The 136,617-nt window shown below is 46.2% G+C and overlaps 1 protein-coding gene across 3 annotated transcripts; it reads left to right on the top strand.

The window, feature by feature from the left end:
- The first annotated feature begins 31,830 nt into the window (after window positions 1–31,830).
- SPTLC1 (serine palmitoyltransferase long chain base subunit 1) lies at window positions 31,831–121,408 on the top strand. 3 transcript variants are annotated; one of them, XM_081103216.1, is made up of 16 exons: window positions 31,831–31,913; window positions 37,347–37,454; window positions 39,960–40,054; window positions 49,166–49,259; window positions 51,392–51,464; window positions 69,178–69,310; window positions 87,068–87,197; window positions 92,707–92,796; window positions 102,407–102,514; window positions 103,006–103,101; window positions 103,361–103,457; window positions 105,620–105,674; window positions 114,483–114,524; window positions 116,200–116,317; window positions 118,753–118,826; window positions 120,137–121,408. In XM_081103216.1, the coding sequence occupies exons 1-16, from the start codon at window positions 31,857–31,859 to the stop codon at window positions 120,228–120,230; spliced, it is 1,464 nt and encodes a 487-aa protein (XP_080959342.1). In that variant the 5' UTR covers window positions 31,831–31,856; the 3' UTR covers window positions 120,231–121,408. The 3 variants fall into 3 exon arrangements, with proteins under 3 accessions (XP_080959342.1, XP_080959343.1, XP_080959344.1); XM_081103217.1 differs by lacking the exon at window positions 114,483–114,524; XM_081103218.1 differs by lacking the exons at window positions 87,068–87,197; window positions 92,707–92,796; window positions 102,407–102,514; ... (5 more) ...; window positions 118,753–118,826; window positions 120,137–121,408 and adding an exon at window positions 69,559–70,383 and having other exon boundaries at window positions 31,842–31,913.
- Window positions 121,409–136,617: the final 15,209 nt, after the last annotated feature.

Below are 136,617 nucleotides of genomic sequence, written 5' to 3' on the forward strand. Positions count from 1 at the left end.
AGAGACAGAGGAAGCATCAGAAACAGACGCAGATATAGTGGGAATTTTGGAATTATCCAATTGGGGAATTTTTTTTTTTACCATTTTTTGAATTTACTTATTTATTTATTCTGAGGGTGGCACATTAGGCTTTTAATTATTAATCACATCCTTCTTCATCTAGCTGTGGTTTCTTTTTGAAATTTTTTTTATTGATTAAGTTATTACATATGTGTCCTTATCCCCACATTACCCCCCATGCCCCCACTCATGCCCTCACCCCCCTGGTGTCTGTGTCCATTGGTTAGGCCTATATGCTTGCATATAAGTCCTTTGGTTGATCTCTCCCCCTTACCCCCACCCTACCCTACCTTCCATCTGAGGTTTGATAATTGGGAAATTTAAAAGAACTGTGATTAATATGCTAGGAGATTTAATAGAAAAAGTAGACAATGATAGATTGGCATTTTAAGCAGAGAGATGGAAATTCTAAGAATAAAAAGAAATGCCAGAGTTCAAAAACATCTATAATAATAAAAGCATAATATGCAAATTGACTGAACAGCTGAACAGCAGAACAACTGTCTGGATTACCGTCTGGACGACCTTCCAGATGACCATGCTATGACACGCACTGGCGCCAGGCCAGCCAAGGTGGGTACAATGCGATTGGTCATGGGGCCCCCACCATTGCCCCATGATTGCCCCACAGAGGGAGGCCCAGGTCACCCTCTGCAGGATGATCGATGGGGGGAGGCTCCATGATTGATCGCCCCAAAGAGGGAGGCCCAGGTCACCCTCTGCACAGCGATCGCTTGTGGAGCCCTGGCCAGGTGGGCGGGGCCTCCCAGCAGGCGGCCACAGAGGGAGGCCCAGGCCACCTGGCTGGCGGCACTGCGGCGGGTGGGTGGGAACTCCCTCTGTGTGGTGATTGATCTGGGGCCCTGTGATCGATTGCCCCACAAAGGGAGGCCCAGGCCAACCAAGTGATTGCACCGCATGCCTGTCAGCTACAGAGGGAGGTGACCAGTGGTGGGGGAAGGAGAGCAGAGCTGCACAGATGGCAAGCAGTGGCAGCGGTGCGGGCAGGGCCAGCTGCCAGAAGGCAGCCAGGGGAAGAAAAGCCCTGATAGGCCCTGATCGCTGGCCAGGCCTAGGGACCCTACTCAAGGGGTCCTGGATTGTGAGAGGGCGCAGGCCAGGCTGAGGGACACCCCCCTGCCCCCACCCCCACCCCCACCCCGCATGAATTTTGTGCACCAGGCCTCTAGTCTAACATAAATGAAGAATGCCTTTGATTGACTCAGTAGTACTGGACATGGCTCAGGAAAGAATCTCTGAGCTTGAGTCTGTCTCAATAGAAACTTCCAAAACTGAAAAGCAAAGAGAAAAGAAGACAAAAAATAATAGAAAAGACTATTCACAAGCTACAGAAGGTGTCCCACACGTGCAATGGGACTGCCAGGAGGAGAAGAAGGACAGGAAGGAACAGAAGCCATGACTGAAATTTCCCCCAAATTACTGTCAGCCACCAAACCACAGGCGCAGAAATTCAGAGGATACCAAGCAGTATAAATGTCCAAAATAAATTATACTTAGGCAAATCATACCCAAACTTCAGAAAATCAGATAAACACCTTCCCTACAGAGGAACAAAGCGTTACATTCGACTTCTCAAAAACCCTGCAAGCAAGAAGATGGTGGAGGGCAATACAGGGTGGGGCAAAAGTACGTTTACAGTTGTGAGTGCACGGAACAGTTGATTCTTGTATTATTGTGTGTTATTATTGCATTATATTCCCGATGAACAGCTGTAAACGTACTTGTGCCCCACCCTGTATTTAGAGTATTAATTAAAAACCACCAACCTAGAATTCGTACCCTAAAAATTACCATTCAAAAGTGTAGGAGAAATAAACAAAAATTGAGGAAATGTGTTGCAAATAGACCTGCCTTGCAGGAAGTGTTAAAGAAATTCTTCAGGAAAAGAAAACTGATATAGGCCAGAAACTTGGATCTACATAAAAAAAGAATAACCCTAGCCGATATGGCTCAGTGGGTAGAGTGTTGGCCTGTGGACTGAAAGGTCCTGGGCTCGATTTAGGTCAAGGGAGCCCACCTTAGTCCCAGGCTCCATCCAGCCCGTGCGGGAGGCAACCAATTGATGTGTCTCTCTCACATCTATGTTTTTCTCTCTCTGTCTCTCCCCTAGCCTTCCATTCTCTCTAAAAATCAATGGGAAAATATCCTTGGGTGAGGATTAACAAAACATAAAAAGAAAGAAAGGAAGAGCATCAGAGAATGAATAATTTGGAGGTAAAATACAATCTACTGATATCCCATTCCATGCAGTTGAAAATCCATGTATAAGTCTTGACTCCTCAGAGACTTACGTTGTCTCTCTGTATCTGCAGGGGATTGGTCCCAAGAACCTCCCCACAGATACGAAATCCGAGAATGCTCCGAGTCCCCTACATAAAATGGCATAAATCAAAGCATACAGTCAGCACTCCACATCTATGGATCCCAAATGCGATAAAAAAGAGTACAGGTATTGATTTTTTTAATCCATGTATACATGGACCCGTGAAGTTCAAGCCCATGTTGTTCAAGGGTCAACTGTAGTTTTTATCCTATTTTTTGTTTTACTGGGGCGACATTGGTTAATAACATCATATGGGTTTCTGTCTATAATTTTATACTGCATCATCTGTATACTGCATTTTTTATTTGTATTAATCTAACAGATAAGTCTGTTAATAATAATAATAGCAACAATGTATCTGATTATGGATGCTTATGTATGGGTATATATTAAAGATACTCTTACTATAAAATCCCAGAATGAAGCTTTTTTTCTTTTTACTCAGATGAATTGAAAATATATGACCCCCCCAAAATCTGCACAAGGATGTTTGTAGAAGCTTTATTCATAATTGCCAAAACTTGGAAGCAACTAAGTAGGTAAATGGATTAATAAATTGCAGACAATGCAATATTATTTAGTGCTAAAAAGAAATGAACTTTCAAGCCACGAAAAGACATGGAGGAAACCTAATGCGCATTACTAAGCGAAAGCAGCCAGTCTGAAAAGGCTGCGTACTGTGTAATTCCAGTCCTACGGCATTCTGAAAAGGATAAAATTATGGAAACAGCTAAAGGCCAGTGGTTGCCAAGGGGAAGAAATGAACAGGCGGACACAGGGTTTAGGGCTGAGCGCCTACGCCGTGTTCCTACCGTGTGGAAACAGGCCATCACACCGCTGTCCAAACCCACAGGGGGGCCAACGCCACGCGTGGACCTTCTGTAAACCATGGGCTCTGGGTGATGATGATGTGTCAGTGTGGATTCGTCGGTGGTGACAAGCATTCCACTCTGGGGGGCTGGTGGTGGTGGGGGGGCGGGTGGCTGTGCCTATATGAGGGCAGGGGTACATGGGAAATCGCTGTACTTTCTGCTTAATTTTTCTGTGAACCTAAGACTGCCCCAAAAATGACTTACTATTTTTTACAACCCACAAATAACAGAGCCACGGGTAACATTGTTCTGCGATTATTTTTAAGGTTGATTACATTGCTGGTTTTCCTTATAGTGTTTCAGGTTAGTAAATTCCTAACCGCCTGCTCATTCCTTCTGGGATGCTGAAAGGTTTTACAACTCCTATGTCAACAACACTGGTTTGGATGGGAAAACTTTTTACTCTCCTGGACACGCAGCTCCCGGTTTAAATCCACAGGAACACAAACGGAACAGTTAAGATGCGTGGCCTTGTAAACGTCTTAAACGTGCAAACCTGCCATTGAGCAATCCAGCTCCCGGGCACTGAGCAAAGGAGGTCAGGAGGCTGCCTAACTCGTCCTGCTCCCAGTGGGTCCTGAATGGTTGCCTCCAGAAACCCTGCACTTAATTCTAATCAAGTGACTCAAGGAAACACAGGACACTCCTGCTGTCCTTGGCTCCGTCACCGTTTCCCACTCCCAGACACGCTCTGCTCTCAGCACCGGCGCTGCAGCGCACCTGCACACTCGCCTGTCTGGAATGCAGAAGGAGGGGCTGTTCCTTTCCTCCAGTCTGTGATGTAAAAATAAAATTAACTCTGTTTGAGAGTTTGGGGTTAAGACATGATAGACTTTCACGTTAAAAATCTGATTGAATCCAACTCACTTTGGGTGAAGGAAGGTCTTTGGGGCTCCGCCTGGGAGGGGCTGGGCCTGCGTTTTTAGGGCACTTTGTCCAAGATAGAGACCAAGCCAGCTTCCCGAATCAGGTAAATGTCAGCTGGGAGGGGGACCGATAGGGGCCCCAAGGGATGTAAAGGCCCCTGAGGCCTCCCTGGCCCTGAGCGGTTCCACACCTGAGCACCTACCCGTTGGACCGACATGCTGGGTCATGCTGAGCAACAGCTCTGCCCGTTTCACACGCGGCGGTCTCACCGAGTCTCCCAGGCCGTCTCAGCTCCTTTCAGCCCATCCTCAGGCTCATCCAGGGGACAAGCGACTGTGGCAGCCACAGAGTGGGTGAGGGGCAGGGAATCGTGGTGAACCCCCTGATGTGCAGATCAGGAGGGGACAAAGGTCAAGAGAGGTGGAGTGACTCACCTGAGAGCACTGAGCAAAAGGGCAACACGCACCGAAGGTGGCCAGTCACCAGGGGTCCCACTTACTCCCTGGGCCAAAGCGAACTGGCCCAGCATCGGCTCCTTCCTCGAACTCTTCACCCTTGGCCCGGGAGGAAGAAGGGAGACAAAACTGTAAGCATGTCCTGAGTCCTGCATTATGCCCTGGCCACGTTCCTGTTCAAGGCGCATGCAAATGCCGTCTTCATTCTAGATGCCACAGCGGAAGCCACTGGCAGGCACGCCTGGTCCCAGCTCAGCTGGTCACTCCCTGAGCTGGCTCTGGACAAACCCTCCAAAATTTGGCACAGGCTCCCTGCACATTATCCCCACCGAAACTGGGACTTTTCTAATGACCACTTGCAGTAATCGCTCCACTACTGTGCTAGGCGCTTCATGGTTATTAAACCATTTTATCTTCGTGATAACCCAGAGCACATCACCACTCCCGTGTTACTGGGAGCAGTGCATTAATTAATAATACATTAATCTTATGTCACAGTAGATTAATAGCACATTAATTTCTTCCAGTCTGTGACATAAAAATCAGAGAGAACCAAAAAAGCAGAGGGATTTTTAAAAATATCCTGAAAACCTCAAAACTAGGCCTGGAGGCCAGACCCATCCAACAGGGCTTGACTCAGAGGCTGTGGCCTTCTGTCCCCACTCCGGCTCCCAGATGAGGCCCGCACAGCCCTCCTGGGAGAGTTCAGCTTCAGCTTTCCGGATCCTTCCGTGCTCATGCCACACCTGGAGTCCACGCAAGATCCAGAGCCTCCGGTCCTGGAGTGTCTAACAGGTAAGACTGACTTGCCTACTTTGTTTCAGGACTTTCATCCAATGAGGAAATGGAAAGGAGAAAGAAGGAGGAGGAAGGGGAGGGAGCGGGGAGGGGAGAGGACCTGCTGGAGCACATGCTCCCCGTACAGGGAGGCATTCCAGCCCTGCACAGTGGTGTGTCATCCACCCACGCGAGTGCGTGCTTATGTGCAGGGTGTGTGCACATACACTCGGAGAGGTAATGTCTATGTGTCCTCAGTACAGGAACCGGAAAGGCTCTGTGTGAGTGACTATGAGTATTTCAAAGCTGAAATGCTAAAGGCATTTGGAAGCAGCTTTCTGAATAACAAATGCAAGTCACCCATCTCAGCCAGCGGGCAGGAGGCAGGCGTGGGCATCCATGACCCCCTGGCAGGGTCTGAGTAGCTCTGGCCTCTCGTCTTCCTGTCACCAGGGAAGGTCACTGACTGTGCGGGTGGACAGTACCCCCCCCCCCCCGTCCCTGTCTCTGTGCCTTTGCCCAAGCCCTGCTCATCACCTCTCGTTCCTCCGCCACCTCCTTACATGGTCCTGTTTAAGTCTTCTGATCCCAGAAGGTTTTCCCAACCCAAACAAGCTCACAGTGTTAATCTTCTTGTCTGAAACCCTCCGTGGCCTGGAGGCATTCCCTCCCGGGACTGCAAGGCAGTTATGAGAAGTTAGGAGATGAACGACACAAGAGCTCCCAACAGTAAGTCTAAAACATGACAAGTCCGTGCTCCAAAAGGAAGCCATTGTGACTGACCTGAAAGTAACATAGAACAGGAAGAACACGAAAAATGTTAGCTTTTGTAGAAACTTTTCATTTTAAAAAATCAGGATGTTTTTCAGACATAATAACAGTAAAGGTCTATGAATGTTGACTGTGCCAGGCCTGCTTCGGAACAGGAGTACATACCCTCTCCCCCGGGGGGTGACTTCTACCGTGGACCCTGCTTGACAGGTGAGGAAGATGAGGCTCACGAGTTTTAGACGTTGCCCAGGGTCACACAGCTGCGGGCAGGGGTGGGGGGGGGGGTCACCCACCTCCTCGCCTCTCGGCACCCCTCCTATCCTCGCAGGGCCAGGGCTCCCTGCAGAAGGCCCTCCGGAGCCCTGCACCTGGGCTTGTGAGCAAAATACTTCACTTTCCAGAACAGCGCGCTCAGCTCCTCTGGCACTTCTGGTCGCATTGGCCCGGACCTAAACCTGTGCGACACAGTGACTGCAGGCTGGAGGGATGAGTACGTTTTATTATTATTTTTAATTGCTTATTTGGAGTATCCTGAACTGAAACTTAAAAATGTGCGTCTGCGGATGGACACAGACAGCAGCGTGGTGAAGGCCTGGGGGGGGGGGGGGGCAGGTGGAGGGGGTCAGTGGGGAAACAGGGGGGACGTCTGTGTTACTTTCAACAATAAAGATAAATTCTTAAAGTTTTTGTATTGAATATCGATTAGAAACTTGTAAATACAGCGATGAAAGTATAGACACAGCTTCTCCTTTCGCCTGTGGAGAAGGCAGACATGACTCCCCTCAGGCTTCATCCCCCAACCAGCGGGGCGGGAGGAGGAGCCCCAGCGGCGGTGCTGGAGCGGAGGCCGGAAGCGCTGACACTGGGTGAAGCGCAGACACTGGGGGCTGCATGCCAGGCACAGGCACCAAGGCGCTGGCAGCGCCAAGGGACCGGAAAGGCTGGCACGTCCAGGTCCGCTCCCTCCTTCCTGGAAACCGAACCCCATTTTATTGGAGCCGTGGCCAGAGACCCCTCGGCCTCAGTGAGGGCAGGCCCAGCCTCCCCCCCCCCGGAGAGGCCCTAATGGGCGGGCTAATTCTCCCGCCCCTCGGGACGGGTGGGCGCCAGGAGAGAGGTTCTCCCGCCCTCACCCAGCGCGCCCGGGCCCAGTGGGGTCTGGAAGCTCACACCCCACACAAAGCCCGCGAGGCCTGCGGCGGGAGCAGGAGGGCGGGGCGGGGCATTGTCTCGGGTGTAGTGTAGGCTCACTACCGGCCTTGAGGTCATCGCTGTCCAGATTCCTCTTACTGGCAGCCAAACGCAGCCCAAACCGCACTCTGTGCAGAGGCGTCTGCTCCGCCATCCAATGCTCTGGTGCCCTCAGACCTCAGCAGGTGCGCTGTGCACAGCTGGGCAGCTCGCACTTGGGGGCGCACAGACGTGCTCATAGGGGAGCTAGGCTGCCTGACCCCAGTGGCTGGTGCTGGCTGCTGGCTGGGAGCTCAGCGGGGGCTGCCAACCACTGTGCCTGCACATGGGGCCTCTTCGTGTGGCTTTAGTGTCTCACTGTATTGTGGCGCCCTCGAGGGAATATTCAAAAAAAGGGAAGGGAAGGGAAGGGAAGGATAGGGAAGAGGAGGGAAGGATAGGGGAGGGGAGGGGAGGGGAGGGGAAGGGAGGGGAGGGGAAGGGAGGGTGGGGTGTCCCTGGAGGCTTGGTCAAGTTCCCATGGCCTGCCTTTAGAAGTCACAGGGCCTCACGGGTCAGAAGCAAACAGCCAGTCTAGGTTCTGGGGGAAGCGCGGTGCGCTCCAGTGAGAGGGCCATGGAGGGCGGGCAAAATGGGAGGCCAGCCATGCGCTCCGGGGCTGTGGTTGACTCCCGGGGCCATTGTCCCTGGCTGTGCGGCAGCCAACCACCCCTTCTCTCCTGTACAGTGAAGGGCTGCGAGAGGGCAGGGCCGAGCCATTTGGGCTCAGGAGCCTGGAGCAGAGCTCTGAGGGTTCTGGGAAAGTCGGTTCCTTGCTCTTAAGGCAAAAACCTCAAGAAACCAATCTCTCTCCTGGCCTAGGCATGAACATGGAACCGTGCAAAACTGCTTCCCAGCGGCTGCCGTCTTAGGTCTCGGGGAGCACTGGTGTTGAGCTATCCTTAGAAGGACGTTCACACTGGGGAGTGGAGCGGAGATCCCCGAGGAAACGTCTTCCACAGCTTTGTGGAACCACAGGACGAGCTGTCCAGGGGTGACGCGAACCTCACCGTTTACGTCCTTCAGGAATGACTTGCACGATGAGTGTCGCCGTGTGTTGTGCACGGCTCCAGGCACACCTAACATTAGGGTGGGGGTGCGGGAAGACACGGACTGGGAATGGGCAAGGGGACCTTGGGCAAAAGGGGAAGTAAATGGGTGGGTGAATAAGTGACTACAAACTCAGTTCTCTGAGTAACTCAACTTTCAATCCCTATGGTAAGAATAATCATAATAATTAATCGAGAGTCTTAAGAAACATTATCTAAGGAAGAGTTGCCGAAATGGGTTCCAGGGTGTGCTACATATAAAACCACTGTTGGATATGTTTGTGGAGTTACGGGAGAATTAAGGATTTTCAGAGTTAATTTTATTATGTCAACAAATATACTAGATCCAAACAGAAATCTTTCCACATCCCACTGTTTAGTACACATAAATCATTAACAACAGTAACTGGCACATAATGCTAACCATGTTAGGGGACATGTTACTAAGGACAATGAAAGATATAATTTTGGTTTAATTTTTATTTTTCTCCAAGGCGTATGTATTACAGGTTAAGAATTCAAACAAAAGCACAGGTTTATAAGAAAAAACATTAGTCGTGGCCCACTCTTTATTCTATTTGTGTTTTCATCTCACTAGTGTTCACTAACAACTTACTAGAGTAGATAAAGATTTGGGCGACTTAAATTATCCCTCACACATTTCACCAACTCCCATCTTCTCAATATAGTTTTAATCCACTTTTTGGTTTAAGTTCATTCAGGGTGTTTTCATTTTTAGGTGATTTTAAGCCAAACGTTGATTCCTCTGTAACTTTCCCTCCTGAGTTTAATCTGCTTTGTGTAGGACCCCTAGGTCCATTCCTTCTACCCTCCACCCCTTCATCCAAGGCCTGGTCCCTTCAGGCCTGTCATAGCTGTCATCCTCGGACCCTGTCCCTCCTTTTTGTGTGAGGTGTCTCACGGCATCTTCTTTCTTGTTTTGCTGACTTGTTTGGGAACAGTTTATCTCCCAGGAGTTTCTTGAGAACGGATATCATGATAGACGAGTGTTCAAGCACATGTGTGTTAGCCATCAGTGCTAGTCACCAAATATTTCTGGCTCTGTTTTCCAGGCCTGGGTAAGATCACACCTCCTGACCACACGCATGGAAGTGGCATGTCACCATCATGCCAGAGCATGTCACTGCCAATACGCATGTGGCACTAACGCTGTAGGTGGCTGTTATGTTGGCCTGAGTTATGAGAAGGGGAGACAGGTTGCAGAATCTCCCAAATTTACAAAGTGGTGAGCAAGAAATAGACTTTTGTTGTTATGAAGCACAAAAATTTAGGGGATGGCTGTTGCTGCAGCATCACCTAACCTATCCTCACTGATATACACTGTTTGTCTTCATTCTACTTTTATTATTGATTAGACTCCTTTGTTGGAAATCATCTCCTTTGGGAGCTTGAATGCATTGTTCTGGCTTCCAATAGTGCCAATGAGAAGTCTGAGGCGTCCTTACACCTGGTCCCTCCGTATGCTGTCTGTCCTCATTTTCCTTTTACTTTATAACTAGGGGTGGGACTTCCTATAATCACTGCATGGACACCACGCGAGTCCTGAATCTGGAAACTCGTGTCCTGGGAATTTTCTCACATTACTAGAGGCCCAGTGCACGAATTCGTACATGGGTGTGGTCCTGAGAGAGTTGGGGGGGGGGGGGGATGTGATCAGCCCTCCAGGTGGGCAGTGGGACACCTTGCTGGCCCAGGATTCAGATCTATTCCGCTCTCATTCGAGTCAGTTGTCAGGAGCCACCTGGCGGCCACTTTTATATTATTTCTTCCATACGGAACGTCTAGGGAGGGGAAGCGGCCTGGTGCCTGAGGCTGACTTCCAGGAGTCTGGTGGTGCTGTAGGGATCTTGCCAGTGGCACTGGTCCGCCGGTGCCTGGCCCGTTCTCTGGAGATTGGACCTGCAGGACTACTCAGGGAGCGAGTGGCTGCTGCCAGGCTGATGGGCCGCCAGGACTGGCCGGTCAGCTGAGTGGCGCTCCTGCTGTGGGAATGCACTGACCACCAGGGGGCAGCTCCTGTATTGAGTGTCTGTCCCCTGGTGGTCAGTGCATGTCATAGTGACCAATCGTTCTTGGTTGTTCTGGTCATTCCGGTCATTCTGGTTATTCGGTTGTTCGGCCGCTTAGGCTTTTATATCTATAGATGTCTTAGGTCACTTTCTCCCACTTTTTCCTATGTGCTCTCTTTCTGAAACTTAAGTATTTGACTCTTGTAATTCCTAAACTGATTCTCTTATCTCTGTACCTTTGTCCCTATTTTATATCTCTTTGATTTTTTGTTCCACTTTCTGAGAGATCCCTTTATGACAATATCTCTTCAAAGAGGCCTTCACTGGGTATTCTCTGTAATTCTTTATCTCTAAATGCACTTTCATTTTCTTCATAGGATTTCATGACATTAAACCACATGTTTAGATATCTGCATGGTTACTTCCCTCATTTATAGGGTTGAATAACAGACTAATCATGATTAAAAAGTGAATTATTGAGCATTTGTATATCTGCAGTCCCTAAGAAAGGGCTCAATAAACATAAGTTGATGGATAAATGAATGAATGAAATGAATTCCACATCTAGAATTCTCAATAATTACCATTCTGTTAGGTTTAATGTAAGGTTTAATCTGAGATGTGAGATTTAATCTGACCAAAGCCAATAAATTGACCAAGACAAGCAGGGTAAGAGCGAAATGTCGTGTTTATTGGAAGCTCTCGGGTGAGGTCCCACGGTCTGGAGGTGCAGGCCAGGGGAGTCACCCCCGCCTGTGCCTGGCAGAGATCTTTTATGCTGCTGTTGGACCAATCAGGTTTATCTGAGGCAGCTTGTGGCGGGTGATTGATGAGCAGGAAGTTGGTGCAGCTGCACCCTGGCCATCTTGAGAAGTCTCCTGTGGTTATTTATTGGCCATCAGCACAACAGGATGCTCTGGTGGGTCCCAGGATGGCAGCTATTGTCCAGCAGGATGTGGCTCGGCAGTTCTGGGTTGTTTTGTCCAACTCAGCTGGTGGGATCAGGAAAGACCCTATTTTCCCAGCCCCAGACCTTACACATTCCTACCAGCCTCGTCCTCTTCCATACCTCAGGCGATCTCCTCGGGCGTGTTTAAACACACACCTCCTTTCTGAATACAACTGCCCCACTATCATTTTGGTTTGCATTTTCCTAATGACCTATGATATTGAGCAACTTTTCATGTGCTTGTTGGCCATTTGTATATTTTCTTTGCATAAATGTCTATTTAAATTATTTGCTCCATTTTAATTGTATTATTTCTGTTGTTATTGTGTTGTATCTGTTTTGAACTTAGAACATGTGTAGTTATAGAACTTTCTTCAGTTTTGGGTTGTTTTTATTTTTTAAGTTGGGGACAGTAGTGGGTGGCCCCACAGGGTGCCAATTCCCTGGAATGTCCTGGTGGCATATGGACAAGTGCCAGGTGTTCCCAGAAAAGCCTGTGCCTTAGCCCTGTGTCACGAAGGAAGATGCTCCTGAGGCACACCACCTAAAGGTCCACCCTGCACCATGTGTACCCCCTTTCCCCTCTTCACTTTTTCTCTACACTCATCACCCTCTGAGGTGACACTGAGAGACTGGGTGCTGGCGATGGGTGAAGTTTGCTGCATCTAGAAGGCTGCACTGAGATGCCGAGTACTGTTGAATGAACAGGCGTGGAGCTGAGGGGAAGGACCAGGGCTGATGATGTCCAATGAGGACTCACCTCACTAACTCTGGATGAGAGGCTTCCTTATAGACCCTGGGACACTGGAGGTGGAACAAGTCTGTAGAAAGATAAGGTGCCTCAGGGGGGGTCCATGACTCAGAAAAGAAATACATTTTGAGAACAGACAAGGACAGGACATGCTTTGATTTGGTGGCTGGGCGGGACCCTGACCTCCTCCTGGAGTTTGCCTCAGGAACGCTGACCAGTCTCCGGTCCCAGGAACGGGCTGAGCTGTGTGTGACATCATAGATTAGCCACCTTGTTATTGGACTTGAGCTCTGAGCTGTGTGTGACATCATAGGTTAGCCACCTTGTTATTGGACTTGAGCTCCTGAAGGCTGGACTGCAGACCCTCCCCTCCCCTTTCCCTGTTACACTTGCTGCTCACAGCTGCACGTAGCTGTCTTCTCCCTCGTGTACATATAACCAGCCAACTGGCGAGGGGGTCAGAGCAGAATTTCCAGGGTGACAGACTGCTCTACCCACACTGCCGGCAGTATTGGAATAAACGCTCATATACGATTCAACCCTGTCTCTGCCTAATTTGACAGGTGGCCTCGGACCCATTGTTTCAAACTCACTGTGAGATGCCATTTTACACCCACATAGAATACTTATAGCCAAAAAGAGAGATGGCAACAAATGTTGGTGAGGATGTGGAGAAATTGGAACCAACATACATTGCTTGTAGGAATGTAAGATGATGCTGCAGCTTTGGAACATAGTTTGGCAGTTCCTCAAAATACTAAGCATAGAGTTAACCTCATGACTCAGCACTTGCACTCCTAGGTAGGTGCCCAAGGGGAAATAAAACAGATGTCCACACAAAACCCAGCACACAAAGTTCATTAGGGCATTATTCATTATGCTTAAAGGGTGGAAATAACTCAGCTGTCTCCATAAGCCTCACCTATCACTGCCTCTGGAAGATGGCTAGGAAAATCAACTATTTAGCTCTCCTACCTTTATAGTAGAGGAAGGCAGAAGGAATGGTGGTTGAATATGTGTCTGGTGAGCCAAATGAATTGCCACATTCACCAAGAACAAAATACAATGCTACAGTGTATTTATTTATTTATTTATTTATTTTCCCACTGAGTTTTAGAAAGAGTGGAAGGGAGGGGAGAGACAGAGAGAGAAACAGGATGTGAGAGAGACACAGCAACAGGCTGCCTCCTGCACATGCCCCGACCGGTGCAGGGATCGAGCCTGCAACCAAGGTACATACCCTTGACTGGAATTGAATCCTGGACACTTCGGTCCATGGGCTGATGCTCCAACCACTGAGAAACTGGCCAGGGCAAAGCTACAGCGTATTTAAACAATATGGGATAGTATCAAGAATATACAAAGAGCTCTCAAAACTAAACAGTAAATAACAAGCAATCCAATTAATAAAGGAGCAAATGACATGAATAGACATTTCACCAAAGGCGATAGATAGACCTTTGCCGTCTTTATTAGGTAATTCAAGTCAAAACCATGACGCACACAGGCCGCATGAACAGTAAGGGACTGTGACAGCACCGGGGACGAGGGGAACCGGACCGTCCGGTGTTGCCTGTGAGGGTGCGGAATGGTCACAGCCGCTACGGAACATAGTTTGGCAGTTTCTTGTAAAACTAAACATAAAATTACCATATGACCCACAATTGCACTCCGAGGAATGTAGCCCAGAGATAGGAAAGGTGATATTCACACCAGAAACTACACAAATGTTCGTAGCTGCTTTATTCCCAATAGCCTCAAACTGGAAATCAGTCAAGTGCCCTGCCACATGGGAGTGGTCTAGCAAGCTGCCGCACATCCACAGCATGAAATACAACTCGGGAATGAAAGTAACTACCGGTACCTGCCACCTCCGGCTCACTGGGAAAATATGCTAAATTAATTTTATTTGTCTGTTTCTTTTACCTCATATCTCCTCTCCTCAGGAAACAGCACTGTTGAGTGTCTATTACGTTTTACGGAGAACATCAGTCTTAGGTCACAGTGTTGAGAGCTCCTGGCTTTGGTCCCATAGCTCTCTGACATGACCTGTGAATTATGCGGAATTTAAAAAGCCAATGCCTAACGGGTCCCCTATTGTCTGATTTCATTTGTATAACATTCTGAATATGCAAAGCTATAGAAATGGGGATTAGTGGGCACCAGGGGCTGGGGACTGAGGTGAAGAAGGGAAGTGGGTGTGGCTACAAAAGGCTCATGAGGGCTCTTGGTGGGAAGGACACAGTTCTGGGTCTTGGCGGTGTCAGTGTCAGTTTCCTGGCTGTAATATTGTACTACAGTTTTGCCAGATGTTATCATTGGGGGAAAGTGGGCAAAGGGCATATGCGGTATCTCTGTATTATTTCGTACAAGTCCACATGAATTTACATAGATCTCAAAATAAGCAATTTAATGTTTAAAAGCCATATTGTATTTTAATAGGCACAAACAAACAGATGAACGAAATCCAATATAGACTCCAGATATAAACTCTACTGGGTTTAGTTCCCAGAAGCAAACCATGAGATAAGAATTTGTGTGAAAAAAATACAACTAAAAGATGGAACGGACATCATCCAGAACCACAGGAAGGCTGGCTGAGTGGAAGTTCTACAACCAGGAGGAAAGAGAAAAGCATACCGAGACTCAGAGGAGGCGCAGTGCTGAAGTAAAATACTAAGGTGCGAAGTGCATGCGGAGTGGGCTGGCGGCTGAGGGCGTGGTTGTTGTTTTCAATCGGGAGGGAGTCTCAGGCTCGGAGCTCCAGTTCAGGCGAGTCTCTAGGGACCCAGACTCATACAGGAGAAGCGGGACTGTCTGGCATCGCTCAGAACCCTAGGGCAGCTTTCTCTCCGTGGGGCTTGCAGCGATTACTGGGACACTGAGAAGCAGAGCCTCTGAGGGCAAGAGCGAGAGCGGCCATAATTGCTAACCCTGCCCTGTTGATCCCGTGGGACCCGCCCCACCCAAGCCCTGCAGGGAGACTTTTGCTGGATAGCCTCAGGCAAAGGCTAGATTAGCACCTCCCTAGAGATCCAGGAGCCAGGAAACCCAGAGGTCAAAGTGGGACCATCCAGTTTGCAGCTCTGTGGAACCATGAAAGACACACTCAGGGGACAGACTCAGTGAGCACCAAAGCCCCATCGAAGCAAGTCTAGCCCCAGAGGGGTGTCTCCAGCACAGAAGTTCTCCCACTGCAGACACAGCTGATTCTCAAAGCCAGTTGGCCTGGAGGTCAATTCCTCACAGTGTTAACTACAACAATCAAGGCTTAATTATAACAAGACTGTGCACAAAGCCCACAAGGGGGTGCACCAAGAGTGTCTACCTCAGGTAATTGGGACACTTAGCACAGAAAGGCACTCTATCGACACAGGGAAGCAGAAAAAATGCCGAGACAAAGAAACAGGACACAAACTACAGAATTGGAGGAAAGCAAACTGCTGGATATAGAGTTCAAAACCACACTTTTAAGGTCTTTAAAGAACTGTCTAGAAGCCGCCGATAAATTTAATAAAGCCCTCGAAAAGACTGGTGAGACCGCTGATAAATGTAGTGAGATCCGGTGATTACATATTCACGACTAACTAGCCTAAGGGATAGGATTTATTGACAAAGACTCAAGTCAATGCATTGAAACTTATTCTCTCTTATCCCTTCAGCATATTTCTCTCTTATTAGGAGCTAAAACGAAAGTTCTCAAAAGAACAGCATCATTGCAGTATCTTTTAATCAGACGACTTTGGAAATCTATTCAAGACCATGAGAACTAGCCTCAAGTGGATCTTCCAATTTGTAAACTCAGCAATCAAACCCAGCTTGCCTTTCTGAGCCTCTGGATTACAGTCAGTAGTAAATACTGTCAACTTTTACTATTGGCTACTATTTTGCCTGAAAATCTTTCTGGTATGAAACGAGTGGGGACATCTATGTGTGGATATGGTTTCAGAGGTATGAATTTTCTCTCCAATGAGATTACAAGCTTTCTCTAGTTTTTGCAACACTGAGCTTGACATTCACAGAAGGAAAGAACAAAAAGCTCTGTTCTCTACTCTTAATTTGAACCAGACACAGCTCACTTCAAAACTGCATGCTGAGGAAGGGAAGATGGCGGCGATATAGGCAGACGCATCCCAGGTCCTGTCCTGGAGCAAATGGAGTGAGCAGCTGAAACTAATAGCATCCACCCCGAATTGGCGAAATTGCTCAGCTGGTGAGACGGTTTGCAGCCGGGAAGAGCAGAACTCCCCTGGAAAGTTTGCATTAATCTCCAGGGAGCTGTTGCTGGAATCTGTTGGGATTAATGGCTGTTCTATAGGAGTATTCTCCTCATATTAAAAGTCTCTTTCCCTCTTCAACTTCATTCTCTCTTTTCACTCTTTTTATTTCTTTTTTCTCTTTCTTTTTTTTTCTTTTCTTTTCTTTTCTCGCTTTTATTTTCCTCCCTCCTTTTTCCCAATTACATTTTTGTACTCCTTTTTTTGGTCCCTACTTTTCTTTTCTTTTTTCTCTTTTATCTTTTTCCCTTCCTTCCTCCTTATCCCCTAATTCTTTTAATTCGGGTGGTCACCTTTATTTGGGGTTATTAATATCGTGAATATATTTGTGTATACTGCCTGGTATGTGGTGCCTTGTTGTGTTGTATTTTGTGCCTTTAAATCAACGCAGCAGATCGAAGCTACAGCAACCTCCAGAGCACCACACCCTCTGCTGAGGAACAGCAGCTGTACGTGAAACCTCGCCCCACCAGCCAGAAGAGCCACCTCAGCTGTGAACAGCACCCACCAGAGGAGCTGCTGCCAACTGAAGAGCAGCTGCTACCGCAACCGCCCGAAGAGCAACCACAGACCAAGGAGTCACTGCCACCAAGGGAGCAACCACTGAACGACTCAATGTCTAGATATGTCAGTGAGATTAAACATGGGTAGACAAAGAAACCCCCAAAGGAAAGAGAAGGAGGACTCTCCAGAAAAGCAGCTAAGTAATACAGAGGCATGCAACATGACAGAAAAAGAATTCAGAATAAGGGTCCTAGAGTGCATAAACCGGATGGAAGAAAAAATCGACAACCTCTGCAAGAAGCAAGAAGAAACAGATGAAAAAAATCGATAACATATGGAGGAAGCTAGAAGAAACAGATGAAAAAATCAACAACTTAAGTAAGACCCAAGAAGAAATGAAGAGTGATATAGCTGCAATGAAAAACTCCATTGAAAGTATCAACAGTAGACTAGGAGAAGCGGAGGACCGAATTAGTGAATTAGAAGACAAGGAAGCAAAACACACCCAAAATGTACTGCAATTGGAGAAAAAAATTAAAAGACAGGAGGAGAGCCTAAGTGAGCTTTGGGACAACATGAAACGGAACAACATACGAATAATAGGGGTACCAGAACAACAGAAGGATGAACAAGGATTAGAAAACCTATTAGAAGAAATAATATCAGAAAACTTCCCTGAGGTGGGGAAGAAAAAAGTCACACAAGCCCAGAGAGTCCCAAACAAGGTGAACCCGAAAAGACCCACACCAAGACACATCATAATTACCATGGCAAATGTTCAGGACAAAGAGAGAATCTTACAGGCTGCAAGAGAAAGACGGAAAGTTACATACAAGGGATCTCCCATTAGATTGTCAAATGATTTCTCAACAGAAACACATCAGGCCAGAAAAGAATGGACAGAAATTTACAAAGTGATGCAAAGCAAAGGACTGAATCCAAGAATACTCTATCCAGCAAGGCTATCATTCAAACTTGAAGGGGAAATAAGAAGCTTCACAGACAAAAAAAGGCTAAGGGAGTTTATCACCACCAAGCCAGCAATGCAAGGAATGCTAAAGGGACTGGTATAAAAATATTAAAAAGCTCAGAAAGAAAACAGCTACACACAAAAAAAGAAATGGCTACAAACAAGTACCTTTCAATAATAACTTTAAACGTAAACGGACTAAATGCTCCAAACAAAAGACATCGAGTGGCTGAATGGATAAAAAAACATGACCCATACATCTGCTGTCTACAAGAAACCCACCTCATTAGAAGGGACTCACACAGACTGAAAGTGAAAGGATGGAAAAATATCTTTCAGGCAAATGGAAAGGAAAAGAAAGCTGGGGTAGCAATACTTATATCGGACAAAATAGACCTCAAAGTGAAGGCCATAACAAGAGATAAGGAAGGCCACTTCATAATACTAAAGGGATCAATTCAACAAGAAGATATAACCCTGGTAAACATATATGCACCCAATGCAGGAGCACCCAAATTCATAAAAAAAACTCCTGGAAGATATCAAAGGAGAGATCAACAACAATACAATCATAGTAGGGGACTTTAATACACCACTGACAGCACTGGATAAGTCCGCTAGACAAACAATCACCAAAGATACAGCAATCCTAAATGACTCACTAGATCAGATGGACTTAATAGACATCTTCAGAACACTTCACCCCAGTGCCACGGAATATACATTCTACTCAAGTGCTCATGACACATATTCAAAAATAGACCATATATTGGGTCACAAGCAAAGTATCCCCAAATTCAAGAAGATTGAAATCATAAAAAGCGTCTTCGCAGACCACGATGGCATAATATTAGAAATAAACTACAATAAAAACAACCCAAAATACTCAAACACCTGGAAGCTGAATAGCATGCTATTAAATATTGATTGGGTTACCAATGAAATCAAAGAAGAAATTCAAAACATCCTGGAAACTAATGACAATGAAAACACAACAATCCAAAACCTATGGGACACAATGAAAGCAGTCCTGAGAGGGAAGTTTATAGCTCTACAGGCCTATCTCAAAAAAACAAGAAAAAATGGTAGTAAATCATCTAACTCTACAACTCAAAGAATTAGAAAGAGAGCAACAAGAAAAGCCCAGAGTGAGCAGAAGGAAGGAGATAATAAAGATTAGAGCAGAAATAAATGACATAGAGACCAAAAAAACAATACAGAAAATCAATGAAACCAAGAGCTGGTTCTTTGAAAGGATAAACAAGATTGACAAACCTCTAGCCAGACTCACCAAGAAGCAAAGAGAGAGGACCCAAATAAACAAAATCAGAAATGATAGAGGCGAAATAACAACAGTCCCCACAGAAATACAAATGATTGTTAAAAAATACTATGGACAGCTCTACTCCAACAAACTAGACAACCTGGAGGAAATGGACAAGTTCCTAGAAAAATACAACATTCCAACACTCAATCAGGAAGAATCTAAAAATCTCAACAGGCCAATAACTATGGAAGGCAGCTATGCTCACCACTATACCACCAACGCAAGGCCAATAACTATGGAAGAAATTGAAGCAGTCATCAAAAAGCTTCCATCAAACAAAAGCCCAGGACCAGACGGCTTCACAGGGGAGTTTTACCAAACATTCAAGGAAGAACTAAAACCTATCCTCCTCAGACTACTACAAAAAATTCAAGAGGAAGGAACACTTCCAAGCTCATTCTATGAAGCCAGTATCACCCTAATACCAAAACCAGGTAAAGACAACACAATGAAAGAGAATTACAGGCCAATATCCCTCATGAACATAGATGCCAAAATCCTCAACAAAATCTTAGCAAATCGGATCCAGCAGTACATCAGAAAGATCATATACCATGACCAAGTAGGATTTATCCCAGGGATGCAAGGATGGTACAATATCTGCAAATCAATAAACGTGATACATCACATAAACAAATTGAATGAAAAAAAACACATGGTCATATCAATTGATGCAGAAAAAGCATTTGACAAAATTCAACATCCATTTTTGATAAAAACTCTCAGCAAGGTGGGAGTAGAAGGATCATACCTCAACATAATAAAAGCCATATATGACAGGCCCACAGCCAACATCATACTCAATGGACAAAAACTAACACCATTTCCCCTAAGAACAGGAACAAGACAGGGATGCCCCCTCTCACCACTCCTGTTCAACATAGTACTGGAAGTGTTAGCCATTGCAATTAGGCAAGAAGAAGAAATAAAAGGCATCCAAATTGGAAAAGAGGAAGTAAAACTGTCCTTATTTGCAGACGACATGATATTATACATACAAAACCCTAGAGACTCCATCAAAAAGCTACTAGACTTAATACATGAATTTGGCAATGTAGCAGGATACAAAATTAACCCCAAGAAATCTGAGGCATTTCTATACACCAATAGTGAACTTTCAGAAAGAGAGATTATAAAAACAATCCCGTTTACCATCGCACCAAAAAAATTAAGCTACCTAGGAATAAACTTAACTAAAGAGGTAAAAGACCTCTACTCAGAAAACTACAGGACGTTGAAAAAAGATATAGAGGAAGACATAAACAGATGGAAGAACATACCGTGTTCATGGATTGGTAGAATCAACATCATTAAAATGTCCATACTACCCAAAGCAATCTATAAATTCAACGCACTTCCCATTAAAATACCAACGGCATACTTCAGAGATCTAGAACGAACTCTCCAAAAATTCATCTGGAATAAAAAAAGACCCCGAATAGCTGCAGCAATCCTGAAAAAGAACAAAGTAGGTGGGATCTCAATACCAGATATCAAGTTGTATTACAAAGCCACTGTTCTCAAAACTGCCTGGTACTGGCACAAGAATAGGCATATAGATCAATGGAATAGAATAGAGAGCCCAGAAATCGGCCCGAACCAATATGCTCAATTAATATTTGACAAAGGAGGCAAGAACATACAATGGAGCCAAGATAGTCTCTTCAATAAATGGTGTTGGGAAAATTGGACAGATATATGAAAGAATGTGAAACTCGACCACCAACTTACACCATACACAAAAATAAACTCAAAATGGATAAAGGACTTAAATGTATGACAGGAAACCATAAAAATTCTAGAAGAATCAATCCAAAGGCAACAAAATCTCAGACATATGCCGAAGCAATTTCTTCACTGATACAGCTCCTAGGGCACTTGAAACTAAAGAGAAAATGAACAAATGGGACTACATCAAAATAAAAAGCTTCTGCACAGCAAAAGAAACCATCAACAAAACAACGAGAAAACCCACTGTGTGGGAAAACATATTTGCCAATGTCATATCTGATAAGGGCCTAATATCCAAAATCTATAGGGAACTCATACAACTTAACAAAAGGAAGATAAACAATCCAATCAAAAAATGGGCAAAGGACCTAAATAGACACCTTTCAAAAGAGGACATTCAGAAAGCCAAGAGACATATGAAAACATGCTCAAAGTCACTAATCATCCGAGAGATGCAAATCAAAACAACAATGAGGTACCATTTCACACCTGTCAGACTGGCTATCATCAACAAATCAACAAACGACAAGTGCTGGAGAGGATGTGGAGAAAAAGGAACACTTGTGCACTGCTGGTGGGAATGCAGACTGGTGCAGCCACTATGGAAGACAGTATGGAGTTTCCTTAAAAAACTGAAAATGGAACTCCCATTTGACCCTGTGATCCCACTTCTAGGAATATATCCCAAGAAACCAGAAACACCAATCAGAAAGGATATATGCACCCCTATGTTCATAGCAGCACAATTCACCATAGCTAAGATCTGGAAACAGCCTAAGTGCCCATCAGTAGATGAATGGATTAGAAAACTGTGGTACATCTACACGATGGAATACTATGCTGCTCTAAAAAGGAAGGAACTCTTACCATTTGCAACGTCATGGATGGAGCTGGAGAGCATTATGCTAAGTGAAATAAGCCAGTCAATGAAGGAAAAATACCACATGATCTCACTCATTCATGGATAATAGAGACCATTATAAACTTTTGAACAATAATAGATACAGAGGCAGAGCTGCCTCAAACAGATTGTCAAACTGCAGCGGGAAGGCCGGGGAGGGTTGGGTGGCAGGAGGTAGGGGGGTAAGAGATCAACTAAAGGACTTGTATGCATGCATATAAGCATAACCAATGGACATAAGACACTGGGGGATAGGGGAGGCTGGGGGACTGTCTAGGGCGGGGGGATAAAATGGACACATATGTAATACCCTTTGTAATACTTTAAGCAATAAAAAAAAAAAAAAAAAACTGAAAATGGAACTCCCATTTGACCCTGTGATCCCACTTCTAGGAATATATCCCAAGAAACCAGAAACACCAATCAGAAAGGATATATGCACCCCTATGTTCATAGCAGCACAATTCACCATAGCTAAGATCTGGAAACAGCCTAAGTGCCCATCAGTAGATGAATGGATTAGAAAACTGTGGTACATCTACACGATGGAATACTATGCTGCTCTAAAAAGGAAGGAACTCTTACCGTTTGCAACGTCATGGATGGAGCTGGAGAGCATTATGCTAAGTGAAATAAGCCAGTCAATGAAGGAAAAATACCACATGATCTCACTCATTCATGGATAATAGAGACCATTATAAACTTTTGAACAATAATAGATACAGAGGCAGAGCTGCCTCAAACAGATTGTCAAACTGCAGCAGGAAGGCCGGGGAGGGTTGGGTGGCAGGAGGTATGGGGGTAAGAGATCAACTAAAAGGACTTGAATGCATGCATATAAGCATAACCAATGGACATAAGACACTGGGGGATAGGGGAGGCTGGGGGACTGTCTAGGGCAGGGGGATAAAATGGACACATATGTAATACCCTTTGTAATACTTTAAGCAATAAAAAAAAAATGTAGTGAGATCCTCAAGAAATCTAATGAGACCATCGATGTTGTGATAAAGGACCAACTAGAAATTAAGCATACACTGACTGAAATAAAGAATATTATACAGACTCCCAACAGCAGACCAGAGGATGGCAAGAATCAAGTCAAAGATTTGAAATACAAAGAAGCAAAAAACACCCAACCAGAAAAGCAAAATGAAAAAAGAATCCAAAAATACGAAGATAGTGTAAGGAGCCTCTGGGACTGCTTCAAGTGTACCAACATCCGAATTATAGGGGTGCCAGAAGATGAGAGAGAACAAGATATTGAAAACCTATTTGAAGAAATAATGACAGAAAACTTCCCCTACTTGGTGAAAGAAATAGACTTACAAGTCCAGGAAGCGCAGAGAACCCCAAACAAAAGGAATCCAAAGAGGACCACACCAAGACACATCATCATTAAAATGCCAAGAGCAAAAGACAAAGAGAGAATCCTAAAAGCAGCAAGAGAAAGAAAATCAGTTACCTACAAGGGAGTACCCATACAACTGTCAGCTGATTTCTCATCAGAAACTTTGCAGGCCAGAAGGGAGTGGCAAGAAATATTCATATGATGAGTACCAAACACCTACAACCAAGACTACTTTATCCAGCAAAGCTATCATTCAGAAGTGAAGGCCCGATAAAGAGCTTCACAGATAAGGAAAAGCTAAAGGAGTTCATCACCACCAAACCAGGATTATATGAAATGCTGAAAGGTATCCTTTAAGAAGAGGAAGAAGAAGAAAAAGGTAAAGATACAAATTATGAACAACAAATAAACATCTATCAACAAGTGAATCTAAAAATCAAGGGAATAAATAATTTGATGAACAGTATGAACTGGTGATTGTAATTGAATCAGGGACATAGAAAGGGAATGGACTGACTATTCTTGGGGGGCGGTGGGTGAAGGAGTGTGGGGTGAGGGAAGAGATTGGACAATAATCGTGCACCTATGGATGAGGACAGTGGGTGGGGAGTGAGGGCGGAGGGTGGGGTGGGAACTGGGTGGAGGGGAGTTATGGTGGGAAAAAAGAGTAACTAATGTAATAATCTGAACAATAAAGATTTAATTTAAAAAAAAGAAAAGAAAGAATTTGTGTGAAATGGTTTATTAAAGCATTCTCGGGAAAAACTGGAGGGAGAGTAGGGTGGTGGGATCAGGAAGGGAAGGAGGCTGCAGTGGGTTGAATAGTGGCCCCTAAAAAGACATCTCCACGTCCTGACTCTCAGAACCCATGAGTGTGACCTTATTTGCAAAAGGGTCATAAACAGATGTAGTTAAGGATCCCAAAATGAAGTTATCCTGGATAATCCAGATGTGCCCTAAAGCCAATGACAAGTTTCCTTCTAGGAAACCAAGAGGAGAGACACATAGAGAAAGAGGAGAAAGCCATGTAAGACTGAGGTAGAAATGAGAGGATTGTCGCCACAAGCAAAGGAATGTCTGGAGCCACCAAAACCCGGAAGGAGCGAGGAAAGAGCCTCCCCTAGAGCCCTCGGGAGGAGCGCGCCCATTCGGACACCTTGATTTTACGTCTGGCCTCCAGAACTGTAAGAGAACAAGCTTCTCTTGTTCCAAGCTACTGAGTTGGGGTCATTTGTTACAGAAGCCCTAGAAAATTAATACAGATTTTGGTACTGGAAAGTGGAGTGCTGCTACAACTAAAACTGTGGATGTGGCTTTGGAATTAGGTAATGGGAGAGGCAGGAAGAACTTTGAGGTGCATGAGAGAAAAGCCTAGCCTTCCTCAAAGAGACTATTAATGGAAATAAGGACTTTAGAGGCAATTCTTGCTGAGAAGGAGCATGGTAGAGAAAGTTTCTGTTATCTCAGAAAATGCATCTCTCATCACGAATAGAATGTTAGTAAGTATGGATGTTCAAAGCGTTCCTTCTGAGGGCTCAGGAGACAATGAGCAGCATGTTGTTGGAAATTGCAGGAAAGGCAGTCCTTGTGAATATGGTGGCAAAGAACTTGGCTGAATTGTGTCCTATGTTTATATGGAAAACAGAACTTGCAAGTGATGAACTAAGATAACTAGCTGAGGAAGTTTCTAAGTAAAATGATAAATTGTGTAGACTATTATCCTATATAATAAAAGCCTAATATGCAAATTGTCCCCTCTGGTGGTCTTTTGATCTGGAGTTCGACCACTTGCTATGAGCGCACTGACCACCAGGGGGGCGCGGAACATGGCAGGTATCAGTGGCACGACCTCTTGTGGGCTACCTGAGGGCGGCAGTGATGGGGATGGAGGTTGGGTGAGAATGCGGGGTGTCTGCCTAGCTCGCTCTCACTCTCCCTGCTACCCTCCCCTGGGATGCCAGGGCTTGCACACAGGGGAAGCCCCCATACTCAGGTGCTGGGCACCCGACACCCACATGGCCTCTTCCAGGTGAGCTGGGCTGCAGCCTCTGGGACCACAAGGGCCAGTCGGGCTTCCCATGGCTTCGCACAGAAGCCAGTCTGCAAGGTTGGCCAGGAGAAAAACGCGCTGCCCACCCAGCTTCTGTGCCGCACCACTGGCCGGCCCAGAGGCCTACACTGCGCCCTGGCCCGCAGCATCTGGCCGCGCTCACCACATCTCCATGTGCGGACTCAGGTTCTGTGACTCAGGCAGAGAGGGGTGCGCGGGGCCTACTGGAGATCGAGCCTGCAATGCTGGCATGTGCCCTTGACTGGAATCAAACCCAGACCCTTCAGTCCACAGGCTGACACTCTATCCACTGAGCCAAACCAGCGAGGGCAAAGCAGATTTTTTTTTTAAAAGCCTAAATGATCAATTGCTATTCTTATTGTGTTCATGCAAATGATCAGGCCAAATTGAAACTAGACTTAATACAGTAGATAAATTGGTCTTAATTTGGCTCCTTAATAAAAATGAGGGTGATTTAGGGGGAAAATTGTGTTTCAGTAGACTATAACACACAGTGTGAATATTATATTCAAAGCTTTAATTTTTTCACCTATGAATTGAATTAGATCCTGAATTTATCTCTAGCTTTTACCCCAATAATACTAAAATTTATAGCACAGTTTGTTTCCATAAGGTTACAAGCCCTACTCACACTCAGGGAGTACCACCTCTAGATACCTCCTTCCATGTCCAGGCATCATCGTCCCTCTGACAGAGAGCAAGGATCTCTTGGCTCTGAAAGAAAACTTCGTCCCTCCTCAGCATGAAGCAGCTATGGAAGTGACCCTATGCTCCTTTTCTCTAAAAGAATTCAATGCCAAGATCCTGGCGGGGAGCAGGGGGAGTAGGCAGTTAGACAGATATGAGCAGAGCAAGGACGATGGGCCATCTGGAGGAGAAATGAACGGGACCCTGAAACGTGCTTCTCAGCACTCCCACTGTTCTGAAGCTGGCGGGGTGAAGCCCTGGCTCCATCTCACCAGAGTGCAGAGGGCCCCAGAGGGGAAGAACGGGTGACTGAACCCAAGGAGCACCTCAAGGTCGTCTTTTGAAGGCAGCATTCACTATCCGCAGGCGCTTGACCACTGTTGATCTGGCTGAAGAACTAATTCCATCCAAAGAAATCAAAATATTTAGGTGTGTTTACCAAAATTGTTCTTAATATCTCTGACTTTTACCTTTCAAGAGGAGCTTACGTAGAACAGACCTTTAGATCTTGCCTAGTAGAAGTGGGGACACCCATTCATAATATATAGAATTATACTCATTCTGTTCAATTTGGGAGGTAAGTCATTTTGGTTAGGGTTAGGTTTAGGACTAGTGCTAGCGTTAGAGTTTGGTTTAGGGTTGGGTTAGGTTTAGGGTTAGAGCTGGGGTTAGAATTAGGGTTAGGGCTAGGGTTAGCCTCTGGATCTTTGGCTGCACATTGGAGTCACTTGAGAGTTGGAGTCAGGGTTAGGGTTAGGATTAGGGTTAGTGTTAGTGTTAGGGACAGGGTTAGGGTTAGAGTTAGGGGTAAGATTAGGGCTAGGGTTTGGTTTAGGGCTAGGGTTAGTGTAAGGTTTAGGGCTAGGGTTATGTAGCAGGTTAGGGGTAAATTAGGGCTAGGGTTAGGTTTAGGGTCAGGGTTACATTTCAGTTAGGGCTAAGGTTAGGCTTAGGATTGCTGTTCTAGTTAGGCCTAGAGCTACGGTTAGGGTTAGGTTTAGGGCTACATTAGGGTTAGGGCCAAGGTTACAGTTAGGTTAGGGTTCAGATTAGGGCTAGGGCTATGGTTAGGGTTAGGGTTATGGTTATGGTTAGGGCTAGGTTTAGGGCTAGAGCTATTATTAGGGGTAGGGGTAGGGTTAGGGTTAGGGTTAGGGCTAGGGCTAGGGTTAGGGTTAGGTTTCAGGTTTGGGTTAGGATTAGCGTTAGAGTTGGGGTTATGGTTAGGGTAAGTGTTATGGTTAGGGCTAAGGTTAGGTTTAGTTTTACTGCTAGGGTTATGGTTAGGATTAGGTCCAGGGTTATGGTTATGGTTATGGTTATGGCTATGGTTATGATTAGAACTATGGCTAGGGTTAGGGTTAAGGTTAGTGTTAGGTTTTAGGTTAGTGTGAGTGTTATGATGATGTCTAGGGTTTGGGTTATGATAGGGTTAGGGTCAGTGTTAAGATTAGGGCTAGGGCTAGTTTTAGAATTAGGTTTAGGGTTAGGGCTAGGATTAGGGTTAGGTTTCAGGGCTTTTGGTTTAGGTTTAGTGCTGGGGTTACGTTAGGTTTAGGGCTAGAGCTAAAACTAGGGTTAGTGTTAGGATTAGGGTTAGGGCTAGTTTTAAGGGTAGGCCTTGCCCTAGGGTTAAGGTTAGGGATAAGGATAGGGTTAGTGTTATAGTTAGGACTAGGGGTAGGGTTAGGGTTAGTTTTAGGGCTAGGTTTAGGGTTAGGGCTAGTGTTAGGGTTAGTGTTATAGTTAGGGATAGGACTAGGGTTAAGGTTAGAGTTAGTTTTAGGGGTAGGGTTATGGTTAGGTTAGTTTTAGGGCTAACAGTTAGGCTAGGACAGTGATGGTGAACCTATGACACGCGTGTCAGAGGTGACACGCAAACTCATTTTTTTGGTTGATTTTTCTTTGTTAAATGGCATTTAAATATATAAAATAAATATCAAAAATATAAATCTTTGTTTTACTATGGTTTCAAATATCAAAAAATTTCTATATGTGACATGGCACCAGCATTGTTAGGGTTTTTCAAAATGCTGACATGCCGAGCTCAAAAGGTTCGCCATCACTGGGCTAGGATAAGGTTAGGTTTAGGGCTAGGGTTAGTGTAAGGTTTTTGGCTAGAGTTTGGGTTTAGGTTAGGTTAAGATTAGGTTTTATGGCTATGGTTAGGGTTAAGGTTAGAGCCAGGTTAGGGTTAGATTTAGGGTTAAGACAAGGGCTAGTCCTAGGATTAGGGTTAGGTTTAGGGCTAAGGCTACAATTAGGATTAGTGTTAATATTAGGGCTAGGGATAGGATTAGGATTAAAATTAAGGTTAGGGTTTAGGTTAGGCCTAGGACTAGGGCTAGGGTTAGGGTTCGGGTTAGCATCTGGGTCCTTGGATGCACATTGGAATTGGTAGGATTAGTGTTAGGTGTTACAGTTGGATTAGGTTTAGGGTTACAGCTGGGCTTAAAGTTATGGTTAGTGTTATGTTTAGGGTTAGGGTTAGGTATAGGGTTAATATTAGTGCTAGGGCTATTGTTATGGTTATGGTTAGGGCTAGGACTAAGGTTAGGATGAGGGTTAGAGCTAGGGCTAGAGCACGTATTAATGATAGGGTTAGGGTTAGGGTTAGCATCTGGGTCCTTGTGCACATTGGAATCACCTGGAGAGTTGGGATTCAGGTAGGGTTTGGGTTAGTGCTTGGGCTAGGATTAGGTTTAGGGTTAGGTTAGTGTTAGAGTTTGGGCTAGGGCTAGGGTTAAGATTAGCATTTAGGGTTGCATTAGGATTAGGGTTAGGTTTAGATAAAGGTTAATGTTAGGGCTAGAGCTAGGGTTAGAGTTAGGTTTTAGAGTTGGGGTTAGGGTTAGCACTAGGGTTAGTGTTAGGGTTAAGATCAGGGCTATGGCTAGTGTTTGGTTTAGTGCTAGGGCTAAGGCTAGGACTAGGGGTAGGGGTAGCATTAGGGTTAGGGGTAGAGCTAGATCTAGAGTTGGGGTTAGGGTTGGGGTTTTGTTACGTTTAGGGTTAAGTTTAGGGTCAGGGGTAGGGTTGGTGTTTTGGTGGGGGCTAGGGTTAGGGCTAGGGCTAGGATTAGGGTTAGGGTTAGGGTTAGAATTAGGGCTAGGGATAGGGCTTGTGTTGGGGTTAGGGCTAAGGCTAGGGCTATGGTTAGTGTTAGGGTTAGAATTAGGGCTAAGGATAGGTCTTGTGTTGGGGTTAGGGCTAAGGCTAGGGCAGGGTTAGTGTTATGGTTAGGGTTAGGGTCAGCTCCTGGTTCCTTGTCTGCACATTGGAATCTCCTGGAGGGTTAATGTTAGGGTTAGGGCTAGAGATAGGACTAGGTTTAGGGCTAGGGCTAAGGCTAGGGCTAGGTATAGGGTTAGGGTTAGGGCTACTAGTTTTAGAGTTAGGGTTAGATTTACGATTAGGTCTAGGGCTAGAGTTAGCTTTATAGTTAGGGTTAGGTTTAGGGCTAAAACTAGTGTTAGGGTTAGGGTTAGTGTGAACATTAAGACAAGGCTAGGGTTCGGATTAGGATTAGTGTTAGTGTTAGGGTTAGGAACAGGTCTAGGGCTAGAGTTAGGTTTAGGATTATTGTATGTGTCCTTCAATGCACAGTGGTATCACCTGGTGAGTTAGGGTAAGGGGTAGAATTATAGCTAGGGCAAGAATTAGAATCTGGGTCCTTGGATATACACTGGAATCACCTGGTGAGTTCAAGTTAGGGTTAGGTTTAGGGCTAGGGCTAGGGCTAGGATAGGGTTAGGTTTAGATAAGGGTTAGTGTTAGGGCTAGGCTAGGTTAGAGTTAGGTTTTAGGGTTGGGTTAGGTTTAGAGTTAGAGCTAGGGTTAATGTTAGGGTTAAGATTAGGGCTATGGCTAGTGTTTGGTTTAGTGATATGGCTAGGGTTAGAGCTAGGTCTAGGGCCAGGGTTAGGGTTAGGGTTTTGCTATGTTTAGGGTTAAGTTTAGTATCAGGTTTAGGATTAAGGTTAGTGTTTTGGTGAGGGCCAGGGCTAGGGTTAGGGTTAGGGTTAGGGTTAGAACTAGGGCTAGGGATCAGGCTTGTGTTGGGGTTAGGCTAAGACTAGGGCAAGGGATAGTGTTAGGGTCAGTGTCTGGCTCCTTGTCTGCACATTGGAATCTCCTGGTGAGTTAAGGTTAGGGTTAGGGATAGGATTAGGTTTAGGGTTAGGTTAGTGTCAGAGTTAGGGCAAGGTTTTAGGGTTGGGTTAAGTTTAGGGTTTGGGTTGGCGTGAGGCCTAGTGTTAGGGTTAGGGTTAGTGTTACAGTTAAGACTAGCCCTAGGGTTAGGGCTAGGGTTATGATTAGGGCTACAGCTAGGGTTAAGGTTAGGTTTAGGGTTAGGGTTAGGGTTTGGGCTAGGGCTAGGGTTAGGGTTAACCCTAACCCTATTAGGGATAGGGCTAACATTAGGTTTAGGGTTATTGTTATTGTTAGGGCTAGGGCTAGGGCTAGGGCTATGGCTAGGGCTAGGGTTAGGCCAGTGATGGCGAACCTATGACACGCGTTGTCAGAGGTGACACGCAAACTCATTTTTTTGGTTGATTTTTCTGTTAAATGGCATTTAAATATATAAAATAAATATCAAAAATATAAGTCCTTGTTTTACTATGGTTGCAAATATCAAAAAATTTCTATATGTGACACGGCACCAGAGTTAAGTTAGGGTTTTTCAAAATGCTGACACGCCGAGCTCAAAAGGTTCGCCATCACTGGGTTAGGTTATTTTAACATTAGGATTAGGGTTAGGGCTAGGGCTAGATGAGGGCGAGGTAGAGGATGAGGGCAAGAGTGGGGGTGAGGATTATTGTGTACAAAAGAAAAGTGTTGTAATCTAAACCTGACATCTTTGGAGGGGAGAGAGGGCATGTCAGGCCTTAGGAACATGGTGACAGAAAGTAACCGCACGTGGTCAGCTTTCATCTTTCTTGATAACGACCGCTTTTTAGCTTAAGTGAGTCCTGTCTATTATCTCTTTTCTAGAATAACAAATCTTGGAAATGCCGGTAACTTTCTCTTCCAGACCCTGGCAGGCACGATCCTCACTCAGCACAAGGGCAGGAGAGCTCAGTTGCCTTGGGCCGCACAGCACCTCTCTGTGTTGTTGACGCCGTGGTCCCGCCTGCACCTGCCCAGGTGAGAGCACGTCTCCGTCTCACTGTGACCGTCAGCCTGGAGAGGGCCACCGCCAGGGATGTCACCTAACCTTTCCCAATCTCCTTTGATGCCAGTTTATAAAAGGAGCCGCAAAACTGCCTGTCTCTGGAACATTTTCTCAATCCGGGAGGCTGTTCCGGGCATGTCTTCAAAATTTTGGCTCAAATAAACTCTGATAAAATTTTCCGTATGTTGGACTTTCCTTGGTCGTACACTGAGGACACCGGAAGGTCCCACCCCTCCTTCTATGCAACACTGCGAAGCCCCTGTCCACGCGCGGCACCCGCCCGTGCCGGGGAAGAGCAGCTATTTTCATTCACATTTCTGTATTTTGAATGACAATGCATTCTGGGACGACTTCCGTGATTTAAGAGTCAAGATCCTGGTTTTCAGTCACATTAACACTCCCAGCGCTCCAGCGCCCGCGAGGGCGAGGGCGCGGGCGCGTGCGGAGCCTCCGCCGGAGGGCCCAGCGCGGCGGGGCGCTGGCGGCGCCTAGGAACCGGTCCCAGAGCCCCTCCCCGCCCCGCTCCCCCGCGCCGGGCCGCGCCCAGGCCCATCCTCCCGCGGTCCCGGCCGCCCAGTGCGCAAGCGCGACGGGGCGGTGCCCAGCCTCGGCCGCCCCGCCCCCAGACGCCGACGTCACTGGTCGGCGCCGCGCAGTTTGACGTCCCTGAGGCCCGCCTTCCGGAAGGAATCCCGAGCGGCTGACTATGGCGACCGCCGCGGAGCAGTGGGTCCTGGTGGAGATGGTCCAGGCGCTCTACGAGGTGAGCGCGGCTGCCCGAGCGCCCGCGACACCCGCCCCGGGGAAGGGGCGACGCGTGCGGGCTGGTGGTCCGAGGCCACGCGGGACTGCCTCCGCCTCGCCGGACCGCGGCGATCCGGCTGGAAGGGCTCGTAGGCGCGCACGGTCCAGCGGCGGAGAGGGGCGAGGGGCCGCCGGCGCGGGACGTGGGCCTAGGTTTGCGCTCCGGGAGCGGAGCCCGCGCGGTCCTGGCGGGGCGGGGCCGGAAGGCGTGGGAGGGCCGGGGAGAGGTGGTCCTCGAGGCCTAGTTGATCCCAGGAGCCCAGGAGCGGAAGGCACAGGCTGGGAGGCCCTGGGAAGTCAGGTCTTGGGGACTGTGGAGCAGGAAAAGGGGGAGGCTTGTGGTAAGCTGAAGTTTGTTTTTATCGGGGCGTGAGGTTAGAAAAGCGGAATGATTTAGGATTTAGGAATATGAGATGCACGTAAGTTTGTCATTCTTCTGTGTATGTCTCATTTTCTCTCGTAAATAAACAAGGCTAGCCATCATCATCATCATATATAATAAAAGAGAAACATGCAAATTAACCGTCCCTCCCCTATGCTCACCAGCCAGTCAGCGTGAGTATGCAAATTAACCTGACAAAGATGGTGGTTAATTTGCATACACAGGTGTCAAGCGCCCCAGGAGGCAATGGAGGCTGCGGCTCCTTGGACCATCACCGGCCGGGGAGGCGAGGCCGCCTGCGCCTAGCCACTCCCGGGACCTTGCCGGGGGAGAGCAGAGTGGAAGAGTGGGCGGAGAGCGGGAGGTTTGGAGGACTTGGCAGAGTAGGAGGCCACTCGTCGCAGAGCGACAGAGAGGGCGGCTTGGAGGGAGTGGCTCCCTCTGTCACCCCAGCTTCCTCATCACAGCTGTGGAAACTGACAGCAGGGAGGAGGAAGTCCCACCACCCCAGAATCAGCCAGAATCAGCCATAGGTCAGACAGCTCTCAGCGGCCTGACAGCTAGGACTCTCATTCACCTGTGTCTCAGACCGTGACAGTAGAGAGGTGGGACTATGTCTAAAGAACAACTGTTGATACAACGTAGCTCTGCAGCCGAAAGATGCTAGTGTTATCCACAGAAAATGTCTGCAGAGCAGCATGCATCTGATCTTGAAAGAAGGCGGCGCCTGCGACAGAATGTATCTGAACAGCTACTGGAAAAATGTCACTCTGATGCTGTAAAACATCGGCGTCATCAACAGAAAATGTATAAAGACCAACGTGCCTTTGAAGTTGAAAGAAGGCAGTGGCAGCGACAGAATATGTCTAGAGAACAGTCATTAACAAGTACTACCAATACTGGTAGGAACTGCCTTCTCAGCAAAAATGGAGTACATGAGGATGCAGTTCTCGAACGTAGTTGTGGTGGAATGACTGTTCAATGTGAATTTTGCCTATCACTAGATTTCTCTGATGAAAAACCATCCGATGGGAAATTTACTCAGTGTTGTAACAAAGGGAAAGTCTGTCCAAATGACAGACATTTTCCAGATTACCCGGCATATTTAAAAAGATTAATGACAAACGAAGATTCTGACAGTAAAAATTTCACGGAAAATATTCATTCCATAAATAATTCTTTTGCTTTTGCTTCTATGGGTGCAAATATTGCATCGCCATCAGGATATGGGCCATACTGCTTTAGAATACACGGACAAGTTTATCACTGCACTGGAACTTTACATCCTTTGGATGGTGTTTCTCAGAAGTTTGCTCAACTCTATATTTTGGATACAGCTGAAGCTACAAGTAAAAGATTAGCAATGTCAGAAAACCAGGGCTGCTCAGAAAGATTCATGATCAACATCAACAACCTCATGCATGAAATAAATGAATTAACAAAATTGTACAAGATGCTACATGAGGTAGAAAAGGAAGCTCAATCTGAAGCAGCAGCAGAAGGTATTGCTCCCACAGAAGTAACAATGGCAATTAAATATGATCGTAACAGTGACCCAGGTAGATATAATTCTCCCATGTAACCGAGGTTGCTATCATATTCAGAAACGAAGATGGAGAACCTCCTTTTGAAAGGGACTTGCTCATTCATTGTAAACCAGATCCCAATAATCCAAATGCCACTAAAATGAAACAAATCAATATCCTGTTTCCTACATTAGATGCAATGACATATCTTATTCTTTTTCCACATGGTGAAAAAGGCTGGGGAACAGATATTGCATTAAAACTCAGAGACAACAGTGTAATCGGCAATAATACTAGACAAAATGTAAGGACACGAGTCACACAAATGTAGTAGCATGGATTTCATCTCTCTGTGCAGGACATGTTCAATCCTATTTTAAATGCAGGAAAATTAACTCAACAGTTTATCGTGGATTCATATTAAAAAATGGAGACCAATCAGATAAATTTCATTAAAGCAAACCAACCTAAGTTGAGAGTTGAAAAATACAGTGGTTTGATGGATTATCTCAACTATAGATCTGAAAATGACAATGTGCTGATTTGTAAAATGATAATACTTCCATCTTTTTTTTTTTTTTAATATATTTTATTGGTTTTTTTACAGAGGGGAAGGGAAAGGGATAGAGAGTCAGAAACATCGATGAGAGAGAAACGTCGATCAGCTGCCTCCTGCACACCTGGGGATGTGCCTGCAACCAAGGTACATGCCCTTGACCAGAATCCAACCTGGGACCCTTCAGTCCATAGGCCGACGCTCTATCCACTGAGCCAAACCGGTTAGGGCCTTCCATCATCTTTTGAGGGTAGTCCCAGAACTATGCAGCAGTGATATCAGGATGCTATGGCAATTGTAACGAAGTATGGCAAGCCCGATTTATTCATAACCATGACATGCAACCCCAAGTGGGCAGATATTGCACACAATTTACAACACTGGCAAAAAGTTGAAAACAGACCTGACTTGGTAGCTAGAGTTTTTAATATTAAGCCGAATGCTCTTTTAAGTGATATCTGTAAATTCCATTTATTTGGCAAAGTAATAGCTAAAATTCATATCATTGAATTTCAGAAACGCAGACTGCCTCACGCTCACATATTATTGATATTAGATAGCGAGTCCAAATTACATTCCTCTAATTAATTCCCTTTCAATGTGCACGAATTTTGTGCACCATACCACTAGTTTCAAATATGTTAGATAACATGAAATCCAAATGTCAGTCTTAGAGAACTGACATGTATTTAACCGAGCTTCACGCAGTGTCCAGTAGGAACTCTGTTTCTAACCATACATGGCCATTAGACACTTGAACTGTGTCTAGTGCGACTGAGGAACTAGATTCAAGTTAATTTAGATGTGTAATTAAATAATTACCTGGTGACTTAGTGCCATGGTATTGGACAGCGCAGGTCAAGACGCTGGATGAGCTTAGATTTGTTTACAGTGGATCTCAGTTTTCTTTTGACATTACTGCTTAGTGCAGCCGGGGACAAACTACGGCCCGCGGGCCGGATCCGGCCCGTTTGAAATGAATAAAACTAAAAAAAAAAGGACCGTACCCTTTTATGTAATGATGTTTCCTTTGAATTTATATTAGTTCACACAAACACTCCATCCATGCTTTTGTTCCGGCCCTCCGGTCCAGTTTAAGAACCCATTGTGGCCCTCGAGTCAAAACGTTTGCCCACCCCTGGCTTAGTGGCATGGCTGATGATGGCATCGACCACTGCAAGACTTACCAGGACTTGATGAAAAACAGTTGACAGAGCAGATGTGGCATAATGGACGTCCAACATTAATTATAGTAAAATAAGAGCTACTAAAATTTAATGTTTATTTTTGTATAAATGAATATTTTGTTTTTTATTTTTGCTCTCTTCTTGAAAATTGCATAACTGAGCAAGAGTGACACTTGGGAGAAGTCTCCCTGGATGTAACATTTCCAGGAAAGGAAGCTGCACTTGTGAATTTTATTAATCCATTAGACAGTTAGTGTCTCAGTTTTTCTGAGTGTTCTTTCTTTGTGGAGTGGGATGTTTAGTGATGTGGGCAGATGTTTGCCTACTAGAATCCAATTATTCAAGAAACCAAACGGATATTTAGAGTCCTTATTCTTTTTTTCTTTTTTTAATATATTTTATTGATTTTTCACAGAGAGGAAGGGAGAGGGATAGAGAGCTAGAAACATCGATGAGAGAGAAACATCGACCAGCTGCCTCCTGCACACTCACCACTGGGGATGTGCCCGCAACCAGGGTACATGCCCTTGACCAGAATCGAACTTGGGACCCTTCAGTCCGCAGGCCGACGCTCTGTCCACTGAGCCAAACCGGTCAGGGCTAGAGTCTTTATTCTTAAGAGAATTATATTCAAGGGGGATTAGCATATTTTTAAAAATCATCTTAAAGAGAGATTTCTGTTCTTGCTCCCGATTTCTGTGTGCTTGGTATGTAGAATTTGAGGAGTCTTGTGTAGTGCACCCAAAAAAGAAGTAACAGTGTGTGTATGTGTACCGAAATCTGTAATTTGATGAAAGTTATTTGTACATTGACCTGAAAATTTACAAACAAATTTTTCAGTAGTTTTCCGATCTCCACATACTGGATTTTTTTAAACTGTGATGATTCATCATCACTTCTTTCTAATGTTTGAAAATAATTTGTGTTTACATTTCTAAATACCTCTTTTAAATTTTCCAATGACAAACTATGGGAGTAGAGCACCCTGTAACTGGCTGGGCTTTAGTTGATACGTGAACTCTTCCACGTGCACTTTGTGTGTCTAGTTGGACAGCAATTAGAAGTCACCTTGAGCTTTATCCTGAAAGAAGGCTAACATGGATAATTGAGCTTTATCCTGAAAGAAGGCTAACATGGATAATTTCATTAAGATATCTTTATGCCTGTTCATATGGGAAACACTACATATTTTGGGGGAACTACAATAGAAAAAAGACCTGCTATCCCTTCAAGCATTTATAAAGTCTTTTTTTCTCTACCATGTTAGAAGAAAGAATTTAAAGGGGTTATCAAAAGAATACAAAAAAATGTAGTAAGATATGCAGAACTGTGGAAACTGATTTCCAAATAATTTTGTTACCTCACACGTGGTAGAAGGAGTTAAAGAAGGCTTGTGAAGCTGTGATATGTTTGTTACAGTCATTTCCCAGGTAAAAATTTAAATTACCTCTAGGATCTCATAATTGATGTTGTTTGACATGTTGGGATTCTGTGTCAGATTTATTTTAAAGAGTTCTTTTTCTAACAATATTTTAATGCTACAATACCAGAGATTTTTAATGTGTAGAGGAAATTGCCTATTAGAAATGGGAAAAGCAACGAGTAGAAGTGAAAGGAGCTTTTAAAGTAAATTTTAAAAAGTAACAGGTTAAAGGTCATAGGAGGCAGTATTTGTCGGTGCATTAAATTCTATATGCACGTTTTACTATTCATTTCACTTCTGTTTTTTATTCACTCTTAGGCTCCTGCTTACCATCTTATTTTAGAAGGAATTCTAATCCTCTGGATAATCAGACTTCTTTTCTCAAAAACTTACAAATTACAAGAACGATCTGATCTTACAGTCAAGGTAAGAAATTAAATCTCTATTTTATTATCTGGTGTATGATGATAGTTGCTACATCTTTCCTGAAGGATCTGTGGTAAAATATTTTCTGTACTGATAGAAAATCAAGGGGAATGCAATACGGGACAGGCAATCTATGGGAAAGCCAAGTACCTGCCCAGAGGAGTAGCATGTTACAGACTTCTTTACTTTACAAGGGACAAGCAGCAGTCTTACGAGTAGATGATGAAAGGGAAGCACGGGGAGCTACTCGATTTTGCCATTTCCAAATGCAGTTACATGAGTTGTCGGGAAGGGCCCACTTTCTGAAGCCTGTGAAGATTTCCCTGTGGTCTTCATAAAGAAAGCTGAGTTGGAAAGAATCCTCTCTCCCCACTCTCCACCTCCCCACCCCAAATCGAATTTTGATGTGTTCTGTATGGTAAGGGACCCAAGCCAGGTGAACCTTAGAAAGAAGAAGTGCCTAGACTAGAGGAACTAGGGCGCTGCCCACTGCAGTCTATTGGTATGAGGGACAGGGTAGGAGCACTCAGTGACTGCCTCAGTGCTTGGGAGGCAGGGATTGTGAGATGTTTTCCCGCAAAAGTCTCTGAAAGTTTGGTTCACAGGAAGCATTGAGTGCAGCGCAAAGCTGGAGCACTGGGCCTTTCTCTACTTCCTGGAGCCTCCCAGGAGGAAATGCAGTGGCGTGGAATTGCCACATCGATGTGCAGTTGCTGCCCTGGTTTTCCTGACCAGCTGCTGCTGTCCTGATCATTCATACTAAACTGTCCCCTAGGGAACATGCAGCATATGTTTTTAGGGCAGAACGTCTGGCAGCCTGGGTAAAGCAGAATCAAAAGATCTCATTGCGTGATTGTCACCCTTAATATGCATATTTGAACCTCTATTTGGAGGAATACCCTACACGTGACCACAGATCTCTCCCTTTCCCCCGCCCCTTTTAATGAATACTTTGTGGGATTATCATGCCACAGAACAAACACTTTTTCTGTAGCATTGCAGTAAGACTGGGCCTTGCGGGCCAGAAGTCCTTTCCATGCTTTTCCCTTTGGTATTTAGGAACTTCTTGTGGATGATTAAGTGGCCATGAAACAGATTTCTAGCCCAACTTTTTAAAGGGTTTGATTAATCCAAATATTCTTAGTTTTAGTTTAGACATATCAATCCACACATATATACTTTTTTTAAAAAAAGAGCCATAGGTAAACATCTATAATAACAACAGTGTAATATGCTAATTAGACCAGATGTCCTTCCGGGGTCGAGGGAAGCCCAGGCCCAGAGTGCCAGAGGGAAGCCTGTGCTGGCAGCCGGGGGAAGGAAGGCCTACTCTTTCACGAATTTCGTGCATCGGGCCTCTAGTAGTTTTAGAAAAATCCTCTGAAAGCAGACTTAGCTAGAACAAAATTTAGTAATCACTGACATCTAACCCTCCCAGCAGTGGGAGGAAGAAACCGAGTGCTGTGAATGAGAAGTGTCCTTCTCAGTTGGATAGACCTACAGAGGCTCTGAATGGCAGGGCATCGTGTGTGGGTCCTTACATCTCTGCACGCTAGCGAGGGGACAGTGTGCGAGGCATGTACACGGCTGCTGTTCTCCTCCATGAGGTCATTGGCAGAAACAGATGAGACATTTATTGGTTGATTTATTCAGCCAGTATTTTTGAGCACCTGAAAATCAGGTGTATGGATATGCTTTTGGTCTTGCTCTGGAGTTGCCAAATAGGAGAAAAATGCACAGACGCGTTTATTGGAAGTCTGAGACTAGAACTATTGGGAGAGGGTCTATTTGTGAGGCAAGAATTGCTGTGGCCACCATGTTAATTTAGGGGCCTCATCTCATCCTGTACATCCAGACACATTTTCAAAATTACCTTTTTTCCTGATTCAAAAAAAGATAACACAAAATTATCAAAATACTTATAATGCATAAAGTAACAGCTACAAGGAATAAAGTAGCTTTTTATGAGAAATTCCAAACAAAATCCCATTACAATAATTGTAACAGAGTTTTTACCTGTGTTTTAGCTCTGCCTGAATCCCTGCAGATGGCTTGTAGGAACAGTGCTTGGTGATCTGGTTGATCCCTTCCCATGATGGTCACCTCCATCAGCACTTCTGGTGTGGCTTTCTGTCTTGTCTTGGGATAGAGGCTGAGCTGACCTAGCAGAAATCATGCTTCTCACCTTTGTATTGTATACTTTCTTTTTGTTTCACAATCAGTATAAGTTGTACTTTGCACGATGAAAAATTCTGACTATAGAAGTAAAGTTTTCTTAAATTTTCCAGTCACCTACAAAACTACATGGAAAAAAAGTATTTTGCCTATGATGTGAGGAGGTTAAGTGCCCAAAACTCAAAAATGATTCTATTTCATTTCTACAACTAGACCTCTGGTTCCAGCAGTGTGTTCATTATGACGGTTCCATTACAACAAACAGTGATACTGCTGGAGTCACTGTCTGGTAACTAGCATTGTGATGTCTTAACACCTTTTCTCTTGTAGGAAAAAGAAGAATTGATTGAAGAGTGGCAACCAGAACCTCTTGTTCCTCCTATCTCAAAAGACCATCCTGCTCTCAACTACAACATTGTTTCAGGGTAAATCACTTTGCTACTGTTTCCTGTGGGTAAGCTCAGCAAAGTATACAGTAGTTTAATGCTATTCCTTTTTTACCTGAAATAAAACATTTAGGCCCTAACCGGTTTGGCTCAGTGGATAGAGCGTTGGCCTGCGGACTGAAAGGTCCCAGGTTTGATTCTGGTCAAGGGCATGTACCTTGGTTGCGGGCACATCCCCAGTAGGAGGTGTGCAGGAGGCAGCTGATCGATATTTCTCTCTCATCGATGTTTTTGACTATCCCTCTCCCTTCCTCTCTGTAAAAAAAAAATCAATAAAATATGTTTTTTAAAAAACATTTAGGAATGAGTGCTAATCAGAAACTACCTGCTTTAGTTCCCAACATAAAACTTTCTTTTAGGAATGGTATGGTCATTTTTTGTAGTCTCCAATTTGGGCATTACAGTTTGTCCCTTTTTCTAAAAAAATTTTTATTTTCAAAGTAATACACGCACATGATAATATGTCAAATGGTCAGACACACTTAAAATGAAAAGCAACACTCCTTCCCACCTGGTTTCTGATTTTACGTCTGTTGTCGGTTTCCTTCATAATAAGCTGTTAACAGTTTGCTGACACTACTACTTGATTAACGGTGGAAAACACCTATGGACTCGCAATATGAATTATGAAACTTCAGCTCACTTATCCTACCTCTCCTTGCTTTCAGTGTCTGATCTGTTTTTATTATTAGTTTTTCTGTTGGGTATCTTTGCTTTTTGTATGTGCTTTTAAGTATTTTAAAAATACAGACACATATGTATTAATCATCCAGAATTAACAGGCATTTTGCTATCTTTACTTGAAATCTATTTTCTTTTTTAAATATATTTTATTGATTTTTTACAGAGAGGAAGGGAGAGAGATAGAGAGTTAGAAACATCGATGGGAGAGAAACATCAATCAGCTGCCTCCTGCACATCTCCCACTGGGGATGTGCCCGCAACCCAGGTACATGCCCTTGACCGGAATCGAACCTGGGACCTTTCAGTCCGCAGGCCGACGCTCCATCCACTGAGCCAAACCGGCCTCAGCACTTGAAATCTATTTTTAAAAAGAAAGAAACCATTACAAATATAGCTAAAGAAACTCCCATATATCACTTACTCTTGCCTCCCACACAATATCACCACTATCTTGAAGTTGGTGGATATTTTACTCTTTTACATTAGAATGATTGTTTTATGTGTTTTTATTGCACATTTAGGCACTTTCTCAATGTCTAGTGGTCCTTAGCATCTTTTTATCTTCAATATGCAGAATGTTTCATTATAATTAATAGCATAATATAAATAGCCTGCAAAAACCATGCACAAAAAAACATTTTGTTATTGATAAGTTTAGAGTTTTCAACTTATGCAGTTCCTCTTTATATTCAATACTGAGTTGACACAAAAGTAAGTGAATTTACTTAATTTGGATCATTTTTTAAAATTTAAATAACAGCCTTATTGCAATATCCATATACCATTAAATTCACCCTTTTAAGGTACACCATTAAATGGGTTTTAGTATATTCACAGAGTTGTGCAACTATTGCCGCCATCCAATTTCAGAATTTTCATCACCCCAGAAAGAAATTCCACACCCAATAGCGTTTATTCCCCATTCCCTCTCTCCTCCTCAGCCCCTGGCAACGACTGATTCACTTTCTCTATGGATTTGCCTATTCTGGGCATTTCACATAAAAGGAGCCATTCAGTATGTGGCCTTTGTATCTGCCTTCTTTCCTGGAGCCTAATATTTTCAAGGCTTAAGCATGTTGTAGTGTATGCCAGTGTTTGATTCATTTTATGGATAAAGAACACCCCACTCTGGATAGATCACATGGTGTTTACACATTCTTCAGTTGATGGACATTTGGGTTGTTTCCACTTGGGAGTACATGAAAAAAGAAAATACATATAAATATGTATGTATATGTTCAAATACTTGTGAACACATTTTTGTGCAGACATGTTTTCATTTGTCTTGGGTATATACCTAAGAGTGGACTTGTTAATCATATAGCAACTCATTTTGAGAAACCACCAAACTGTTTTCCAAACTGGCTGAATCATGTACATCCCACCAGTAGTATATGAGAACTCCACTTTCTCCACATCCTAGCCAACCCTTATTTTCTGTCTTTTTTAATTATAGCCTTCCTAGTAGGTGGGAAGTAGTATACCAAATAACTAATGTTACTGAGTGTCTTTTCATGTGGTTATTGGCCATTTTCATATATCTTCTTTGGAGAATAGTCTACTCAGTTATTTATCTTTTATCATTGAGTTGTAAGAGTTCTTTATATATTTTGGATAGTAGGCCCTTATCAGATATATGATTTGTAAATATTTTCTCCCATTCTCTAGGTTTTTGTATCTTTTCTAGTGTATTTTGAAGCACAAATGTTTTTAATTTTTTAAGATATATTTTTATTGATTTCAGAGAGGAAGGGAGAGGGAGAGGGAGAGCGAGAGAGAAACATCAGTGCTAAAAGAGAATCACTGATTGGCTGCCTCCTGCTTGCCTCCTACTGGGAATCAAACCCCTAACCCTAACCCAGGTATGTGCCCTGACCAGGAATCAAACCATGACCTCCTGATTCATAGGTCGATGCTCAACCACTGGGCCTCACCGGCCTGACAAATGTTTTTTATTTTAATGAAGTCCAATTTATCTCTTTTTACTCTTGCTGCTTGTGCTTTTGTGTTATATCAAAAAAATCTTTGCCTAGTCCAACATTATGAAGATTTACTCCTTTGCGTTTCCTAAGAGTTTATAGTTTTTGCACTTAAATTAGGTCAGTGATTTATTTTGAGTTAATTTTTATAATGCTGTGAGGTAGGGATTCATCTCCATTCTTTTACATGTGTATACCCAGTTATCCCAGCACCATTTGTTGAAAAGACTATTCAGACTTTCCCTACTGAATTGTCTTGGCACTCTGATGAAAATCTATTTTTAAGACTGAGACACTGAAATGCTAATTCGAAGCCCTGTGTCAGTGGGCTGGGCTTCCTGACTGATAGTGGGCATCAATTTAGGATAATCAGACAAGGACCTGCCCATTTATTTGAGGGAATCCCAGATTCAGTATTTTCTGCTTTTCATGTCTTAACTTTGAATTTCACTGCAGAGGAGTACTCCTGTGTGTTGGGATGGGAGTGGGGCGGTCTTAGGGGGTGCCCTTAATAAGCCTGACTTCCAGCCCTCTGGGAGCTGATTTGGAGGACGGAGGAGGACTCAGTGTCCCATTTTTATTATGGTAAATTTATACTGATTTCTGTTTTCAGAGTGGCACTGTCCCCTCACTAGTCCTTAGGAATTTTAGTTTATATTCAGCATTTCCATAGTAAATTTCCCGCCTTCCTGCAGGGCCGGAAAGGGACCTAAGGAAATGACTCCTTATCATGGGTTCCAGGCTGGGCTCCTGAGTCCCCCGCCTGTTCCCCTCTCCCAGGGACCGCTGCCCCCAGCCGGGGAGCATTTTCATGTCTGCTGCAGGCTTTTCCCTGCCAGTGCACTCATGCTCAGCTTTCGCACCCTCAGCTTTCTTTCTGGTCTCTGTTTTACCAAATACAACTTACCCACCTGCTCTCTAGTTTCCCACATTTTGTTCCTGTCATCGCCTATGCCTGCTCTTGGTAAGGTCAAATATTTTAGACTTTTGTAGGCATTTTTGTGAGCGGATAGGTTTTTCTATTAGGAAGTAATTGTTATGTTCCTAGGATAAACCCTATTTAAGGATGACTGTGGTTTTTGTAAACTACAGGATTTGTTTTGCTAATATTTGGGATTTTTCACGTCTATGTTGACAAATGAGTTTAGTTTCTTCTTTTCCCTTACTGTGCTGGTCCAGTTTTGATATCAAAGATATATTAGTCTGACCATTTCCCTAGCAACAATATGTGTTTCATATGGTGTTCTGTTGAGCACAGATTTTTAATCATGATTTCATTGTCTTCAATGAGTTTGTAAAGCTATTCAGGTTTCCTTCTTAAGTTTTTCTTACCATCATTTAGTCATTGTCCATTTCTTGTGTTTTCAAATGTTTTGGCATGAGTAGTTTTAGGTTTCTTCTGGGCATATATATAAAAAATGTATTCATAACACTTTATTATACATACACTAGAGGCCCAGTGCTGACATCCATGCACTGGGCAGGGGGGTTCCCTCAGCCCAGCCTGTGCCCTCTTGCAGTCCAGGACGCCTTGGGGGATGTCCACCTGCTGGCAGTTGGACATCCCCCAAGGGATCTTTAGCACTGCTGCGGAGGTGGGAGAGGCTCCCGCCACTGCCGCTGCACTGGCCAGCCCTGAGCTTGGCTTCTGGCTGAGTGGCACTCCCCCTGTTGGAGCACACTGATTACCAGGGGGCAGCTTCTATGTTGAGTGTCTGCCCCCTGGTGGTCAGTGCGCATCATAGCGACTGGTCGTTCCACTGTTTGATCGATTTGCATATTAAGGTTTTATTATGTAGGATAGGGAATGACACATCTGTGGGGCTCATGTCTCCACTGCGAGCATCATTGTGTCTCCTTCCTCACTCATTCTCCAGAGGTTTACTTCTGGTTTGTTTTCTCCGTGGCACGCCTTTTGTGGAGACATAGGGGTGACCCCTTGGCTCAGCTCCACTCTTGTCAGCACCCACCTGAGGCAGTGCTCTTGTTTGCTTCGTTCTCAATGTCCTTTGTCCCTGGTGTCTGCCTCCACTCTCCTCTTCACTAAGACACCCACTGTAATACTTTATCATGCTTTCTAGCAGCATTTTGTGTGTGACACATTTCTATGTTATTAAAATGATACATTTTATATTTATGTTGTTGGTTTAAAACATATTCTTAATGTTTTATGAATGTATGTTTTTAATTTTGTGTTCTAGACTATTCTGATGTTCTGTTTTTTGTTAATCCTCACCCAAGGATATTTTTCCACTGACTTTTAGAGAGAGTGGAAGGGAGGGGGAGAGGTAGAGAGAAACATCGATGTGAGAGAGACACATCGATTGGTTGCCTTGTGCACGCACCCCGACTAGGGCCGGGAAACCTGCAACTAAGGTACATGCCCTTGACTAGAATCAAACCCGGGACCCTTCAGTCTGGGGCTGATGCTCTATCCACTGAGCCAAACTGGCTAGAGCTGTAGTCTGACTTTTTGCAAGATTTCTGCTCAACATTTATTTTTTTCAACAAATACCTACTATGTTTAGGGAATGTGCTCAGCACATTGGTTTATAGAGCAATAAATCAAAATCTTAGTTTTCTTGGGACAGACAGACCGGCAATGAAATAAATACAGCGTTTGCTGGCATTGAGTGGTCTGAGGAAATAGGAAGCAAGGCATACAGAGGTGGGTGCCGGGTCCTTCTTGTCATTTCCTCTGACTGCTGCATCTTCTGTTGTGTATGGTAACTGAGTTCTAAATACCATCTTGGGGAGAAAGATGCATAGAAAACCCTGTGTTAATGTCCCTTTGCAAACCTGTTTGATCCCTCCATCATGACCTGCCCATGGACGCTCCCCTGCGTTAGTCTATGGGGCTTCAGTTTCCTCACAGCCTTGGTTGGTTGCATTAGTTTATTTTGCATTTCTCTGATTATTTGAGCCTTTGAGTATTTACCAGCTGCTGGGTTTTGCCTTTTATGAATGCCTCCTGATATCTTTTTACATCTTTCTGCTGATCTCTAGTGTGTCCTTTGATTAATAGAGCCATGTGGATTCTAATCCTTAGTCAGTTGGTTTTTTTTTTTTAATATGTTTTTATTGTTGAGAGAGAGAAACATCACCGATCGGCTGCCTCCTGCATACCCTCCACTGGGATGGAACCCACAACCCAGGCGTGTATCCTCACCGGGAATTGAACTGGTGACCTCTTGGTTCATGGGTTGACGCTCAATCACTGAGCCACACCAACCAGGCTTTGGTCAGTGTTTGATGTGGTACTTTATTACACTGATTCTAAAATGCACCTTTTTTTTCCCCTTCTATTTTAAGATCTCTGAATTGGGGGTGAATCATACAGCTGCTGCAAGTCTTTGTCAGCCAAGGGGCCTGGGGCGGGGGGCTGTCACTGCTTGTGTACCAGTGAACTAGGTCATGACTGTGTTTACTGCCAGCACTTCAGTTGAGTTATGGGCAGCGCTGGTAAGTAAATCAGCTGATGGCAGGAGAAAGGGCCAAACCACTCCAAGTAGGCTAACAGAGGCTACTGCAACTAAGGTTTGAGTGTCCCTTTGTCAGATTCTGCTGCCTTTGGGTAATAACAGCTTACTTTCTAGAAACATGGTTCAATTGGCAAATGATGAAACTAGGAGTTTAGTTCATAGGAAAGTTCCAGCATTAAAACGTAGAGAATGAGTGACACCAACTTGTCAGATGGTAGGAGAGCACCTGCGAAGCCACTGCCTGGGTATTCGGTGGCAGACAGCAGAATAGTGTGAATGGCCACAGTGTCCGTGGCTTAGCAGAGGAGAGCAGACAGTCGGAACTTGGGCAAAGAGGTTAGGAATGTCCTGACCAATTGAATTGCTAGTATTTTCCTTTTCAGAAGTTCAGAAGAGTGTAACCAAAGTCTGTGTCTAAGAGTACCCAACAGATCTTTTCATTAAATATAGTCTAAAAAAATTCTAGATGACAAGGAAACATCCTGACCTTCTAATCAGCAGTGTTTTCTTCTGTAGTGGCCGATAAAATACAGTTGATGCCCTCTTAGATTCAGTGAAATACAATCAATCTCTTTATTATACACCTGTTAACTTCATCTTTGGTGTTAATTTTGACTTGATCAGTTTTGTTCATTTCAGCTTCATGGTTTGCATATTTTGAGACTTGCTTCAGAGATCATTTCCTACTCCAAGGTCACAAAAACATTCTTCTACGTTTTCTTTCATTATCTTTTCCAAAATACCTTTTTGGTTTGTGACATGTCTGGAATTCACCTTTGTACATGATTATACAACTTTATTTTTTCCCCATAGAGAAATATCTGTGTGTAACTAAGTCATTTGTGGGGCAAATGCTATCGTTTGCCAGGTACTCATGTATACACAGCTCTCTTGAGTTCCAGATTCACTCACTGGTCTAGTTGTCTATTCTCACCAGCGCCAAACCTGATGTTGCTGGAGTCTGTAATGGTTGTTTTTCTCGGGTAGAGCACCCTTCTCCGTTTCCAAGTTCACTAAGCCACCTATGAACCTTCATTCATCCAGGTGACCTAACAGTGAGGCTGGGGTTTTTGGTTGGGAAGGTTTTATTTTCTTTCCTCCCATTCTCTGAGGCCTTGACTGTGGAGCTGTCTTTCTGGATTGATTTTACTGACTTCTGCGAGGCGACCCTGCAGGGTCTTGCTCTCCAGGATTCCTGTGTCAGGTCCCTGCATGGGGCACAGGTGTGAGCCTCCTGGTGCTCACTGGAAGCTGTTTTCCTGCCTTGTCCCAGGTGCTGGACGAAAACCGGTCCCCACATCCTGTGTCGTGCTTCAGCTGGCCTGTGCTCAGCGGCTTTGGGTGTGCTCGTTCTTGATAGTTTGGTTTCTCCGTGTCACGGTTTTTGTGGAATGGCCTTGACTTTCACAGCAGCAACTATTACTGCAGGCTTGTCTATATAGGTGTTTTGTTTTCTCATCTTTTTGTGAGTGCCAAAACCTCCACACCAGGGAGGACTGGGGAAACTTTAAGAAGCCCTGAGAAGGATCAAACTAAATAACATGATGGATTCACAGTCCCAGTGGGTGAAAAGAGAAGAAACCTTGAAGCCATAGGGAAGAAGGAAGGTAATATTTAGAGAACACCTCTGTGGACCAGGCACTTTTGTAATGACAGTTATCTTGAGAAAAAGGTCCTCTCCCCATTTTACAGATGAAGAAACTGAGGCTTACAAGCCCAGGTAATCTCCAAAAGTTTCTGAAGCCATCAGTAGCCACAGGGCAAACGACTGTAAATTTTTATCTGCTTTTGTGAATTTACTTGAAGTTGTCTTTCATTTCCTCCCTGGTTTCCCAGCATCTTTGTTATCTTTCTCATAGAAAACTAGTTCTGTTGATACATACCAATGAGAGCAGTGTCTCGGTCTTTTCTGGCCGTAGTGCATTTTCTAGAGCAACCCAGCATGTAGACCAGTGCAGATGTGTAACTGAAACAAGTTTCAGGCACAGTCACTTCCCTTGCTGCGACAGTCCCACTCCATTCTATTCTATGGTTTCCTTTAGTTAAAATAGGTTGATTGTGACTGACTCAATTTGGTCCTACAACCAGTTAATTGCTTGTGACCTGTAGCTTGGCCCTGTGTTTCTGAAGCATGGCCTACAGCTAATGTTTGTCAGCAAAGGACTTGTCCTGTCCCAGCCACACTTAGATGCATACTCCTGTGGAGCTGGCCACTCTGTTTTTAATACAGTGGTCGCCAACCTTTTGGGCCTCATGGACCACCGGTTGGTGACCGCTGCTTTTATACACACACACACACACACACACACACACACATACACACACATCCCAGCTGGTGTGGCTCAATGGTTGAGTCTGAGGTACTTTATTTAGCTATTTTTTATTTATTTTTTAATCCTCACCTGAGGATATTTTTTCCATTGATTTTGAAAGAGAGTGGAAGGGAGGGAGGAGGTGAGAAGAGAGAGAGAGAGAGAGAAATAGTGTTGTGAAAGAGATACATCCATTGGTTGCCTCCCACACGCACCTCTACTGGCGCTGGGGAACCTGCAACCAAGGTACATTCCCTTGACTGGAATTGAACCCTTGACCCTTCGGTCCATAGGCCGACGCTCTAACCACTGAGCAACCGGCCAGGGCTAGCTATTCTTTCTTAAATGAATTGTAAAATCAAAACAAAGATTTGCCATCTGTCCATTTTAAAATTCTAGCTTCTTAACTGAAGTGTACAGGGTAGCCTATTAAGAATTACTGCCCAAGTATCTGATTTTAATATACCATTGTCTAATTTTACTTTTTAAAAATAAACAGTACAAGAGCTGGAAGACCGGTGCACAAGTAGTGTAGAGTAACAACACTGTGTCCTGTCTGCTGCCAGGGTAGTGTGGGAGCATGTGTGCTGTAATGTGTTGGCTGAGTAAACCATTCTCATCTCTCTTTCCCAGCCCTCCAAGCCATAGCATCGTGGTGAATGGAAAAGAATGTATAAACTTTGCCTCCTTTAATTTTCTTGGATTGTTGGATAACCCTAGAGTCAAGGTAAGTAGTACCCATGCTGAAGTGAAAAGATAGCATGACTGACTTAAGAAACTGGACATAAAATCAAAGATCAATGCAGAGCATCAGAAAGGGCTCTCTAAGTGTCTGCCATCTCTCTTTTCTGGAAGAGCTGTGACCTGGATTTCCAGAGAGGGAGGCAGGAGTGTCTGTTGTGGCTTAGTGTTGTCCGAGCCAGACCTGGTGATGGTTGGAGATGTGTTTAGAAAATTGTTCCAGTTCCTGTTGGGATTGTCGGCCAGTAAATATTTTTGAGCCCAGACTTATGTCCACACATGCCAAAAAGTATAAACGCATCAAATTAACCGGGATTTGATATTTGAGTTAATAGAACATGTCTGTTTTAAGTTATATCCTTAAATCTTTTTTAAAAAATATATTTTTACTAGTGGCCTGGTGCACGAAATTCATGCAGGGGGCATGGGGTGTTCCTCAGCCCGGCCTGCACCCTCTCTAGTCTGGGACCCCTTGAAGGATGTCCTGCGGGTTTACAGGGATTGGGCCTAAACCGGCAGTCGGACATCCCTCTCGCAATCTGGGACTGCTGGCTCCTAACTGCTCACCAGCCTGCCTGCCTGTCTGATTGACCCTAACCACTCTGCCTGCCGGCCTCCTCACCCCCAACTGCCCCCCGCCGCCGGCCTGCTTGCCCCCAAATGCCACCCCCCGCCAGCCTGATCACCCCCAACTACCCCCTCCCCCCCGCTGACCTGCTTGCCCCCACCTTCCCACCCCACTGGCCTGCTCACTCCAAACTGCCTCCCCCCCAGCCTGCTCACTCCAAACTGCCTCCCCCCCGCTGTCCTGATCACCTGCAACTGAACCCCACTGATGGCCTGCTTGCCCCCAACTGGCCCCCATGCTGGTCTGCTTACCCCTAATGGCCCCGCCCCCCACCAGCCTGATCACCCACAACTGCCCTCCCCTCTTGGCCTCTAACTGCCTCTACCTCGGCCCCGCCACCATGGCTTTGTCCAGAAGAATGTCCGGAAGGTCTCCTGGAAGGTCTCCCAGTCTAATTAGCATATTACCCTTCTATTAGTATAGATAGAGGCTTGGTGCACGGATGGGGGCCGGCTGGTTTGCCTTGAAGGGTGTCCCGGATCAGGGTGGGGATTCCCCTGGGGCGTGGGGAGGCCTGGGCGAGGGGCCTGTGGTGGTTTGTAGGCCAGCCACGCCCCCATGGGATGAGGGTCCCTGCTGGGGGAGCGTGGTCAGCCTGGGTGAGGGGCTGAGGGCTGTTTTCAAGCTGGCCACACCCCCTTCAGGGTGGGGGTCCCCGCTGGGGTGACTGGCCAGCCTGGGTGAGGGGCTGATGGCTGTTTGCAGGCTGGCCAAGCCCCCCAGTGGGGACCCTCACCCCATGAGGGTGTGGCCAGCCTGGGTGAAGGGCTGAGGGCTGTTTTCAGGCTGGCCATACCCCCTTCAGGGTGGCCACAGCCCCTGGCAACCCAGGCTCCCAGATCCTCCTTGAGCGGAGACCACAGTGGCTGGAAGCAGGTACCTGGGATTTATTAATCTTCTATAATTGAAACTTTGTAGCCTTGAGCGGAGCCCATAGCCAGCCAGGGCAGTGGGGAAGCTTGGCTTCCTTCATCGCCAGGGGCAACCCAAGCCTCCTGTTTGCTCCAGCTCCGTGGCCACTGCCATCTTGGTTTGGTTTATTTGCATACTCCTGATTGGCTGGTGGGCATGGCTTTAGGTGTAGCAGAGGTATGGTCAATTTGCATGTTTCTCTTTTATTAGATAAGATTGATTTCTGAGAGAGAGAGAGAGAGAGAGAGAGAGAGAGAGAGAGAGAGAGAGAAACATCCATGATGAAAGAGAATCATTGATCAGCTGCCTCCTGCACACCCCTACTGGGTTCGAGCCTGCAACCTAGCATGTGCCCTTGACTGGAATCGAACCCGGGACCCTTCAGTCCGTCGGCTGATGCTCTGTCCACTGAGCCAAACCAGCTATGGCTATCCTTAAATCTTTATGTCTGCTTTTCTTTGTATCCTATTGTTAGGATGTCATAGTTTAAGAAAGGAAGGAAAAGGGGGAGGAAGGGAGGAGTTATTGGTTAAAGACTAGGAAATGCCAGTTTTGAACTGTTTCTTTCCTCCCACAAGGCAGCAGCTTTGGCATCTCTAAAGAAGTATGGTGTGGGGACTTGCGGACCTAGAGGATTTTATGGCACATTTGGTATGTTTCAATATTTTTCAGACTACTCTTTGGTGGAATAAGGTACCATTTTATTTCAGAACTCCTTGGAAAAGGCATCTTTAGTTAATTGTGGTGTTAAGCCGGTGCGTGCTATTTCTTACCTTATTTTCTAGAACATTGTTGTTTGGAACCATTGGTTAGAGTTGAATGTCACTTGTGGAGAAGAGCCAGAGTTACCTTAGGTGTGCAGTTCTTAGGTCAAAGCCTGAGCTGCTGTTTCATGTGCCCCCCCCCCCATCCCCCCCAAGGCAGCGGTGTTAGGAAACAGTTCATTTCTGTGGTGCATGGCAATTGTAAGAGGAAGGGTCCTGTGTGGGTGGCTCTGCTCTTCATAAATGTGCAGGAATCGGCATCTTTCCTGTCTCTGCTCCAGTGTGGAGGGCACCATCCTTGTCTGCATGGCTGCAGCCAGGTGGCAAGTATAGGGAGCAGGAGTGCAGGGCAGCAATACACTTTTAGGCAGGCAAGTCACCCTGCACATCACTCTGCCACATTGCATTGGTGAGACCATAACCCGGGTCATGCCTTCCTGCAAAGGGGGCCGGGAGATAAGCTCTACCTGGAGAACCACCATGTGCCGGGGAGAAAGGCAAGAGCAGATTGTGAGGCAATAGGCTGTGTAGCTCTTTCTGGAATAAAGATGAAGGATCATTGATTTCCCTGTGTATGGGTGACCCTGGGACAGGCTAAGTAAATGTTAGGATGAGTATGTGATTTCAAACACTATGAACTTCCCTAACAGATTTCTTAAAGACACCCTGGCATTTTCAGGTTGTGTTTATTACATGTATATTGTTCTTCTGAAAGCTTTGAAAATGCTAAATAATTGTTCAAATGAGTATATTCCTGGAAATAACATTCTGGCTTACAAAATGTCAGAGTGTGGTGAAAATAAAGCCAGGGAAGGCTCCTCCATCTTCTGTCCTCATTTCCATTTCTGTGTGTGTGTGTGTGTTTCTTTAACAGTTATGATATTTTTATTTAAGAGAGCACTTTTCTTTATTCCTTAGCAAGTTTAGCAGTTAAATTATTTATATTGGAAACAGGTGACAGGAGTTAATGTCCAAGAATCCTACAGCTGGAAAGGTTTTAAAAGTCATATACTCCAGGATTCTAACTATTCATAAGACAAATAGAAATCCCAGAGAGGTTAAGTGACTTCCTCACAGTCACACAGGTCATTAACTTCTGCCCTAAAACTGGAAACCAAGTATGCTGACTCCTAGTCTTTTTCCCCCCTCATTTAATAATTCTTTTCTTAAATAATTTTTTTAATTATTGACATAGAGTTAGTTATATTAGTTTCAGGTGTACAACATAGATTTGTATAACTTAAAGTGACCACCCCCATAAGTTTAGTACTTATCTGACTCCATGTATATCTTCTATATATACAATAGGCCAGTGACGGCGAACCTACGACATGCGTGTCAGAGGTGACACGCGAACTCATTTTTTTTGGTTGATTTTTCTTTGTTAAATGGCATTTAAATATATAAAATAAATATCAAAAATATAAGTCTTTGTTTTACTATGGTTGCAAATATCAAAAAATTTCTATATGTGACACAGCACCAGAGTTAAGTTAGGGTTTTTCAAAATACTGACACGCCGAGCTCGAAGGGTTCGCCATCACTGTAATAGGCTAATATGCCATCTGCCGGTCGCTATGACATACACTGATTGCCAGGGGGCAGACACTCAATGTAGGAGCTGCCGAAAGGTGCTCGGGCATTTACAAAGAAATGGCACTGCGGACCTGGACCCCACAAAACAATACTTGGCTTACCCCAACTGGGACACAGGCCCCGCCACCAACCTGGAGCGACAGCCCACTAAATCGCAGCTGATGCTGCCGAGACCCCATGGTGCAAAATGCGGCCCACAGCCCAGTCCAGCTCGGAAACGGTGGCTGTGGGTGCCGGGTAATGATGTCATATAGCAATGGCCGGCTTCCTCTCCCCAGCAACAGGCCATCTGTATATATAAAAGGCTAATATGCTTAGTGTCCATCCAACTGGTAGCTATGATGTGCACTGACCACCAGGGGACAGACGCTCAATGCAAGAGCTGCTGAGCTGCAGTGACTTGGCAGCGGCACTTCTCAGGTTATGCACCCCGAAACCAGAGAGGAGGGAGCCCGATTCCTTGTGGGGCCACGCGATTCCACCTTTGGCCGTGGATTATGTTGTTGCTGGGGCACTGTCTGCTCTGAATCTGGTTTACTGCACACTTGCTTTTGTGTTTCACACACTGTACAACAGCAACTTTGCAGAGTGCCCCCTCTCACTCCGGGACCCCTCGGGGGATGTCGGAGAGCGGGTTTTGGCCTGATCCCCGCAGGCCAGGCTGAGGGACCCCACCTGCCGGAGGGACCCTGCTCACTCCACAGATGCCCTTCAAGCCATGGCGCCACCCCAGGTGTGGCCGGCTGGGGGTTACCACAGGACGTTGGCTCCAGGGCGTGTCCAGTCCACTTGCCCAGTCCTGCTCTGCCGACCACCTTCTAATTTATTTTCAATGTGCACGAATCCGTGCACTGGGGCACTTTTTTAGTATGATATTATGACTATATTCCTTATGCTATATTTTATATCCTATTGACTAATTTTATAACTGCCAATTTGTACTTCTTAATCCTTTCACCATTTTTACCCATCTCCTCAACCCCCCTGCCTTCTGGCAAGCGTCAGTTTATTCTCTGTATCTATGAGTTTGTTTCTGTTTTGTTTGCTCTTTTATTTTGAAAACTAGAGGCCCACTGCATGAATTAGTGCATGGGTGGGGTCCATTGGCCTGGCCAGCGATTGGTGCTGATTGGGGCCATCTTGCCCAGTCCCGATTGGGGTTGATCAGGGCCAGCTGGCTGAAGGGAGGGACCACAAGAGGTTGGCCAGCCACAGGAGGTTGGCTGTGGGAGTGCACTGACCACCAGGTGGCAGCTCCTGCATTGAGCATCTTCCACCTGGTGGTCAGTGTGCATCATAGTGACCGGCCATTTGGTCGACCAGTTTGAACGGTTGCTTAGGCTTTTATATATATACTAGAGGCCGGGTGCACAAATATTTGTGCACTCGGGGGTGTCCCTCAGCCCAGCCTGTGCCCTCTCACAGTCTGGGACCCCTTGGAGGATGTCCACATGCTGGCTTAGGCTTGCTCCCTGGGGGGATTGGGCCCAAGCTTGCAGTCAGACATCCCTCTGGCATCCTGGCAGTCCTCAGGGGATGTCCATTTGCCAGCGGGGAGCAGACCTAAGCTGCAGTTGGACATCCTTAGTGCTGCTGAGGAGGTGGGAGAGACTCCCGCCACCACCGCTGTACTGGCAGCCATCAGCCTGGCTTGTGGCTGAGCAGAGCGCCCCCTGTGGGAGCGCACTGACCACCAGGGGACAGCTCCTGCATTGAGCATCTGCCCCCTGGTGGTCAGTGTGTGTCATAATGACCCGTCATTCCCAGTTGTTCTGCTGTTAGGGTCAATTTGCATATTATCCTTTTATTATATAGGATCGAGGCCTGGTGCATGGGTGGGGGTCGACTGGTTTTCCCTGAAGGGTGTCCCGGATCAGGGTGGGGGCCCCGCTTGGGTGCCTGGCCAGCCTGGGTGAAGGGCTGATGGGTGTTTGCAGGCTGGTCACACCCCCTTCAGGGTGGGGGTCCTTACTGGGGTGCCTGGCCAGCCTGGGTGTGGGGCTGGTGGCTGTTTCCAGGCTGGCCACACCCCCTTTCGGTTGCGGGGTCCCCACTGGGAGCTGGAGCTCAGAGCTGGCCGCGGCAGGCGGGAAGCTTGGCTTCCTCCATCACTGGGCAACCAAGCCTTCTGCTCGCTCCAGCTCCGTGGCTGCCAGCCGCCATCTTGGTTGTGTTAATTTGCATATAGTCGCTCTGATTGGCTGGCGAGTGTAGCTTAAGGCATAGCGAAGGTACAGTCAATTTACATTTTTGTCTTTTATTAGTGTAGATACACACACTAGCGGCCTGGTGCACGACATTCGTGCACTGGGGAGGAGGGGGGTCCCCTCAGCTCGGCCTGTGCCCTCTGACAGTCTGGGACCTCTCAGGGGATGTCTGCCTGCCGGCTTAGGGGAGCAGGCCTAAGCCGGCAGGCAGACATCCCCCAAGGGTTCCATAGCGCTGCCTCAGAGGCAGGAGAGGCTCCCGCCACTGCTGCTCCGTTCGCCAGCCATGAGCCTGGCTTCTGGCTGAGCGGCGCTTCCCCTGTGGGAGTGCACTGACCACCAAGGGGCAGCTCCTGCATTGAGCGTCTGCCCCCTGGTGGTCATTGCACATCATAGCAACCAGCCCACCTCCCCCGCTCCCCGTCCCCTCTGCTGCAAGCCCCCACCCACCCGAGCCTGCTGTGCATGCAGCCTGCTGAACGGTTGTTAAATGACAGCATCCCGGACAATTTGCATATTCCTCTATTGTTAGTATAGATACTAGAGACTCAATGCATAAAATTTGTGGAAGAGTAGGCCTTCGCAGCTGCGGATGCCTTGATTCCTTCCTCGCAGCTGTGGTGGCTGCAGCCTGGGCTTCGTCCCGGAAGGACATCCAGAAGGGTGTCTGGTCTAATTAGCATATTACACTTTTATTATTTTAGACTAGAGGCCCAGTGCATGAAATTCATGCATGGGGAGGTGTGCCCCTCAGCCCGGCCTGTGCCCTCTCGCAATCTGGGACCCCGCAGGTAGGGTCCCTAGGCCTGGCCGGCGATCAGAGCCTATTGGGGCTTTCCTTTTCCTGCTGCTGCCACTGGTTGCCATCTGTGCAGCGCTGCCCTCCCCTCCACCACCACTGGTCACCTCCTTCTGCGGGTGACAGGCATGGGGTGCGATCGCTTGGCTGGCCTGGGCCTCCCTCTGCGGGCCTATCGATCGCAGAGCCCCCGCATCGATTGCCCCACAGAGGGTTCCTCGGCCTCCCTCTGCAGGGTGATCATGGGGCGATGGCTGGGCCCCCCGACCAATCGCATCACACCCACATTGGCTGGCCTGGCTCCAGTGTGTGTCCTGGTGTGGTTGTCCGGAAGGTCATCTGGACGGTCCTTCTGCTGTTCAGTTGTTTGGTTGGTTTGCATGTTATGCTTTTATCATTATAGATATACTAGAAGCCTGTTGCACGAAGTTTTGCACAATAGGCCTTCCTTCCCCTGGCTGCTGGCACCGGTTTTTCTCCGGCATCCAGGACCCAGGCCTTTGTCCGGCCGCAGCAAGGCTGGGCCGCAGCTGAGAAGCCAAGCCTCTTCAGTATTCAGTCTTCACTCTGGCCAGAGCCTTCAGTCTTCACTCCACGCCTGCGTATGCAAACTAACCACCATCTTTGTTGGGTTAATTTGCGTGGTCGTTCTGATTGGCTGGTGGGCATAGCGGATTGACACCAATTTGCACGTTTCTCTTTTATTAGTGTAGACTAGAGGCCCGGTGCACAAAAATTTGTGCACTCGGCAGTGGGGGGGGGGGGGGCCTCAGCCCGGCCTGTGCCCTCTCACAGTCTGGGACCCCTTGGAGGATGTCCACATGCTGGCTTATGCCCACTCCCCGGGGGGATCGGGCCTAAGCTGGCAGTCAGACAGCCTTCGGAAGATGTCCACTTGCCAGCTGGAGCAGGCCTAAGCTGCAGTCAGACATCCTTAGCGCTGTTGAGATGGGAGAGGCTCCCGCAATAACCGCTATGCTGGCAGCCATCAGCCTGGCTTGTGGCTGAGCAGAGTTCCCCCTGTGGGATTGCACTGACCACCAGGGGGCAGTCTATCCCTTGGTGGTCAGTGTGTGTCATAGTGACCAGTCATTCCCAGTTGTTCTGCTGTTAGGGTCAATTTGCATATTTCCCTTTTATTATATATAGTATCAAGACCTGGTGCACAGGTGGGGGCCGGCTGGTTTGCCGTGAAGGGTGTCCCGGATCAGGATGGGGGTCCCACTGGGGTGCCTGGCCAGCCTGGGTGAGTGGCTGATCACTGTTTGCAGGCTGGCCAAGCCCCGCAGCAGGGACCCTCACCCAATGGGGGTGTGGCCTGCCTGGGTGAGGGGCTGAGGGCTGTTTTCAGGCTGTCCACAGCCGCGTGCTGGAAGCAGGTATCTGGGATTTATTTATCTTCTATAATTGAAACTTTGTAGCTTTGGGTGGAGCTCAGGGCATGCAGGGCAGGCAGGAAGCTTGGCTTCCTCCATTGCCGGGGCCAACCCAAGCCGCCTCCTCACTCCAGCTCCGTGGCCGCCACCATCTTAGTTGGGTTAATTTGCATATTTGCTCCTGATTGGCTGGTGGGTGTGGCTTGTGAGCGTGGCTTGTGGGTGTAGCGGAGGTATGGTTAACTTGCATGTTTCTCTTTTATTAGATTAGATATTGATAGATTTCATGTATAAATGAAATTATATGGTATTTGCCTTTCTCTGCCTGACTTATTTCACTTAGCATAATATTTCTAAGTCTATCCATGTTGTTGCAAATGGCAAGATTCACACGTGACATCTTCTTTAGCCATTTTTTTTATTCTTGTTAATCTTCCATATGTTGTCTTGGTTTTCTAGCCATTTGATTATTGATGAACACTTAGGGTTTTTTTGTGTGTCTTGGCTATCTAGATGTATAAAAGCCTAAGCAACTGTTTGTCCATTTGACCGGTAGCTATTACGTGCACTGACCACCAGGGGGAAGACGCTCAATGCACAGACCTGGGAACATGGAACAGACTGATGAATCTCAGAAGGAAGGGGGGAGGGTGGGAAGAGACTGACCAAAGATCTTACATGCATACTAGAGGCCCAGTGCATGAATTCATGTACCAGTGGGATCCCTCAGCCTGGCCTTGCAGGGATCTGGCTGAAACCGCAGTCCGACATTCCCTGAGGTGTCCTGGATTGTGAGAGGGCGCAGGCCAGGCCAAGGGACCCCCACCGGTGCACAACTCTTTGCACTGGGACTGTAGTTGTAAATAATACTGCAGTAAACATAGGGATGCATATGTCTTTTTTAATTAGTGTTTTGGGCTTCTTTGAATAAATTCCTCAGAAGAGGAATTGCTGAGTTCTTCTCTGACTCTTGTTGTAGCCTTGGTTTTAAAGTCTATTTCATGTGATATAAATATTGATATTCCAGCTTTTCTTTCACATTTCCATTTGCATGAAATATCTTTTTTCATCCCTTTACATTCAATCTGTATGTCTCTTTCAATCTGAAGTGGGTCTGTTATAGACAGCATTTGTAAGGATCTTATTCCTTTATCCATTCAGCCACCTTACTAGTATGTCTTTAGATATAGCTATAGATATAAATACACAACACACACACACACACACACATATATATTTCAGAGAGGATGGGAGAGGGAGAGATGGAAACATCAGTGATGTGAGAATTATTGATTGGCTGCTTCCTTCACATCCCCTACTGGGGATTGAGCCCGCAATCCCTGCATGTGCCCTTGACCGGAATTGAACCCAGGACTCTTCAGTTTGCAGGCCAATGCTCTATCCACTGAGCCAAACCAGCTGGGGCACACCTTGTCTTTTAATTGGAGCATTTAATTCATTTACATTTCAAGTAATTATTGATGGGTATGAGGTTATTGCCATTTTATTTTGTATCTTTGTTTTCATCTCCTCTTTCTCCTCCTCCTCCTCCTCATCCTCCTCATCCTTGTCTCTTTAACATTTCATATAATACTGGTTTGTGGTGATGAATTCCTTTAGCTTTTTGTTGTTGTCTCTTTATCAGACCTTCAGTTCTAAATGATAGCCTTGCTGGGTAAAGAAAATTTAGTTGTAGGTCCTTGCTTTTCATCACTGTGAATACTTTCTGCCAGCCCTTCTGGCCTGCAAAGTTTCTGTTGAGAAATCAGCTGACAGTCTTACGGGATCTTCCTTTGTAGGTAACTAGCTGCTTTTCTCTTGATACTTTTAAGATTCTCTCTTTGGCATTGTAATTATGATATGTCTTAGTGTGGGCCTCTCTTGGTTCATCTTGTTTGGAACTCTGTACTTACTGGATTTGTATGTCTCTTTCCTTCAACAGTTTAGGGAAGTTTTCCATCATTATTTCCTCAAATTGGTTTTTTTTTTTTTTAAATATATTTTCTTGATTTTTTACAGAGAGGAAGGGAGAGAGATAGAGAGTTAGAAACATCGATGAGAGAGAAACATCGATCAGCTGCCTCCTGCACATCCCCCGCTGGAGATATGCCCGCAACCCAGGTACATGCCCTTGACCGGAATCGAACCTGGGACCTTTCAGTCCGGCCGACGCTCTATCCACTGAGCCAAACCGGTTTCGGCTCAAATTGGTTTTTAATCTCTTATTGTTTCTTCTTTTGGCACCCCTGTAAGGTGAATGTTGGTACCCTTGATGTTGTCCCAGAGGGCCCTTAAACTGTTTTTTCCTTTTTTTAAAATTCCTTTTTCTTTTTGCTATTCTGATTGGGTATTTTTATGTATGCTTCCTTATATTCCAAATCACTGATTCAATCCTCTGTTTTATCTAATCTACTGTTGACATTCTCCAATGTAGTCTTCATTTCTGACTGGTTCTTTATGTTTTCTATCCCCATTTTTGTAGTTCCAATCTTTTTGTTAAAGTTCTCACTGAAATCATTGAGCATCTTTATAACCAGTGTTTTGAACTCTGTATCTGATAGATTGTCTCCATTTTGTTTAGTTCTGGAATTTTATTTTGTTCTTTCATTGGGGCATGTTTCTTCTCAGTTTGGCTGCCTCCCTGTTTGTGTCTACATCTCCTGGTTTTGGTAGTGGTCTTATGTAGTAGGTGTCCTATGGGGCCTGGTGGTTCCACCTTCCTGGTAACCTGCCGGGGCTGACCAGCAGACCCTCTGCGAGGGATGAATAATTACCCTAACACACGTTTCAGTGAAAGAGGGGCTAAGGCACTACTCGGCTATCGCCGCCAAGGAGCCCCGTTCGCCTGCCTCCTGTGTCCTAACAGCTTGAACTAAAATTAACCTCTAGTTACAATCAGCAGGGTAGGTATCCTTGAGAAAGTATATGCTTCTACAAGGTCGTGCCTTTAAAGACTAAACAGAGATTCTAGCAAAACACCCCGGGGATCGAACTTGTTTGGAAAAGTCAAGGTAGGGGCTGTCCTCTCAGAGGCCCCTGATCTTTCAGAGAATCCTCCTCACAGACCTTCCAACCAAGTCCCATGCTTCCCCACAGCAACCTGAGCTGGGTGCTCCAGGACTGTCCCCTGTGTGGGTGTGGGTGCCTCCTGTTGTAGCTGAGCCTTGATTGCTGTTGGCACATCAGTTGGAGGGATAGGCCCTCAGGCCGGTTGGCTGTGACTACACTGGAGGACTTGTGCAGGAGCTGACCCTGTGCAGCAGGATTCGCGTTAGTGGGGCTCTAGTGCCTGCCAAGTCCATCCTTTTAGGCTCTCGTTTGTAGAGGTGGTTGGGTGGTGCTTTGGTGTGGTCTGTAGCTGGCCACCAGGTGTGTTGGTTCTGGAGCCTCTTGGGAGGCACTCTGGTGCAGGCCAAGGTCAGCCACTGCCTCTGCCTTCTCCAGGGCCACATGATAGGAGCTACAGAGTGATCTACAGATGGTTGCCACTTGTGCTGGGCTTGGAGGCACCTGGAATTGATGAAGCTTCAAAATGAGGCTGGCTGCAGCTAGTGCCAGACTTAGGGCTGCTTAGGAAGAGGTATGGTCATGCCGAGGCCAGATGCTGCTTGTTTGGTTTGTGAACCTTTGAGAGATGTTGTGAAAGTCCACAGCATGAGCCAAGACTGGCTGTTTGTATGGAAAAGCTGCTAGAAGTGGCTTCGGTGGACAGCAAATTTGATGGGGCAGGAAAATAGGCAATTACAGTTCGCCAGGTTGATGGAGACTCAGATAAGGGGTCCGCCTGCTAGTCAGGGGGTGGGGGGTGGGAGGGGTGGGGGGGACTCAACAAAGGACCAGTGGACTCTGCCAACACTTGTGTTTGAAGAAAGCAAACCACCATGGTGCTTTTTGAGCTGCAGCTCAGAGTGAGTGTCGAAGTCCATGGTGGGCTCTTCATGAGGGGTGGCTGGGATTCAGCATCCCTGCGTCTCAGTCACAGCCTTTGCTGGTTTTCACAGCCACAAGTGATGGGGACTTCTCTTACTGGCACTGGAAGCCTGGGCTAGGTAGCCTGGTGTGGGTCTGGGACCCCTCACTCTTCAGGGGAACCTCCATAGCGTAGATATCACTTCCCATTTTTAATCTCCACACGTGGGTATGAGACCAGCCCCTTCTGCATTAAGGCCCTCCTACCCGCCTTACCGTAGCTTCTCTGTACATCCTTAGTTATAGGTTCTGTTCAGCTTGTCTTCAGGAGGTTCTCAGTGAGGATTGTTCTGCAGTGGAGTGGTAATTTTGATGTGGTCGTGGGAGGAGGTTTACCTTCTCTGCCATCTTGACCATTGCTAACTCCCGGTCTTAATGGCAGGATCAACGGCTTAAATGGGCTCCGAGCAGTCTCTCTCTTTGCTCTAACCTACTGCAAACGTGCGTTGTTTGCTTGGTTCTGATTCATTGGGAATGATTTCCTTGATTGACTATTGAAACACAAGGAAAGGCATTTTTATGGGGTTGTTAGTTGTAATCTGATTAATAAGGCTTTCTTTCTGTGACCTGCCTACTGAGGTAAAGAAGTTGCTTTCCTAAAAGCCTCTCTTTCTCTAGAATTCTATTTGCATGAGTGGCTTGACCCCTGTTGTGAGTTCATCTGAGATGACAGATAAGATATTTATTGCTAAATCAAGTCATGAAAAACAAATGTTTCAAAACTTCAAGACCAGTTTTCCCAAAGCTGTGGAAATATATTGTTAGACTAGCCCAGTCATCTTGCCATTTGGCTCACCTGAAATTTACTGTGCATAACAGGATGCTGTGTGCTTCCAAGCATGGGACTTTATTGGGGTTTTAGAGGAATGGTTTTTTAATTTTCTTGTTTGAATAATTCAGACCAGGATATAAACTTCAATAAGTTTCTAGAGATAGAAAAGGCTTCCCTTTCCCACTGCCATCCCACCACTAAAAAGACAACTACTATCAAGAGTTTGTCAGTTCTTCCATATGTAAACCACTGCCGTACATATATATTTTCCCCCGTTTTTACAAACATGGAGGTATGCTACACATGACCTTTACCTTGCAGTTGGAGTGACTGTTTTAAGTTGGATTTGACTTTTCAGGTGTCTGAATGTGCCACCAGAAGCAGTATAATGAGCACATTGTTGTATATAAGCTCCTCTGTAAATGGCTGTTGGTCACGGAGTCATCTTTTCCTAATTGTAGTTGAAGCCTCAAACAGACGGTGTCATCTAGCAAAGGTTGAAGTTAATTTGCAGTGTTTTTGTGACAAGGCACTAAAGCTGTAGCTTGGAGTCGTGTGTAATGGTTTTCGAGTACCTTGTCCTTCCGATAAACTTCTTGTTCCTTAACAGCTGCCCATGTGGACTTGTCACCCTTTTCCTTTCTTTAGATGCCTATTGTCTATATTTTTCCCTTTTTGGTTCTCTAACAGGATAGTTTCTATGCTTTGCCTATTCTGGACGTGATCACTTAAATTATTGCAGTTATATTAAATGCCTTGAAATTTCGGTGTTAGGTAAGATCAGAGAAGCTACTTGAGGTCAGTAAGGCTAAATTTTAAACTTCTCAAATACCCTGTATAATGAACTTATCCTAAATATTTAGGATATTGTATATTCACTCTTGGCACTGAATGCTAATACAAACTTGGTGACCTTTCCTCTTCTTTGTAGTTGCGTGTGTATTTGTGAGGCTGAGGGTCTCTTTCTCTGGATCCCCAAAAGGTTTTGTCTTTTTTTTTTTTCTCTTCCTGAAAGTCTCAAATTCAGGCATCTGTTTTCAAAGATGAAAATACTCCCTCTTTTTGTCAACTTTTCAGATACTAAATGTAAATCACTTGTAAAAGTACATTTCCTTATTAAAACATTCTCTCTTTTTATTTCACAGTAACATATTAGATATTAGGTGATCAATACCGCAAAAGAAAAACCAAACAACAGCTGAGTCAGGATTCATCTAGTTCCTTAGGCTAAGTGTTCTCCTGTGTCCTAAGGCCTGGCAGGTAGAACTAGTCAGATTCTTAGGATAGTCTCGTAAGGACTGTGTGGTGAGTTTGCCACCATCTCATTGTATTGTTTTGTGTATTGTAGAACTGAGCAAGTGATTTTATCAGATTGTGGAGCCTTCTCTCCCCCCCTCCCTTTTTAAAAAATATATCTTGATTGATTTCAGAGAGGAAGGGAGAGGGAGAGAGAGATAGAAACATCAATGATGAGAGAGAATCATTGATTGGCTGCCTCCTGCACGTCCCCATTGGGGATCAAGCCCACAACCCAGGCATGTGCCCTTGACCGGAATCAAACCTTGGACCCTTCAGTCCGCAGGCTGACGTTCTATCCACTGAGCCAAACCAGCCAGGCCCTTTCCTTCTAAGGCCAATGGAGTCCCAGGGCACTTTGATAGTTTCTCTTGTTGAGAACTTTGTTTATTTTGATTAGAATACATACATATCTCATTTACCTGTGGTTTATTGCTGGTGCCCAGGATCTGCTTTGCATATATAATGCCTACTTGGCTCTTTGGTCTTAACACGTTAAGTGCCCAGTCAGTCACTGATGACTGACACTATACTTTCTGTCCGGAAGACAAAACAGGCTGGGCGCTTACCGTGTTAAACTAGATAAAAAGGCAGTTAGTGGCAGGGTTCCATGGTGAGAGAGAGTGGCATTTAACTGTGTTCTAAAGCCCACAGTAAACAATTGCTCATTTGTTTATTTTTAAATGTATGTTCTTTCTTTGTTTTATAGCAGTCAGCCGAACTATGACTGCATGTTTTAGTAGGAAGAGCATTGGGTCATGGAATTCCTAGGTCAGCCACTTCTTCCCCCGTCATGGGAGAGTACTTTCAGAGTGTAGGAGCGAACAGTCCTTGTTTGCATCACTCAGAACATTTTGGTAAGAATCCCATAAGATTCTGTGAAAACATTTTGAGAAACATTCAGCACCATATTTATGTTCCAATGAGTGCATAAGTGATGTTATTTTTACTTTTAAGAAAAACTGTCCAAATCTCAAGGTATTTTAAAAAACCAACAGTGTGGAAAGCAAGCATATGGAGGCCTGAAGAGAAAACATGGTTGGTTGTTTTTTAAACTGTTCTAATGTTGATATTTGCTCTTACCAGATTAAGAGGAGATATTACATAAATGGAAAACTGAACAAGTGACTTTAATATAAGATAGTCCTTAACTACCTGGGATTTGGATAAATTAATTAGAAGACAGTGTAACTGTTTTTACCTTTTAAAAGAAAACCATTTTTAAATTCTAAAAATACTTGTTTAATTGAACAAACACGGCCCACTTACTGTCTCTTCCATGCCAGGCTTTGTTCTGAGTTTTATAAGCATGAACTCCAGAGGTTCTCAGAACCATCTTTTGAGGCAAGTACAACCGTTACCCATTTGACAGAAGAAGGACCTGAGAGGCACAGAGCAGGTTCATGCTTGTCAGGGTCCACACCTGGTGATGAGGGAGCCCAGAGCTGCCCCCCGCCCCCCATGATTGCCACAGCCAGGCCCCGTGCCGCCTCTGCCTCCCGGCACTTCCTTTCTGCCAAGGGCAGCCGGTGCTGGGAGAGACAGGCTTTCTGGCCGCCTCCTCTGTTGCCTCTTACCTACGGTGTCAGTTCCTGGTAGTGAATCAGAGAATGTAGTGCTTGCACTCCATGCACACATGTGGCCCCAGTTGGTGAAGTGGATCACAGACACAGCAGACAGACATCAAAGTTGGAGAACAGGCCCTGACAGTTTTCCTGTTGGCTGCCGCCCCACCCCAAGAGTTCCGTCATTGTGCAAAGTAACTATCATACATCAGGAGAAATTATGTAGCTTATTCATATTTACCTGTGACAGAACTGGCTTCGCAGAGCTGACATCACTGTCTTTAGATAGGAGAGGACAGGCCGGTCTTTTTTAAACTTTTAGGCCAGGGTAAGAACCAGTAACATTGATTTATTGGATAGAGATTCTCCTTACACTTGATGGCAAGGACATAAAAACGATTATGAATATATATAATAATGAGAGTATTCTTGGCATACAATTTTCAGCAACTAGGTAGAAACTCTGAAACAAAGCCAAGTCTGCTTTACTGTCTCATTGCTAACCAGGGAAACGAGTTCTTTAGAGCTAAGTCTGTCGTGTGACTTAAAGTCACTTTTGTAGATAGCAAGAAGTACCTAGCATCCACAGCGTGTTTTTTCTTTATGAAATAGAGATTGAGTGAAAGCAATGCAATGTAGCTTGGTTGTCTACCTGCTAGCTAAATTGTGAAGATTTGGGGTAGCTAGTCCAGTTTAGGGGCAGCACTGTAATTTGAAGGAGGCCTTCCCCAGGGGACCTGCCTTCATGCCCGATGGGAGGTGAGAAGTGGCAGGTGGTGGGAGCCTGCCTGTAGGGAGGCACCCAGAGAGCACTGCGGAGGAGGACAAGGGAGACACGCCCGAGCTCGGCTGTGTGGGGTCACTGGTTCTCTAGTGCTTTGCTGCTTCCTTGTTCTTGCCAGATTTTTCCTGAGTCCTTCTGTGGGCACCATCTGTCATAGAAGGGCGAGCAGCCAGGCGCTGGGTCAGATCCTCATGCTTGGTCGTGGTGATAGTGCAGGTCTGATGCTTGAAGAGCCAAGTACCCCTTTGGTACCATTTTGATCAGATGGGATACAGTCTTCTTTGTTACTGTAAAAATCCCAGATGTGTTTAATGTTGATATAATGAAAGCGTCAGTTCTATAAGATGATGATAACCAATTAGTAATGAAAATCAAATGGTTTTATGTGTGTGTTTTTCTATAATAGACTATGGTAGTATACATATCTTAACTGATAAATGGGAAGAACCTCCTTAATTTTTTATCATTACTTGATTGGAATAAGATGATGATTCCTAGTAGTGAATCAGAGAATGTAGCTTTATAACATCCTATAAGAACCCTATAAGTAAAGAGAGCTTCAGTTTCTGGATATTGCTTCTGAATTTTCTAATTCCTTGCTATATCTCTCTTGCCATCCAATCAGGGTTTAGTTTAGACCAGCCGTGGGCAAACTACAGCCCGCGGGCCGGATCCGGCCCATTTGAAATGAATAAAACTAAAAAAAAAAAAAAAAGACTGTACCCTTTTATGTAATGATGCTTACTTTGAATTTATATTAGTTCACACAAACACTCCATCCATGCTTTTGTTCGGCCCTCCGCTCCAGTTTAAGAACCCATTGTGGCCCTCGAGTCAAAAAGTTTGCCCGCCCCTGGTTTAGACCATCTGTGTCTTCCTGGTTTGCACCTGCCTTTGGTTCACTGTTGAGTGTTCCCTTTTCAGTCAGAAATTGCTCTGGGTGTGTTGTGGTTCTGAGTGTGGAAGGGGCCCAGGTGTTTCAGACCTGTCGGTTGAAGGCATAGGTTAACCTTGTACCTGTGCCCGGCCTGGAGTTCTCCAGTGACAGCTGCTGGGTGACCCTCTGAGCTGTGGCAGAAACCCAGTCCAGTGCCTATCAGAGTATCTGTCCTTATGTGATATTCACTAAATGTTTGATTAATGAATTAATTGAGAAGATTGTTGGATCTCCCTCATCTGACTACTTTTTTTTTAATCCTCACCCCAAGATATTTTTCCATTGATTTCTAGAGAGAGGGGGAGGGAGAGAGGAGAAAGACAGAGACAGAGAGACATCGATTGGTTGTCTCCTGTACGTGCCCCTACCGGGGCTGGGGAACTTGCAGCCAAGGTACATGGCCTTGACAGGATCCTTTGGTGCACAGGCCGGCACTCTAACCACTGAACAAACTGGCCAGGGCCTGACTGCTTTTTAAATGTAGTCTTTTGTGAAGTTACAACTTTTATCATTCTTAATTTTGCCTTCAACTAGTTAGATTGCTCCACAATAGATTAGCTCGCCTCATAAGTCAGAGAATGGGTTCGCAGATTTTGCACTTAGTCAAATATTAGAGGCCCATTGCGTGAAATTTGTGCAAGGGGCTCGGCCCCGCCACCCCGGCAGCTGCCGGCCTCTGCCTCCGCCTTTGCCCACTGCTGCAGCTGCCCCGGCCCTCGCAGCCCCGGCTTCTTCCGGCAGGTTGTCCAGTCTAATTAGCATATTATGCTTTTATTATTATAGATTCTAAGAAAGTTGTTTCTTATTTCCTGTGGCTGAACTGACCTTCCTCACTTGTCCCTCCTGGAGGGTGTGAGAACCTGGCCCTTGACGGTTCACCATGTCGCTTACAGTGGGAATATAGTACACTCACAGTCCAGCTTTGTACCCAGCTGGTTACATCATCTCTTCTGTATATCTCAGTTCTTCAGGTCTTGTCCCTCTTCCCCTTCTCACCAAGAAGGCCCCTGAGGGGCGGGGGCATACCTGTCCCTCAGGAGTGAGGAGCTACACTTCGCCCTGGTCTCTCAGGGAGGTGCCAGTGCCCCCTGGAGGAAGGCTGATGCTGAGGATGGTGGGGTTCGCCAGTCTCCTGGAGTGATGCTCCCTCCGACAGGGCCTCCGATCTGGGCCCGAGTGCTGTGTCAGCCCATCAGCCCCCTGCACCGTTCCTCTCTGGGGAACATCGGGGTCCCCTGCTGCTGCCTAGACTTCCAAGTTCCCTCGGTCTGAAAGCCTGCCTTCCCCACCTCTGACCGCCCTCCTTTTTCCCATGAAGCCCCTGCCCCCCTCCCCCCGCCTTCTTATCAGCTGATGGTTCTCCTTGTGCAGAGCGTGTGGTGAAGCTCCGGGCAGTTCTCCAGGCTTGGGTGCTGCTGTAGTAAAAGAGCTAAAGGGAGTTGTAACCATCCTTTTCTCTCTTGATAAGACCACTTGGAAGGTTTTAGGTTCAAAGCCGGTCAGTGCACTGTTTATTCTAGACATCACTGGTTCTTCCATCCGGGGCATGCAGCCTCATGGCTCAGCCTGGGAAGGTGAAAGGCTAACGGGAACCATGATGTAAGAAGAAGAAAAAGTTTAATAATCAACGTTTTTTGTATCATCACATCAGCATTCTTCCTAAGCTCTCTCTATAAAAGGACCACATTTCTCTTGGTACTTTAAATTTTAGTTCCCTAATACACTTAAAAAGGAATTTAGGCAGAAATTCAGTCCTGCAGAGCGATGGCAGGTGCTACAGTTCAGTACTGGCACCCGCTGTGGAGGAGTGACCTCTGCTCAAAGCCTCTGTCTTGGTGCAGAGTGCGTGGAGTTCTTTTTGGTAAATGAACCACTTCCCCGCCCCCCTTTTTCCTTTTTCTGTTAGAAGCTGGTTGACAATTTTCTTGGTGTTTGGTTTGGTACTTCTGCTAAAAGGCAGGAAGGCATTAGGAATGAATATTGTGCATTGATTGAGGGACTTCAAAGCTGGTAAAGTGGCTGGGCCTTGAATTCTTGGGCTAGAGTGGTATCAAAGCAGAACCCCAAATTGGAGCCACATTGTACGGACAGATGAGTAGCTGATTCAGTTCACAGTTTTTAGAAGTATTATTGGCCCAGAATTATCTTAATAGACCTTATGTAATTTATAACTTGAAAACAATTACATTTTGGTCATAAGGCGACAGTATTAATAACTAAACTGTTTATTTTTATCCTTTAGTTAGTGAAAAAGAGTTACATGGCAGTTTAACCATTTAATTTTTTATTATTGAAATAGATGTGCACTTGGATTTGGAAGACCGCCTTGCAAAATTTATGAAGACAGAAGAAGCCATTATCTACTCGTATGGATTTGCCACCATAGCCAGTGCTATTCCTGCTTACTCTAAGAGAGGGGACATTGTGTTTGTGTGAGTAACCTTTACCTACGTTTCTAATCAAAATCCTTTGAAAATAATATTGACCCTCCTAGAAAAGTCTTTTGGTAGAGGCTATCTGCCTAAAATAATAGACTTTTTTTTGTTTTTAAAGAAATTCATAGTCACCACAGCTAAGTAATTCTACAAAATTTGTGAGACAGTCATTAGAAGGATGAGTACCTCAAGGTGTCGGCACTCAGTTATCTTTCATTATGATTTTATTTATTGCTATCGAGAAGCCCGGAGGAGGCCCACCATCTCCCTTCCCTGCACAGCTCTGTGGCCATGTGGTAACCTTGTAAGACTCCACTTCTCTGTACCCCAGCCCAACCGTTCGTCTCTGCTGGTCTTACTTCATGGCATGTTAAGAACACAGAAGCCGCCCTGACCGGTTTGGCTCAGTGGATAGAGCATCGGCCTGCGGACTGAAGGTCCCAGGTTCGATTCTGGTCAAGGGCATGTACCTTGGTTGCGGGCACATCTCCAGCAGGGGGTGTGCAGGGGGCAGCTGATTGATGTTTCTTTCTCATCATCAACGTTTCTAACTCTATCCCTCTCCCTTCCTCTCTGTAAAAAATCAATAAAATATATTAAAAAAAAAATAAGAACACAGAAGCCATGAGTCAAGGGCTTCCTTCATTCCTGGTTGCAAATCTGCCCCCTCATGCATGTATACTAGGTGGGTTGCTCTTCGCTATGGAGAGGAAGGACAGAGAGAAGTGGGTATGGCTGGCATAGCACAGGCAGCTGCCTGCACCTTCCAGAAGCCTCCAGCCCAAGCCTCTGTTGTCTTTTGAGTAGACCATTAAATGACCCTTTGCATTTAGAAACAAATTTACTTTGAATTTAAAAAAACACACACACAAATTTACACCAAGTCGTTGTGGCTCAGTGGTGGAGTGTAGAGCCATGAACCAGGAGATCATGGCTCGATTCCCAGTCAGGGTACATGGCTGGGTTGTGGACTTGATCCCTAGGGGGAGGTGGGGGGGCCATGGGACGGGGGCGGGGTGTGCAGGAGGCAGCTGATCAATGATTCTCTCCCCCACTCTTTCTTCCTCTCTAAAATAAAACATATATTTTAAAAATATTTTTAACATATTTAAAAAAACAAAAGCAAATTTACTTTTGCCTTTTCTCTCTCTCTTTTTTTTAACACCATAGCCAGAATAAATTTTTTTCAAAAATACAAATCTGATTATGTCACACTTTTAAGAGCTTCTGTTGTTCCTGAAATAATGATCCAGGTCTTTATTTTGATTTTGCATGTTCTAGACTACTTTTTCAAGCTCATTTTATACCATTTTCCCTCAGGTTGTCCTGCTGTAGCCTCACCAGCCTTAGATACTAGTTTCCCCTCACTTCAGGGCCTTTGCACATGCTAAGTATATTGTTCCTTATCTCATCTCCTGTTTAATTCCTGCTCACCTTGCATGTAATATCACTTCTGCAGGAAAGTCTTCCCCTACCTCTCAGGCCAGGTCAGGACCCATGCTGCATGTGGAGAAGAACTTAGAGCTACAGAGGTCTGGTGCCTTGTGAATCTAGGACACATGGCACTCGCCTGTCAGAGTCCCCCTGCTCCTCAGGCCTTCTTATGTCGTTAGGCGTGTGTAGCACACACACCTCTGCTCTCTGCTCATCTTGCCTCAGACTCACGGAATACAACAGTTTTAGTAGTTAATTGCCTTTTAATAGTGCTCAGTAAATACCAGTTCAGTGAATGAATGAATGGAGACTGGCGCTCAAAAGAGGGGTCGGAGTAACTGGCCTTCCCTGGCCCCTGCAGCCTCCGACTGCTTCTCACACACTGTTGGAATTCCTGTTAGTGCAGCAAGCCCAGCCCAGGACGCAGCACAGGCTCTGCCTGGGCGTCGCAGGCCACACGCTGTTCATCCTTCTATCACCCTGCAGCAACCTGGGAGCTCTCCAGCACATGGCCTGAACTAGTGTTTCCCCATGTCATGAGAATGAATGTTTTCATTAACTTTTTGCACATAGTTAAAAAAATCCAGTAAGACTCATCACAGACTTGAGAACTGCTGATTTAAAGTATTTCTGGTTTTTAGTAAAAATAGTTACAGACAAATTCATGTCATCCAGATCCAGTATCACCTCATATAAGAACCTCACTATATAGACTTTTTGAGTTTTAAGTCCAGGAAAAGTGTACAGTTGCAACTGAGTTTGTATTCTTCCTTTGTCACATAATAAGTACTACGTTATCCTTTTGGTTTTAACTGCTAGGAAAACTAGGTTAAATTCGCTTCCAAGTGTTATACCCAGTGTCTTTGAACTTCAGTTTCTAGTCAGTCATGAGACAATTTACTCTTATAATTTTAAATATTTTGCCAGAAATCAATAGGAACATTATAGGTAAAAATATGTTTCTTTGTGTCCTCATTTTGGCAGCCTCCCTGTGTTTAGTAAATTATTTTTTACTAGAGGCCCGGTACACAAAAATTTGTGTATTTGGGGGGGGAGAGGGGCCTCTCAGCCCGGCCTATGCCCTCTCACAGTCTGGGACCCCTCAGGGGATGACCACCTGCTGGCTTAGGCCCGCTCCCCGGGGGGATTGGGCCTAAGATGGCAATCAGACATCCCTCTGGAAGCCTGGCAGCCCTCGGGGGATGTCCACTTGCCAGCGGGGAGCAGGCCTAAACTGCAGTTGGACATCCTTAGCGCTGCTGAGGAAGCAGGAGAGGCTCCCACCACCACCGCTGTACTGGCAGCCATCAGCCTGGCTTGTGGCTGAGCAGAGCTCCTCCCATGTGAGAGCGCCCTGACCACCAGAGGGCAGCTCCTGCATTGAGCGTCTGCCCCCTGGTGGTCAGTGTGTGTCATAGTGGCCAGTCATTCCCAGTCCTTCTGCTTTTAGGGTCAGTTTGCATATTACCCTTTTACTATATAGGATAGAGGCCTGGTGCACCGGTGGGGGCCGGCTGGTTTGCCTTGAAGGGTGTCCCGGATCAGGGTGGGGATCCCGCTTGGGTGCCTGGCCAGCCTGGATGATGGCTGTTTGCAGCTGGTCACACCCCCTTCAGGGTGGGGGTCCCCACTGGGGTGCCTGGCCAGTCTGGGTGAGGGGCTGAGGGCCGTTTTCAGGCTGGCGGGCGACTGAAGCTCCCAACCCTTTTTTTTTTCTTTTTTTTATTCTGGTATTTATTTACCTTCTATGGCTGTCACTAGAGCTGAGAGCCGGCTTTAGCTCTGAGGCTCGGCTCCAGCTCTGAGACCTCAGCTGCTGAAAGTGTGTATCTGAGTTTGTTTGGGTTCTATAATTGTTACACTGTTGCGGTCCTGCTCGCTCCAGCTCTGACGGCTGAAAGCAGGTTTCTGGGGTTTGTTTAGCTTCTATATTGCAACATTGTTTCTTAGAGTGCAGCACAGAGGCCGGCAGCGGCAGGCAGGGAACCTTGGCTTCCTCCATCACTGGAGCAAGCAGGCCTCATGTTTGCTTCAGCTGCCTGGCTGCCGGCCGCCATCTTGGTTGGCAGTTAATTTGCATATTGCCCCGATTAGCCAATAGGAAGCGTGTCGGAGGTATGGTTAATTACCATGTTTGTCTATTATTAGATAGGGTAAATTCATTATGCATAGACAGTATGTCTGAAGCTTCATTTTCTTCCTTTTTTAGTAAACAGTATAAAGCCTTGTCAGTAGGAGGTCTCAGCACAGTGGTTGTTTATGTATTTAAGCCTTTCCTGGTCACTCTACTAAGTGTATGTTCATATTACTTCATATGTCTTTTTTAATGTAATATTTTATATTAAGATAATTGTGGATTTACATACACTTCTAAGAGATTCTTTGTGCCTTTTACCTAGTCTTTCCCAGTGGTCACCTCTTGCAAACTATAAAAGTGTTTCACACTGGGATATTGACAGTGATAAAGTCAAGACACAGAACATGTCCATCACCAGAAGGATCTTTCATGTTGCCACTTCCATGTCCCTCCCAACCTACCCACTATTTTTAATTTAAGTTTTAAGATGACGTCTATTTTATATTTGATTTAAGTCAGTCTATCAAAATAGTATTGTTTAACATGCAATAAACATAAGAAGTTTTTAATGAGTTACTTAACATTCTTTTTTTAGCCGTTTTTTAATTTTTAAATTACAGTTGTATGAGTCTATTTCTGTTTTGCTTGTTTATTTTTTTAGATTCAATTGTGGGTTATTTTTGGGTTTTTTTATATATTTTTATTGATTTCAGAGAGGAAGGGAGAGGGAGAGAGAGAAACATCAATGATGACAGAGAATCATTGATCAACTGCCTCTTGCATCCCCCTAATGGGAATCGAACCTGCAATCCAGGCGTATGGCCTTGACCAGAATAGAACCTGGGACCCTTCAGTCCGCAGGCCGACACTCTATCCACTGAACCAGATCTGCTAGGGCAGTTCAATTGTTGATAGATAAGTATTTATTACAACTTTATTGTTCATATTTTTATCTTTTTTTTTTTTCTTTAGCATTTCATATTACTGGTTTGGTGGTGGTGAACTCTTTTTGCTTTTTTCTTGCCTGGGAAGCTCTTTAGTTGCTGTTCAATTCTGAATGCTAGCCTTGCTGGGTAGAGTAATCTTGGTTGTAGGTCCTGGCTTTTCATCACTTTGAATATTTTTTGCCAATAACTTGGGCCTCTTTGGATTCATCTTATTTGGGACTCTGGGCTTCCTGGAGTTGTATGTCTCCTTCATTCACCAAGGTAGGGAAGTTTTCTTTCATTATATATTCAAATAGGTTTCTAGTTTCTTGCTCGTTCTCTTCTTCCAGTATCCCCATCATGTGAATGTTGATATGCGCTTGAAGTTATCCCAGAGGCTCCTTACACTAGCCTCACTTTTTTTGGGTTCTTTTTGCTGTTCTACTTGCATGTTTTTTGCTTTCTTATATTCCGAATCGCTGATTTGATTGTCAGCTTTATCTACTGTACAGTTGACTCCTGTAAATTACTCGTCATTTCAGTTAGTGTCTCCTTTATTTCTGACTGGTCCTTTTTTAAAAAATATTTTTTATTGATTTCAGAGAGGAAAAGAGATAGAAAATCAATGATGAGAGAGAATCATTGATTGGCTGCCTCCTGCATAACCCCCCTAGGGATTGAGCCTGCAACCCGGGCATGTGCCCTGACTGGGAATCAAACTGTGACCTCCTGGTTCATAGGTCGATGCTTAGTCACTGAGTCACACTGGCTGGTCCTGACTGTTCCTTTTTTATGCTGTTGAGGTTCTCACTAAGTTCATTAAGCATCCTTAATAACCAGTGTTTTGAACTCTGCCTCTAGTAGATTACTTGTCTCGATTTTGTCTAGTTTTTTTCCTGGAGTTTGTTGTTTTATTTGGGACATGTTTCTTTGTGTCCTCATTTTGGCAGCCTCTCCGTCTTTGTTTCTATGTATTAGGTAAAGCTGCTACATCTCCCAGGGTTGGTAGAGTGACTTAATGTAGTAGGTGTTCTGTAGGGTCAGTTGCACAGCCTCTCTGATCACAAGCTGGCACTCAAGGTTTGCCACCTTTTCTCCCCCACTGTGAGCTGTGTACACCTCCCTCTTGTAGTTGAGCCTTGATTGCTGTTGGCACATCGATGGCAGGGATTTAACCTCAGCCCAATCATCTGCAAGGACTGGCTGTAGCCACTGACCACCGACCTCCGACCACCATGGAGGATCAGCTGTGCAGGGACCCACCGCTGCACAGAGCAGGACTTACTTAGTAGGGCTTTGATGCCCACTGAGCCTGCTCTTTTAGTGTGTTGCTTGTGAAGGTGGTTGGGTGGTGGTGCTCTGACATGATCTGAAGGTGTCCACTGAGTGTACTGACTCTGGGGCCTGCCAGAAGGTACAGGCCAAGGTCAGCCACTGCCAGGGTTCTGCCTGGGCCACTCAGCACAAGCTACAAAGCGATCTGTAGGTGGCTGCTATTTGTGCTGAGCTTAGAGGTTCCCAGGAGAAACCAAGCTCTGACCCAAGGCTGGCTACTGCTGGTGTCAAACCTTGGGCCTGAGGTATGGGGCATGCTGAGACCATATGCTGCTTGTTTGAGAGATTTTAGGAAAAATCTAAAGCCTGAGCCATTCTCTGGAAAAGCCACTGGAACCAGCTTAGATGGGCCCGAAATTTGGGTGGAACAGGACCTCAGGGAATCACCAGGGGAGGGTCTCAGGAAAGGAACAGTAGCCTCTGTCAGCACTTCTGTATGGGAGAAAGCTGACCCTCCAGCTCTCTCTGATGCCGGCCAATTCAGTTCCTCCCCATGTGCTCTTTTGAAGCTGCTGCCCCAGCACTGGAGCTCGAGGGAGTGAGTTCTAGTAAATTCGTGTGTGGGCCCTTTAAGAGTAACTGTCTGGGACTCCAGCAGCCCTCCATCTTACTCAGTCACAATTACCACTGGTTTTCAAAGCCAGAAGTTATGGGGACTTTCTTCCTGGCACTGGAACCCTGGGAGACTAGGTCTGGTATGGGGCAGGGAGCCCACGCTCTTCAGGGGGACCTCTGCAGCCAAGATATCCCTCCCAATTTTATCGGCCACACATGGATGTGGGACCAGCTCATTCTGCAGTGACTCTGCCTCTCCTACTAGTCTTGATGTGGCTGCTCCTTTAAATCCCTAGTTGTAGGACTTCCATTCAGCCAGATTTCAGGCAGTTCTGAATGATGATGGTTCTCTGGTTAAGTTGTAATTTTTATGTGGTTGTGGGAGGAGGCAAATACTGGGTTTACACCTAGACGCCTCCCCACTTCTTAATCCCTGGCATCCACTAATCTGTTCTCCATTCCCATAATTCTGTCATTTTAATATTGTTGTGCAAGTGCAGTCTTAGAGTAGGCAACATTTGGGGATTGGTTTTCTTCAGCATTAATTCTCTGGAGATTTATTCAAGTTCTTGTGTGGAGCAAGAGTTTGTTTTTTGGATTGCTGAGTCATATTCCATGGTATGGGTGCACCACAGTTTATTGAGCCTCTCATCTGTTAAGGACATCTGAGTTGCTACTCTAAACATTCACTTACACATTGTTTGGCAAATGTAAGTTTTCATTGCTTTGGGATAAATGCCAAGGAGTCCAGTGCTGGGTCATACAGAATTGCATATTTAGATTTTAAGAAATTGCCGAACTCTTTTTCAGAGTGGCTGTTTCATTTTTATTTATTTATTTTTTTTAAAAAAAAGACCATACCCTTTTATGTAATGATGTTTACTTTTTTTTTTTTTTAATATATTTTATTGATTTTTTACAGAGAGGAAGGGAGAGAGATAGAGAGTTAGAAACATCGATGAGAGAGAAACATCGATCAGCTGCCTCCTGCACATCTCCTACTGGGGATATGCCCGCAACTCAGGTACATGCCCTTGATCGGAATCGAACCCGGGACCCTTCAGTCCGCAGGCCGACACTCTATCCACTGAGCCAAACCGGTTTCGGCAAGCTGTTTCATTTTATGTTGCCATTGACTGTATAAGTGATCTAGTTTCTGAGCATTTGGTATTATCACTATCATTTTATTTTAGTCATTCTGATAGGTGTATAGAGATATCTTATTGTGGTTTTAATTTACATTTCCCTGATCCCTAATGATGTTTACTTTTTTTGGGACTATGTGTGGTCTTGGCATCAGAATAGTACTTCATCAAATCAATTGGAAAGTGATCTCTTCTATTTTCTGGAGAAATTGAAGGCTATTCAAATTATCTGTGTCATATTGGGTGAGTTTATGTTTTTCAAGGAGTTAGTCCATTTCTTTTAAGTTGTCAGATTTATATATATGACGTGCTTTGTAATATTCCCTTATTATCCTTGTACTGTCTGCAGAACCTGTAGTGACACCCCATTTCATTTATGACTGGTAATTTGTGTCTACTCTCTTTTTTGTCAGTCTTCCTAAAGGTTTGTCCATTTTATTGATCTTCTCTTTGGTTTATTGACATTTTTTTCTATTCTATTTTTGTTTTCAGTTTTTTTGACTTTTAATATTATTTCCTGCCTTCTCATTATCAGTTTATTTGTAATGCATTAGTGCTATGAGTTTCCCTCTCAGCATTCCTTTAGTTGTGTCTAATAAATTTTGATGTGTTTGTTTTCATTTTTATTTAATTGTGTTTTATTTCCCTGTAAACCTTCTCTTTGACCCCTGGATTATATAGAAGTGTATTGTTTAGTTTCCAAGTGTTAGAATATTTAAATTTGTTGTAGTTTGTTTTATGGCTCATGATGTGGTCTCTCTTAAACAATGTTCTGTTGTCACTTTAAAAAGAATATTCTGCTGTTCACTGGAGTGTTCTATAAATGACAGTTGATAGTGTTGTTGAGTTCTTTTCTATCCTTGCTGATTTTCTGTCTAGTAGTTCTATCAGCTGGTGTAGTTGTGATTTGTCAATTTCTCATTTCACTTTTATCCGTTTTTGTTTCTTTTCTTTAGCAGTTCTATTATTTGGTGCATATTTATTCCAAGTCTCTAGGACAGCGGTCGGCAAACTGCGGCTCAGCAAACCGCGGCTTGCAAGCCACATACGGCTCTTTGGCCCCTTGAGTGTGGCTCTTCCACAAAATACCGGCTCTTCCACAAAATACTTACTTCTGCGCATGGGCTGCAAAGTTTCAATTGCACTGTATGTGCACGCCTGCACGTGGTATTTTGTGGAAGAGTCACACTCAAGGGGCCAAAGAGCTGCATGTGGCTCGTGAGTCACGGTTTGCTAGCCACGGTTCTAGGATAAGACCCTTGTTACCATTATATAATGTGCATCTTTGTCTCTGGTAATTTTCTTTGTCCCAAAGTGTACTTTATCAGATATTAACATAGGCAATTCTGCTTTCCCTTGGCGAATGTTTGCATGGTATATTTATTGTATGTAGTATATATGCACTCATTACCAATGTTATTGAATAATATATGTGTGTGTGTGTGTATTTTTATTATTTAATAATAAACTACTTTTATTATTACATTTGAAGTGAATTTCTTATAGGCAGCATATGGTTGAGTCATGTTCAATCTATTCTGTCAATCTCTAACTTTAAATTGTATGTTTTGGCTATTTTCATTTAGTGATATATGAGGCCTTATATCTGCCATTTTGTTTGTTACTTGCTCTCTGAGTTTTTGTTTTTCTACTTTCCCTTTCCTCTTTGTTGGTTATTTGACCATGTTTGGGGATTCCATTTCTATTTACCAATATTGTTTTTTACTGTTTCTCTTTGCATAGTTTTTTAAGTCATTGCTCTAAGTATGGCATTATATGTACACATAAGTTATCACATTCTACTGCTCATTTTCTTACCAGTTTAAGTATAAAGTTTTACCTTATATACATCCCTCTACTATCCTCATTTTTTATGTAATTATTTAAATACTAGAGGCCTGGTGCACGGGTTCGTGCACCAGTGGGGTCCCTTGGCCTGGCCTACAGGGATTGGGCCGAAACTGGTTCTCTGACATCCCCCCAGGGTCCCGGATTGCAAGAGGGCAGTTCTCAGGTGACACACCCCATAATTAGGCTCCCTCCTCTCTGGTTCCAGGGGCTTCACCTGAGAACCGCAGCTGCCAAATCACCACAGCTCGGCAGCTCCTGCATTGAGCATCTGCCCCCTGGTGGTCATTGCATAGCTACCGGTCGAACAGTTGGACAGTCGCTTAGGCTTTTATATCTACACTAATAAAAGAGAAACATGAAAATTGATTATCCCTCCGCGATGCCCACCAGCCAATCAGTGATATGCAAATTAACCCAACAAAGATGGCAGTTAATTTGCATACACAGGCAAAGAGTGAAGACTGAAGACAGCAGAAGGAAGCCCAGAACTGCAGAAGGGAGCGAAATGGCGGAGAAGGGAATGGAGCCAAGGCAGCTGAGATGGGCACGGAGCTCAGGCAGCGGAGACGGAAGGGAGTGAAGTGGCGGAGACGGGAGGGAGCGAGGCAGCAGACACGGGCGGGAACGAGGCGGCGGAGAAGGGAGGGAGCGAGGTGGCCGAGAAGGGAGGGAGCGAGATGGCGGAGAAGGGAGGGAGCGAGGCGGCAGACACGGGAGGGAATGAGGCGGAGGAGACGGGAGGGAACGAAGTGGCGGAGACGGGAGGGAGCGAGGCGGGCTTCACTCCCTTCTCTGCTTCTCTCCGGCCTCAGGAAGCCCTATTCTTGCAGGAATCTTCCTGACACGGGCCTCTAGTATATATATACACTAGAGGCCTGATGCATGAAATTCAAAAGCCTGGCTGGCAATTGAAGCGTGAGTGTCTGGTGTGGAAGGGTAGGTCCCACCTGACCTCCGGGTTCTGGGCAATACCTAAGTCCCCCAAGTGCCCCCCTTCACCTGAGTCACAGCACCCGAGTCCCCATGGGGAGATGCAGTGAGCATGGCTAGATGCTGTGGGCTGTGGTGCAGCATGGGCCTCTGGGCTGCCCAGTGGCGCCACATGGAAGCCAGGCAGGCAGTGCACTCTCCCAGTCAGCCTCGCAGACCAGCTTCTGCATGAACCCTGGTGAGCCCAACTGGCCCCTGCAGTCCCAGCAGCTGTGGCTCACCAGAAGAGGCCACGTGGGTGTGGGATGGACTCCTCATGGGCGCCTGGTGTCCCTGGGTAGGGTAGCAGATGGAGTGAGAGTGAGTCCGGCGGACACCCCGCATTCTCACAGCACCTCTGTCTCTGTCACTCCTGCCCCCAGGTAGTTGGCGAGAGGTAGCAGCCTCCGCCCGAGCACCACGGGAGGTTGGTTGCCGCGCCCTGGTGGTCAGTGCACATCATAGCAAGTGGTCAAACTCATGGATGAACGACTGCCCAAGGGGACAATATTCATATTAGGCTTTTTAAAAATATAGATGTCCTGTACATACATTGAGAACCACGTCAGACAGTGTAGTTTTTGCTTTATCCATTATACTAATAAAAGAGAAATATGTAAATTGGTAGTCACTCCGCCACACCCACCAGCCAGTCAGGATGAGTATGCAAATTAGCCCAACAAAGATGGCAGGTTAATTTGCATACATAGGCACGGAGCGAAGACTGAAGGCTCCAGCCCGAGCGAAGACTGAAGACTGAAGACGCTTGGCTTCTCCGCTGTGGCCAGAGTGGAGAAGCCAAGCCTCGCTGCGTTTGGACCAAAAGGCCTGGTTCCGAGTCCTGGCAGCCAGGGGAAGGAAGGCCTATTGTGTGAATCTTCATGCAATGGGCTTCTAGTCTATAATAATAAAAGCGTAATATGCTAATTAGACCAGACAGCTGAATGACCTTCTGGACATCATTCTGGATGTCCTTTTGGATGAAGCCGCGGTGGTGGGGGCCGAGGCAGAGGCAATTAGGGGCAATCAGGCAGGCAGGTGAGCGGTTAGGGGCAATCAGAAAGGCAGGCGAGTGGTTAGGGACGATCAGGCAGGCAGGCAGAGGCGGTTAGGGGTGATCAGGCAGGCAGGCAGGCCAGGGGTTAGGAGCCAGTGGTCCCGAATTGCAAGAGGGATGTCCGACTGCCAGTTTGGGCCTGATCCCTCTGTGGGATCAAGCCTAAACTGGCAGTCGGGCATCCCCTGAGGGGTCCTGGATTGCGAGAGGTGCAGGCCGGCTTAGGGACCCCCATCCCATGCATGAATTTTTTGCACCAGGCCTCAAGTTGTTTATAATGCTGCAATGCACATAGCGGGGGCGTATATTCTTTTGAATTAGTGTTTCAAGTTTCTTCGGCTATATCCCAGAAGTGGAATCACTGGGTCAAAAAACAGTTTCGTTTTTAATTTTTTGAGGTAACTCCAGTGGCTGCACCAAACTGCATTCCACCAACAGTACATGAGTGTACCCTTCTTTTCTTCACATCCTCATGTTGTTTGTTGGTTTATTGATGATAGCCATTCTGACAGGCATGAGGTGATTTCTCATTTTGGTTTTAATTTGCATATCTCTGATGATTGGTGACATTGAGCATCTTTTTATATGTCTATTGGCCATCTACATGTCCTCTTTGGAGAAGTATCTATTCAGGTCCTTAGCCCATTTTTCAATTGGATTGTTTGTTTTCTTGGTGTTGAGTTGTATAAGTTTTTTATACATTTTGGATATTCACCCTTTATTAGATGTATCATTGGTGAATATGTTCTCCCATTCAATGCCTTTGCCCATTTTTTCATTAGGTTTTTTTTTATGTTGAGTTGTATATAAATTTTGGGTATTAATCTCTTATCAGATATATCATTGATGAATATCTTCTCCTATTCTCTGGGTTGTCTTTTTATTTTATTGGTGGTCTTTTCATTTTGTTGATGGTTTCCTTTGCTGTGCAAAAAATTTTTAGTTTGATGTAGTCCCATTTGTTTATTTTTTTCTTTTGTTTCCCTTGCCAGAGGAGATATAGTAGAGAAAGTGTTACCTGAAAATGTCCAAGGTTTTACTGTCTATGTCTCATAATCCAGGACTGCTGGCTCCTAACCGCTGCCTGCCTTCCTGCCTGATCGCCCCCTAACCGCTCCCCTGCCGGCCTGATTGACATCTAACTGCTCCCCTGCTGGCTCGATTGCCCCCCCAACTGCCCTCCCCTGCTGGCCTGATTTCACCCCCAACTGCCCTCCCCTGCCAGCCTGATTGCCCACAACTGCCCTCCCCTGCCAACCATCTTGTGGTAGCCATCTTGTGACATCACGTGATGCCACCTAGACTTTTATTTTATAGGATGTGTGCTGGATTTTGTTAAATGCTTTTTCTGCATCTATTGATATGATTATATGACTTTTATTCTGCATTTTGTTTATATAGTGTATCACATTAATTGATTTGTGGATACTATACAAACCTTGCATCCCAGGAATTGATCCCACTTGATCATGGTGTGTGATCTTTTTAATATATTGCTGGATTTGGTTTGCTAATATTTTGTTGAGGATTTTAGCAGCCTATAATTTTCTTTCTACGTAGTATCTTTATCTGGTTTTGGAGTTAGGATACGCTGGCCTCATAAAATGAGCTTGGCAGTCTTCTCTCCTCTTGAGTTTTTTTGGAATAGCTTGAGAACGGTAGGTATAAGTTTTTCTTGAAGTCTTGGTAAAATTCAACTGTGAAACCGTCTGGTCCAGGAATTTCGTTTGTTGGAAGTTTTTTGATTGCTGCTTTAATTTCATTAATTGTAATCTGTCTGTTCAGATTTTCTTTTTCTTCATGATTCAGTTTTGGGAGATTGTATGTTTCTAGGAATTTAACCATTTCTTCCAGATTGTCCAATTTGTTGGCAAACAGTTGTTCGTAATATTTTCTTTAAATCTTTTGTGTATCTTTGGTGTCAGTTGTTGCTTCTCCTCTTTCATTTCTGATTTTATCTTTCAACTCTTTTTTTCTTGATGAGTCTGGTTGAAGGTCTCTCAATCTTGTTTATCTTTTTAAAGAACTGGCTCTTGGTTTCATTGAAAACGTTTTTTTATTGGCATATAATTGACATACAATATCTTATTAGTTTCAGATGCACACTACAGTCAAACCTTGTTTCTCAAATGTCTCCCATCTCGAACAGTTAGGTTCTGGACCAAGTTGTTCACAGAAAAAAATATCTGGGTTGTTTATTAAAACTTCAGTTTTCAACCTGACAATTCTTTTATGCTGATACCTCAGCATGACAGAAATTATCTCTCAGGGAACAGAGGCAAGAATGCTTTTGTTGCTGGAAATCTATGATTAGTACAATTTTAAAACATAAAGAAACCAAGAGTGCTAATGTTACTAAGGGTGTGAAAGTGTTCACAAAACAGTCACAGGCATTGAATAGGTGGAAAGACTGCTGCTGAGCAGATAAAGGGAAGCAGTTAGCCAGTGATAGCATTCCCAGGCAGGGATATAGTAAAAATTTGTTTAAGGCTAGTAGGGGTGGTTTTATAAATTTAAGAAATTTTTTTTTTCCAGATCAAACAGTACATTAGACGTGCTGTATTTAAGAAAAGTTAAAACAAGGAATCAGTTGAAGGTCTTAAATGGATTCATTCAATTTACATTATTTCTAATGGGAAAAATGATTGTGTTTTCAAACAAATTGCTTCTCGAACAGCCTTTCAGAACAAATTAAGTTCAAGAAACGAGGTTCCACTGTATAGTGATTTGATACTTGTATATGTACACATGAATTGATCCCCTAGTAAGTCTAATTACCATCTGTTACCATACCAAGTTATTACAGTATTATTGCTATACTAGTAGCTCTGCGCACGAATCCATGCGCCCTCCTGTAGCTCTCCGCCCACTGCCCCGCCCTCCTGTAGTTCTCTGCCTGCTTCCCTGCCCTCTTGTACCTCCCCCTGACCCCCCCCCATAGCTTGTTGCCCTGCCCTCTCCACCTCCCACTTGCTTGCTGCCCTGCCCCATTCTGTAGTTCTCTGCTGCCCACTTGTAGGCAGTAGGTCGCTGCCCTGCCCTCCTGTAGCTCCCCGCCCCCCCCAGCTTGCTGCCCTGCCCCCTCCTGTAGCTCTCTGCTGCCCACTTGTAGGCAGTAGGTCGCTGCCCTGCCCTCCTGTAGCTCCCCCCCCCCCCCCCCCAGCTTGCTGCCCTGCCCCCTCCTGTAGCTCTCCGCAGCCCACTTGTACCTCGCTGGGCCACCCTCCTGCTGATCCGTGATCTGGTCGTGCTGCGCTTGGTCTTTATGCCTCAGGGCATAGTGGCTAATTAGCATATTCCTCTCTTATTATATAGGATTCCCTATGTTGTACATCACATCCCCATTGACTTATTTAAATTTTTATGATGGGAAATTTGTACTTCTTAATCTCCTTCACCAATTTTCCCCAGCTCACTGAATGGGTACGCTCTCTGGTAATTACCAGTTTATTTCCTCTATGAATGAGTGTGTTTCTGCTTTGATTTGTTTGGGTTTATTTGTGTGTGTGTGTTTTTAGTTCCACATATAAGTACAATTATATTGAAACCGAAATGTGGGGTGTTTGAGTCCGAGTTCATTGTCTCGAGAAATCGAAGAATGAAGCCACAGACAAAAATGATTAGCGGAACCGAAGTTCATTGGGAGAAACCAGTCCTGGAACAGGTGCAGCTGGGGTTCCAGGAGCAGCCAGCGTCCAGGCTTCCTTTCCATGTGATAGTCGGGTGTAAAGTCTATCAGTCCATGTGTAGAGTCCCAGTGGCCATCAGCCACATGGGCGCAGGCGTGTGCTCCCACCACAGGAACATCAGGAACCCTTTGCGCCCTGAGAGCGGCAAGAGGGAGTGCACGCTTTTTAATTGAGGGTGTGGATACAGCCTTGCTAGCTCCTGATTGGACTTTTTAAAGAATTCTGCTTAGCAATATCCTTGGGATTGGTTTATATGCCTCACTGCCTTATGATTGGTTATTTGCATGCCTCCTGTCTTAGCAATATCCATACATTTTCAAGTTCATGCCTCTCTCAGGTGTCCTTCCTTCCCCGCCCAGTTGGTGTCTTTGTAACTCCACCTAGTTGGGTTCCTGTTTTGTTTTGTTTTTAAAATATATTTTATTGATTTTTTACAGAGAGGGAGAGGGATAGAGAGTTAGAAATATCGATGAGAGAGAAACATCGATCACCTGCCCCCTGCACACCTCCTATTGGGGATGTGCCTGCAACTGAGGTACATGCCCTTGACCGGAATTGAACCTGGGACCTTTCAGTCCGCAGGCCGACGCTCTATCCACTGAGCCAAACCAGTTAGGGCGGGTTCCTGGTTTTACTTCCTCTTCCCATGGTCCCGATTCTGACTGCCTACCTTCCTCTGCCTCCTCAAAGTGGTATTTATCTTTGTCTGACTTTTTTCACTCAGCATAATATTCTTTAATATTCCATTCTTTTTATACCGAGTGATATTCCATTGTGTATTTGTACTACAGCTTTTTTATCTACTTGTCTACTAATAGACACTTGGGGTGCTTTCATATCTTGGCTATTGTAAATAATGCTGCAATGAACATAAGGGTGCATATGTCTTTTGAATTAGTGCTTACATTTTCTCTGGATAAATACCCAGTAGTTAAATTGCTGGATTGTTAGATAGGTCTCTTTTCTATTTTTGGAGAAAATATTGTTGCCATGATTGCTCTAAAGTTATCAGAAGCCCTGACTCCCTATCATCTCAGGACTGCCATTTGTTGGCTGTTTTCTTTCATTCTGCTTAAAGACCTCTGGTTCTTGGTAAGACAGGTAATAGTTGGTTGACACTGAGCGGGTGCTTTCTCTCCCTCATTCTCCTGAGCCTCCTCTGATACAGGCCACATTCAGGAGAGAGAGGTTGCCCCTAACTGCAGGGTGAGTGGAACTTGGCATGCTCTCCATGGTCTCACTGACACCATGTTGTAGCCCCATGTTACCCATCGGCACAGATCAATGTCTCAGCTCCCTTCTCCAGCACCACCTGGGGATGCTGAGGTGCCTTGCTACAGCCTCACCAGGGTCAGAGGCTAAGCCAGGGGTGGGCAAACTTTTTGAATCGAGGGCCACAATGGGTTCTTAAACTGGACCGGGGGGGGGGGGGGGGGGGAAGGGCCGGAACAAAAGCATGGATGGAGTGTTTGTGTGAACTAATATAAATTCAAAGTAAACATCATTACATAAAAGGGTGCGGTCTTTTTTCTTTTTAGTTTTATTCATTTCAAAGGAGCCGGATCCGGCTGGGCTAAGCCCTCCCTCTCAGCCTCTGCTGGTGCGGAGGGTGGGCCCGATATTCCTGTGGTGTGGCTGCAACGGAGCCGTTATTGTCAGCTGGGAGCCCTCTTTCCTCTCCCTTTGGCTACAGAACACAGACTTCTGTTAGTTGTTTTGTCTGTGTCCGTGGCATTTCCAGGTGGCCAGCTTCATCAGCCCTCAGTCTGGGAAATCCAGGAAACTGGTGTCATGCCATTTCTCAGGTCCCTAGCTGGTCTGACTTTTCTCTCCATCTTTCAGTGTTCTTAGACTTATTTTATATGTAATGTTAGGGGTTTGGTAAGAAACCCCTAGTAAGAAACAGCTAGTGCCGAAACCGGTTTGGCTCAGTGGATAGAGCGTCAGCCTGTGGACTGAAAGGTCCCAGGTTCGATTCCAGTCAAGGGCATGTACCTGGGTTGCGGGCACATCCCCAGTAGGAGATGTGCAGGAGGCAGCTGATCGGTGTATCTCTCACATCGATGTTTCTAACTCTCTATCTCTCTCCCTTCCTCTCTGTAAAAAAATCAATAAAATATATTAAAAAAAATAAAAATTAAAAATTAAAAAAAAGATAAGAAACACCTAGTAAGAAAAATAGGGAAAATGTGTCTACTTCATCTTCCCAGACATAGAAATCTTGCATATACTTTTAATTAATACAACTTACTTTAAAAATATATTTCCTCCTAATTAACCCAATTTAGAAGATCTCATGGAAGTTTAATCTGCAAGATTCAGAGTTCTACCTGGTTTTGCGGATAGTCAGCTCTCCAGGATGGCTTCTCTTGAGCGTGGCATCCCAACCAGAGGTGCCGCCGTGGTGCAGTGTGAGTGTTCGTGCATTTCTCAGAGAGCGTTGCTGAGAGTAAACCGAGAGCCCATGCACAGTAAGGCCTTAGCCTGCTGACGCCGAGGTGAAAATACAGAAGAGAGCTGCTTAGAACAGAACCAGGATGTAGTTTTGTGGAAAGCGCTTGCAGGGGGAAGCGCAAACAGTGATGTAAAAATGTTCAGGTGTGCTTTATTTATTTGTCATGTTCCCATTAACAAGTAAATGTAGGTCATCCTACTCAAATGCTAAGAATATTGACAAGCCCTTTAAACCCCAGTTTGGTTGTACTCTTCCTTACAGAGATAGAGCTGCCTGCTTTGCTATTCAGAAAGGATTACAGGCATCACGTAGTAACATTAAGTTATTTGAGCATAATGATATGGCTGACCTGGAGCGACTGCTAAAAGAACAAGAGATCGAAGACCAAAAGGTAGGATTCTTTTGAAGAAAATTATGCAGTTCTTTTCTACTCTAACCAGCTAAATTATATAGGAAATGATCATTTGTCATGAAAACTTGCCTGTGGATCACATTTGGATATTAAGGATGTTCCTGCTTATTAAGTGTACTTCATGCTGTAGAGCCAAGTTTGATGTAATTGCTTCATTACTGCCAAAATTATGTATGGCAAATTTGGGGAAGGTAATCAGGCAGCTTATTAAAAAGGAGAGAGAGCCCGAACCGGTTTGGCTGGGTGGATAGGGTGTCGGCCTTCAGACTGAAGGGTCCTAGGTCCGATTTTGGTCAAGGGCACATGCCAGGGTTGTGGGCTCGATCCCCAGTAGGGGGCGGTCAGGAGGCCGCCAATCAGTGATTCTCATCATTGATATTTCCTTCTCCCTCTCCCCCTCCCCCTCTCTCTTCCTCTCCCCCTCCCCCTCTCTCTCCCTCTCCCCTTCCCTCCCTCTCTGAAAACAATAAAAATATTAAAATTTTTAAAAAAGGAGAGAGAAAAACAGCCTGCCCTATGGGTGGGGGTGTATACTTTCAGCTCTGCAGGAATAGCTCCAGATTCAGTAGGACCGTGGTTGGGAAACCAGGGCTCGCGAGCCACATGCGGCTTTTTGGCCCCTTGAGCGTGGCTCTTCCACAAAATACCATGTGCGGGCGCACGTACAGTGCAATTGAAACTTGCTGGCCCATGCGCAGAAGTCGGTATTTTGTGGAAGAGCCGGTATTTTGTGGAAGAGCCACACTCAAGGGGCCAAAGAGCCGCATGTGGCTCATGAGCCACAGTTTGCCGACCACTGCACTAGGGTGTTCATGAGATGTAACAATTGGATTCAAAATAGATTAATTCATATCAGAATCAATCATGTATCAATTAAGTGGAAGAAACAATAACATCAGATCTGAATTTACAAATTTATGAACAAAGTGAGACTCTCTCCCCACCCCACTGTCATGTGCTTCTAAGCAGCTGCTACCTGTGAGAAACAATAGCCCCAAACCGGGTTTCCTGCCTTCTTGCCACCCATTTACACCGTTTCTTCCCCTTGAGGGAATGGGCTTCTTCCTCCGTGTGCCATGGGAGTGTGGCAGAGGAAATGTGTTCAGAGCATCACTGTTAGGATTATCATTTATTTTCTTCTGATGACGTGGATGAAGAAGGTAGCTCTGGTCTGTGATTCTACGGGAACTGTTACATGTAGACTGGACTAGGAACCTGGTCACCACAGCCTGTCTCAGCGTCACTTTCAAGGGGACTGTTCCAGGACAGCTCATTCATTAGAGTCACTGATAAAAATGCCCATTTTTGTGTCAATTTTTGTTTATTCAAATATTTGCGTTATTCCTCTAGGATTCTGTCGTCTTTGTTAGGAGACAGCAGTCCTTACTGAGTACATAGACTCTGATGAACTTCCTCTGTGATACATGTGTTGTAGCTGCACAAGTAGGAAATTTTTTTTTTTTTAAATATACTTTTTAGTGATTTCAGAGAGGAAGGGAGAGGGAGAGAGAGAGAAAAAAATCAATGATGAGAGAAAATCATTGATGGGCTGCCCCCTGCACGGCCCCTACTGGGGACTGAGCCCACAACCCGGGCATGTGGCATGTGCCCTGTCCGGGATTAGAACCGTGACCTCCTGGTTCATAGGTCCTCAACCACTGAGCCACACCGGCTGGGCACAACTAGGAAATATTAACATTGAAACTATTCCATTGATGACTTTCTAAAAATCATTAAAAAATGTCCCTTGTTCTGACTTAGTAATAGCATGCTACCAGACTGAAGAGCATTGCCTTGGGGAATATGGCCAATGACCAGTCTGCTGTAGAGTTTATTCTGCCAAATTAGTATTGTACAAATCTGGAAAACATGATATTCAAATTTCTCTCTGTGTGTATGTGTGTGCACGCGTGAGTGCGTGCGCGCACGCTTTACCAGATTTATATTACTTGTGAACTTTTTTTATAATAAAAAATAAAATTATCTTGAAAATGTATTTCCATGTTATAGTTTTTACTAATTAATTTATACTATATTTTCCTGCCAAGAGTAGGTTTTCTAAATTACTCTGTATTTTTATTTTTAAAGGTGATTCTTTTTCAGTTTTATATAAATGTTAAATTTTTGAATATTTTCTACTTAGATGCTTATCTTTCCTTTGAAACTGAATTAAAATATTATAGTGTAGTCCAGGTATGGATCAAATTTTTGGGGGGTGGTGTTAATTTCCCAAGATGTTTCTTGTTCCTTTTCCTACAGGGTTCTCTTGTCATATATTCTTCTAAAAATAAATAAGTCAAGCATTTTATGGAAGAAACACAAATAACTAAGCATGTGAAAAATAATCTGAGAAAGATTATCAGAGAAAGTAGGCTAGCAGTTTTGGCCTGCCCAATTAGGGAACATTTTTTAATCGTAATAATCAGCCTCAACACAGACATGCGTGATGAGACAGAAGTCCCTCTTGGGGGTTTCATTGGCATAGCCTTTAGACACAGTCACATTCCAGTATTCTTAAGTAGCTGTACCCTTGGGACTGGGATGTGGGGTGCTGTTATAGAAGATAATCAGAAGTGGTGTCAGAAATTGAAAGATATTTACGATTTGAGGTAAAAAAGCAAAACAAGGGAAACAGCCTAAATGGAACATTAGGAGAATTGTTAATTTATGGTAAACCTACAAGGTAGAATTTCTCCCCTAAAATCATGTTTTAAATAATATTAAGTAATGTGGAAATGCTCATAACATCCTATATAATAGAAGGCTAATATGCAAATTAGCTGAACAGTGGAATGACCGGTCACTATGATGTGCACTGACCACCAGGGGGCAGATGCTCAACGCAGCAGCTGCTCCCTGGTGGTCAGTGCGCTCCCACAGGAGAAGCGCCGCTCAGCCAGAAGCCCTGAGCCAGGCTCATGGCTGGCGAGCGCAGCGGCTCCATGGCAGCGCTAAGGATGTCCACCAGGCAGGCAGGCAGGCAGAGGGGTTAGGGGCGATCAGCATGCGGACATCCCCCGAGGGGTCCCTGACTGCGAGAGGGTGCAGGCCAGGCTGAGGGCCCCACCCCCCCACCCCCAGTGCATGAATGTCGTGCACTGGGCCTCCAGTCTATACTAATAAAAAGGTAATATGCGAATTAGACCTGATAGACTGGATATCTTCCGGTTGTCCAGTCCTCCTTCAGGACAAAGCCACGGTGGTAGGGGCGGAGGCAGAGGCGGTTAGGGGTAATCAGACTAGCAGGGGAGGGCAGTTAGGGGCGATCAGGCTGGCAGGGGAGAGCATTTAGGGGCAATCAGGGCTGGCAAGCAGAGGCAGTTAGGGACAATCAGGCTGGCAGGCAGAGGCAGTTAGGAGCCAGCAGTCCTGGATTGTGAGAGGGATGTTCGACTGCTGATTTAGGCCTGATCCTACAGGGATTTTGTGCACCGGGCCTCTAGTCTATATATAAAAGCCTAAGCAACTGGCCAGTAGCTATGAAGCACACGGACCACCGGGGGCAGATTCTCAACACAGGAGCTGCTGAGCAGCAGCAACTTTGCAGAGTGCCCTCTTGCACTTTGGGACCTCTTGGGGGATGTTGGACTGCCAGTTTCAGCCCAATCCTTGCAGACCAGGCTGAGGGACCCCACCTGCCAGAGGAACCCGGCTCACTCTGCAGACGCCCTTTGTGCTCTGGTGCTGCCCCAGGTGTGGCTGGCCTGGGAGGGACCACAGGAGGTTGGCTCCAGGGTGTGTCCAGCCCATCTTGCCGTGTCCCGCTCTGCTGGGCACCTTCTAATTAACTTCCTTTCAATGTGCATGAATCCATGCACCGGGCCTCTAGTAATATCATGAAACCCATATCCTAAAACTATTCCAGTAAAATCCTGATTTGAACAATGTAATTTATAAAGATACCAGAGGCCCGATGCATGAAATTCGTGCATTCAGGGTGGTGGTGTCCCTCAGCCCCGCCTGTGCCCTCTTGCAGTCCAGGAGCCCTTGGGGGATGTCCGGCTGACCACGAGCTGGCCTAAGCCAGCAGTCGAACATCCTTAGTGCTGCCACAGAGCCACTGCGCTTGCCAGCCATGAGCCTGCCTCAGGGCTTCTGGCTGAGCGGTGCTCCCCCTGTGTGAGCACACTGACCACCAGGGGGCAGCTTCTGCATTGAGCATCTGCCCCCTGGTGGTCAGTGCACGTCATAGCAACCAGCCATTCTGCAGTTTGGTCGATTTGCATATTAGCTTTTTGTTATATAGCATAGGATGCTTTTTACAAGAACAACAAAAATTATCAATGTGTGGTTGTGAAGAGCTAATTTGTTAAATTGTTTTTTGTACTTTGTTATTTCCTAAGAGTTTTACATTGGATATTTTCAAACCCTAAATAAGATACTTTGTTTTTAAAAGGCAGGGAAAGGCAGGATGCCCCCATGTCCCCAGCAGACCTGTGGCCTTGAAGTTTGTGTTAGTGGCAGAGTAGAGATGACCAAGCAAACTCAGTGGTGGATACTTCAGCATACTGTGACAACTTTCGGAGTGTCCAGCCTTGGGTTCTAAGCACCCCTTAAAGCAGAGCTCTGGCATTGGAGTTTCTAGATGTCCATCAGACAGGAGCTTAGAGGCAAGAAACTTTGAGTAGGAAGGTGGTGGTGAACTGTCTGTGGACCTCAGTGTTTTCAGCCCAGCACGGAGGAAGCATCTACACATTTGGCAGAGGGACTTGGAATCACCGAGGGGCAGGGCAGGTGTGTGTTGTCTGAAAAAAATCCCTCCACACCACTGCCTTCCAGCATCACTGGATGAGGTCATAGTCAGGTTTCCTTGGCCCAGCAGTGCAGAGTAAGGAAAGGGGTTTCATCTGTTTTTTTGGTAAAAGAAGTATAAAGTAGGCTTTGTCTGTGTTTTTATTATGGAAAATTCTGGGCACTTTCAAAGGGAACAAAATAACATAATGAAGTCCTTGTACCCTTCTCCCAGTTTGTTATCAACTTTCTGCCATTCTTCTATCCTCTGAACCACAATCTAATTCCCCACTACATCTCTATGATGATGATTGGCATCATTGTTATAGTTTATATTTTAGGTAAAATTTACAGACACTGAAACGCACAAATCCTTGCCTTTTTACCAATGGTTGGAACCATATAACCCAAGTATCATGGCCTCTATCATTACATCAAGCACCCTGTCATCCCAGAAAGTTCCCTGGGCACCTTCCCAGTCATTCTGAGCTTGGAGGGGTTTGTTTGTGTGATAATAGTCTCAGAGTGCCTCAACCGTGTGTGTGTGTGGGGGGGGGGGGGGGTGTCCCCTAGTTCATTGCAGGAGCTGAAAAACATGTCTGAGAGGAGAAAGCACTGTTTTTCCTCCTCATCATCTCAAACGTGGGCTTGAAATTCACACTGTCAGTTTTTTTTTATTTTGATGAATAAATCTTGTAATAGATTTTTGTAATTTGGAGTTACTAAAATTTAAATGTTTATGGTTTTTCTTTTAAAGAATCCTCGCAAGGCACGTGTAACTCGACGTTTTATTGTAGTTGAAGGCTTATACATGAATACTGGCACCATTTGTCCTCTTCCAGAATTGGTAAGCAACCATGATTTCATTATCCTAGTGTTCGGACTCTTTGGCAGTTTGCCTTTTGTTTATGACCACTTATAATGTATAACATCCACACTGCTGTGCACAATAAGGTCACAAGCACACTCGAATCATACCAGGGAAGTAGAGCAGCATGGAATGCCTACCCTGGCCTTTAAAGAGTGATCAAGACTCACCTTTTTAACACCAACTTCATCAAGGTGTAATCCTATATAATAAAAGCCCAATATGCTAAGTGTCCGACCGTTTATTCGACCAGTCACTATGACGTGCACTGACTACCAGGGTCCAGATACTCCAACCAGTAGGTTAGCTTGCTGCTGGAGTTCGCCGATCGGGACTGGGCGAGATAGGCCAAACACGTCTGGAGCCAATCTCCCTTGGTCCCTCCTCAGCGTCTAAAATAATTCTTCTAATTAGTTTCCTTTCAGTGTGCACAAATCTGTGCAGTGGGCCTCTAGTTGACATATACTAAAATACAAAGAAAGTTTACAGTCTAAGTTTTGATAGATGTATACGCCCCTATCACTGCCCCCATAGTTGAAATACAGAACAGATCTATCACTCTGGAATGTTCCCTCACGCCCCTTCCTAGTCAGTACACCCAAACCTGGCCCAGGGCCACCACTGATCTATTTTCTGTTCCTATAGTTTTGCCTTTTGTGTAGAACTTCGTCTAAATAAAATTATATGGTATGTATTTTGTGAAACTTAGCTTTTTAACAAGGAAAGTAATACATTGTTTTTAGAAATCATGACTATTGAGATTTTTTTAAATTGAGATGAAATTTACATAAAAAAGTTAGCTTTTTTTTTTAAACTTTCAGTATCATTTTTATTTTTTCAATTTTACTGAAATGGGAATTCATATTTACAAATACTGAGAAAGTTTATAGAACCTAAAATGAGGCTTAAATAGTATGGAGCACTGTCTTGCTACAGTTAATTTTATCCAGATTCTAGGAAAAACAAATTAGCTAAAGTACCCAGCTTAGTGGCATTTAGTACCTGCACAGTGTGTGCACCTTCAATTCTCTCCTTCTAATTCCTTGTCATCGCTCCCAAAGAAGGCCTGTGCCATCATGCAGTCCCTCTCCATCCCCCCCCCCCCCCCATCCCTGAACAGCCACCAGTCTGCTTTCTGTGTGGGTTTACCTATTCTGGGTATGGAATCATCCTAATATATATCAGGTATAGTAGTCCCTCATTATCCGCATGGGTACATTCCAAGACCCTCAGTGGATGCCTGAAACTGCAGATAGTATCAACCATGGTGTGTGTGTATATATATATATATATATATATATATATATACACACACACACACACACACACACACACACACACACACAATGTTTTCCCTATAAATGCATATATACGATAAAGACTAATTTGCAAATTAGGCACAGAAAAGATTAACAATAACTAATGATAAAAGCCTAATATGCTAAGTGTCTGTTCCAGTTGTCTGTTCAACCAATCAAAGGATAATATGCTAATGATATGCTAAGGCCGCTCAACCGTTTGCAAGGACGTGCACTGACCACCCACCAGGGGGCAGATGCTTCGACTGGTAGGCTAGCTTGCTACTGGGGTCCAGCTGATCAAGACTGAGCTAGACAGGCTGGACATGCCCTGGAGCCCTCCCTCGGTCCCTCCCCAGCTGGTCAACCTTCCTCGTCCCTCCCTGGCACCGATTGTCAACCTCCCGCATACCTCCCTGGCACCGATCGTGCACCGTTCGGATCCCTCAACCTGGCCTGTGCCCTCTCGTAATCTGGGCTGAGTGACCCCCCCCACCCCCACCCCGAGTGCATGAATTTCATGCACTGGCCCTCTAGTATCTACACTAATAAAAGAGAAACATGGTAATTGGCGTACGACCGCTACCCTTTTCATTGGCTAATCAGCGAGATATGCAAATTAACTGTCAGCCAAGATGGCGGCCGGCAGCCAGGCAGCTTGAAACTAACATGAGGCTTGCTTGCCTCAGTGACGGAGGAAACCAATGTTCCCCACCTGCCGCTGCAGGCCTCCGAGCGGGCAGTTTCAAACATTGTAACAAATACCGCAGGACTTCAGCCAGCAGATTCGCAACATTGTATGCAAAGGCCAGAAACCTACTTTCAGGAGCAGAGGCCTAAGAGCTGGAGCCAAGCCTCAAGCTAAAGCTGGCCCAGAATTAAAAAAAAAAAGAAAAAGAAAAAGAAAAAAGGAGCATTTGGGAGTTCAGTCACCCCCAGCCTGAAAACAGCCCTCAGCCCCTCACCCAGGCTGGCCAGGCACCCCAGTGGGGACCCCCACCCTGAAGGGTGTGTGACCAGCTGCAAACAGCCATCATCCCCTCACCCAGGCTGGCCAGGCACCCCAGTGGGGACCCCCACCCTGATCCAGGACACCCCTTCAGGGCAAACGAGCTGGCACCCACCCATGCACCAGGCCTCTACCCTATATAGTAAAAGGGTAATATGCCTCCTGGCACCGGGATCAGCATGACGGGGCAGCGCCCAAACACCCTGATTGGCCCTGCTCTGTGTGTGATAGGGTGCGGCACCCCAACCCCCCCGGGCCCTGCTCTGTGTGTGACGGGGTAGAGCCATAACCTCCCCATCGGCCCTGCCCTGAGTGTGAGAGTGGCGGCGCCCCAACCCCCCACCCCACCCCCCCACGGGCCCTGCTCTGTGTGTGATGGGGTAGAGCCATAACCTCCCCATCAGCCCTGCCCTGAGTGTGACATTGGCGGCGCCCCAATCCCCTGATTGGCCCTGCTCTGTGGGTGATAGAGGGTGGCGCCCCAACCCACTGATCCGCCCTGCTGTGTGTGTGACAGGGGACGGTGCCCCAACTCCCCTATCGGACCTGCTCTGTGCATGGCAGGGGGGAGCTCCCCAACCCCCTGATGGGCCCTGCTCTGTACATGACAGGGTACGGAGCCCCAAACCCTCTGATGGGCCCTGCTCTGTGTGTGACAGGGGGCAGTGCCCCAACCCCCGGATTGGCCCTGCTCTGTGCGTGACAGGGGGTGGCTCTGCAACCTCCCCATCGACCCTGCCTTGAGTGTGACAGGGGACAGTGCCCCAACCCCCCAATCGGCCCTACCCTGAGCGTGACTGAGGGTGTCATCGCAACCTCCCGATACACCCTGCTCTGTGCATGACAGGGGGCAGCGCCCCAACTCCCTAATCGGCCCTGCTCTGAGCCCGACCAGGGGCTGCACCTAGGGATTGGCCCTGCCCTCTGCCACCCAGGAGCAAGCCTAAGCCAGCAGGTCGTTATCTCCCGAGGGGTCGCAGACTGCTAGAGGGCACAGGCCGGGCTGAGGGACCCCCCCTTCCCCCCGAGTGCACAAATTTTTGTGCACCGGGCCTCTAGTTAATTAATAAAAGTTACATGAGCTCACCAGTTTGGCTCGGTGGATAGAGCATCGGCCTACGGACTGAAGGATCCCAGGTTCGATTCCAGTCAAGGGCATGTACCTTGGTTGCAGGCACATCCCAGGTGGTGAGTGTGCAGGAGGCAGCTGATCGATGTTTCTCTCTCATTGATGATTCTAACTCTCCCTCTCGCTTCCTCTCTATAAAAAAAATCAATAAAATAATATATATTTTTAAAAAGTTACATGAATGTGGTCACTTGTTTCAGGGGTCCCTGGCTGAAGTTTTCATGTGAGTTCAGTGCTTTCTGGAGCAGCATGTTACCATCAATTGGAACATGTTTTCTGTTCAAGTCTTCTACCTGCAGATTTAACGTCTTTTCTGTCTTAACTGAGCACTCACACACTGTGGCTGTAAGTTTTGCAGATTGGGAACAGCAAAACTAGCATGAATTTCTTTCTTTCTTTAAATCCTCACTCAAGGATATTCTGCCATTGATTTTATTTTTAGGGAGAGTAGAAGAGAGAGGAAAGACAGACAGAAACATCGTATGGTTGCCTCCTGCACGTGCCTGGGCCGAGGAGAAGCCTGCAACCTAGGTATTGCCCTTGACCGGAATCGAACCCGGGACCTTTCAGTCTGCAGGCTGATGCCCTATCCACCAAACCAAACTGGCTAGGACATCTTTTTCCTTTTTCACAAATTCACAGTTAGAAGATCATAGATCTTAGCTACCTAAGCATATGATTTTTTTTTTCTTAAGTCAAGAACTTCCACTTTTTCATATAAAGGAAGTAATTTACAGTTTCTCTTCGGCCTGTCAGGATAGCCAGCACCACTGCTCTAGCACTGCAGGGCGCAAGCATTGCGACACCTCCACAGTCAATCCGGTAACAGACAGCTGCTGTGTGTCCGGTCCTACTCGGGTACCCTGGGCAAAGGATGGTGCACGTCCCGGGCAGGACCGAGGGTGCGTGAGACTTCACCACACTGCTCAGAGGGGCATGGGCTGTTTATTGAATGATTTGTTTCTGGGATTTTCCAGTTAATGTTTTCAGACCACAGTTGACTGTGGGTGATGAAACCATGAAATGTAAACTAAGCTGAGGGGAGACTATTCACACATGACCTTTGTGTGTGGTTTTGTTCCCTGAGCTCCGTGTTCTCCTAGTCCCATGGTCGGTAAACTACGGCTCGCGAGCCACATGCGTCTCCTTGGCCCCTTGAGTGTGGCTCTTCCACAAAATACCACGTGCGAGCATGCACGTACAGTGCGATTGAAACTTCGTGGCCCATGTGCAGAAGTCAGTATTTTGTGGAAGAGCCAGTATTTTGTGGAAGAGCCACACTCAAAGGGGCAAAGAGCCGCATGTGGCTCACGAGCCGCAGTTTGCTGACCACTGTCCCAGTCCTTCCACTTGTGGCATGGACCAGCGCTCCATGCCTCTGTCGTGGTGAGTAACACGCAGTCTGTGGGTACGCAGCATTTTGTTTTTCTGCTGAATATTTGGGTTGCTTCCACCGTCTGGCTACTGTGAACAGCACTGCTATGAACATTTGTGGACAAGCATTTCTTTGAGTTATTTGTTTTCAGAAATTGTGTCTATATATATAGCCGTGTAATTGCTAGATCACATGGTAGTTTTATGTTTAACTTACTGAAGAACTGCCATACTGTTTCCTCAGTGGCTGTACCATGCTATTAATATGGTATATTACATGGATTGATTTTCCTGTGTTGAACCACTCTTGCATTTGACTATGAAAATTTGAATCTATAAGTCCATCACTTTGAATAAGGATTTAAAATAAAGGTTTCATAGCTAATTTTTCAAGTTTTTGCTATGTTTTGAGGAAATACGGATACATCCTAAATATCAATGAAAGAGTTGTCTTTGTTTTCCTCTCGTTTTCATGAGTATCAAAGACTGATAGAATAATGAGGGGGGACAGGGGCACAGGGGTCAGGGGCCCAGAAGAGGCTAGAATGTCTGTTGTAGGACTAGGATCCCAGAGCAGTGCGTATGGGCAAGTGTCAGCAAGGAAGCAAGATCGCAAGTGAGGGAGAGGTCAAGATGTGCCAGATCTGAGTACAGAAAGGTTACAGGACACAAAATAGGGTTCGACTGTGGATTGCTCTTTGACTGATTTGTTTATTTGTGTACCAGTACTGTCATAATACTATTAAACTAGGGGCCCAGTGCACGAATTTGTGCACCTTGAAAGGAACTGTGGGCCACGAGGCTGCAGTGGGCACAGGGGTGGGTCTCGGCCTATCCTCCGCGCCCCTGCTGGCCACTCCTGCCGCAGCCTCTCGTCCCCTCTCTGCCAGTAGCCCCGCTCCCACTGCCGCCGCTCCCATGCGCTGATGACCCCAACCCAGCTCGCACCGCTGTTGGCACTGAGCGATTGAGGCTGGCGCCAGCAGCAGGTGCAAGCAGGGCCGGCACCATCAGTGGGTGGAAGTGGCAGCTGCTGCCCCGATTGCCCTTCATGAGCGATCTGGGCTGGCGCTGGCAGCAGATGCGAGTGGCGGCTCTGGCGCTGGCTGTTGGTGAGAGCGGTGGCTCCTGTGCCGGCAGTGGGTGCAAGCGCCAGGCGGGACCGTGGCGTGTGGAGCAAAGAATTTTCAGTAACTACCAGAGGCTCGCCCTGATGACAGCGACTGGCAGCCCACCTTGGTCTGGCGCCCCCATTCACCTGCTCCCCCGTCTCACCATAGCCAACACCCACCATGTTCCACGTATGTATGCCCCCTGATGGTCAGCACACATCATAGTGACCGGTTGTTAGGTTGTTCCGCCATTCGGTCTATTTGCATATTAGCCTTTTATTATATAGGATATACTCTATGACTTTTAAAAACTTTCTCATTCATATTAATGGATGGAAAAAGTGTTGAAGAGAGGTAATTCTCCCCAAATAAGTTTATTAATTTTTAATTAAAATCCAGCAAAAAGCTCAGTGTGCCCCCCATGAATTTGATATTGATTAGCAAGATTAGCCAATAAAATTTTGATTAAAAAATAAATTATCGCCGAAACCGGTTTGGCTCAGTGGGTAGAGCGTCGGCCTGCGGACTGAAGGGTCCCAGGTTCGATTCCGGTTAAGGGCATGTACCTGGGTTGCGGGCACATCCCCAGTAGGAGATGTGCAGGAGGCAGCTGATCGATGTTTCTCTCTCATCGATGTTTCTAACTCTCTATTTCTCTCCCTTCCTCTCTGTAAAAAATCAATAAAATATATTAAAAAAAAAATTATCACCCAGGCCAGTGTGGCTGAGTTGGTTGGGCATCGAGTCATCCCGTGCACGACAAGGTTGCTGGTTCAATTCCTGGTCAGAGCTCATGCCTACGGATTTGATCCCCAGTTAGGCCATGTGCAAAAGGCAACCAATCGATATTTCTCTTTCTTTCTCGCTCTCTTTCTCCCTTCCTTTCTCAACATCAATAAATATTTTTTAAAAATAAAAATCAATAACCTGAGACTTGGGACACATCTTATACATTACTAAAGGCCCGGTGCACAAAATTTGTTCATGGGGGTGTGGGGTCCCTCAGCCCGGCCTGCACCCTCTCCAATCCGGGACCCCTCAGGGGATGTCCGACTGCCTCTTGCAGTCCGGGACTGCTGGCTCCTAACCCTCACCTGCCTGCCTGATCGTCCCTAACTGCTCCCCTACCTGCCTGATCACCCCTAACTGCTCCCCTGCTGGCCTGATCGCCCCTAACCACCTCTGCCTTGCCCCGCACCCAGGACCCAGGATTCCCTCCTCCAGCCGGTTGCAGGCACCTGGGACCTGGGCTTCCCTCCCTCTGGCTGGCCGCAGGCACCCAGGACCTGGGCCAGCTTCGCCCAGGCCAGCCACAGCCTCAGGGGACCATGTGTGGGCAGCTTGTCCCTCTCCTGGGCCACAGCCTGGCTAGTCCTCATTCCTCTCTCGCGAACTCATTTGTGCCTGGCTGGTCCCCATTCCTCTCTCCCCAGTGTTGAGTATCTGGGCCATGATGGCGTGAGGGCATGACAACATTTGCATATTAGCTCTTTATTATATAGGATTCCTATAATTTCAATGTGAAAAGGTCCTTTTTTCCCCAAATCTGTTTTTATTGATTTGAGAGAGATAGAGAGAGGAAGTGAGAGGGAGATAGAAACATTGATCGGCTGCCTACTGCATACTCTTTACTGGGGGTCAAACCCATAACCTGGGCGTGTGCCCTGACTGGGAATTGAACCTGTGATCTCCTGGTACACGGGATGATGCTCACCCAATTGAGCCACACTGGCCAGACAATGTGAAAAGATCCTAAAATTAAATCTTTAGTAATCAAAATACATGAGTCATGGGAATGTTTGAGAGGTCAACTTCTCATATCATATATATAAAAAATTTAGTGGTTTATAATCACTGTATTTTAATTCAGTTGTGAAATTGATCCTGTACATATCAAATGGGATAATTAAACTCTAGAGGATAAAAAAAACCTATAAACAAACATGCACATGTCCAACTTCCCACAGTGTACACAAAAATATAAAAGACATGAAATGCTTAGGAGAAAATACAGATCAATATGCATCCGAACCTTGATGGGAAAGGACTTTCTTCTAAGCCTGAAAGGAAAGGGGAAATCTTTTTCTGCATTAAAAAATGACATGGATCCAAAGTTAAAACACAGTGCCACTGAGGGAGGGAAGAGAGTATGTTTCCCCAGGAGTTTTTGTGTGATCAGACCTGTACTTAACTGATTCTATATTATAAAAGGGTAATATGCAAACTAACCCTAACTGCACAATGACTGGGAATGACTGGTCGCTATGACACACACTGACCACCAGGAGGCAGACGCTCAATGCTGGAGCTTCCCCCTGGTGGTCAATGCACTCCCACAGGGGGAGCTCTGCTCAGCCACAAGCCAGGCTGACGGCTGCCAACACAGCAGTGATGGCGGGAGCCTCTCCCGCCTCCTCAGCAGCGTTAAGAATGTCCGACTGCAGCTTAGGTCTGGTCCCCGCTGGAAAGTGGACATCCCCCAAGGGCTCCCGGGCTGCCAGAGGGATGTCTGACTGCCAGCTTAGGCCCAATCCCCTGGGGAGCTGGCCTAAGCCAGTAGGTAGACATCCCCCGAGAGGTCCCAGACTGCGAGAAGGCACAGGCTGGGCTGAGGGACCACCCCCCCTGAGTGCACAAAATTTTGTGCACCGGGCCTCTGGTAGGTTATATGTCTATACTCATAATGGCTCACCTTGTACTTTTTTTTTTTTTTTTTTAATATATTTTATTGATTTTTTTACAGAGAGGAAGGGAAAGAGATAGAGAGTTAGAAACATCGATGAGAGAAACATCGATCAGCTGCCTCCTGCACATCTCCCACTGGGGATGTACCCGCAACCCAGGCACATGCCCTTGACCGGAATCGAACCCGGGACCCTCCAGTCCGTAGGCCGACGCTCCATCCACTGAGCCAAACCGGTTCGGCATCCTTGTACTTTTTTAGAAATTACATTTTGAAGCATCACAAGTCAGTGGATTGTCGTTACTGACGTTCTCAGGTTCTATAAACCTGCTGCAGGCACTGAATTACAGACTGTGAGCTGTTGCTCCTGGGCAGACACAGAGGTAGTTCTCGGCAAGCCTCTGCTCACCACCTTCTCCTCAGTCCTTGAGTCACAGCCTCATTTTGTGTGTTTCTGTTTAAAGACACCCTCTTTAATTGATAGTGTTGATTCACCAGCGTTGAGCTCTGGCTGACAGCACTGTGACTCCCACCTGCAGGAAACTCATCTAGCTCACGTGTTTTCTCCACGGGGCACATCACAGCCTCTCGCTGAAGAACAGCACTCGGCACTCCACCTGGGACCACTTTAGACAACAGGGTCACCAACAAAAATCACAGAATATAAGGAAATGTGGCAATAAATAGACTGTGAAAAGAGCACTTGCTTACAGTATGAGCTGAAGCCGCTCCTGTGCAGCACAGCTGGGAAGGGCTTGTCAGGTGACTCGGAGTTCCCACTGCTCTGCCCTGGGCGTGGAGGACGGATTTGGGGGTACAGCTCCATGTCAGCAAGTGGGCAGTTCACAGATAAGAATGTGCCTGTCTTGAGGAGCAGCTGCGTGCTTTTTCTCCCTTGTCATGTTAGGGTAATTTGTTCTTCCCAGGGTGTTCTCTTTGCTACTCCTAATCAGACTTGTAAAGCTCTGTCTTATTAACACTTAGGTTCAGTTAAAATACAAATACAAAGCCAGGATCTTTCTGGAGGAAAGCCTTTCGTTTGGAGTGCTGGGGGAGCATGGCCGAGGAGTCACTGAGCATTTTGGAATCAATGTAAGTTTTCCTTTTTTGGAACACGCCTCATACCGGAAATGCGCGGTCCCATCCTGCTGGGCAGGTTCACAGCACAGGCAGTGCATGCACCTGCAGGGCCCGCCGCTCTGGTGTCTGTCTCCTCACAGCCACGAGGGTCGGGTCCCCGCAGGCTGCCAGCTCAAGGCGCGTCACAGAGTCTGTGCTGTGTTCATCGGGCAGCATTGGATCCGGGTTCCGCATCTGTGCTCTAGGAACAGTTGCATTTGCCTCGCATTGTGTGTAAATTGTTCATGGTGATGAAGTGGCAAAAGGGATAAAGTGAAACACTTTCGGGAGTGCTTTGAACTGTTCCTTCTTTTAACGATCGATTGTGTGTGTCCATCCTCTATTTTCACATACGTAGCTTGTAGAGCCCAGGTGTTGACATGATTATTGCTGAAATCTCAGTAGGCTTGAAATTGGTCTTTTTTAATTGAGGAATAATTGACACGGTCCCACTTTTCTGGCAGATCGATGATATTGATCTCATCAGTGCCAACATGGAGAATGCACTTGCTTCCATTGGGGGCTTCTGCTGTGGCCGGTCTTTTGTAATCGACCATCAGGTAGGTTCTTTCTAAAACAAGCTGCAGCTAAAACTCCTTCTCCTTGGTCACCAAGAACTGTGACTTATAATTAACATTTCATTCACAGTTAATCACAATTTTTTTGTTGTTTTGTTTTGTTAATCCTCACCTGAGGTTATTTTCTCCATTGATATTTAGAGAGAGGGGAAGGAAGGGGCATAGGGGAGAGAGAGGAGGGGGGAGGAAGGGAAGAAGGGAGGGAGGAACATATTTATGTTTTTAACTTCTTTCTTCTCAGCGCCTTTCCGGTCAGGGATACTGCTTTTCTGCCTCGTTGCCGCCCTTGTTAGCTGCTGCTGCCATTGAGGCCCTCAACATTATGGAAGAGAATCCAGGTATAACCTTCGAACCCAGGAAGTCAGACTGCAGGTTACATTAGCCCTGGTCCTATGCGCTTTTTGGAGGAATTAGCTAGAGATAATGTGCCAGTCAGCTCTGGGCTGAGTCTCACTCTCGGCCTGACTGGAGAGGAGCAGGGCAGCGCGCTCCTGTGTCTGCTGGCCTGGAGCTGAGCTGGAGCGGAGCACTGCTTCCTGTGTGGGTGGGCGCAGTACTGGGCCTGTGTCGTCTGTTTATCTCTTTTTTTAGAAATTAGCCCAAGTGTGCTACTAATTTTTGTTACATATACTTTTATGACTGTCTAATTTCCCTTCCGCTTTTAAATCATCAATTGGATTCTAGTTTACGACCATTAAAATCAACTGAATTTAAAACGTGGCTTTGGTTGTGATCATGCCTCCTCACCAAAGCCTGAAACAGAATTTGAGAAATAGGCATAACCTGGTATTTCTTGAATTTCAAATTTTCTAAGTTTCTAAATTTTCAACTTTGGGTTTAATTCAGAGAATTGGGAACCATGAGTGTTTTCTGGGCACTTTCCCACACCTGCCCGGCAGGTGGCCTGGCCTTCCAGCCTCCTGCTCAGGTAGTTTAGTTTTCCAGTTTTTCTTGAGGAAATGGAAAATATCAAGGAAAAGATCATAAAAATTATTACATACAGTCTCTATTTTTTACCAGATTGTTTACCAATTTGATATTTCTGTAACAGATATCTTGGTACCCTTTTATCCTTAGCCAAATTATTTGTAGAATTTTGATAAGAACAAGAGCCATTGTTTTGCTGTGGAAAACGTCATCCCAGATTTGCTAAGAAGGATGAACAGGTATCGGTATGTGCCAAGGACGAAAGCTTGGCCTCCAGAGGCATTTCTGGCCGCCTGTCTGTGTGTTGTTAGTATGTGGAAGGATTTGCAGCATTTTAAATTTATGAACTTGAAATGGATCTTTTTAAAAAAATATATTTCTTTTATTGATTTCAGAGAGGAAGGGAGAGGGAGAGAGAGATAGAAACATCAATGATGAGAGAGAATCATTGATTGGCTGCTTCCTGCATGCCCCCCACTGGGGATCAAGCCTGTAACCCAGGCATGTGCCCTTGACCGGAATCAAACCTGGGACCCTTCAGTCTGCTGGCCGATGCTCTGTCCACTGAGCCAAACCGGCTAGGACTTGAAATAGATCTTTAAAAAATATTTTTTGATTAGTAATACCAGATTTTCCAAATATGTACTTGACCTTGAACAACATGGGTTTGAACTTCCCAGGTCTATGTGTATGTGATGTTTTTCAATAAATACCTGCACCATCTTCCATTGATTTGAGGATGCTGAGGTTCTACTGTGTGCATTGATCTGTGCCATGTCATATGCATCTGCGGATTTTGGTATTCCCCACAAATGCCAAGGGACAACTTAAGTTTTTAAAAGTCAGAAGTTAAACTCAGCCTGGCCAGTGTTGCTCAGTGGTTGAGTGTCAGCCTATGAACCAAGAGGTCAAGTTTTGATTCCCGGTCTGGGCACATGCCCGGGTTGCAGGCTCAATCCTTGGTGAGGGTAGGGTGTGCAGGAGGCAGCCAATCAATGATTCTCATCATTAATGTTTCTGTCTATCTATGAAATGAAGTAAAACTATATATCCCATCTAATAAAGAGGTAATATGCAAATTGACCATCACTCCAACACACAAGATGGCCACCCCCATGTGGTCAAAGATGGCCGGCAAGGGAGGGCAGTTGGGGGTGATTGGGTTGGCAGGGGAGGGCAGTTAGGGGTAATTGGGCTGGCAGGGGAGCAATTAGGTGTCAATCAGGCTGGCAGGGGAGCAGTTAGAGGGTGATCAGGCTGGCAGGGGAGTGGTTAGGGGCAATCAGGCAGGCAGGCAGGCAGGCAGGTGAGCAGTTGGGAGCCAGCAGTCCTGGATTGTGAGAGGGATGTCCGACTGCCCAGTGGGATTGGGCCTAAATGAGCAGTCGGACATCCCTCGATGAGTCCCAGATTGGAGAGGGTGCAGGCTGGGCTGAGGGACACCCCCCACCCCCACCCCCACACGAATTTCATGCACCAGGCCTCTAGTATATTATAAAAATTTTTAACTCAGGTTTTTTAACCCTTGTATTGTCCAAGGGTCACCTGTACTGAGGAATGTTTTTTTTACCAGGTATTTTTGCAGTGTTGAAGGAAAAGTGCAGACGAATTCATAAAGCTTTACAAGGGTAAGTTTTCTGTTTTCAACCAGCTTAAAGTTTACCTGCTCCACATATAAACAATTACTGAAAAATTTTCAATGTCGTCTCTTTAGTTTGGAGTATATTTGATAGGCTCGAGTCAGTTTGAATTGCAACTAAGAAACCAAAACCTCAGTTCACTCAGATTTGTCTGTCTGTATGCATGAAACCAGAGCATCCGCTGTGTCATTATTTTAAGAAATCATGATTGTTTTTCTAAAGAGTGATACAAGCTCAATAATAAAATATGCTAGCAGTGCTCAAGATAGAAACAACGCATGCCCGAGCGTGCAGCCGCCAGAGTGGTCAGCATGAGCTCTGGGCACGCCACGCCTGTAGGAGCAAGCGGCCGGCACGTGCTGCTCGTTGGTGGCTGTGCACGTACTGTCCGCAGGCCTTAGGAAATTACTAAGGTGTATTTCAGGTTCATATGAGAAAAAGAAACAAGTGAAATTGGAGTGAACCTGATGAGTGGCTTATTTGTTTTAATGACACAAGAACTTCAAGATTCCTGAGTGAGAGAAAATGGAGGCTGGTGATGTTTCAGGCAGATCTCTGGTCTTACAGAACATGATCTCTCAGTGCCCAGGGGGTTTCTTCCTGCCTTTTCTAAGGTGAAACCTGCCCTTTTGGGGATGTAAGGCATCTCTCTGCTGCCAGATATGGAAACTAGAAACTTTTGTAAAAGAAAAGGCCAGGCGAAAGGCGAGCAGCTCACAGCTGTGCCAGGTAAAGGAGGGGCAGAAGTGAGTCACGTTCTGGGTGTGTCTGCCTCAGCATAACAGCAGTTCTTGCATGATTTGTGGTGGAGAGGCACAGTGTGTGTGCTTCCAGTCACACTGGTGATGAAATGTGAACGTACAGCACAGCCCAGCCGTGCGTCCCGTCAGCCCAGGAGCAGGTGCCTTCTGCTGCTGGCAGGGTGCTGTGCTTCGTTGGCAAGGCTGGCCCTCCACTCTCCCCAGCTCTTGGCCACCTTTTCCTCTCTCCAGTGTGTTTACCCCTCTGTCTCTCCATCTGCGTTGAGCTGCAACCATGCCTCCTGCTCTCACTGGAAGCTCCCTCGCCTCTCCTAACAAACCCATGCACTTCCCGGCTTCTGAACCCGTCTCCCCTTGTGTTACAGCCAAAGAAATGCTCTCCAGGCATCACAGCTCTCTTTCTAAAGGCGGGTGTGGCTTTGGTTGTGCCTCCTCCCCGTCCTGAGTCGTGTGATGAGCATTCAGCTACACTGTCCTCTCTGTAGTGTACATTCCTTTCCCTGACTTCTCCTTCACCTCCGGTAGCTAACCCGCTCTGCTCCGTGTAGCTCACCTCCATGCCCTCGCCCCTCATCTACACTTGAAACTCCTGAATCTGCCTCTGCTCTCACGCTTCTCCCAGACGGTGCCCGTGGAGGCCACGCTGACTGCCTCGTTGCTGCATCTGGCAGTCTTCTGAGCTCCTCTCCCGTAGCACAGGCGCCTTCAGCAGTGACCACTTTCCCCTTGCGGCTCTCCCCCTGGGTTCTGTGACAGCACCCGGTTTTCCTCTGCCTCTGAGTTGCCTCATGGTTTCCTTTGAAGCCTTTCTGTTAGCACCCTCCTCTTCCGGGCATCGTCTGCGCTCCTCTTTCCTCCGGCACCTCCTTGGAGGATTGTGTGCTTCCATCCTGGACTTCCATCGTGACCCCTCTGTGGGCAACTCACGGATTTGCATCTCCAGTGTATCCCACTCTTTAGGGCTCCAGGCCTCACGTCCAGGGTTTATTACTAAGTAGTTCTACGTGGAGGATTCCACAGGTGGTACCTCAGACCAACCGCAGTAAGGCAGGTGTGGGGGCACATCACACAGGTACCCAGATATTTAGAGATAACAGTAGATAAAACAGCGAGGACGCCAGTGTGGCAAGAGGGGGAAAGGCCAGGGCATGCAGGGCTTGGAGGCTGTGACAAGAACCCGGCTCAGATAGGAAGCTGTGGCCTGGTTCTGAGCAAAAGATGGCAGGATAGGGGGCAGGGGGGGAGGGGGCGGGGGGGGTCTCTCTTTTCCACATCCAGCACGGAGAGAATGATCTGGTTATTCAAGTAGAGGCGCTGGGGATTGAGAAATGAAATAAAGAGACAAGACACAAAAATAGGAAAAGCTGGGGCCGGGTGGGACCGCTGTCCTCTTCTGACTGAGAGACAGACAGACCCAGCACTGAAGCAGCCTGTTTATTTTATAGCCCAAATACCAGGAAGTTACGGCAGTAAAGGGCAGGCCGGCTGGTGGGCTTGACAAGCAGTCAGGAACTCGAGGGTGTGGCTCCACCTCAGGGCCCCTCCCACAGGGCGGGGCACTTGGTGTCCCTTGGCCATTAAGCCAGGGATTGGGGTCAAAACTGGCTTGCCAGTCAGAGAGAGTCCTGTTCTTTCCTGGTGCTTGGCTGGATCTACAGTAATAAAACCCACTCCCCGACACCTGGGCAGCAAAGATAAGAGTCAATGCTGAGAACACATCGCCGTCTTGGTAAGATGTGTATCCAAGGCTCGGCTCTGCCAGTCACCTGGGGTTCAGTTGACAGTATTTTAGGAGGCATGCCCATGTGTCTTCCCTGGGGGGCCTCTACAGCAGGACATGACTGAAGGCATCTTAGCAAAGCCACTCTTTTGCTGTGTGAAGTGGATAATATTCTACGGTAGCGAGTACCGAGGCAGAGACCAGCGAGGAGGTTGTGCGGTGTTGCATGTAAAAGATGACGGGGGCTTTGACCTTCCTACCAGCAGTGGATTTTGGATGGAGTTTGAAGCTGGATTTGCCAGAAGTTCGTATTCCAGTGAGTGAGAAAGAGAAGACGCAAGCTTGAGCTTAAGGTTTTTGGTCTGAGTAACTAAGCAGAGTTGCTAGTCCGCGAGATGGTTAGGACTGCTGGGGGCAGTGTGTTGGGCACGGTCAGTGGCCGTGTTAAGCTGGAAATGCCATCAGACGTCTGGGAGATGTAGCCGCTTAAGTTTAAGGAAGAGGCCTCGGCTCAATTGCATATAAATAGTATTTCAAGCATTTCCATGTGAAGCGGTCAGGAGCCAGGAGGAGACTGAGAAAGAGTGAGGAGAGCCCAGTGAAGAAAGGGGCGCAGGCCCCAAGTCCCCGCTGCTGCGAGCTGGCCTTCATTTCCCGCCTGGAGGCGGAGCAGTGTCGGGAGGAGCAGGTGCAAAGGCCTGACAGAAGCAGGATCCAAGAGACCGGGCGGGAGAGATGGGACACAGTCACATGACAATTTTGAGGAGTTTGACTGTTCAGAGAGACAGAAAGGATGGTGACTGGAGGAGGAAAATGAGTCAAGAGAAGGAAGGTTGTTTTGATGTTTGCACAGTCAGTTTATAAAAACACCACCTCCTTTCTTCACTGGTTGGTCTCTGTCATATACCAGTGTCTCACTTGTACCTGAATCTGGTTTTTAGCCATCTTTTCTCCTTCATTGGTTAATTGTTCAATCCTCGGGCTGTTTAAATACTACCTGTTGTTATCACTGTATAACTTTTGGCATATGTGCTGCCAGAGTGAGCACAAATCACCATATAAGTTTTGCAATAAGTTCAAGTTTCACCAGAAATAATTACTAGAATTTTAATTGTAATTGCATTAAATGTTTTGATTAATGTGGAGTGTATTTGTATCCACTTATTTGGATTTTCCTTTGTGTCCTTTAATGGAAATTTAAAATTTTTCTCTAAAGCTTTTTTATCTTATGGACCATTAAAGGTAATTTGTAGGTATCCTAATGATTTTATTTCTATTATAAATAGGATTGTTTTTTCTTTTATATTTTCTTTTTAATTATCACCCGAGGATATTTTTCCATTGATTTTTAGAAAGTGGAAGAGAGAGGGAAAGACAGAGAGAAATATCGATTTGAGACAAACACATCGATTGGTTGCCTCCTGCACGCACCCTGACCAGGGCCCAAGCTGGGAGGAGTCTGCAACCAAGGTACATGCCCTTGACTGGAATCAAACCCGGGACCCTGCAGTCTGCAGGCTGACGCTCTATCCACTGAGCCAAATCAGCTAGGGCTATATTGTCTAACTATTTCTGACTTACAAGAATGTTCTTGTTTTCTCTAAACTAATCTTACATTCAGCAGTAGTTCTTTTCTCTAATTGATCTTAAATTCTAGTAGTTCTTTTCAGTCTGTTGTGATGATGCACATAGAAATCCTATTATCTGCTACTAGAGGCCCGGTGCATGAAATTCGTGCACAGGAGAGGGGTTCCCTAAGCCCAGCCTGCACCCTCTCCAATCTGGGACCCCTTGGGGGATGTCTGACTGCCGGTTTAGGCCAGGATTGGGCCTAAACCGGCAGTCGGACATCCCTCTCACAATCAGGGACTGCTGGCTCCTAACTGCTTGCTTGCCTGCCTGCCTGCCTGCCTGCCTGATTACCTCTAACTGCCCCCCTCCCCCACCGCCGCCGACCTGGTCGCCCCTTACTGCCCCCATGCTGGCCTGGTTGCCCCCAACTGCACTCCTCTGTTGGCCTGGTCGCCCCTCACTGCCCTGTCTGCTGGCCTGGTCGCCCCCAACTGTCCCTCTGCCGGCCTCGTCACCCCATGCAGCCAGCTTGTTCATTTGTTTGGTCGTCCCTCACTAACCCCCCTGCTGGCCTGGTTGCCCCACACAGCCTGCTGTTTGGTCGTTACTGTGACAGTGTCCCGGACAATTTGCATATTCCTGTATTATTAGTGTAGATAATGTTTTTTCTCTTCGTAATCCTTAAATAATTTTAATTATTTTTCTTCTCTTATTGCATTGCTCTGGGTCTACTGAACAAGCAGTTGCAGCAAACATCCTTCTCATTCCCAATATAGAAGTGTTTTCTTTATTCAATATAAAACATCATACAATAGGGTTTTGGTGGGTGGCCTTTTTCAAATTATTCCTAGATTTGGAGACTTTTAAAAATTATGGAATTGTCTCATGCTGAATTGCACTGATACTTACTTATTTATTTATTTGCTTATTGTTGACAGTATTACAGACGTCTCCCTTTTCCTCCCTCTCTGCCCGCTCCGCCCAGGGCTTCCCCATGCTGTCGTTTCTGATGGTAGGCCTCCCTTGCATTTCTGACTAAACTCCTACTCAATTACAATAAGTTTCTACACTAATATATTTAGTTAGCTTGTACTTTAATTTGAATTTTTATATCCATAATTGATGGACCTGGGGAGTGTTATGCTAAGTGAAATAACCCAGTCAGAGAAAGACAAGTACCGTATGATCTCACTCACACGTGAGTCTAATGAACAATATAAACTAACAAAGTGGAGACAGACCCATGGATACAGAGCACAGACACAGCTGTCGGGTAGAGGGTAGGGGGCCAGGTGAGAAGGGTGAAGGGATTAAGCAAAAAAAAGAAAGACTCATGGACACAGACAGAGGGAAAGGGGGTGGGGGAGGTAGAAGGGAGTAAAGGGGAGATACGTGGTGCTAGAAGGAGACTTGCCTTGGGGTGGAGAAAACAATACAATATATAGATGATGTTTTATAGAATTGTATGCTTGAAACATACAATGTCACCCCAATAATTAAATAAATAAATAGTCCTATTATCTTTTCTGTACCAACCTTTCATAACCCAGGAATCAGTGTTCTGGTAGCCTCCGTAAATGAAGGAACAGTGTTTCCACCTTCCCTGCGTTTTGAAGCCATTGTGTAAGACCAGGTCCCCCCTGAGGTTCTCCAGCCTTGGGCCTTTGCATTGGGTGTAGTCCGTGGTAATCTCGCTGTCTGCATTATTTCCTCATTATATTTCATGTTTCTTTCTTTTGCATTTTTATGGTAAACTTTCTAGAAATTTGCCTAGCTCATTGTCTTTAAATTTAATTTTGTTTCTGTTTTTATCGTATTTCCCTTTTTTTTCATTGATTTCTTTTTTGTTTTTTTGCCTTCTTGGAATTTATTCTTACCCTTTTTTTAGCTTCTTGAATTTAGGTTATTGGTTTTATTTATTTTCCAGTAAAGATAAATAGTATCTAAGGCAGTGATCAGGGGGTCACTTCCATGTAATTTTGTGAGTCCCCTCTAATCAGTGATCCTCCTCCTCATCTCAGAGGCTGCACCTGGGAGAAGGCAGCAGCCTGTGCTCTCTGGTCCTGGGACAGGAGCGGCTGCGTTCCAACAGACACGTGCCCAGCCCTCCCCAGGCTGGGGGCACACACGGGCCTCGTCTGAAAGGTGGGCTGCTCTGTCCTGGCACCCAGCCAGTGCTTAGTATTTAAACATGTTGATAAAATAATATGCTTTCCAGGATTTTATTCAAAAAGTTTAATAGGCCCTGAAACAAGTTTTTAAGCTTCTGAGCTCAGGCTGTAATTCTGTGTCCACTTGGTTTTCATTACACTTCCATCTGCTCTTCAGTCGTGGCGGCCAGAGAGAGGGCACTGCGCTTCCTTCTCCCAGCAGCCTGCCCACCTGCTGGGTGAGCGAGCCCTTCGTTTGAAGCGCGGGCCCAGGTGGGCTATAGGTGTCCTGTGTGTATTACGGGAAACCCAGGCTTTTTAATTAATATAAAATGCTGTTTGGAAGGCAATTTTTTAAAGTCCCCCCTGAGAATATATGACCTAAAAACAGTTGGTACTTTCTTATGGACAAGTTTAACACATTCGGAGTTCACATAGGATATGGGTTTTGAACGCATATTATTTTGCTTGTACATCAATAAAGAAAACTAATCTAGAAGTTTCTCCACACTCCAGAAGCCCTAGATTCTAAGACTCCATGATTTCAGTTTGCAGCCTGGCTTATTGAGAAGTCATAGCATGGCGCGTGACATTCAAAGAAAGGAGGCAGTTCAATAATGTGCAGGGAGGTTTGAGGCCAGGCAAGGTTCCTTCCCGCAGGGCGCATGCTGCTTGGCGTGTGGTGGACAGGATACTCGTAAAAGCTGTGGAGTCCTAACCTATCTGAGGAATCAGGCATGCTACAGGTGCTTTCTGTGCTCACTTCATTCTGAGGGAAGGATAAGTCTTTTTGGGTGAAACAAAATAAATGAGAGCAATCCAAGGTGCTTAGCCTAATCTATAATATTAAAAGCGTAATATGCTAATTAGACGTGACAGCCGAACGACCTTCCAGACGAACCTCCTTTCCGACAAAGCCCCGGTGGCGGGGGCCGAGGCAGAGGCGGTGAGGGGCAATCAGGAAGATAGGCGAGCAATTAGGGGCGATCAGGCAGGCAGGTGAGTGGTTAGGGGTGATCAGGCAGGCAGGTAGAGTGGTTAGGGGAGATCAGGCAGGCAGGCAGAGTGGTTAGGGCGAGGCAGGCAAGCGGTTAGGAGTGAGGGGTCCCGGATTATGAGAGGGTACAGGCTGGACTGAGGCATGCACCAGGCCTCTAGTGTCACATGAACATGCATTACCATTGGTGCCAGGAGATGGGTCAAAATCACCCTTAAAACCTTTCTCCCTGCGAGTTCGGTTTCCTAAGAAGGAGGAATATAAGTGTTAGCTCAAATAAAATGTAAAAGTAAACATGCAAATAAGGACACTTTTCAATCAAAACATATTGCTGGTAGTCAGATTATACCATTGTCAATGTCAGCAATTCTTCCTGTAATTTATGAGATTAAAGATGAGATACAGACTAAAGACTTAGATGATAAGCAAGGACACAGTGTTACCAGTGGTGATGCGCAGTCGGAGGAGGGAAGGAGACAGTAGTGTAGACCATGCATGTCAAACTCAAAGGCTAACAGAGCAAATAAACAAGGTTTAAGTTTATGCGGGCCGCAAAAAAATAAAAGCTTCAATTTTCATAGAAACAGGTTTATTTCAATAGAGACATGTTGAATACAAAGGGCTGAAATAAATGATTCACCGTTAACGTAAAATAACTGAACATTTTTATAAAAATTAATATTTTCTCTTGAACATTAACTTACCAGACACTGAATAATTGCACAGATTAATAAGCATAATGGAAATAAACCTATTTTTCTTGTTCTCCGAAAGCGAAATATTTCCTGTTGCGCACAACAAACAAGTCAGTCTAAGACTAATGATGTGGCCATCCACTGCTAAAATATTCGCTGCTAGTATTAGTGGAGAGAAATGGGCGCCTGCGCATAAGGGAAATGAATGCTACACGATTATAGTAACCAGTCATTAGCGAACGTTGTAGTTCATTATTAATAACTAGGGGCCCTCGCCCTGACCGGTTTGGCTCAGTGGATAGAGCGTCAGCCTGCGGACTCAAGTGTCCCAGGTTCGATTCCGGTCAAGGGCATGTACCTTGGTTGCGGGCACATCCCCAGTCGCGGGTGTGCAGGAGGCAGCTGATTGATGTTTCTCTCTCATTGGTGTTTCTAACTCTCTATTTCTCTCCCTTCCTCTCTGTAAAAAATCAATAAAATATATTTTTTTAAAAATAACTAGGGGCCTGGTGCACGAAATTCGTGCACTGGGGGGGAGGTGTCCCTCAGCCCAGCCTGCCCCCTCTCACATACTGGGAGCCCTCAGGGGATGTCCTAGTGACGGCTTAGGCCCACTCCCTGCTCCTCTTGGGGATAGGGCTTAAGCCGCAGTCTGGCCTCCCTTTGTGGGAGGTTACTGGGCTGATCAGGGGAAGGCACCAGCCCCATAACCCCGCTGCTGCAGCCACTGCCAGTCACCACAGCCACCAAGGTTTTCTCATCAACATGGACTCCAGTCCCTTCACCATGAAAAAATGACAACTTTCTTTAGGCATTTTCAAGATGTGTCTTTCATATAATAATAATTTCTTTATTATTTTTTCTTATCTTCACCTGAGGATATGTTCCCATTGATTTTTAGAGAATGTGGAAGAGAAAGGGAAAGACAGACAGAAACATCAAAGTGAGAGGAACACTTTGATTCGTTGCCTCGTGCATGAGACCTGACCTGGGCCCCGGCCAGGGAGGAGCCTGCAACCTAGGTACATGCCCTTGGTCAGAATTGAACCCAGACCCTGCTATCGGCAGGCCAAGGCATTATCCACTGAGCCAAACCGGCTAGGGCAGGATATGACATTTCTTAGCCCTCCAGCAGCAGACCTTCGTTTTTTTCACCAGGAGTGTGGTGAAAAACCCTAGATCACCTTTTTGGATTCTTATTACCCAAGTTACTAAGAATATTACCAGTGGCATACAGGGAGCTTAGCCAATGAGAGGTCAGAAAAGGTGTTTCCTCTGTAGTTCACACCAATCGCCGGCTTGGCCCCCCTACCCCCCCGCCCCAGGCCTGATGCCTTGGCCAGAGGCATCGACCCCCATCACCCTCCAATCGCCGGATCAGCCCCATGCCCAGGCCTGACGCCTCGGCCATAGGCATCAGGCCTGGGCAGGGGACCCCCAGACCCTCTGATTGCCAGCTCCGCCTCCTGCCCAGGCCTGATGCCTCTGGCCCAGGTGTCAGGCCTGGGCAGGGGATCCCCTCCGATTGCCAGCTCCGCCCTCCGCTCAGGCCTGACGCCTCGACCAGAGGCGTTGATCTCCATCACCCTCCGATCACTGGATCAGCCCTTTGCCCAGGCCTGACGCCTCTGTTAGGCCTGGGCAGGGGACCCCCATCTCCCCCGGTCACCAGCTTCTGGGGCCGACCTCCGGCCCGGGATGGCGGCTGCGCTGTCCTGCCCTGCCTGCAGTATGCAAATTAGCCGCCATCTTTGTTGGTGGCTAATTTGCATATTGTGCTGATTAGCCCATGGGAGGTGTAGTGAAGTTACAGTCAATTACCATGTTTGTCTATTATTAGATAGGATTACGTATAATAGGATATTGTAAAAATTAAGTTATGAAATTTTTATTAAAACATTCTTACATACCGTTATATTGGCTGGGCCACAAAAATATTCGTTGTGGGCCGCAAGTTTGACATGCTAGGTGTAGAGCAGCGGTTCTCAACCTGTGGGTCGTAACCCCTTTGGGGATCGAACGACCCTTTCACAGGGTTCGCCTAAGACCATCGGAAAACACATATATAATTACATATTGTTTACAGTAGCAAAATTACAGTTATGAAGTAGCAACGAAAGTAATTTTATGGTTGGGGGTCACCACAACCGGAGGAACTGTATTAAAGGGTCATGGCATTAGGAAGGTTGAGAACCACTGGTGTAGAGCATGATGGTGCAGCCCCTCCGTGCACTGGGAGTGACAGCTGAGACCAGGAGCGACCAGCGCTGGCCACCGGAGGGTGGGAGAGAGCAGGTGAGGAGAGGAAACAGCAGGGCGGAGGCCAAGGGGCTGAGGACCCATGAGGAGCCACCTGAGCCTGTGACATGTGACCCAGAGGTGACCAGCAGCCGGGCCCTTCCTCCCAGCCCGCTGACAGGAGCGCAAGGCGGGGTTCTGGCCTGCGAGCACTGCCCAGAGCATGCATTTGTCTGTGGTTGAACCGGAACCCCACCTCCGGAGGTTCCTGTAACAATCAGTGTGAGTGGCGTGCACTAGTACAGACCATGGGCAGTTACTTGTGTGGAGACGCCGAGCCGGCAGGGGTGGAGCTCTGACTGTGCGTGTCTCCCCTCCAGCATTTCTGGGCTGAAAGTGGTGGGGGAGGCCCTGTCCCCAGCCTTCCACCTGCAGCTGGAAGCCAGCACTGGGTCCCGTGAGCAGGACGCCAAGCTGCTGCAGGAGATCGTCCGGCAGGTGAGTGCCAGCCCTCCCAGCGGTTCTGCTTGCCCCACGCCTCCCTGACCCGAGCAGCCTTTTCTGTCATTTCACAGCTCTCTTTGCCCCGGGGTAGGGGGAATGGAAGAGCGTGGTCCCCCTCACGGAATGGTGCTCCTGCCCAGTTGAGTCTAGCATGTCTGACAGGGACAGCTCACGCCGCTAGCGGTTTCAGCTTGCACTGAGGACGCTGTGTTCTGGGCCACATTGTATTCACATGTAAAATACTCTTGCTTCTACTGAGTCACTAACCTTCCAGAACACCATTTTGCTTACCATGTACAGCACCAGGTTTTCTTACACGTGGTGGGGCCGCATGGTGTGCAGTGACCCCGGGCAGCACTAGACAGCTGACTGTCAGGGTGAATCCCAGCATCGCTCAGAAACAGGCCATAGTGACCTCGTAACGCAAGGCCACTTGGTAGCCATGGCTAAGTTGGGTGTCAACATACTCAGTGTCTGAGAGGCAGTTTACTACTAACGGAAACTCGGTTGCTAACCAAGAAGAGACCTCTGGGGAAGACCACTTGCCCTTTTCTGTTCAGCAGCCCCCCACCCTGCCCCCACTTCCCCCCATGCTGCTCCCCGCAGAAATGCCCAGGGGCCCTGCGGCTGCGGAGCCTGCATGCCTTGCACTTCCATCGGGAGCACACACAGGAGTGAGATGGGCTGCACACTATGCCTCCACCTGCTCTCCCCGCATCCCTCCGCCCGGCATCAGCGAGTGTGATGGCTGCCGGCTGCCAGGTGGCTGCTCAGGATGGGCGCAGTGTGCGGCCACCTCTGGCTCACAGCTTGCCTCAGATGTCCTGTGTCCTGCGGTGTGTGCACCACATCGCCTGGAGCCACAGGTTCCTGGACAGCTTCCTGCAGTCTGGCCATCTGGGGTCAGTCCTCTTAAAAAACGGTCTCACCAGACGCAGAACGTGAGATCCCTGATGAAGCTGGAGTGCTCTCACCTGCCGAGGGAGGCAATGTCACAGCTGTCCCCTCCGGTCAGACAGCTCCACAGACGTGAAAAAGACAGGCTCTCACGGGACCAGAGCGTCCTGAGAGCCAGTGCCTGCCGCGGTGTTTTTATAAGTGTGCAGACAGGAGGAGTGACAAGCACCCGTGACACCAAAGCAGGTTCTAGCTTAAACACCAGCCAAAGGGACAAGCCAGGCGGTCAGTGCGATCACAGGGCCTTCCTGTGCGGTGAGTTAGCTTCCCAGGCAGGAGTGGCCGCTGCAGAATGGGCCTGGAACCGCATTGGGGTTCACTGCGCCGTTCTCTGCACACGTGTGTGTGCGGGACATGGGCCTCCCCACTCCGGCCGTGTATCTCGCTGTCCCTGCAGAGACAAGACGGGAGGGAGGGCGGCGAGATCGCCCCATAGCGGAGAGTCTGGCGGGCTGTCTTCCACCCACGGGTGGGCGGGCAGGCGAGGGAGCAGGGCGGGCTCTGGGGGACGGCACTGTGTGCCACGCGCATGTGAGAGGCGGGCAGAGCTCTCACGTGGGTGCCTCGCCACAGGTTCCACCTCAGGGCCGGTGGTCCCGCCCTCCCCCCTCTTCCCAGTGCCTGAGGGACAGGAGACCGGAGCTGTGAGCCTTAAACTTTGTAGAACTAAAAGGGTTTGTCGAGTTGGTCTGTACACACTGAGGTGGGTTGGATGCTTCTTACTAGCCAGGCTGGGGCAGCCGGGCAGGTGTCCACTTCTGGACGCAGATCAGCCCGTGCCATTGCCGGGCGCCTGTCCTTGCCCCTCAGAAACCCTGCCCTGCCACTTAGAGAATGCCCTTCTGCGGCTGCCTGGCCGCCACGCACGGGTCACTCCTTGTGCCGCCACGTGCTCTTTTTTACAAGTCTGACTCGACTCCAAACGCTTTCATCACCCCAAAGAAGAAACCACGGTAACGCGCTCCCTTCCTCTGATTCATTCTGCCTTCGTTTTGATAGATTGTGTTTCCAGATCCAAAGTGTCAGCAGGTGACGCGGGCCTGGAGAGCGGCCTCAGGCGTGTGCAGCCGCCTGGCGGGCCGGGCGCTGGCAGGGGGAGCAGGCGGTCAGAGGCAGCCGAGCTCCGAGCCCTTTCTAGACGCTCTGCTGGCACCAGGCCCAGTCCGCCCGTGGGCCGCCTGCGGGCTTTGCTGGCATGTGCCCCTGTCCCAACTCTGCTTTGTCTGAAATGACTACCAGCTACTGTGGCTGTTTACATGTCAATGAAGTCGACCTAACGCTCCGTCTCTGGTGGCTCCAGCCATATCTTCAAATCCTGCTGGTCACGCGGGCTCCCGCCATGGTGGGTGGTGGAGGGCTCCGCGTACGGTGCTGCCCTCACTGGTCTCCAGCCGTTGGCATCGGACCGGGCGCTAGGCCTGCCACAGGGGTGCCCCTTGCGCCTGCTGTGGCTGACTGCCCTCTTCCTGCAGTGCATGGACCGGAGCATCGCCCTCACCCAGGCGCGCTACCTGGAGAGAGAAGAGAAGTGCCTCCCGCCTCCAAGGTTGGTAGACGTTGAAGTATGGCCTCACTTTGTTCCTTCTCTAAAATCTGGGTGAGATGTGTCATGGTTTGAAGTTTTTGAAAGGGTGAGGAAGAATGTTTATCATTAAAATAGAGTACATCAGCAGTTGTCTGCTTTCAAACTAGATGTTTTCACATTTTAACTGAAAACCCCCCAGGACTCACAATGCCCTCCTAGTTGACTGAGAAATGTCTGAGGTCCCAAGAACTGAGATGGCAGGTACTTCCCACCCCTCACAGCACACGGTGTGCGCAGTGTCCACACACCCATGTAGAACCCAGGCAAACAGCAGTGGCGGGATCGGAGGGGTGGGAGCCAGCGTGGGGATGCGCCTGGACTCCTGGTTTAACACAACACCCCCCACCCCCCCGCCCCGCCCACGTCCAGTGCAGTGAAGGAGGGAGACGCTGAGGCATGGTTTGCAGGGCACGGCATGGGGTCAGTGAGGTCACAGAGAAGTAGGCCTGGGAGGGACTCAGGCTTCCGAGAGCAGCTGACATGTAAGCTGAGCCCAGAAAATCGAATATGTCAGACGACCTGGTGGGCATGGAGCCTTCCAGAAGGGAGTAGAGTGTACGTGGCGTGGCGCCCCCGGGTGCAGGTGGGAGCCAGAGCCCGAGCGTGAAAGGCAGCAGCAGGAGCGAGCTTGGAGCCAGCCCCGGGGGCCTCGTACATGGGAGCCAGAGACGGGGCGCTGGGTCTGCAGGCCCCCAGCAACAGCTCACAAGCACCTTAGGACACTGCCCTCCCTCGCTGCGCCCAGGCGGAGGTGTAACTGAGTGTCAGGACCGGGGCCGTGTTGGCCTTATGCCCTGGGCTCCATGCCCAGCACAGTGCAGCTCAGCAAATGTGTCGTCGATAACAGAAGATGTTTGTAGGGGACAGAGGTAGAACTGCTCTTAGGAGCTATTTGTCCCCAATTTTCTGCAAATTTGAAAATGTTTGCCTTGCTGCCAAGTATTGTAGAGCCTCCACATGACTTACTGAATTACGACAGGAGCAACCAGACAGTCCATTAATTGGAACTTTTTCCTGGGGTCTGGGACTGCTAAAGCAGTAGTTTATGTAAAAGACCGGTTTCCTGGCGTTGCTGGGCAGAGCCCCCTGCCAGGTCACGTGGAGTAGACACACTAACCATCCAGGCAGGAGCCACGAGCTCTTGTGACAGGTGGTGTCAGATGTTTGGGGCCTGCAGGACAGAGGGCCCTGTCCCACCCTCACCTGCTGTCGTGGTGAGATCAGGCGGCAGGCTGAGCAGTGGGCGTTTTGTGTCCTTCCTCATCTCGCAGCATTAGGGTGGTGGTCACAGTGGAGCAGACGGAAGAGGAGCTGGAGAAAGCTGCATCCACGATCAAGGAGGTAGCCCAGGCGGTCCTGGGCTAGTCCCGGAGGCTCAGGGCTGGCCGCCCGGCACACAGCCTCACCACACGTCGGAGGCCTGCACCGACTGACTGGGCAACGGGTGCGGTGGCTGCGGCCTCGGCATGACCATGCGAAGGATGCTGGTTATTTTTACAAAGAAAACATCTAAAAGCCCAGGAACTGATGGTTGTTTTTAAGGAAAACTGGTGAAAGCATACAACTGTGTGAAATCATGCTGTTTAGTGCTATCTAAATGTTCATTATACTAGTATTTTATATTCTTCCTTTTGTTCTTGTCATTGTTTGAAAATGGAGCTTCAGTTACCGTCCCTCCCTCCTGGGGAAGACTGGACACTCCTCAGGGCTTCCGAGGGAGCGCCCAGTGCGGCCTGGAGAAGCCGACCGACCGCAGGTCCGGCTCCACCCCTCGCTGCAGGCTGCGCCTTGGGCGCTCAGTGTGGCTAACCTACAAAGGAACACTTCTCTGTGCAGTTATTATAAACTGCTCATTCCATTTGAATCCTAAAATTCTTACAAACACTAAGTATTGCCGTCACACCATTTCTGACAGCTAGTCCTAGCCTCTACCCAGAGAATAGCATTAGGCTTCCTGTGTGAAACTTAAATCAGATCCTGTTCTGTTTTCATCATTGACCTTTCCGTTTACTACGGGGAGATCTAATCTGTTTTAGGAAGAGGGTTATTGTGACGATCCTGTGAACCATGCCCTCGATGTTCTAGAATATCGTGAATGGATTCCTAGGGACATAGAACTGCAGGCTTTGTCTAAGCTACGGAAAATGAGAAGTTTTTTCTTCTCAGGTGATTGATTCCAAATATCCAAAAATAATATAAAGCACTAGAAATTACATTATGAAGCTGTACCTCAGCTGTTTTCCCTTAGCAAGCCCAGTGAGGTGGTGTGAATATTTGTTGCGGGCACCCATGTTGCATAAGTATTAAACCTTTTTTCCCTCTTACTAACAGTGAAGGAATGAAATTGTAGAAGTGTCATTTTTATAATCTGTGCTCATCCTTTAAAATAACACCTTTTTAAAATGTGGTTTTGATTTTGCTTGAGGTAATTCGTCCATATGGCCTTGTGGCTGCTGCTGCTGCTCACAGGTGCAGGGCTCTTCGCAAGGTGAATCTGTTTTGTTTGTTTGTTAACGAAAATAAAGTTACATTCCTGATAATGAGTCTATTTGTGTATGTAACATAGTCAACAGAATACTCTCTTGATTTTACTTTTCTACAAATCTAGGATGTTATTTTTGTAGCAATTGGGTGAGGTAGAAAAATATTAACTTCTTAGTACTGTGAAAAGTGGTGTCAGATGTCTGGAGCCTGCATAATTTCAATAATGTTTCTGAAATTTCCTAGCTTCCTACTAATTTAAGCCTTGGCCCCATAGAACTACAAACATACAAGAACCATTAGTTTATAAATGATGAGGATAGTAACTTTTAAACTGCTTTGTACTTTCCAAGTCAGAATTGTAACAGCTGTGTTTATTGCTACTTCTAAAAAGTATAAATTCCCGGGAAAGATGGTAGAGCACATTATTTAACTTCAATCCTCAAAAAATACCAACATTTTAAACAAAAATAATGTTTTTAATTATTTATGTAAAATGCCCACAATCCAGTAATGTAAATGGCAAAAAATGTCAGTTAGGCAAAATGCTGAGGAAAACACTCAAATCTGATGCAGGTTCCGAGTTTCTCCCAGAAACACAGGGTTCTGAAGCGCTCGGGAAGGACGCTCTGTTGAGAGAGGCGGCGGCTGCGACATGGGGAGCCCATGTCCACCGGGCACAGGGCCAGGGTTGGCGCCGCGCGCTGCCCTTCCTGTTGACTGCAGTGAGGGTGCCCTCAGGAAAGCAGCCGACGCAAGTCGGACAGAGATACAGCAGCACGCCAGCTGCGCGCTGCCAGCTGGACCAGGTGCGCGCATGTGCGCTGCTGTCTGTGATATGCCACCAGGTGTAAGACGCAGTTCAGTGTCAGGTAATGTGGATGGGAAAGGTGCATCTTTACATCTGAAATAAACAACAATATTCTGATGTGTGGGCCTGATGCCATCTTTCCTGTGGACATAAAACCTTCGTCCCAGAAATAGAGTGTGTTTGAGGATGCTGATAGGCACCTAAATCTGATTATCTCCATTGGAACTGTCCTTGTGAAGACAGCGAATAAAGCCACCCACAGCCACACCTACTCTATGGACTATGTTGTGGAGAATACTTACACTTTATTTCCCTACTTACTCTCTGATGAAGAGAATGCACTGGGAGGCTGAAGGAAGATGAAACACAGATAAATCAATGAAAATTCTCTCAGCAGCATGCAAAGCAAAACAAAAGTGAAGCAGCATTTTGAAGAGATTCAATTAAAAAAAAAATGAATGTGAATCAAGCACTTTATATCCAGAAAAGCTATCCTTCAAGTAACATGTTTGTAGAAAAACAAAATTAGAGCTCAGCCAGGCTGGAGTGGGTCAGTGGTTGAGCATCAACCTATGAACCAGGAGGTCAAGGTTCAGTCCCTAGTCAGGGTGCATATGGGAGGGAGCCAATCTCTCTTACCCCTTCCCCTCTTTCTAAAATCAATAAACATCCTTGGGTGTTTTTTGTTAGTTTTGTGTTTTTTTAAGAATTATAATGGGCCCTAACTGGTTTGGCTCAGTGGATAGAGCGTTGGCCTGCGGACTGAAGGGTCCCAGGTTCGATTCCGGTCAGGGGCATGTACCTGGGTTGCGGGCACATCCCCAGTAGGAGATGTGCAGGAGGCAGCTGATCGATGTTTCTCTCTCATCGATGTTTCTAGCTCTCTATCTCTCTCCCTTCCTCTCTGTAAAAAATCAATAAAATATATTTTTAAAAAAATTAAAAAAAAAAGACAACATGAAAATTTTGGAGTTGAAAAATAAGAAAACATAAAAATCACTGAGGGCCATCACAGAGGATCAGTAACTCGAAGATAGATAAGTAGGAAACAACAACCTGAAGAAAGGAGAATATAATGATGTTTTAAAAATATTTTTTATTGATTTCAGAGAGGAGAGGAAAGGGAGAGATAGAAACATCAATGATGAGAGAGAATCATTGATCGGCTGCCTCCTGCACGCCCCACACAGGAACGAGCCTGCAATCCAGGTGTGTGCCCTGACCAGGAATCAAACTGTTGACCTGTTTCATAGGTCAGTGCTCAACCACAGCAGCGGGACCCACATTTTATTTATTTTTTAATGAATCTACACATTGAAAAAGTTGACAAACATAAAGTATTGTGTAAACAGATTCACATCCAGACACATCATAGTGAAAATGCTGAGAGACAAAACCTTGAAAGCAGCAAGAGAAAAGTGCAAGGGGGCAGCATGATTAACGCTGGTGTCTCTGGGATAACAGAAGCCAGAATGCAGAGGAGGCATTCAAGGCCCTAGAACAGCCGTGGGCAAACTACGGCCCGCGATCCGGCCCGTTTGAAATGAATAAAACTTCAATCCCCAGAAGGAAAGTAGGGGAGGGTGGGGGTAAGGGGAAGAGATCAACCGAAGGACTTGTATACATGTATATAAGCCAAACCAATGGACATGGACAACAGGGGGATGGGAGCATGAGTGTGCGGGGCGGGGGGGTGGGGGGGGAGGTTGGGGGTTAATGGGGGGGATGAGGACACATTTGTAATACCTTAACTAATAATAATAAAAAAAAGACCGTACCCTTTTATGTAATGATGTTTACTTTGAATTTATATTAGTTCACACAAACACTCCATCCATGCTTTTGTTCCGGCCCTCCGGTCCAGTTTAAGAACCCATTGTGGCACTCGAGTCAAAAAGTTTGCCCGCCAAAACCGGTTTGGCTCAGTGGATAGAGCATCCACCTGCGGACTGAAAGGTCCCAGGTTCGATTCCGGTCAGGGGCATGTACCTGGGTTGGGGGCACATCCCCACTAGGAGATGTGCAGAGGCGGCTGATCGATGTTTCTCTCTCATTGATGTTTCTAACTCTCTATCTCTCTCCCTTCCTCTCTGTAAAAGATCAATAAAATATATTTAAAAAAAAAAAAAGTTTGCCCACCCCTGCCCTAGAACAAGAAACCCATCAACCAAGAATTCAGCATCGGCAAAATAATCCTTCAAAAATAAAAGTGAAGAAAGACATTCCTAGGAGAACTAAGAGAATTCATTGCTAACACATGCCTCACAAGGAATACTAAAGGAAATTCTTCAGGATGAAAAGAAGTGAGAGCAGACAGGAAGTCACATCTGCAGGAAGAAATGAAGATCTCCAGAAATGGTAAATCTGTGGGTAAATATTTTTAGACTATAAATAAATATATTTCCCATTTCTTCTCTTTACTCTTTTAAAAGATATGAGTGTCCTAACTGATTTTGCTCAGTGGATAGAGCATTGGCCTATGGACTGAAGGTTCCTGGGTTCAATTCCAGCCAAGGGCCCATGCCCGGGTTGCGAGCTTGATCCTCAGTAGGGGGTGTGGAAGAGGCAGTCGACCAGTGATTCTCATCAATGTTTTTATCGCTCTCTCTCTCCCTTCCTCTCAGGAATCAAAATATATTTTTTAAAAAGATATGAGTGTAGCCGAAACCGGTTTGGCTCAGTGGATGGAGCATCAGCCTGCAGACTGAGAGGTCCAGGGTTTGATTCCGGTCAAGGGCATGTACCTGGGTTGCGGGCACATCCCCAGTGGGAGATGTGCAGGAGGCAGCTGATCGATGTTTCTCTCTCATCGATGTTTCTATCTCTCATCTCTCTCCCTTCCTCTCTGTAAAAAATCAATAAAATATATTAAAAAAAAAAAAAGATATGAGTGTAACCTCAGCCTTTCTCAGAGTAGAGACTCTGCTTGTAAAGTGAACTCAGGGCTTTTTCTCCTAGCATGGAACCAGGCATGACCTCCCTAAACTGGCTACTTGGAACAGACTTTCTTCAGAGATTTCTCCAAAGGCTTTAAAATATTCCAAACGTGGAAACAAGATGCTGGCGTAGGTAAATGACTGTACTCACCACCTCCCACAACCACATCAAAATTAGAACTAAAGTACAGAACAACCATCTCCCAGAAGTGCCTGAAAGCTGGCTAATGGGAGTCCTACAACTAGAGAAGTAAAGAAGAAAGCTCACTGAGGCTGGTAGGAGGGCAGAGGCACACAACGGGCTGGTCCGGCTGGTCCGGCACCCACCTGTGCCCCTTTTGCAACTGGGAGGGAGAGTGTCTCTGTGGAGGCTGCCCATGAGGAGCAAGGAGTCCCAGCCCCACACCAGCACCCCTAGCCCAGGCTCTCAGAGCTGAGAAGAGAAGTCCCCATAACTTCGGGCTGTAAAAACCAGCGGGGATTGTGGCTGAGTGACATGGAGGCTGCTGGAAACCCAGGTGTCCCTCTTAAAGAGCCAGCACACAAACTTACTAGGACTTGATCCCTCTGAGCTACAGAAACAGGCAGCTTTGGGGCCCTAGAGACATACAGGGAGGAACTAGATTTTCTGACATCAGTGCAGGAACTAGGAAGCAGCTTTCTCCTAGATGGGGGTCCTCACAGAGGTCATTGTTCTTGTGCTGGGACCTCCCCTGTCCCAGAGCTGACTGCTAGCCCTATCTGAGTTTCTATCATCCTGGCTCACTGTTTGCTCCGCCCTGGTGATTCCCTGAGACCCCACCCCATCCAGCTTGCAGCCCCACCCAAGCTGTTTGCAGCGGCTTTTCCATAGGAATGGCCTATCCTGGCTCAAGCTTCAGATTTTCCTAAAATCTCTCAAACAAGTGTGCCCCTAAACCAGCCGTGGGCAAACTATGGCCCGCGGGCCAGGGCCCGTTTGAAATGAATAAAACTATTGAAAAAAAAGACCGTACCCTTTTATGTAATGATGTTTACTTTGAATTTATATTAGTTCACACAAACACTCCATCCATGCTTCTGTTCCGGCCCTCCGGTCCAGTTTAAGAACCCATTGTGGCCCTCGAGTCAAAAAGTTTGCCCACCCCTGCCCTAACCTATCAATTAAATGCCCAAGACCCAGGAATAGCCCCAGCCTGCCTTGCTGCACAGCTGGGCCTCGCCTGGGCACCTCCAAGCCCAATACAAATAGCAAGTAGCAGCCATCTGCAGATCCCTGTTAGCTCCTGCCGGGAGGCCCCAGAGCCAGTGCACCTGGTGGGCAGCTTCAGGCCACGCCAGATTACAACTCTACACATCCACAAGTGGCACACTCAAGGGCCAGACTCGGTGAGCACCAAAACCCCACTGAAGCAAGTCCTGCTCCACAGGGGTGTCCCCTGCACAGTAGCTCTTCCACTGTAGTCTCAGCCGGTCCTCACAGCCAATGGGCCTGGAGGTCAATTCCTCCCAGTGACGCCAACAGCAATCAAGGCTCAACTACAAGAGAGAAAGCAAGATGGCGGCATAGGTAAACACTGGAAATTGCTGCCTCGCACAACCACTTCAAAAATACAACTAAAAGACAAAACAGACATCATCCAGAACACAGGAAGGCTGGCTGAGAGGAAATTCTACAATTAGAAGGAAAGAGAAAAGCACACTGAGACTCAGAGGAGTTGCAAAAGTAAACTGCAGAGGGACGGAGGCGCACATGGAAAGGGCTGGCAACTGAGGACACGGTTGTGTTTTTAAATCGAGAGGAAGTCTCAAACTCCCGACTGCTCTGAACTCCAGTTCCGGGCAAGTTTCTGGGGACCCAGACTCATACAGGAGAAACTGGACAGTCTGGCATCAGTCGGAACTCGAGGGCGGCTTTCTCTCAGAGGTGCTTGAAGTGATTGAGACGCGGGGCCACTTAGGGTAGGACTGAGGATCAGCCATAGCTGTTTGCTCCACCCTGTTGATTCCCTGAGACCCCGCCCCACACAAGCTGTGCGCAGAGACTTTTGCATATGTAAGGCCTGGCCCTTTGCAATCTGAAAATTACCCAACAAACTGCAGCTGGGTCAGAGAGACCCAGAACTTCCAAAAGAAGGCGGAAGGCCCCACAGCAGCTTGTATTGCTTCACAGCTGGGCTTCATCTTGGCACCTCCAAACCCCAAACAAAGAAGAGGAATCTTCAGATCTCTCCACAGCTCCTGCTGGGTAGCCTCAGGCAGAGGCTAAATTAGCACCTCCTTAGAGATCCAAGAGCCAGTGTACCCAGTAGTCAGAGTAGGACCATCCAGATTACAACTCCTCAGATCCATAAGGGACACACTCAGGGGGCAGACGCAGTGAGCACCAAAGCCCCACTGAAGCAAGTCTTGCCCCAGAAGGGTGTCTCCAGCACAGAAGTTCTCCCACTGTAGACACAGCTAATTCTCACAGCCAATTGGCCTGGAGGTCAATTCCTCCCAGTGATACCTACAACAATCAAGGTTAACTACAACAAGACTGTGCACAAAGCCAAAAAAGGGTGCACCAAGAGTGTCCACCTCAGGTAATTGGGGAGGCTGAGCCACTGGGCCCTATAGGACACCTAGCACAGAAAGCCACTCTATCAACACAGGGAAGCATAAAAAAAATGTGGAGACAAACAGGTCACAAATGACATAAATGGAGGAAAGCAAACTACAGGATATAGAGTTCAAAACCACACTTATAGGGTTTTTCAAGAATTTTCTAGAAACTGCTGATAAATTAAGTGAGACCCTCAAGAAATCTAGTGAGGATATGAAAAAGGATCAACTAGAAATTAAGCATACACTGATTTAAATAAAGAATATTATACAGAGTTCCAACCACAGACTAGAGGATCGCAAGAATCAAGTCAACGAATTGAAATACAAAGAAGCAAAAAACACCCAACCAGAAAAACAAAAAGAAAAAAGAATCCAAAAATATGAAGATAGTGTAAGGAGCCTCTGGGACAACTTCAAGTGTACCAACATCCGAATTATGGGGGTGCTAGAAGAAGAGAGAGAGAAAGATATTGAAAACCTATTTGAAGAAATAATGACAGAAAACTTCCCCTACCTGGTGAAAGATATAGACTTACAAGTCCAGGAAGCACAGAGAACCCCAAACAAAAGGAATCCAAAAAGGACCACACCAAGACACATCATAATTAAAATGCCAAGAGCAAAAGACAAAGAGAGACTCTTAAAAGCAGCAAGAGAAAGAAACTCAGTTACCTACAAGGGAGTATCCATATGACTGTCAGCTGATTTATCAACAGAAACTTTGCAGGCCAGAAGGGAGTGGCAAGAAATATTCAAAGTGACGAATAGCAAGAACCTACAACCAAGATTACTTTACCCAGCAAAGCTATCATTCAGAATTGAAGGTCAGATAAAGAGCTTCACAGATAAGGAAAAGCTAAAGGAGTTCATCACCACCAAACCAGTATTATATGAAATGCTGAAAGGTATCCTTTAAGAAGAGGAAGAAGCCGAAACCGGTTTGGCTCAGTGGATAGAGCGTCGGCCTGCGGACTGAAAGGTCCCGGGTTCGATTCCGGTCAAGGGCATGTACCTGGGTTGCGGGCATATCCCCAGTGGGAGATGTGCAGGAGGCAGCTGATCGATGTTTCTCTCTCATCGATGTTTCTAACTCTCTCTATCTCTCTCCCTTCCTCTCTGTAAAAAATCAATAAAATATATTTTTAAAAAAAAAAGAAGTGGAAGAAGAAGAAAAAGGTAAAAACACATCACACATGGGTGTCAGACCAGCCTGTTCCTCACCTCCCCCCCTCCTACCAGTCTCCATCTGCTTTCTTCTTTACTTCTCTAGTTGTAGGCCTTCCATTCAGCCAGGTTTCAGGTGGTTCTGAATGATGGTTGTTTTGTATTTCAGTTGTAATTTTGTTGTGGTTGTGGGAGGCGGCGAGTACTGGCATTTACCTGCCACCATCTTGGTTCTCCGCATTTCAGGAAGATTTTAATTACAAAGTCTATTTATTTAATGTTATAGGATTGCTTATGTATCTGTTTTTCGTACTGACTTGTGGTAGTTTGTGATTTTAAAGAAACTGGTCCATTTCTCCTAAGTTGTCAAATGTATGAGCATGGAGTTTTTTGTAGTATTTACCTGTTATTTTAATGAGCGAGGGATCCATTGTGATTTCCATCCTTTAATTTGACATTTACTTATATTTTCTCTCTTTTTATCTTTGCAGTAGTCGTTTGTCAAATTTATTGACTTTTTTGTCAAACAAATTTTTGTTTTATTAATTTTCTCTCGTTTTCACTTTCATCGATTTCTGCTTTTATTTTTTCATTAATTCTGCTTGCTTCATTGTTGTAGAAACCTTACTTCCATTTAGATCCCCTTTTCCAGTCTTTTGAGCTGGAAACTTAGATACTGATTGATGTATTTCTCCTTTCTAACATGAGCATTTAGTGCTATAACTCTCCCGCTCAGCACTTTGTTAGCTGAACACCACTAACTATGATATGTTGGCTTTTCCATTTCATTCATGCAAATTTTTATTCTTTAATTTCCTTTGAGACTTCTCCTTTTATATATGAATCATTTTGAAGCGTATTGTTTAATTTCCATTTATTTGGAGATTTTTCTGTTGTCTTGTAGTTATTAATTTTTAATTTGATTCTCTGTAGGATTTCAGTTATTTTAAATTGGTTAAGGTTTGCTGGGTGACTTCAGGTATGGTTTTCATGGTGAACGCTCCATGACCACTTGACTGGAATGTGTGTTCTGCTTTTGTTGGATGGAGTGTTCCATAAATGTCAGATCTTGTAGGCCAATGGTGGTGTTCATTCCTCTATATCCTTGCAGATTTTATCAGTTGCTCCAAGTTGGGTTTTGAAATCCCAGTTGTGAATTTGTCTGTTTCTCTTTTCATCTTTATCAGTTTTTGCTTCATGTTGCTTTGAAACCCTGCTCTGGGCTGCACACGCACTTTGGATTGTTACACCTGATGGATTGATTCCTTATCATTATATATTATCCACTTTTGTTCCTAATAATTTCCTCCCTCTCTGAGGTTTATTTGATGTTATTATAAGTAACTCTTACTTTTATTCTAATTCATATCTGATATACTTTTCATCCTTTTATTTCCTACTTATTATTGTTACTTTTGAAGTCATTTTCTTATAACTGCATATAATTGAGTTACACATTATCTACTCTATTTTTTAAAACTATATTTTATTGATTTTTTTACAGAAAGGAAGGGAGAGGGATAGAGAGTTAGAAACATCGATGAGAGAGAAACTTCGATCAGCTGCCTCCTGCACACCTCCTACTGGGGATGTGCCCACAACCAAGGCACATGCCCTTGACCGGAATCAAACCTGGGACCTTTCAGTCCACAGGCCAACGCTCTATCCACTGAGCCAAACTGGTTAGGGCACTACTCTATTTTTTATAGTTGTAATTTTTCCCATTTTTACTGAGGAGTAATTGACCTCTATCTTTTAACTGGTGTGTTTATATAAATTATATTTAAATTAATCATTGATGTGTTAGAGCTTAAGTCTACCATTGTAATATTTGTTTTCTATTTGTCTAGATTGTTTTTCATTCCTCTGGGGCTTTTATTCTTGCTATCTTATGAGTTACTTGAACATTGTTTAGCATAGATTTTTTTTTTGTTTATAATTTTTTACACCACTTTGTATAGTTTTATTGGTTGTTGCTCTGGGTATTTCCTGACACCTCTGTAATTATCACTTCCCATGGTATCAGTGTTTCACCCCCTTGAAGTGTAGAAACCTTACTTCCATTTAGATCCCTTCACCGTTCCCACTTTTTATATACAGTTGTCTTCAGTGTTTCCATTACATACACTGCACACCATATCAAATGGTGTTGTAATTTGAACTTCAAACACAAAGTATAATTAAAGAAACTAAAGAGGTAGCCTGGCTTGTGTGGCTTAGTGGTTGAGCATCAACCTATGAACCAGGAGGTCATGGTTCAATTCCTGGTGAGGGCACATGCCCAGGTTGTAGGCTTGATCCCCAGTGGGAGGTGTGCAAGAGGCAGCCAATCGGTGATGTACTCTCATCATTTATGTTTCTATCTCTCTCCCCTCTCCCTTCCTCTCTGAAATCAATAAAAAATATATTTGAAGAAAGTAAAGAGGTAAAGAATAGTCTGTTATGTTCACCTCTATATTTCCTCATTCCATTGTTCTTCATCTGTTGTCATTTTCTATATTTATCTGCTCAGGCTGCCAGAAGAAATACTCCAGACCAGGCAGTTTAAACCACAGGAATGTATTTCTCACACTTCTGGAGGCTGGCAGGCCCGGGTGTGGGCAGGTTTAGTTTCTCCTGAGGCCTCTCTCCTTGGATTGCAGATGGCAGTGTGCACACACTCCTGTGTCTCCTCCTCTTCTTAGATACCAGTCTTATTAGGGACTAAGGGCCCACCCTTATGACCTTTACTAACCTTAATTACCTCCTTAAAGTTTCTATCTTCAAATACAGTCTCATTGGGAGTTTCAACATTTGGATTTTTGGGTGACACCTTTCAATCCATAACATTTAAAAAAATATTTGGAATACATCCTGCATATCAGATATTTACATAAAAAATATATATATTTGGGAGCTCTCTTTAGCTAACCTTTAAAGGTAGGTCTGCTACCAACAAATTCTCTTAATGTTTCTTTATCTGAGAAGTCTGATTTCCCCTTCATTTTTGAAAGGTAGTTTTGCCAGATACATGACTCATGGTTGGCAGTTGTTTTCTTTTAATAGTTGAAAAATGTGCCATTAACTTTCAGCCTTGATGGTTTCAGATAAGGAATCTGGTGTCAATAATTTGGCCTTCCTCTATAGGCAATGCATCATTTCTCTTGCTCTCTTTCTCTTTTCAGTTTTTCAGAAGTTTAATGATGATGTGTTTTTCTTTGAGTTTATTATCTTTGGGTTTCACACACCTTCTTGAATCTACAGTTTTGTGTCTCTTGGTAAATTTAGAAAGTTATGAACCATTATTTCTTTGAATATTTTCCAGGCACACCCTCTTTCTCTTTTCCTCCGGGATGCCAATGACAGAATGTTAGATATTTAGTTAGACATGTGTTTCACAGATTCCCGAGGCTCCATTCATTGTTTTTTTTTTGTTTGTTCAGATTGAATAAATTCTACAGATCTGTCTTCAGGTCCTTGGATTATAACCACTGTCATGTCTATTCTACTATTGAGTCCATGGAGTGAATTTTAAAACTTTTAGTTATATTTTTCAGTTATATAGTTCCCATATGGCTGTTTAGTATAACTGCTACTTCTTTATTGAGATTTTCTAGTTTCTTCATTTGTTTCAAGAGAATTTGTAATTGTTTATTGAAGCACTAGAAGCCCTGTGCATGAAATTGGTGCACAGGTAGGGTTCCTAGGCTTGGCCACCAATCAGGGCCAATCAGGTTCCCCGCCTCCCCACAACTCCATCTCATTCTTCCCTCATCACCATGTGGTTCCCCACCCCACCCCCCACCCCCCCCCCACCCCCGCCTCCCGGCCTCCCCGCCTCTTCCTCCTTCCCTCGCTCCCTCAACGCTCAGCCGCTGCTGCTGCGCTGGTCGCCCGCCACATTCCTCACTGCCCCCGGTAGTTAGCACATGTCATAGTGAGCAATCAAACTCCCAGTCTCCCGGTCAAACTCCTGAGGGAGTTTGTGCACCGGCGGGGTCCCTCAGCCTGGCCGGTGATCAGGGCTGATCAAGGCCATCTCGCCCAGCCAATCGGGGGAGGGACCGCAGGAGGGCTCCAGGGTGTGTTCAGCCCCATCTCGCCCAGTCCCGATTAGCCAGACCCCAGCAGCAAGCTAACCAGCAATGCTACTGGTCAGAGCATCTGCCCCCTGGTGGTCAGTGCATGTCATAGCAACCAGCCAGTCGACCACTGCGTCGGACACTTAGCATATTAGGCTTTTATATACTAGGGCAGTGGTGGGCAAACCGCGGCTCGCAAGCCACATGCGGCTCTTTGGCCCCTTGAGTGTGGCTCTTCCACAAAATACCACGTGCGGGTACGCACGTACAGTGCGATTGAAACTTCGTGGCCCATGCGCAGAAGTCGGTTTTCGGCCTGGGCGAGTCTATTTTGAAGAAGTGGGGGGTGTCAGTCGGTCGGGCGACGGGAAACACAAGGCAGGTGGGCTGCGGGGTACGCAGCGCGGGGGAGGCGCGCGGTTCATGCACGAATTGAGTGAGCCAGTCAGTCAGCAGTCTCATCGTGCAGTGGTTAGTGCTAGTCGCGTCCGCAAATCGAGAGCGGGTGACAAAAGTAAAGTTTATTAAGTTAATTTTAGGGAATGTTGTGGAGTGAAAGAAGATGTAGTGTCGAGGATTGAGAAAGGTATGTTGAGATGGTTTGGACATATAGAGAGGATGAATGAAAGGAGATAGACGAAACAAGTATACAAGACGAGTGTGGATGGGAGAGTTGGAAGGGGTCGACCTCAGTGAACATACCTCAATCAGATTGAGGACATTTTTAGCAAAGGCCAGCTTAGGAGTACCCTAATTAAGTTAATAACAATGTACCTACCTAGATAGTTTAAGTTTAAAAAATTTGGCTCTCAAAAGAAATTTCAATCGTTGTACTGTTGATATTTGGCTCTGTTGACTAATGAGTTTGCCGACCACTGTACTAGGGTATAGATAGATTACAACTATTTTAAAATCCTTGTGAAATAATTTCAACATCATATTCAACATTAGTGTTGGTTGACTTTTTTCTCATTATTAGTGTGGTTTTTCTGGTTCTTGATATAATGAGTGAATTTTTATTGTATCGTGAACATTCTTGTTATTAGGTTAGGAGCCTCTTAATGCTATTTAAATCCTCCACTTTAGCAGGAAGTCACCCCTTTTAAGTGTAATGTCTGGGTCCTGGCCTACTTTTGTGGGCTGTGGTTCCAGTGACCGTTTAGCTTTCAGAGCCTTTGCAGTTGTGTTCTTGTCGGCCTCACTCTCTGGCGCCTCCGGGCTGTCGCTCAGTCCGTGCTGGTGCTGCCTGGAGGGGGAAGTGGCTCCCAGTGCCGCCTGGTGTTGCAAGTCCACCTCTGCCATGGGAAGTGGGAGGGGTCGAAGCCAGTGGTCTGTGTCTTCTCATGCCACTGAGTGAGGGTGGAGAGATGCCAGGTGGGCCGATGCTGCCCTCACTGGATCAGCCCACCCAGCATCGCCCAGGTGTGGAGTGGGGTGGTCAGCTCAGCAGGGCTTTGAAGGCCAATGGGCCCCCGCTGTGCCCCTTGCAAAGTGGGCTCTGTCAGGGTTCCCTTTGCCAGGCCTTTGGCCAGACCTCTTTTTTTTTTTTTTTTATTTCAGCAGTACAAACGGCCTTTATTGGCTGGAACGGGAGACGGAAAAGGAGGGGATACACAGCTCCAGCTCCTGGGCAGCTTCACGGACTTGGCCGCCTTCCGGCTGGCCAGGCCTTTCCTGTTGGTTGGTTTGTCTGTGCCCATTGGTGGTTCCAGGTTTCAGCCTCCCTGGCGCCCACATGGGAAATAAAAGAACTCACATCATCATGCCTGGAGCCCGAGGTCTCGAACCAGTCCACCTCATTCTTTCCGTTCTCGGAGGCCTTCGTCATGGCCTGTTGGATCATTTCCAGGCTGTTCAGCTGTTTTTAGGGGGAGGAGGGATGGTGGTCTATGCTTGCTTGTTCTGGGAGGATCATTTGAGATTTTGCCAATGGAAACAGGAATGAGCCATGTGAAGTCCATGGGTGCCAGTCACTCCTGGGCGCTGGCACGTAGTGGGCGTTCTGGGTAAGTGAACGCGTGAATGGAGTTTCCATACTTGAATGTCAGTGCCCTACAGGCATAACGAGCCCCATGCCCTGAGTTCTCGGCCGCGGGCTTCTTGGGGCCTTTAGGCTGCATCTTCCGGGAAAGGACCCGGGCGCTGTGGCCTGCGGTGGAGACTGCTGTTTCCATGTCTGTCCAGCTGTGCGTTTGCCCAGCCACCCGTGTTTCCGTCTGTGTACTGTGTATATGTACTATCTAGGCCAGGGCTGGGCAAACTTTTTGACTCGAGGGCCACAATGGGTTCTTAAACTGGACCGGAGGGCCGGAACAAAAGCATGGATGGAGTGTTTGTGTGAACTAATATAAATTCAAAGTAAACATCATTACATAAAAGGGTGCGGTCTTTTTTTTTTTTTTAGTTTTATTCATTTCAAACGGGCCGGATCCGGCCCACGGGCCGTAGTTTGCCCACGGCTGATTCTAGTCACTTGGGGGGCGTTATTAGTCTCTGCTTTCCAAAGACGAGACTTGCTATTCAGTATCCAGACATACTTAGCAAAATAAATCGGGACCAGAAATCTTTAGCTGGAATCTTTCTCAGGAAAGAGGCCAGTATTTAACAAAGGAATTACAATTTTTTCTTCTATTTTGCCCTTAACAGAATCAGATTAGCATGACAGAATGTCAGCCTGTTTTAAAGACTTAAATATTGAGGTTTCAGTAAGATCTCCTTCAGCTCAGGCTCCGTTTTCTCTGTAAACATCACGGTGCCTCTCGGAAGTGGCTGTTTAAGTGACAGCATCTTAATGAAGCCGTGACTACCTTTCCTGAGCGGTCGGCACGCAGGGCGTCCCACAGGGGACCAGACCGCAGGCTTTGTTTCTGTAAACCTGAATTTTACTCCCCGGCCTTTACCCCACATTTTGTATTCAAGAGATGAAACACATAAGGAATTCATTAAGAAATCAGTCTTTGGTGGGACAGCTTTGATTTGACACTTTTGAAATAGGATCCAGGTCACGCTGGTGAATGGTACAAACCTTTTTAGGCAACAGCATCTGGATCTGATTATTTTAAATTAGGTTGTGGGGTGCTGGCAACCCCTCCCCCCACCCCCGTGAAGCTGCTACTGCACACAGACCTTGTATCCTGAGATAACATTGGAAAGCAAGATGTGCTAAATACTTAAAAATACGCTTTTATATGAATTCTCCACTTTGCTCTTCCAGTACCCCATTTTAATAAGCTTTCAGAATGTCACCTTTTATGTTTGATCAGTAATGATGGCTTTCATGCTAAAGGTAAATTAAACCTGGAGCATTTTATTAGTATTAATTTCTTCCCTCAGAAGCATAAGTGACACTAAATAGCTTCTTCAATGAATATTTATTAAATGAATGGGAATTACTCCAAAATAACCCAGTCAATGTGTGCTCTGGGAGGGCAGCCTGTGCTGCCTGCACCCAGCCTCCATCCCTGAACCCCCACCCCCACCCCTACCCCCACCCCCCCCTGCTCCACTGCCCACATCTCCACTGGGAGGACTTGAAGGTAGCCTGGCTTTCATCTCCTCCTAACTGCGGGCGAACAAGGAGGTGTAAATTGGGTGGAAGCCCAGTGTTCAGCTGCTAAGATGTAGTTTTCTTATTTCAGGAATGTTTGTATTTGAAGTCATTTTTCAGGATCAGAGTCAGTCAGAAGAGAAAGAAACAAGAACACTTGCATATC

This window comes from Myotis nattereri (assembly GCF_964212035.1).
Source record: "Myotis nattereri genome assembly, chromosome: 12".
Taxonomy (NCBI): Eukaryota; Metazoa; Chordata; class Mammalia; order Chiroptera; family Vespertilionidae; genus Myotis; species Myotis nattereri.

Bases quoted from the DNA above. Each gene is read 5' to 3' on its own strand.
- SPTLC1 (XM_081103216.1), top strand. From the start codon at position 31,857: ATGGCGACCGCCGCGGAGCAGTGGGTCCTGGTGGAGATGGTCCAGGCG. The intron at 31,914-37,346 runs GTGAGCGCGGCT...ATTCACTCTTAG, and splicing joins TGGTCCAGGCGCTCTACGAG to GCTCCTGCTTACCATCTTAT. The intron at 40,055-49,165 runs GTAAATCACTTT...TCTCTTTCCCAG, and splicing joins AACTACAACATTGTTTCAGG to CCCTCCAAGCCATAGCATCG.